The 126251-nt window shown below is 44.2% G+C and overlaps 1 protein-coding gene across 1 annotated transcript; it reads left to right on the top strand.

Annotated features, from left to right (window-relative positions):
* Nucleotides 1–63083: 63083 nt before the first annotated feature.
* CD38 (CD38 molecule) lies at nucleotides 63084–117226 on the top strand. Its single transcript, XM_043906147.1, has 8 exons — nucleotides 63084–63599; nucleotides 95030–95159; nucleotides 98111–98243; nucleotides 105115–105200; nucleotides 107580–107653; nucleotides 109708–109794; nucleotides 110447–110533; nucleotides 113868–117226. Exons 1-8 carry the CDS (start codon nucleotides 63391–63393, stop codon nucleotides 113893–113895), a joined length of 834 nt encoding a protein of 277 aa, XP_043762082.1. The 5' UTR covers nucleotides 63084–63390; the 3' UTR covers nucleotides 113896–117226.
* The last annotated feature ends 9025 nt before the right edge of the window (nucleotides 117227–126251 follow it).

The raw sequence follows: 126251 nt of genomic DNA, 5'->3' as shown, positions 1-126251 counted from the left end.
TCTCACTAACTCTCCTGTCCCTCCTCTGTTGAAAATAAAGGTTACTGCCTTAGTCCATTTGGGCTGCTGCTATAGCTAAATACTACAGACTGGGTACACGCCAAGTCGCTTCAGTCGTACCCAACTCTTTGCGGCCCCATGGACTGTAGCCCACCAGGCTCCTCTGTCTGTGGGATTCTCCAGGCAAGAATACTGGAGTGGGCTGCCATTTCCTCCTCCAGTGGATCTTCCTGACCCAGGGATTGAAGCTGCATCTCTTAGGTCTCCTGCATTGGCAGGTGGGTTCTTTACCACAGGCACCGCACCAGGTAACTTAAAAACTGCAGAAATTTACTTCTTATAGTGCTGGAGGCTGAGCAGCCCAAGATCAAGGTAGCAGAAAAGTGTTCTGGTGAGGGTCCTCAACCTGGTAGATAAGCCAGAGCATTCCTGCTGTGTCCTCACATGGAAGGGGGAGCTAGGGCTCTCTCTGGAGCCTCTAAGACACTAATCCCGTGTGTTGGGGCTCCACCTTCAAGGCTTACATGTCCCCAAACCATCACTTCAGGTGTTAGGATTTTAATGTTTTGGGAATGAGTCTGGGGGTGGGGGGACAAAAACATTTAGAACACAGCAGGCACTAATGCCCAAGTCCACTCAGAACACGTCACAGCTCATCAATCCTGCATTTTACCCCTTCTCCTTAGAAGAGTCAACTCCACCCACAAAGCAGTCTGGCTGTCCCTCTGTGCTCAGAATGCTCTGACCCTCTGCTCCACACCTACGTCTTTGCCGTTTATCTCCTGCCCACCATTTGGATCTCAGCTTAAGGCTCGCTTCCTCCCCGAAGCTTTCCCTGACCTCCGTTCCCCGTCTAGGTCAAGTTCCAAGTTCTTTTCCTTATTTTACTTTGTAATTATACATTTGTCAATATCAATATTGATTGACATCTGTATCTGCCCTCTCAAAAGCCCAGGGACCTGTGCTGTGCTTAGTCGCTGAGTTGTGTCCGACTCTTTGTGACCCCATGGACTGTAGCTCACCAGCCTCCTCTGTCCATGGGGATTCTCCAGGCAAGAATATTAGAGTGGGTTGCCATGCCCTCCTCCAGGGAATCTTCCCTGCCCAGAAATAGAATCCAGGTCTCCCACATTGCAGGCGGATTCTTTACCAGCTGAGCCAACAGGGACTAGAGGTGGCATGAAAAGTAATTAACCATCACTGTGTCACACGGCCTGACCAATCAGAGCAGACACCAGATGTCCTAATCAGGAAAGTCACTAGCATTAGCAGCAGCAGCCATTCAGGGATGGGGTTAACTCTGCTCATTGTATCTTCAGCCTCTGGCCCAGTGCTTGACACCTAAAAGATGCTCAGTATGATTTCCCTGGTGGTACAGTGGATTGCAGCCACGAAATTAAAAGACACTTACTCCTTGGAAGGAAAGTTATGACCAACCTAGACAGCATATTAAAAAGCAGAGACATTACTTTGCCAACAAAGGTCCCTCTAGTCAAGGCTATGGTTTTTCCAGTAGTCATGTATGGATGTGAGAGTTGGACTGTGAAGAATGCTGAGCGCCAAAAAATTGATGCTTTTGAACTTTGGTGTTGGAGAAGACTCTTGAGAGTCCCTTGGACTGCAAGGAGATCCAACCAGTCCATCCTAAAGGAGATCAGTCCTGGGTGTTCATTGGAAGGACTGAGCTGAAGCTGAGACTCCAATACTTTGGCCACCTGATGTGAAGAACTGACTCACTTGAAAAGACCCTGATGCTGAGGAAGATTGAGGGCAGGAGGAGAAGGGGACGACAGAAGATGAGATGGCTGGATGGCATCACCGACTCGATGGACATGGGTTTGGGTGAACCCTGGGAGTTGGTGATGGACAGGGAGGCCTGGCATGCTGCTGTTCATGGGGTCGCAAAGAGTCGGACATGACTGAGTGACTGAACTAAACTGAACAGTGGATAAGAACAGCCTGCCAATGCAGGGACATGATGAGTTCAATCTGTGTTCAACTACTGAGCCCAAATACTGCAACTACTGAAGCCCAGGAGCTTAGAGCCTGTGCTCCACAACCAAAGAAGCCAGCACAACGAGAAGCCTGTGCACTGCGGGGAAGAGTCGCCCCCATCCTGTGCAGCTAGAGAAAACATTCATAGCAATGAAGACCTAGAGCAACCAGAAAGAATGAGACGATAAATTTTAAAAAGATGCTCAGTAGCAATCCCCGTGAGTAAATGATTGTTCTCTGTTCTTCATCCTAGATTTGCTCCACAGCTTTTTCGGACCTAAGGTGTTGGACCCGTTGTGACTTCCTAGCCTGCCCTGACTCAGGACACGGACTCCAGTGAGCCTGGCCTCCTGAAGCTCCTGGTCATGCTTTCCAACTTCCAGGCCCAACAGACACTCGGGCACCTGGTGGAAGAGTGAATGCCTTCCTTCAATCCAGGACACTCTGGGGGCCATGGTGTGATGGGACACCTGCTCGAGAGGGAGCAGAGGGGGCTGGGAACACGGTCAAGCTCAGGATGGGTTAAGTAAGCAGAGTATGGCAAGAAAGATGGCAGAGAAACAAAACCAAAGAAGACCTGGAATGATGTAGAATGTTTACGGTGCGGCCACGGCTATGAATCGTAAGAGTGATATCAGTGTCTTAGAGAGGCTGTGCCCAGCTGGGCTTCCCTCTTGGCTCAGCGGGTAAAGAATTGGCCTGCAGTGCAGGAGACCTGGGTTCAATCCCTGGGTTGGGAAGATCCCCTGATGAAGGGAAAGGCTACCCGCTCCAGTGTTCTGGCTTGGAGAATTCCATGGACTGTACTGTACAGTCCATGGGTTGCAAACAGTTGGACATGACTGAGCGACTTTCTCTTTCACCCATTGGGCACCATCAGACCAAGGACTTGCCATAAGCCAGACGTGTCCTGCTGGCTCACTCCTTATGTCTCGAATGGGTTGGTCTCTCTGTGCTGATATCCCTTCCTGCTGATATCCCCTTAGGCCTCAGGGCTTCCCAGATGACTCGGTGGTAAAGAATCTGCCTACCAACGCAGGCGACTGGGATTCAATCCCTGGGTCAGGTAGATCCTCTGGAGAAGGGAATGGCAACCCACTCCAGTCTTCTCGCCTGGAAAGTCCCATGGAAGGAGGAGCCTGGTGGACTATGGTCCATGGGATCACAGTCAGACACAGCTGAGTGACTGAGCATGCACGCATACGCCTTAAGCATTACCTTGTGGGGGAGCAAAATTTTCCTCCCTGAAATGTCTCTTTAGCATGTGGATTATTTTGAGCCGAAAAGAATCAAGACCCAAAAAGTCAGGAAGAAACCTTGAAATTCCTCCTAACTGCCTAAAAGAATTTAGATGGAGGGGGTTCTCTAGAATAGAGCTATCACCAGAGATATCCACAAAGATCTGGGCTCAGTGTGGGTAGGGGAACTCGACAGGGCTTAGAGATCAGAGCCCACTCTGTGACCCACTGTCTCTGCGTGACCCACTGTCTCTGCGTGACCCACTGTCTCTGCATGACCCAGCAAATACGTGTTTACCAGACATTTGCTTGGCTATTTCCTGTGAATTGCATTTTTACCCTTTGAGGTTCCCAACCACTACCCCGCACATCCTCTTTCATCTTTAGCTGAAGATTTTATTTAAAGTGAAGGCTTCAATTCCTTTGGTGAGTGCCTTAGTTTATCTGGGCCTCTCCCATGTATACTAAAGAAAGTGAAGTTGCTCAGTCGTGTCCAACTCTTTGCGACCCCATGGACTGTAACCTATCAGGTTCCTTTGACCATGGGATTCTCCAGGCAAGGATACTGGAGTGGGTTGCCATTTCCATCTCCAGGGGATCTTCCTGACCCAGGGATCGAACCCGGGTCTCCTACATTGCAGGCAGATGCTTTAACCTCTGAGCCACCAAGGATATATACTAAACTTCTGTTTGATTGTCTCCCGTTACTCCGTCTCGCATTGATTCAGTTCTTAGTCTGACCAGAAGCATCTAGAAGGGTAGAGGAAAATTTCTTCCTACCGACAACCTCCTGAGTCCTCTGGTTCCTCTGCCACCAGGGCCTTGGTTGTTCTTTGCTGCCCCAGCCCCTGTGAATTTTCCTGACATGGTCCATCTGCTCTGTCTTGTCATCACTGGGACTGTGGTTTTTTCTGAAGACTTACGCATCATTTCCTCCCTGGCTCAGCCTCGACTGGGTAAAGTGGACGCTTCATGTGTGGCTTTAATGAGAAAGTAGACTTGTGAATGAACTGGCTTCAGAGAAGAAAACACAGGGTGGGTGACTCTTTGATTTTCTTTTAATGTAAATTTTGTTGGAGGAGATCAGGGATGGTACAAGGGAAGATTAAAAGCATCGTGTATCACTTTTCTTTCTTTTTTTAAAAAAACCTTTTTATTTTGCATCAGAGTATAAGCCGATGCCCTGGTGGCTCAGGGGTAAAGAATCTGCCTGCAATGCGGGAGAGGCGAGTTCGATCCCTGAGTCGGGAAGATCCCCTGGAGGAGGAAATGGCAGCCACACTAGTGTTCCTGGAAACTCATGGACAGCCTGGGAAAACTCACGGACAGAGGAGCCTGGCAGACTGCGGTCCATGGGGTCGCAAAGAGTCAGACACGACTGAAGCGGCTGAGTATGCAGGCAAAGCCAATTAACAACGTTGTGATAGTTTCGGGCGGACAGCGAAGGGACTCAGCCATACACACATATACACACACGTATACATACACACACACACACACATATATACACACACACACACATGCATATACATATACACTCAGCCATACATACATATACACTCAGCCACACACACATATACACTCAGCCATACATACATATACACTCAGCCATACACACATATACACTCAGCCACACACACATATACACTCAGCCACACACACATATACACTCAGCCATACATACACATACACTCAGCCATACACACATATACACTCACACACGCACACACATACATATACACACACATAATACACATACACTCAGCCATACACACATATACACTCAGCCACACACACATATACACTCAGCCATACATACATACACACACACACACACATATACACACATATAATACACATAATACACAGATGCTTACACACATACACATACATACATACACACATAAACACACACATACATGCATACACATACATATACACTCAGCCATACACACATATACACTCAGCCATACACACACACACACACACACGTGCACACACACAAACACACACACACAGACACACATACATACATATACACTCAGCCACACACACACACACGCGCACACGCATGCGCACACGCACACACATACACACATAATACACATAATACACAGATGCATACACACATATACACTCAGCCACACACACATATACACTCAGCCATACACACATACACTCAGACACACACACACAAACACACACACACACATACACACACACACATACATGAGCATAAACACACACACATATACACACATATAATACACATAATACACAGATGCATACACACATACACATACATACACACATACACACATGTGTACATGCTCCCCCCCACCCAGGCCGCCGTGTAACACGTACATACACACACACAAATACACACACGTGTGTGCATGCTCCCCCCATCCAGGCCGCCGTGTAACACGTACACACATACACACATACATACACACATACACACACACGTGTGTGCATTCTCCCCCCATCCAGGCCGCCGTGTAACGCTGAGCAGAGGCCCCTGAGCTGCACAGTAGACTCTGGCTGGTTATCCATTTTAAATAGAGAAATATCATATGACATCCCTTATATGCGGAATCTAAAAAGAACAATAGGAAGGAAATTATTTACAAAATGAAAACAGATTCACATACTTAGAGAACACACTTATGCTTGGGGGGCGGGGGGATGGGGAGAAGGGATAGTGAGGGAGTTGGGGTTGACATGTACACACTGCTGTATTTGCAATGCATATTTATGCTCTACTTTAGTGAAACGTGAAATGTGTGATATACTCTAGTGTGGGTGAGGGGAGCAGGAGGGAGCATGACAAGAGGTGTAAGAACTTGGGGTTCCTAGAAAGGAAAAGAAAGACCCCTCCTGACTTCCAATTCAGCTTGTCTCAGGGCCAGCCGGTTCCTCAGGCTAATCCCACGGAAGCCGGGCCAAGGGCATCTATTAGGCCGGGCTTGGAGAACACAGCGTCCACTGCCTTTGGGTTGCCTGGGTAACCAGTGGGTTCGCACAGTCTCTCACAGCACGCTGATCTGTGACTCCATTACATGCTGTCATTTTGAGCTCCGTGGAAAAGAAAGGGATTTATTTTTTTAAAAAAATAACATTACTTTTTCTGAGTACAAAAAGGACAACGGCTCCCTTGAAAAACTTTGAACGATACAGAAAGATTAATGTAAAAGGCAATATGTGCCTTCTGTCATATTATATGCAACATAACAGATTTTTCTCTATGTGTATTCAGACACATTTGTTGGCCTGGTTGCTAAGTAGTGTCTGACTCTTTGTGACCCCATGGACTGCAGCCTGCCAGGCTCCCCTGTCCTTCACTGTCTCCCAGAGTTTGCTCAAATTCATGTCCATGGAGTTGCTGATGCCATCCAACCATCCCATCCTCTGTCATCCCCTTCTCAATCCTGCCCTCAATCTTTCTCAGCATCAGGGTCTTTTCCAATGAGTTGGCTCTTTGCAACAGGTGGCCAAAATACTGGAGCTTCAGCTTCAGCATCAGTCTTTCCAATGAAAGTTTAGGGTTGATTTCCTTTAGGATTGACTGGTTTGATCTCTTTGCAGTCCAAGGGACACATGCTCCTGTTTCTTGGCTGTTATTTGACAACTGAGAGCAGGACCATTTGACTGCAGATTCTAGGCTTTTGACATGTTAAAATGCTGATTTCAAACAACTGCTGATCCACTTCCCCCCAGCCTAACTTGTACAGAGGTGCCAGAGAAAGCATCCTAAGAGAGGATCCCGATTTCATGATCCCCTAATTAAGATATTACAGGAAACTGGGACCCAGAGGATGGTCATGTCTCAGATCTCAGGTGAGTCCTTGGGGTGGGCCGCCAAATGTGGATACTTGGTTTCATGCACAAAATAATTCCAAAGTGAGCCAAAGTAAAGTTAGAGCAGATTTAAAGCAGATTTATTCAAGGAGAAACACATTCCATAGACAGTGTGGACCATCTTAGAAGGCGAGAGGCTCTGAAATATGGCATGGTCTGTACCTCACCAGGCTCCTCTGTCGCTGGAATTTTCCAGGAAAGAATACTGGAATGAGTAGCCATTCCCTTATCCAGCGGATCTTTCTGACCCAGGGATTGAACCCAGGTGTTCTGCATTGCAGGCAGATTCTGAACTGTCTTAACCACCAGGAAAGTCCCAGTTTTTATGGGCAGGATTATTTCCTTGGAAGGAGAGCTATAACAAACCTAGAGAGCATATTAAAAAGAAGAGGCATAATTTTGCCAATAAAGGTCTGTACAGTCAAAGCTGTGGTTTTTCCAGTAGTCCTGTATGGATGAGAGAGTTGGACCATAAAGAAGGTTGAGCACTGAAGAATTGATGCTTTTGAACTGTGGTGCTGGAGAAGACTCCTGAGAGTCCCTTGGACTACAAGGAGATCAAACTTGCAAGGAAATTAACCCTGAATATTCACTGAAGGACTGATGCTGAAGCTGACGCTCCAATACTTTGGCCACTTGATGTGAAGAGCTGACACATTGGAAAAGACCCCGATGCTGGGAAAGATTGAGGGCAGGAGGAGAAGGGGCGACAGAGGATGAGATGATTGAATAGCCTCACCGACACAATGAACACGAGTTTGAGCAAACCCCGGGAGATACTGAGATAGTGAAGGACAGGGATGCCTGGCATGCTGCAGTCTATGGGGTCGCAAAGAGTCAGACGTGATTGAGCGACTGAACAACCACAATGCACACAGAACACTTCTGGTTGTCAAATATGTGGATTTTTTCCCACACCAAGCAATTCACTGACACCAGCCGTGTGTCCTACAATTCAACTCAATTCAGATGCTACCTACCTGCATACAGCCTCAGATTCCACAGGTTATGGGCTCAGTCCCACAAGACTGCCCTCCACTTAGTCCCCTTCAGAGGCCTGTCCATGGCCCAGGTTTGTTTCTGAACCAAAGTTGGGTCTGCTCACCCACCGGCAGTGAAGACAATCTACTGACACCAAGTTGTGAAGGAAAGTGCAGCATTGGTTGTAATATGCCAGACAAAGAGTCCAGGACAGGTAGTGCTCAAAAACCCAGAACTCCCCATGGGTTTGAGCAAAGTAGTCTTACAGGCCTGGTTGGGGCGGGGGGGGGGGGCGGGGTCACAGAGTATGTGGCCAGCTCGTGCACAATTCTCTGATCCGTTGATGGTGACATAACAGATCAGGGTCATAATGATAATTCACATTATCAGTCTTCAGGCTCCAGGAGGCCTGGGGGCTATGCGCTCAGGGTCATCAATTAATTAACATCTTCCTCTGTTAGGAAGGGGGTTTTAGGATCTGAAAAAACAACTCAGAAAATGTGCATCAGATACTGTCACCATGAACTTCAGTTCAGTCGCTCAGTCGTGTCCAACTCTTTGCCACCCCATGAACCACAGCATGCCAGGCCTCCCTGTCCATCACCAACTCCTGGAGTTTACTCAAACTCACGTCCACTGAGTCGGTGATGCTATCCAACCATCTCATCCTCTGTCGTCCCCTTCTCCTCCTGCCTTCAATCTTTCCCAGCAGCAAGGTCTTTTCAAGTGAGTCAGCTCTTCACATTAGGTGGCCAAAGTATTGGAGTTTCAGCTTCAACATCAGTCCTTCCAATGAACATTCAGGGCTGATCTCCTTTAGGATGGACTGGTTAGATCTCCTTGCAGTCCAAGGGACTCTCAAGAGTCTCCTCCAACACCACAGTTCAAAAGCATCAATTCTTTGGCATCCAGCTTTCTTTATAGTCCAACTCTCACATCCATACATGACCACTGGAAAAACCGTAGCCTTGACTAGACGGACCTTTGTTGGCAAAGTAATGTCTTTGATTTTTAATATGCTGTCTAGGTTGGTCATAACTTTCCTTCCAAGAAGTAAGTGTCTTTTAATTTCATGGCTGCAGTCACCATCTGCAGTGATTTTGGAGCCCCCCAAAATAAAGTCTGCCACTGTTTCCACTGTTTCTCCATCTATTTGCCATGAAGTGATGGGACTGGATGCCATGATCTTAGTTTTCTGAATGTTGAGCTTTAAGCCAACTTTTTCACTATTCCGTTTCATTTTCATCAAGAGGCTCTTTAGTTCTTCTTCACTTTCTGCCATAAGGGTGGTGTCATCTGCATATCTGAGGTTATTGATATTTCTCCTGGCAAGCTTGATTCCAGCTTGTGTGGTGGGGGTTTTAGCATCTGAAAAAACAGCTCAGAAAATGTGCAGCAGATACTGTCACCATGTCCTTCAGAGAGGAATGAAAGCAGAGGGTATGGGAGGGGGAGTCTGTCCCGGGAAGGCCCACCAGGTCCTGCCGAGGTTGTCACCTGTGCTTCTGTTGCCGTTGTTCAGTAGCTCAGCCACGTCCGACTCTTTGTGACCCCATGGACTGCAGAAGCATGGACTGTGCTTCTGACTGTGGCTGTAGGCCAGAGTTTCCCACGACCTCCTCTTTGTAAAGCCGATTCTGGCCTCTGTACCCCGACACTGAATTAAACCTTGGGGATGGTTTTGGGTGAAGTAGAAAAGAATGGCTTTATTGCTTTGACAAGTAAAGGGGGCTACAGTGTGCTAATGCCCTCAAAACCGTATGTCCCAAGTTGGAGAAATTTTATGGTAATTATCCAAAGAGGGCGTGATCAGCTCATGGACATTCTTCTGATGGATTGGTGGTGAGGTAAGTAGGAGTCCGCATCATCAACCTTCAGGTTCCAACTGGTCTGGGGTCTACATGCTTGTGCGTAGCATCTGTGGTTAGTCATTCACTTCTCCTACCTGGAGGGAGTTTCAGTATCTGCAAAATAAGTCAAAGATACTGATTATTGTGTGTACTGATGGAGAAGCAGGACCTTACCCCAAGGCTGCCCTATTGTTTCTCTTGAGTGTTTGTTTTTCCTGGTCTCACATCCCCTTCCTTTCCTAATGAATAACTGCTTTAATCTGTCCAGTGGAACTCAGGGAAGGTCATAGAAGCTGAATGAAGCCTATTTCCCATGATAAAAGAAATGAAGGTCCCAGGAAGGCTGTGTGCCCATGAGCTCCACAAGGCCCAAGCCCCACAAAGCTTGGTATCATTTGTGATTAGTTTGCCAAAGTGGGTCACATAACTCAGGAAACCTGCTCACAGATGATCATTTAATAAAAAGGCTGTGACTCAGGAGGGCCCCCCCAGTGGCCCAGTGGTAAAGAATCTGCCTGCCAATGCAGGCAACGAAGGTGACGCAGGTTCAATCCCTGGGTCAGGAAGATCCCCTGGAGAAGGAAACAGCAACCCACTCCAGTACTCTTGCCTGGGAAATCCCATGGACAGAGGAGCCTCGTGGGCTACAGTCCATGGGGTTGCAGAGTTGGACACGACTTAGCAACTAAACAACAGCAATAAAACTCAGGGACAGCCAGATGGAAGAGCTGCAGAGACAGGGGACAGGGGAAGGGCATAGAGCTTCCAAGCTCTCTGCAAGCCCCACTCTTCCCACACCTCCACGGGTTCAACAACCTGGAAGCTCTCCTTTGAGGTTTTTATGGAGCCTTCCTTACCTCGGCATGATTGATTAAATCGTTGGCCATCAGTGATTGAACTTAAACTCCAGCTGCTCCCCTTTCCCCCTGAGGTCACCAGTCCTCCAGTCCTGGGGTTAGTTCCCCTGGCAAGCAGCTCCCACTCTCACCTAGGGTCTTTCTAAAATTCAACTATTAACATAACAAAAAACACCTTTACTGCCCTCCTCACTTAGGAAATTCTGAGGGTTTCAGGAGTGCTGTTGCAGGAACAGGGATGAAGACCAACTATATATTTCTTATCAGAAATCACAGTATGACAGGGAGCCGAGTGGGGTCGCTGCCCAGCACCATGGCTAAGAGCAGATCCTGTGAGGTGTAAATGAAGAATTGCCAGCCATCAGTAAACAAAGGATGTTGCAGCCATCAAACCATCACATTATAGCCATCCTGTCTGTGAGGAAGCTCACAGAAACAGGATGTTTGCCATCAGCCCCCGCAGCCACTCCCCCACCCCACCCCTCACCCCAGGGTTGTACCCCGAGGAGACTCGAGATGAGAGTTACAGGATGCTGGCCTCAGATAGCTGGGGTGTCTACCAAAGGAATGATTTCTGTGAGCCCAGACTTTTGCGTCTTCCTATACATAGAAAATTGCTAATTTCCTTAACTTGAGGTCACTGGACTTTTTAATTAATAGTAAACTTTTGATGTTTGGACTACCTGGTTTTTGTTGCAGAAACTCCCATATAGCCTGGCTCCTCCCTTACCTCTTTGGAGCAGCCCCTTAGAGCTATCTGAGATCATGTGTCCCAGGCTGAAGACCTCAGTTTTCTTTGCCAAATAAAACATAATTCTCAACTTTTAGGTTGTGATTTTGTTTTTTTTTCGTTCAACATCAGTTCAGTTCAGTCGCTCAGTCGTGTCTGACTCTTTGCGACTCCATGAACCGCAACACACCAGGCCTCCCTGTCCATCACCAACTCCCGGAGTCCACCCAAACTCATGTCCATTGAGTCGGTGATGCCATCCAACCATCTCATCCTCTGTCGTCCCCTTCTCCTCCTGCCCTCAATCTTTCCCAGCATCAGGGTCTTTTCAAATGAGTCAGCTCTTCACATTAGGTGGCCAAAGTATTGGAATTTCAGCTTCAGCATCAGTCTTTCCAATGAATATTCAGGACTGATTTCCTTTAGGATGGACTGGTTGGATCTCCTTGCAGTCCAAGGACTCTCAAGAGTCTTCTCCAACACCACAGTTCAAAAGCATCAACTCTTCAGCACTCAGCTTTCTTTATAGTCCAACTCTCATATCCATACATGATACGGGAAAAACCATAGCCTTGACTAGATGGACCTTTGTTGACAAAGTAATGTCTCTGCTTTTTAATATGCTGTCTAGGTTGGTCACAACTTTCCTTCCAAGGAGCAAGCGTCTTTTAATTTCATGACTGCAGTCACCATCAGTCAACATAGGTCTGGCTAATCCTGCCTTTATCACTTGCTCGCTGTGTGGCCCTGGGCAGATCATGTACATCTCTGGGTTGCATCACCTTGCTGTAGACAGAGGTTATAGGTACTCAGAATGAAATGAATCCATGTGCGTAAGAACCCAAGACAGTGCCAGGCATGTCGTAGGTAAGCACTGTGGAAGTGTTAGCTGCTAGTGTTGTTATTGAGACCGGAGGGAAGAGGGCAGGGCACAACTGTTAGAATGACACAGTCATTGCAGATACCACATAAACTGGCTGGAACCAATGAGGTCCAAGATGGCGGAAGATTCAGCTTCCATAGACCTTGAGCCTCCTTATACGTTCATTGTGATGCCTCAGCTTGCTAAATGACACACCCACAGGCACCATGACAGTTTCAAGGCCAAGGCTAAAAGGCCAAAAAGTGGGCTGTGATCCAGTTCCTGAAAATCCCTGCCTCTTCCCCAAATAGTTGGGATAATCTTCCCATATAATAGCTTATGGAATGGCCCAGCCCATTAAAAACTAACCACCCCATGTTTTGGGGCTTTTTGCCTTCTGAGATAGTCCACACTCTGTCTTATGGAGTGTGTATTTCCCTAAATAAACCTGCTTTCCCACATAACTCTGGGGGCAGAGCCACCCCCATGCCTGCCCACTTATACCCCTGACAAGCATCCTATATTAATAAATCTACTTCTTGCCTATCATGTTGCCTCTTGCTAAATTCCTTCTGTACTGAGACATTAAGAACCTGAGCTTCAGTACATCCTGGCACCAAGTAAGTGGTTCTAATTAAAAGACAGAGGGTTAGAGTCCCACCCATGTGTTCAAGTGCCAATCTGAGTTTTGGCTGGTTTCAAGTCCCAGTCTGAGGTGTGCACTTTTGTTATTACTACTAGAGATGTTAGATAATTATTTAAACACTCTCTACCAAGACAGTACTTTCTAGTGCAGTCCAGGAATTACTATGCAGCAGGCACTGTGCCAAGCATTTTCATAGATGCCCCATTTAGTCTTCACCTGCCCCATGAGATCAGTTCTTTACATCCTGTTTTGCAGAGGCGAAACTGTAGAAGCAGAGAGTTTCCATTACAAGGCTAAGACCTCTGAGAGTTCCTCCTGCCCTGGGCAGGGAGGGTGGCAGCCAGTCTATTCAGAAGTGTGACGCACCAGCTCTGCTTCTTCATGAACTGACATATCCAGTGCCAGCATCACACCTGGCACTTAGTACATGCTTAGTCCGTATCTGCTGAATGAGTGAATGAAGACTGGCATTAAACCACAAATGAAATGCTCGTGAACAGCCCCAGAGCACAAGACTGGGCAGGCACGTGTAGGGACTGAGTATTTGTCTTTCCTGTTCGGCTCTGGGTCTCCATGGTAACCACCCCCAAAACTGGTTGTTTTCTCTCTAGTGTGACATACTTGATACCAAGCGACTTTTGGAACCTGAAGAGGACTAGTAGAAACTATGATGGTGAAGATTGTTAACCACAGACAATAAAACAGGCAGTTACTCTATCAGCAAAATGGGTTTGGGGGGTGGGGTGGGGAGCAGCAGAGAATTACAAGTTGGGACCGGCAACTACAGTAACCCTATGGAAATCCAGTAAAGCGAAGGAGAGGAAGCTCTCTGGTGGAGGAGAAGGGGAAGCTGGGAGGGACTGTTATAAACAAAAAGTCCATTGGAGGAAATTTGGAGTTCGAAGTATGGTGGCTTTTCATTGGCTGGGTTGTTGCTAGGCAAAAAGGAAAAACTTTTCTTTCTTCTGCTGGTGGTAGTCAAGTAGTGTCATTTGCTGCGGGAGATGCAAACTACAGTTTCTTCCTGTTGGGATCGGTGTGGACTCAAAGTGGTACTGGTGTGAGAATGCCCCGCTTCAGCCCTCCTGACTCCATTTTAGTGAGATTCCTGTTTATTAATTTTCACAAGATACTGACAGCTTATGCGTGCATGCTAAGTCACTTCAGTCATGGCCGACTCTCTGCGACCCCATGGACTCCAGCCTGCCAGGCTTCTCTGTCCATGGGATCCTCCAGACAAGAATACTGGAGTGGGTTGACGTGTCCTCCTCCAGGGGATCTTCCAGACCCAGGGATCGAACCCAAGTCTCCCGGGTCTCCTGTACTGGCAGGCGGGTTCTTTACCAGTAGCGCTTCCTGGGAAGTCCTCAGCAAGTCCAGAGGCACAAATGCCTTTGACTTCCACAGAAAGGAGACCAAAATCTCCAGGGGCCCTGGCTGAGTTTGGTCTGTGTCAACGTCCCTCAAAAACTTAAGAAGCAACAGGACAAAATAGAAGCCCAATTTGAAAAGGAATTTCCGAACTTTGAGATAAAACGGAATGTTTATGAGCCCTTCCTCGCTAGGATACTAAATCTATATGGTGCATGTATCACTATTAATGTCACGGAGGGACGTGCCCAAAGGTGAGGAAATAAGATGTAAAACAGAGAGGACCTGAATTCTGAAGCATGTGATGATGCTGGTAAATAAAAAAGGAGGAAAGAGAATGGGAAAAAAAATCCCAAAAAATCTCTGAATATTGGTTGATTCTTCCCTGGTGGTCCAGTGGGTAAGACTCTGCCTGCCAGTGCAGGGGACACGGGTTCAATCCCTGGTGCAGGAAGATCTCACATACCATGGAGTGACTAAACCCTTGGGCCACTACTACTGAGCCTGCTCTCTAGAGCCCACGAGCTGCAACTACTGAAGCACCCTAGAGCCCGTGCGCCTCAGACAGAGAAGCCACTTGCAGTGCAATGAGAAGCCTGTGCATTGCAACAAAAAGTAGCCTCCACTCGATGCAACTAGAGAGCCCGCGTGCAACAATGAAGACCCAGTGCGACATAAATAAATAATTTACAAAAACCCCAATATATTGGAAGGCAAAAAGACTTTGATTGAAAACCACAACGATCCTCTTCGAATGATCTTCAAAGATGTGAAGTAAGAGTGACTACATCTTGGCCGGCTGATTGGTTGCCTGTCTGAAATTCTCCTTGAACACAAACTTTACGGACTAAACTGGCTTCCTCCCCCACTTTGTGCTTCTTTATTCCAGCCCAGAAAACCAATCAACAGTGAGTATTTCAAAATGAAGTTATAGAAGCAGATTGCTGAAGAGAAAACCAGCTTTCTGGACTCCTTGCTTCTTGAGATAATGACAATTGAGGTTTACAAGGGTGCCAAGGGGATATGATGAATAAAGAGTGTCACCTAGATGAGAATTCAGGGCCCCACTCCACATTGGACAGTCCAAAGCAGGGCTGAACCAGCCCTGAATGCTATTCTTCCTTTTTTTTGACGTCTTTCCAAAATTCCTCCGTGCCCCAAAGTGGAACTCGTGAAAATGAAACTTCACTGAAGAACTTGTGGTTGCTTGAACTTACTTAATAGGCTTTGGAAACATAGAGTTCAGCTTTACACTTATACAAGGAGACTTGTGGCGCTAAAGACAAGGGCAAACTCAGACACTGAAAGGGCAAGCAGGACTTAACTATTGTGGAGACTGGGAACCTGTCTGTTTAAAACCTGGCCAGGATTCTGAACCTCCACTTAACAACCAGTGAAGCGGGTGGCAGGATCAGCATGATGCTAATTTCAACACAACTATTCCTTACTTATAGCCTTATGTTTCTGTGACTTTTTGGTAGAGTCTATCTCAAAATATTCCCCAACGATGAGAAAGGTGTATGTATTCAATCACCTTACTTGGAATTTCAGGCAGGTCATTTTTCCCCCCCAAAATATGGATTGAAGCAGGTTCTCAAAAGCATATTGATTTGTTGCTCTGTTACTTTGGTCCTTTAGAATTCCCCATTGTCATGTGGCTATTCAAGGGTAGCTGTCAAAATTACCCAAACGCTTCACTGAAATGACTTACTTGTTTGAGAAAAGTACATGCTGAAAAGTCAGTCTGAGTGTGTGTGTTTCTGCTCTGTGCAGAAATAGATAGGGGTTAACTTGACTTCTACCTACTGCACCTGCATGATTTTATGATAGAAATGCGACATGATATCTCTAAGATGGTACCTTGTAAAGCTTTACTATTTGGGAATAGTTGCTTCACAGTTAAAAGCTCTTGGAAGAACACATTATGCTTCTTTGGATTGGGTTCTGGGTGACACAGTGACCTGCACAGAATTATAATCAGAATGAAGTTCTTGTTTACCACCGCTGCTGTTAATAGAATTTAGGAAGGATGGCAGGAGGCAGGGAGGGAGAAAGACTCTCCTGACCCTGATAATTAAACTGGGAATTGCTCTCTCTCTTTCTATATATGTGGTGGAGACACAGGGTGTTTTGGGATTGCAGAGTCAGGACCTAACCCAGTGTAGCATCAGGAAAGGAAGGCTTCCTGGAGGAAGAGACTTGTAAGTTGAGATGGGAAAGATAAGGGCTATTCAGCCAGATGAGAGCTGGGAGCATGAGGAGATGCATTGGAAGCATTTCTAGGCATGGAGACTAATATATACAGGTGTTTATGTCCTCACCTTATTGAGTCTGTCTTAAATGTTTGCAGTTAATTTAACAAATTTATACTACTCAGCCAATTTGTTGTTTAGCACGTGCTAAGTCATGTCTGACTGTTTTGCATCCCCATGGACTACAGCCTGCCAGACTCCTCTGTCCATGAGATTTCCCAGCCAAGAATACTGGAGTGGATTGCCGTTTTCTTATCCAAGGTATCTTCCCAACTTAGGCTCAAACCTGCGTCTTCTGCATTGGCAGGTGGGTTCTTTACCACTGAGCCCCAGGGAATCCCATTAATCAGTTCAGGTCAGTTGCTCAGTCGTGTCCAACTCTTTGTGACCCCATGGACTGTAGCCCACCAGGTTCCTCTGTCCGTGGGATTCTCCAGGCAAGAATAGTGGAGTGGGTTGCTGCACCCTCTTCCAGAGGATCTTCCCGACCCAGGAATTGAACCTGAGTCTCTTTTGTCTCCTGCATTGGCAGGGGGGTTCCTAGCCACTAGTGCCACCTGGGAAGCAGGCAAAGAGGTGAGGCTAGGCAAATTAGGCAGGGAAGAGTGCTGAAACGTTCTGTCTGCACCCTTGATAACCTTCATGAAAAGTCACAGTGGTACACATGGAAGCAAACCTAAATGTTCATCCAATGGTTGCTTCCTCCGATGGATGAAGATGTGGTTCATATATACAATAATGAAATGTTACTTGGCCATCACGAAGAATGAAATAATACCTTTTGCATGAACATGGACGGATCTAGAGAGTGTCATACTAAGTGAATTAAGTCAAAGACAAATATCATATGATACCACTTATATGTGAAATCTAAAAAAAAAAAAAAGATACAAATGAGCTTGTTTACAAAGCATAAACAGACTCATGGACTTCACAAACAAACTTATGGCTACCAAAGGGGAAAGGTAAGGAGGGATAAATTAGGAGTTTGAGAGTCACATTTAAGCGCTACTGCTGATATATATAAAATAGATAATCAGCAAGGACCTTCTGGATAGTGCGGAGAACTCTACCCAGTATTCTGTAGTAACCCACGTGAGAAAAGCATCTGGAGAAGAATGTCTGACTGAATTACTCTGCAGTACACCTGAGACTAACACAACATTGTAAAACAACTGTACTCTAGTATAGAATAAAAACTTAAAAAGTCACTGTGATAGATGCCCAGGATCTCTCAAACTTAGAAAGGGCTCACACCATAGTGTGGGTGGGGGCAGGTAAAAACTGACGACATTATGGAGAGTCTGGGTGTCAATGGCCCATGGGGGTCACATTTGACCCAACACTTGCCCTTATGCAACCCAAAAGCCACAAGGAGGTTTTACATTTTTAAATAGTTGAAAAAAAGCCAAAGAAGAACAATATTTCATGACAGGTGGAAATAACATGAAGTTCAAATTTCAATGTCCGGAAGTAAAGCTTTAGTGAAACCCAGCCAAGCTCGGTTGTTTATGCACTATGGGCGGCTGTTCCTGGGCTGCTGCAGCAGAGCTGATTAGTTGCAACAGAGACTGTATGACCAGCAAAGCCGAAAGCACTTATTACTGGGCCCTTCGCAGAAAAATGGGCTTCCCTTGTGGCTCAGCTGGTAAAGAATCTGCCTGCAATGTGGGAGACCTGGGTTCGATCCCTGAGTTGGGAAGCTCCCCTGGGGAAGGGAAAGGCTATCCACTCCATTATTCTGGCCTGGAGAATTCCATGGACTGTATAGTCCACGGGGTGGCAAAGAGTCAAACATGACTGAGCGACTTTCACTTCACTTTGCACAAAATACTTTCTGGGACTTCCCTGGTGCTCCAGTGGTTAAGAATCTGCCTTCCAATGTGGGAAGGCACAGGTTCAATCCCTGGTTGGGGAACTAAGATCCCACATGCCAAGGGGTTGCTACACCCCAGTGCTGCAACTAGGGAAGCATACACATAGCAATGAAGACCCAGCACAGACAAAAATGAAAAAGAAAATCCTCGCCAACCTATGACCTGAAAGTCTGAGGATGTCAGTAGCCCTCATCCCCGCACTACGCTGGGAGAAGTACAGGCGGTCTGGTTGGTACACGTTGGCTACACCCTCTCCTTCCTTCAGACACATGATGCAAACATGATATCACATTTCCTTCCAACACCTTCAGCTCTGCCGTCTTCCACAGCTGAGACAATTCTGGAACAAGCAGTTTCTCAAGGAGGAGGAGAAGGTCTTTCTTTGCCAGGCTTTTGTTCAGTTGTCTTCCCTCGAGAACTTGAGAATCAGGGAATCCCTTTTATTACTTGTGCCCAGTTAAGTTGTTTTATGCTTAAGTTAAGCTGATGCTTTTGAACTGTGGTGCTAGAGAAGACTCTTGAGAGTCCCTTTGAGCTACAAGGAGATCCAATCAGTCCATCCTAAAGGAGATCATTCCTGAATATTCATTGGAAGGACTGATGCTGAAGCTCCAATACTTTGATCACCTGATGCGAAGAACTGACTCATTGGAAAAGACCCTGATGCTGGGAAAGATTGAAGGTGGGAGGAGAAGGGGATGACAGAGGATGAGATGGTTGGATGGCTTTACCGACTCAATGGACATGAGTTTGAGTAAGCTCCGGGAGTTGGTGATGGACAGGGAGGCCTGGCGTGCTGCGGTCCATGGGGTTGCAAAGAGTCAGACACGACTGAGCGACTGAACTGAACTGAACTGCGGTTAAGTTGTTGACTGACTTAACAATGTAGTCAGAAGTTGCTCTGACTTTCCTTAAAAGCAGACCCAGTGACAGAAACTAAGTCCAGGGTGAGTCCCAAGTCAATTTGGGAGGGGCTGGCAGGAAACACTGGTGAGGAAGTGGGACGTGAGTCCGTGAGTGCAGGAAACCAAACCAGGTTATCAGGGGAGTGGCTGCGGACAGCGTAGATGATACTTCAGAGTTTCTGCACCTGAGGTAGGAGGAAGGTGAGACGTTTTTCTGCCGGTCAGTCATGAGTGGCGGACTGCTCCCAAGAGCATGTCTGCTCTATGCTGCGGTGGCCAGTGGTGGCAGGAACGGGGCTGGGACAGAGATGCTGGCAGTGCTACGCCCTTTGCCCTTTTGTTCCCAAGCCTGTGCTTGGGCAGTGGCACAAATACTAACTCTCTGGCCTGAGACCTGTGACAGAAGCTGCCAGTGGTAAATTATATTGGTGCATTATTACAAAACCAAAGTGTACATGTGGACAGCAAAACAAACTTATCAGGGAATTATTGGAATTTTTTGAAGAATTTAGACCCACTGGTTTTGAAAACTGCTGCAACAATCCAAAGCAAATACCCACAGGCTTAGAGCTAAATTTAAAGATTGCTACAGTGGACAGAAAAAGACCAATGTGCTCATGGGGGAGAATGGATACATGTATATGTATGGTTGAGTCCCCTCCCTGTTTATCTGAAACTACCATAATATTGTTAATCGGCTACACCCTAATACAAAATAAAAAGCTTCAAGTTTGAAAACAATAAATTAGAAAAAAAAAAAGCGAACAATTTGTTTATATGAAGTTTCAGATGAAACAATGTAAGAAACAGTTTTAAAGCTTATTTTTCCTTATAATTTAAGATACAATGGCATGCTGCAGTTCAAGGGATCGCAAAGACTCAGACAAGACTGAGAGACTGAACTGAACTGAACAGTGAAAGATTGAATGGAGGAGCATTTAGACTTAGGTTCAAACCTTGAAGCCACTTCTGGTTTGTTGCATATTTGCTACAAGTTATGGAAAGGTCCATCTAGTCAAGGCTATGGTTTTTCCAGTGGTCATGTGTGGATGTGAGAGTTGGACTGTGAAGAAAGCTGAACGCCGAAAAATTGATGCTTTTGAACTGTGGTGTTGGAGAAGACTCTTGAGAGTCCCTTGGACTGCAGGGAGATCCAACCAGTCCATCCTAAAGGAGATCAGTCCTGGGTGTTCATTGGAAGGACTGATGCTGAAGCTGAAACTCCAGTACTTTGGCCACCTCACGTGAAGAGTTGACTCATTGGAAAAGACCCTGATGCTGGGAGGGATTGGGGGCAGGAGGAGAAGGGGACGACAGAGGATGAGATGGTTGGATGGCATCACCAACTCGATGGGCATGAGTTTGAGTAAACTCCGGGGGTTGGTGATGGACAGGGAGGCCTGGTGTGCTGCGATTCATTGGGTTGCAAAGAGTCGGACATGACTGAGCAACTGAACTGAACTGACTGAACTGATAAACATATCTATTTGCTACTGAAGATTAAAACAGCACATCAAAAATTTTTATTATAATTCAACACACTGTTCTAACAGTGCTCTGGTGAAGCCACTCCATGTTTTCTTTATATTCTTTCCACAAGTTTGTTTGTTTCATTTGTTTCAAATTCTTGATGTTGGGTTTCATCTTACAGGGAACTTCAGGCTTGTGAAACAGGCATTACCTGAGACTTATTAGTACTTCTTTGTGTCAAATCAAAGTGGAACTAAAGCATATTCAAATCATTTCAAGCGCAAGCTGCATAGATTCCTCATAAGTTAACTGTGTGTGAAAAAATGTTAGTCGGTCACTCTTGTCCAACTCTTTGTAATCCCATGGACTGTAGCCCACCAGGCTCCTCTGTCCATAGTATTCTCCAGGCAAGAACACTAGAGTGGTTGCCATGCCCTCCTTCAGGGGATCTTCGCAAGCGAGAGATCAAACCCACATCTCTTATGATTTCTGCATTGGCAGCCAGGTTCTCTACCACTGGGAAGCCCTTTCTGTTTTCTAACTGTTGACTAAAAAATATATATACAACTTGAGAGTTTTGAGTTAAGTTTTATTTGGGGCAAAATGAGGACTGCAGCCTGGGAGGCAGCATCTCAGATAGCTCTGAGAGGCTGCTCCAAAGTGGCAGTGGGGGAAAGTCAATATATAAGGTTTTGGTGAAGGGGGAGTTCAGTGCCATGAAGCACTCATTCTACAAAAGGTTTTTGAGGATCCGATGTGAAGGGATTTAGTGCTTCTCTAAATATGAGGAGATGCAAGGATTGAGATCATAAAATCTGTTCCTAAAAACATCCAACTATCTAAAGACCTCTCCCACCAGATTCCCTGGAGCACAGAGGGCCTCACTCCACTCTGAACTCCCTCAGGGGGTGTTGAAGGTCAACAGCTCTAGCAGCATGGGGTTCAATCTCCGTTGAGGCAGATGGCAAATGCCTTTGTTGTTCAATTCTTGGCAATGCTCTTGGTAAGTGACAATTTGTAGTTGACATAACTAAGTTCATTTGTACCCCTTCTTTTAGATTCCACATACAAGCACTATTATATGATATTTGTTAAAGTGTATTATTTTTACTATTTGACAAACTCTTTGCCACAAATTTTAGGTAAACATTTGGCCATCTGAGTGAGTAACCTTAACATAGTCCATTTCCCAGAAACACAATTTGGATCCAACTGTTCTTTTATTCAGTTTTATTCCGTTGTTCCTTCGCCATTATCTTTAATACCTCCACTATAGTTGGCTTCAGGTCAAACAACAGGGAGGGAACACAGCCCTGCCCTTCAACAGAAAATTGGATAAAGATAGACTGAGCATGGCCCCACCCTTCAGAACAAGACCCAGTTTCCCCCTCAGTCAGTCTCTCTCATCAGGAAGCTTCCATAAGCCTCTTCTCCTTACCCATCAGAGGGCAGACAGAATGAAAACCACAGTCACAGAAAACTAACCAATCTGTTCACATGGACCACAGCCTTGTCTAACTCAATGAAACTATGAGCCAGGCCATGTGGGGCCACCCAAGACAGATGGGTCATGGTGGAGAGTCCTGACAAAACGTGGTCCACTGGAGAAGGGAATGGCAAACTGCTTCAGTATTCTTGCCTTAGAACTCCATGAACAGTATGAAAAGGCAAAAAGACAGGACACTGAAAGATGAACTCCCCAGGTCAGTAGGTGCCCAATATTGCTACTGGAGATCAGTGGAGAAGTAACTCCAGAAAGAATGAAAAGATGGAGCCAAAGCAAAAACAACACCCAGTTGTGGATGTGACTGCTAATGGAAGTAAAGTCTGATGCTGTAAAGAGCAATATTGCATACAAACCTAAAATGTTAGGTCCATGAATCAAGGCAAATTGGAAGTGGTCAAACAGGAGATGGCAAGAGTGAACATTGACATTTTAGGAATCAGCGAACTAAAATGGATTGGAATGGGTGAATTTAACTCAGATGAACATTATATCTACTACTGTGGGCAAGAATCCCTTAGAAGAAATGGAGTAGTCATCATAGTCAACAAGAGTCTGAAATGCAGTACTTGGATGCAACCTCAAAAGCAACAGAATGATCTCTGTTCACTTCCAAGGCAAACCATTCAATATCATGGTAATCCAAGTCTATGCCCCAACCTGTAATGCTGAAGAAGCTGAAGTTGAATGGTTCTATGAAGGCCTACAAGCCCTTCTAGAACTAACACCCAAAAAGATGTCCTTCTCATTATAAGGGACTGGAATAAAAAAGTAGGAAGTCAAGAAACACCTGGAGTAACAGGCAAATTTGGCCTTGGAGTACAGCATGAAGCAGGGCAAAGGGTAACAGAGTTTTGCCAAGAGAATGCACTGGTCATAGCAAACACCCTCTTCCAACAACACAAGAGACGACTCTACACATGGACACCACCAGATGGTCAACACCGAAATCAGATTGATTATATTCTTGGCAGCCAAAGATGGAGAAGTGTCAGGGAATGTTTGACGGGAGGATTCCTACGTGCTGTCTCTCATGAGTCCTTTGTCCCTCTTCAAGCGGAACAGCACGCTGCTCCCAGGGACTGAGGTCATTGTGTGAGGCAAGCATGAGTCTCCTTTAGTAAACATTCTCCTTAGGACAAAACAGCTTAATCTCCTTCCCCTTACTTGAGATATAGATTGTCTCCTGACCTTGTGACTAACGTTACCCCTTGTTCCCTTGGTAACGGTTGCTGTACATTTGGTTTTCTGATCTCTATCATTCCCGAAAGAAGTTTCTTGTACTGCAGCCTATATATACTCATAGAAAAATCATTAAAGCACCTTTGCTCCATCAGAGCTTAGGTCCCCGGGTCTTTTTTGTCTCTCTCTCTCTCTCTCTTTCTCTCTTTCACTTTCTTATCGTCGACTCCGCACCACAAGGTTCCGGTCCATTAAAGGACCCCAACAAATGGCGCCCGAACAGGGACTTGAACCCTGGACCCTCAGATATCATTAATATCATTCTAGGTTATGAAGTCCTTCCTTTACGTATGGGCCCAGCAGAATTATGTATAAACGTTAGTCGACAAACTTGGGCTTTCGTCCTGCCTCCAGAAAAGGATTTTCAGACACTACTTAGATTATTTACTGCCCTTTCTTTGTCAGTAAACCATGTTTATACTACTGAAACTTTAGAGAAAGAATTAGGGAAAGAACAAAGAACAACATGCCAACGGTTTACTAATAAGAACTTTAAATATATTCCTGTTCACTGGGACAAATGTCAGGCCAAACCAGGAAAATTAATGTTTATAGCTAATCATATAATTGTCAATTGGGGACCCCATAGTATGTGGTTATTGAACTGCTCAGATGATATTAACAATACTATGTATGATTATATTACTCAAGTAACATGGAAGGTTACTAATACTACAATAGAACATTACCATGACAGAGGACTTCTTGGCTAGCTTGATGATGGAATGGCCCCCGCCTCGTCCTCGAATCATCCTTGATAAACAGATTGGGCCTAAACAATGGGACATCTGAAAACTTGCTGCATACACCGAAGAACTTGGGACTTGGACCAGACATTCCACGGGGACCAATCATAGCTATAGCAATTATTTCTTTCACTATAATCAATCATATTTTATACAAGCCTATGTTCCACTTCCTTTTGTTGTAGCTATAAAAAATTTACAATTCAATAAGACTATACGTTTTGTAACTTGCATAAATTGCAGATTATATACTTGTCTTAACTCCTCTATTTCCTTAAGATATGATTCTCTTTTAATTCTTTGATCTCGACGTAGTCTATGGTTACCAATAAATCTCCAATGGCCCTGGGAAGAAGGTCCCATGGCTGGATTTGCTTCCCGGTTGCTTACTAAATTGCTCTAGCGATGTAAACGATTCATTGGATGGCTGATTTTTGGCATTATAGGATTAATAACTATTTGCACCATTGCTGTCATCACTAGCGTTACTTTACAAATCTCAATTCAAACACATAATTTTATCCAAAATTGGACTAAAAATGCTTATAATATGTGGGCCACTCAGTCTCAAATAGATGAAGATATTCAAAAAGAAATACAGGAACTGAAAACAGCCATCGAATGGGTTGGAGATCAATTAACAGATGTACAAAAACAGGTGATGCTAAAATGTGACTGGAATTCTACTCAATTTTGTGTTACTCCTGTTCATTTTAATAATAGTACCTACAACTGGGAACAAATCAAGTTTCATTTACAAAACATACATGATAATGCATCTCTGAATGTACAATTATTACAAAAAGAAATATGTAAAACCTTTTCTAATAATCTTCCCTCTTCCACTAGTATGAGAACTTTAGCTATACAATTGGCTAATCAATTATCTGGGCTAGACCCACCTAGATGGTTTCAAAGCCTTACTCATAGCATTGGGTCTAGAACTATAATTTTGGTGATTGTCTTAACAATTATATTTGTTGTCTACTGTTGCCTTCATGCAAAGATTGTCAAAACTAAACAAACTCTGATGGTCAGAACTCTTCTTACAAATATTATAAATAAATAAGGGGGAATTGTCAGGGAATGTTTGACGGGAGGATTCCTACGTGCTGTCTCTCATGAGTCCTTTGTCCCTCTTCAAGCGGAACAGCACGCTGCTCCCAGGGACTGAGGTCATTGTGTGAGGCAAGCAAGCATGAGTCTCCTTTAGTAAACATTCTCCTTAGGACAAAACAGCTTAATCTCCTTCCCCTTACTTGAGATATAGATTGTCTCCTGACCTTGTGACTAACGTTACCCCTTGTTCCCTTGGTAACAGTTGCTGTACATTTGGTTTTCTGATCTCCATCATTCCCGAAAGAAGTTTCTTGTACTGCAGCCTATATATACTCATAGAAAAATCATTAAAGCACCTTTGCTCCATCAGAGCTTAGGTCCCCGGGTCTTTTTTGTCTCTCTCTCTCTCTCTTTCTCTCTTTCACTTTCTTATCGTCGACTCCGCACCACAAGGTTCCGGTCCATTAAAGGACCCCAACAGAGAAGCTCTATACAGTCAACAAAAACAAGACCAAGAGCTGACTGTGGCTCAGATTATGAGCTCTGTATTGCCAAACTCAGACTTATATTGAAGAAAGTAAGGAAAACCACTAGACCATTCAGGTATGACCTATATCAAATCCCTTATGACTATACAGTGGAAGTGACAAATAGATTCAATGGACTATATCTGATAGAGTGTCTGATGAACTATGGACTGAGATTCATGACATTGTACAAGAGACAGAGATCAAGACTATCCCCAAGAAAAAGAAATACAAAAAAGCAAAATGACTGTCTGAGGAGGCCTTACAAATAGCTGTGAAAAGAAAAGAAGCCAAAAGCAAAGGAGAAAAGGAAAGATATACCCATATGAATGCAGCGTTCCAAAGAATAGCAATGAGAGATAAAAAAAAAAACTTTCCTCAGTGATCATTGCAAAGAAATAGAGGAAAATAGTAGAATGGGAAAGACTAGAGATCTCTTCAATAAAAGAGATACCAAGGGAATATTTCATGCAAAGATGGGCTCAATAAAGGATAGAAATGGTATAGACATAACAGAACCAGAAGATATTAAGAAGAGGTGGCAAGAATACACAGAAGAACTGTAGAAAATAGATCTTCATGACCCAGATAATCACGATGGTGTGATCACTCACCTAGAGCCAGACATCCTGGAATGTGAAGTCAAGTGGGCCTTAGGAAGCATCACTGCAAACAAAGCTAGTGGAGGTGATGGAATTCCAGTTGAGCTATTTCAAATCCTAAAAGATGATGCTGTGAAAGTGCTGCACTCAATATGTCAGCAAATTTGGAAAACTCAGCAGTGACCACGGGATTGGAAAAGGTCAGTTTTCATTCCAATCCCTAAGAAAGGCAATGCCAAAGAATGCTCAAACTACCGCACAATTGCACTCATCTCACACACTAGCAAAGTAATGCTCAAAATTCTCCAAGCCAGGCTTTAGTGATACGTGAACTGTGAACTTTCAGATGTTCAAGCTGGATTTAGAAAAGGCAGAGGAACCAGAGACCAAATTACCAACATCCATTGGATATTGGAAAAGCAAGAGAGTTCCAGAAAAGCATCTACTTTTGCTTTACTGACTATGCTTAAAGCCTTTGACTGTGTGGATCATAACAAACTGTGGAAAATTCTGAAAGAGATGGGAATACCAGACCACCTGACCTGCCTCCTGAGAAATCTGTATGCAGGTCGAGAAACAACAGTTGGAACTGGACATGGAACAACAGACTGATTCCAAATGGGGAAAGGAGTACATCAAGCCTGTATATTGTGACCCTGCTTATTCAACTTATATGCAGAGTATATCATGAGAAACACTGGGCTGGATGAAGCACAAACTGGAATCAAGATTGCCGGGAGAAATATCAATAACCTCAGATATGCATATGACACTACCCTAATGGCAGAAAGTGAAGAAGAACTAAAGAGCCTCTAGATGAAAGTGAAAGAGGAGAGTGAAAAAGTTGGCCTAAAACTCAACATTCAGAAAACTAACATCATGGCATCTGGTTCCATCACATCATGGCAAATAGGTGGGGAAACAGTGACAGAATTTATTTTTTTGGGCTCCAAAATCATTGCAGATGGTGACTGCAGTCATGAAATTACAAGATGCTTGCTCCTTGGAAGAAAAGTTATCACCAACCTAGATAGCATATTAAAAAGCAGAGACATTCCTTTGCCAACAAAGATCCGTCTAGTCAAAGCTATGGCTTTTCTAGTAGTCATGTATGGATGTGAGAGTTGGACTATAAAGAAAGCTGAGTGCTGAAGAATTGATGCTTTTGAATTGTGGTGTTGGAGAAGACTCTTGAGAGTCCCTTGGACTGCAAGGAGATCCAACCAGTCCATCCTAAAGGAAGTCAGTCCTGGGTGTTCATTGGAAGGACTGTTGTTGAAGCTGAAACTCCAATACTTTGGCCACCTGATGCAAAGAGTTGACTCATTTGAAAAGACCCTGACATTGGGAAAGATTGAAGGTGGGAGGAGAAGGGGATGACAGAGGATGAGATGGTTGGATGGCATCACCGACTCGATCAACATGAGTTTGAGCAAGCTCCGGGAGTTGGTGATGGACAGCGAAGACTGGTGTGCTGCAGTCCATGGGGTCGCAAAGAGTCAGACATGACTGAGCGACTGAGCTAAACTGTTCTTTTATAAATCAATGACTTTTGTATCATCATATCTGTCTCATGGACCTGTCCAAAATTTTAGAATGAACGTTGTAAGATCTCTATGTCTGTCTTTGCTTAAGGATGTCTTTGGATGTATGTTAGAAATGCATGCATTTTTTGTTACCTCCAGATGATGTTGCTGGTTCTTTAATGTTTTGTTTTCCAGATTTAAGGAAATATTTTTTCTTTTCTCTTAAGCTGGTGGTCATTTTCCACCCACTGACCTCCTCTTTATGCCTTGACTGTCAGTCCCCACTTGTCCATGCTCTGTTCAGTTTGGAGTCAGCTCTATACCAAGGTCTCTTTCCCCCTATTATAATTGTTCTTGATTAAAATTTGCCATCTCCATTTTAACTTCTGTTACATTAACTTGGCAAATTGTACCTTTGTAAAAAGAAACAGAAAGTAGAAAAGGGATTGCCAGGGGTTAGGGGGAGGGAAAAAACAAGAAGAGGTTGGTAAAAGGGGTACAAATTTTCACTTTTAAGAGGACTACTGTCTGAGATGACTATGGTTGAGAACACTATATTGAGTAATTAAAATTTATCAAGAGAACAGAACTTTAATGTTCTCACTAGGAAAAAAAAAGGTAAATTTGTGAGGTAATGGTATGTTAATTAACACAAAGGGGGGAATTCCTTTACAATGCATATGTATATCAAATTATCAAGTATGTCAAATTATCACTTTAAGTAAGCAACAATTTGTCAAGTATACCTTAATATAGCTGAAAACAAAATCACAGGAGAATCTTACCAATGGAGAAGGCATTGACTCAAATCTGCACACCTAGCCTTGCCCTTGTTTACTGTTTTCCCTAATAATCTCCTAGAACTATCTCCTCCACACCTTTCCCTATTCAGGTGGAATTTAATCCTGAATGCCTAATCCTCTCAGGGAGTTACTCAGTCTTCCCCTGTGTATCTCTAAAGTGTGCATGAGGTATGTGCTGTGTGTGTGCTAAGTTGCTCTGGCTTGTCTGACCCTTTGTGATGCTATGGACTGTAGCCCGCTAGGCTCCTCTTTCCATGGGATTCTCCAGGCAAGGATTCTGGAGTGGGTAGCCATTCCCTTCTCCAGGTGACCTTTCTGACCCAGGGATTGAACCCATGTCTGCTGTGTCTCCTGCATTGGCAGACAGATTCTTTAGCTCTGAGCCATGGGGGAAGCCATACCTGAAGTATAGATGTTAATAAATCTGTTTTTTTTTTTTTTTTTTCTGTGTCTCTTATTACAGATCCTTCAGTCAAGAACTTAAAGGTGTTCTTATTTTTCCTTCTCTGCATCTGCTTTTAGCAGTGGGGAGGAGGGAAAAAACTCCGTAAAGTCAGTTTAGCCAGAATGCCCCCTATTCTTGATGTCCTCTGGGGGTCATTTTCCACCGATTGACCTCCGCTTTATGCCTTGACTGTCAGTCCCCACTTGCCCATGCTCAGTTCAGTTTGGAGTCAGCTCTATACCAAGGTCTCTTTTCCCCCTATTGTAATAGTTCCTGCTTAAAATTTGCCATCCCCATTTTAACTTCTGTCTGCTTCTGGTTTTCTTTGAACTCAGTAACATCTGGAAGTACGACTCTCCTTCTCCCCAAGATTCACTGGCCATCTCTTTTTTTCTCCTGAGTTTATTCATTTAACTGTTTATTTCCAACTGTGCCGCTTCCCTTCACTTACTAAGGAAATATTTTCTTTTCAAAAATTGTTTTATTGTGGTACAGTTGATTTACAATGTTGTGTTTGTTTCAGGTGTAGATGGAAAGTGAATAAGTGATACAAATACATCTCTCCAGGGCTTCCCTGGTGGCTCAGTGGCCAAGAATTCACCTGCCAAAGCAGGAGTCCCAGGTTTGATCCCTGGGTGGGGAAGACCCCTTGCAGGAAATGGAGACCCACTCCAATATTCCTGCCTGGAAATCCCATCAACAGAGGAGCTTGGCGGGCCATAGTCCAAGGGGTTGCAAATGAGTCGGACACAACTTAGCAACTAAACAACAACAATACGTATATCCACTCTTTTTTGGATCCTTTTCCCATCTAGGTCATTACAGAGTATCAAGCAGCGTTCCCCATGCTATAAAGCAGGTCCTAATTAGCTGCCTACTCTATGTATAGCAGTGTGCATATATCATTTCCAATCCCCTCATTTATCCCTCCTGCCCTCTTTTCCCCCCTGGTAACCATATACTTGTTTTCTACATCTCTGATTCTATTTGTACCTTTTCTTTTCTTTTTTTTTTTTTTTTAAGATTTGACAAATAATATTTTCTATTCAGAAGGGGAAAAAAGCAACACTTCAGAGGGAAGGTCATGTTGGTCCAGGAAGGGAGGAGTGTTGAGTAGACTAAAAAATACATAGACACGATGCTCACCATTTCCTTTGTCATATGGTGCTTATTTCCTTGCTTCTCTCTTCTCATCACAACACAGAAAACCTAGAATTTTTCATTTTTCACAGATCATCCCAGTTCATCTCTTACAAGAACTCATGGCAATGGGGAAGGGTGGCTTGTGCAAGACCAGAAGGTGAATTGCTGTCAGTTTATAAATATGCTAAAAAGCTTCAGTTCTGTCCTTAGAGAAAGTGAAAATGTTAGTAACTCAGTCGTGTCCAATTCCTTTGTGATGTGATCCCACAGACAGGCTCCCCTCCTATGGGATTCTCCAGGCAAGAATATTGGAGTGGGTTGCCATTTCCTTCTCCAGGGAATCATCCCGACCCAGGGATTGAACCTGGGTCTCCTGCATTGCAGGCAGATTCTTTACCAACTGAGCCACCAGGAAAGCCTTAGAGAAGTGGGGAACTATTGAAGGTTAAAAAACTCAGACAAGGGAGATGGATGATTAGATCTGTGCTCTGGTCATTAATTCATCCAACAAATATTGTGTGTCTATAACTTTCAGACACTACGTGCTATGATTACTTCAGGGAGCAGATGAAAATCCACACCTTCTTGGAGTGCCCTTCTGGTAGGTGGGGGAGATAAACAATAAGTAGCTTTTATAAAGAAGTAAACTGTATTTTAGAAGGTGATATATGCTATTAAGAAAAATACATAGCAGGATTTCCTTCGTGGTACAACGGGTAAGAATCCATTTGCCAATGCAGGAGTCAAGGGTTCAATCCCCAGTCCGGGAAGATCACCCGTGCCGCTGAGCAACTAAACCTGCGTGTCACAACTATCAAACCTGTGCTCTAGGGCCCGGGAGCCACAGCTGCTGAGCCCATGAGCTGCAACTACGGAAGCCCGAGTGCTCTAGAGCCTGACTCCTCAACAAGAGAAACCACCGTGATGAGAAGCCTGCAGCCCCCAACCAGAGAGTAGCTCCCGCTCTCTGCACCTGGAGAAAGACTGCAGGCAGCAATAAAGGCCCAGTGTAACCAAAAATAAACAAAGGTTTTTAAAGAGAAAAGAGAAATACAGCACAGAGAAGTGTTAGAAAGAGTTGGGCTGAAGGTTGTGGTTTTGTATAAAGAAGTCTGGAGAAGCCTCCCTGAGAAGATGTTATTTGAATAAAGGTTTAAAAGCATAGAGGGATTAAACCAAAGAGGGATCTCTGTGGAAAGGAACATTTCAGGCAGGAGCAGCAGAAGCACAGGCCTTGGCAGGGGTCGGGGTTGGGGGTGGTCGGAAGTGGGGAGCAGTGTCTGAATTATTCCAGGGAACCGAGGAACAGGAACACAGGAAATGGGGAGGCCAGGATGGTGGGGTCAGTGTGATGGAAGGACAGAGGCCAAACCAGGCTGGATCTTGCAGGCCATTTTGCAGACTTTCTTTGCAGTGAAAAGCAATTGGATGCCCTCTGGAAAGAGCCTTCTGGCCATAGCATGCTGATGCCCCAAAATACTGGTTGAGGATGCAGATCAAATATCCATCACTAAGAAGGTGAAGTGCTATCCTGGTTTCGTCTGGCAATGGATTACTCTCCACCTCTGAGTCTTTGAAACAGTGTTGTATCTAAAATACATGACAGCAGAAGCCAACACAACATTGTACAGCAGTTATCTTTCAATTAAAAAATAAAATAAAACACACCACGCTGTACTCTTCTTCTAAAATGTCAGATTACCTGTGTTGGCACTTTCCTCAAATCTGTGTCTGTCTCTGGGGTTCAGATAGGTCTAGGCTGATGCCATGGGTCTTTTGGAAGTTCACTGTGGGATTATCAGATAACAAAGGAATTCTGGAGAAGAATTAGCAAGTCATCACTGTATCCATAGTGAAGACTGTGTGTGTGTGTGTTTGTGTGTCTGGACATCAAGCGTCCCAGCTGATCCATGATAGTGCCGATTGGTGTCCTTTGTCCTGGTGTAAGTATTGAACAGCCACCCTCTCTGCTAGGGAGAGCCTCAAAGAGAGGAGACTTGTGAGGCAGAGAGCCAGGAGTAGCACTGTGGGGGGACCCAGCCCCTTCCCACCAAAGAGTGACCCAGCTGGGGTGTTGAGAGGGTGACAGGCAGGAAGGCCAGGGGTCTCCAAAAGGAGGAAATAGGCTGCAAGCATCAGACATGTTTTTATCTCTCCTTAAGTGGCAGGAGGAAACAAACTACAAGTGTCGGATTTTTTTTCCTTCTCTATACAAAATTAAAAGGAGGTTTATCTTAAAATTCTGTGTTGCCATGATGACACCTGCTTTCACTTGAACTTAACTTTTCTCAAATCTTGAGCTAACCAATGCGTTTTTCTTATGGAAATGTTTTTGTTAAACTGTGTTAATGAAACTAAGTATTTGCTTCGGACTTTGCCTTTCTTCGAAATGGTTCCACCCAAGACTAACTTTTTTCTTTTCTCAAATCTTGGGCTGATACTAGCTCAACAAACCAGTATTCATATCAGTTGTTTTATGTCTGGGGGATGTCTGGCATGGGGGATGTGCCATCCTATCTCGAAAGTGCACATTGAGGGAGAGGGGCCTGGTGAGCCTCCGTCCGCCTTGAGGGGCCTCTCTTTTTTTTTTTTTTTTTTTTTTGAGGGGCCTCTCTTATCTGGTTAACAGACGTCAGTTAGCTTGCTAAAACGAGCAGGGGGCGGGGGCACTCTTACGACTCCTTTCTGACATCTATGTCAGAAGCTTTGCCTGTCTCTTTTATACTTTCATAAAACTTTATTACACAAAAGCACTGAGCGAACAAGCCTCGTCACTGGCAGTGGATTGAATTCCTCTCCTCCAGAGGTCAAGAATCCCAGCATCTTTCATGGCTCAGCAGCAACCTTTCAGTATCACTGCAGGTCTCCTGCAGTGAGAGTGGCCGTCAAAAGCAGTAAACGCCGGCACATGTGTTTGTGATTTATGGTTTTCTTCAAGTATGTGTCCAGTAGCGGGATTGCTGCATCATACAGGAGTTCCATTTTTAGTTTTTAAGGCACTTCCGCACTGTTCTCCGTGATGGCTTTATCAATATACATGCTTACCATCTCTACAGGAGCGTTCCCTTTTCTCCACACCCTCCCCAGCGTTTATTGTTTGTAGTTTTTTGGATGATGGCCATTCTGACTGGTGTGAAGTGATACCTCATTGTAGTTTTGATCCACCTTTTCTCCAACAATTTGTGATGCTGAGCATCTTTTTATGTGCCTCTTGGCCTTAAGTCAGAAAGAGAAAAACAAATGTCATATATTAATGCATATATCTGGAATCTAGAAAAACGGTACAGATGAACCCAATTGCAGGTCAGGAATAGAGACACAGATGCAAAGAAAGGATGTGTGAACGTGGCAGCGGGGAAGAGGGGGTGGAATGAATTGGGAAATAGGGATTTATATAGAGTACCTTGGGTAAGATAGACAGGTACTGGAAACCTACTGTATAGCACTGGAATCTGTACTCTGATGACCTAAAAGGGTGGGATGGGGGTGGGCGTGAGGGAGGTCCAAGAGGGAGGGAATATATATACATATATAGCTGATCCACTTTGTCATTCAGCAGAAACTGTTGCTGGCCAAAGTCTTGGCTTTCTCTGCCCACCAAAACTGAATAAAAAAATGCAGAGACAGAGTTTGGAGGAAAGAGAAAGGGGACTTTAATTCTCAGATAGTGGAGAGGGGCACACAGTAGGTTCATGCCTCAAGAACTGTGCCTCTCCCTGCAGGAGGAGTCTAGGGGCTGATATAAGATGAGGGCTTGCAGTCAGGAGTCAGTGATGAGGAACAAAGGTGTTAGGATCTTTATTTCTTCCTCTTGGCTTGTTTCAAAGGCAGTCATAGGCTGGTGTCAGTAACCCAGTCATTGAGTCTGGTATTTCGGTGGTGGCTTTGCTGCCTTGCTTCTGATATGTAACTACAAGGGGAAGGGTGTTGTAAGGGTTAACACCAGATGCAGGATGTATTTATCATAGAGTCAAAGACAAACAGGTGTAAAGTGTAGCTCCTGCAGGCTTCAGCTCAGTTCAGTTCAGCCACTCAGTCCTGTCAGACTCTGAAAAGGAAACTTAGCTATAGACATGCAGATTTAGGAGCAGTTCAAGTTAAAAAAAAAAACCAAAAAACTGTGAACTTTTAGGCCTGTTCATCATTCTCTTTATCGTCTTTGTTCTCAGGAAACGGAAAGAAAACCTTATTCCTCTTTTTTTTGTCCTTTTCACTGCAGCAAAACTAACACAACATTGTAAAGCAACTATACTTCAACAAATTAAAAAAAAAAGAAATCAATGATGGGACAAACTCAAACTGCCTTGCAAGCAGAACCAGTCTGCATCCCTCAGGGTCTTAGCAGGACCCAGATAAACACACTCAAATTTTGATAATTTGAAGAGGGTTTAACAAAGGACTGTTTACAAAGGTATTAGGAAGCATCACTACAAGCAAAGCTAGTGGAGGTGATGCAATCCCAGCTGAGCTATTTCAAATCCTAAAAGATGATGCTGTGAAAGTGCTGCACTCAATATGTCAGCAAATTTGGAAAACTCAGCAGTAGCCACAGGACTGGAAAAGGTCAGTTTTCATTCCACTACCAAAGAAAGGCAATGCCAATGAATGTTCAAACTATTGCATAATTATACTAATTTCACATGCTAGCAAAGTAATGCTCAAAATTCTCCAAGCTAGGCTTCAAAGTATGTGAACTGAGAACTTCCACATGTTCAAGCTGGATTTAGAAAACGCAAAGGAACCAGAGACCAAATTGCCAACATCCATTGGATCATAGAAAAAGCAAGAGATTTCCAGAAAAAACATCTTCTTCTGCTTCACTGACTACGCTAAAGCCTTTGACAATGTGCATCACAATAAACTGTGGGAAATTCATAAAGAGATGGGAATACCACACCACCTTACCTACCTCCTGTGAAATCTGTATGCAGGTCAAGAAGTAACAGAATAGACATGGAACAATGGACTGGTTCCAAATTGGGAAAGGAGTGTGTCAAGGCTGTATATCGTCACCCTGCTTATTTAACTTATATGCAGAGTACATCATGTGAAATGCCAGACTGGATGAAGCACAAGCTGGAATCAAGATTGCCGGGAGAAATATCAATAACCTCAGGTATGCAGATGATACCACCCTTATGGCAGAAAGTGAAGAGGATTTAAAGAGCCTCTTGATGAAGGTGAAAGAGGAGAGGGAAAAAACTGGCTTAAAACTCAACATTCAAGAAACGAAGATCATGGCATCCAGTCCCACCACTTCATGGCAAATAGATGGGGAAACAGTGGAAACTGTGAGAGACTTTATTTTCTTGGGTACCAAAATCGCTGCAGATGGTGACTGTAGCCATGGAGTTAAAAGACCCTTACTCCTTGGAAGAAAAGCTATGACCAACATAGACACATATTAAAAAGCAGAGGCATTACTCTGCCAACAAAGGTCCATCTAGTCAAAGCTATGGTTTTTCCAGTAGTTACATATGGATGTGAGAGTTGGACTATAAAGAAAGCTGAACACCAAAGAATTGATGCTTTTGAACTGTAGTGTTGGAGAAGACTCTTCAGAGTCCCTTGGACTGCAAGGAGATCAAACCAGTCAGTCATAAAGGAAATTAATCCTGAATATTCATTGGAATATATTCATTGGAAGTTCCAATATTTGGCCAACTGATACAAAGAGCTGACTCATTGGAGAAGATCCTGATTATGGGAAAGATTGAAGGCAGGAGGAGAAGAAGATGAGAAAGGATGAGATGGTTGGATGACGTCACTGACTCAATGGACATGAGTCTGAGTAAGCTCCAGGAGTTGGTGATGGACAGGGAAACCTGGTGTGCTGCAATCCATGGGGTCGCAAAGAGTCGGACACGACTGAGTGACTGAACAACAAAGAAACACTGACTGAAGGGACCAGTGGATGAAATGACTGCAAGAATCTTGAAGGAAAGTGTCCCATAGAGAGGTCAGCAGTAACCTTCTGTCAATGAATCGAGCAGGTGAGAGGCCGTCTGTAAGGAGTGAGCCAGCTAGGGCAATGGCTGCAGTCTGAATGCTTGTGTGCCCCGCCCCCCCCCCCCCCCCCAGTTCATATGTTGAAATCCTAACCCCCAAAGATGGTGGTATTAGGAAGTGGGGCTAGTGGGAGGTGCTTACACCATGAGGGTGGAGCCTGATGAATAGGCTCAGTGCCTTATGAACGTGATCCCAGAAGTCTCTCACCCCTTCTGCCATGGGAGGACACAGGGAGAAGGTGCCCTCTGCGGACCAGGAGGATGGACATCGTCGGAACAAGGACACACTGGTGCCTTCATCTTGGGCTTTCCAGCCTCCAGAATTGTGAGAAAGAAATTTTTGTTGTTTAGAAGCTACCCGATCTTTGTATTTTGTTATAGGAGCCAAATGGGCTGAGACAGGAAATGCACAGCTTTCTCCTTCCTCCCTCTGGGAGAACCAGCTGGGGCAAGATGGGGGCAGAGAGCCAAATGGAGGCAAATGGAGAATCTGGGGGCAAGACTAGGGATGTCCAGTCCTCAGGCCCTTCAGTACATGTCACCGATGGGAACTGAGCCGGAAAGGCAAGTCCTGACAGAAGCCACAGACTGTGGCAGCCTTTATGACCAGAGGTGAAATACTCCCCATGAAGACTCACGGAGAGGGTGAGGTGGAGACGCTTGGAAAACAGCTGGTATTGTGCAAAACACACGGAGGCTTCAGAAGGTGCTGAGATAGAGATTGTTGGGGTTATGGTGATCCCACTGTGAACTCTGGCATCAAGGGACTCAGGGAGATGAGCATGTGTAGCTTGGAAAGATTTCTGAATTCCAAAATAGTCTTGGTCATGCACACATTTAGCAGGGCTGCTATCTAAGAGCACTTCAGTCCGCCTGCTCTGTTCTCAGGGTTCCCGGGGTCAGCGCCGAGGAGCCAACGCGGGAGGAAGGATGTTGTCATCCACTCTGTGTGGTTTTGAATCATATGAAGAAACAACAAAGGATGCAGCTGCATACACACTTAATTTTGTTCATTTCTCATCTGGAGGCTGATTTGATAAGCATGCCTGATAAGATGAGAAACACATGCTATCCTAAGTGTCCCTTTTTCTAGCATATTACAATGTGTTTTAAAATATGTTGGGTGATTGTTATGTTATTTCCGAAAAGGCAGTACATACCCATGGCTCAAAAATAAAAACAACATAAAAAGCCTCACTCCCAGCCTTGTCATCTGTTTCATTCCCTCCCTTTCAGTCTGATAACCATTTGCTTCTTTGTGGAAATACAGGCACATAGGAAGAAATATTATTGCTCCCTATCTTTTCTTATACAAATGAAAGTGTTCAATACACAATACTCTGTATCTTGCTTTTTTCTGTTTCCTAACATATCCTAGGGGTTACTTTGTCTCAACACATGGAGTGATTCCTCACTATTTTTTAAAAAACAGATATTAATACATAATATTCCATGGGAGAGATATTTTAATTTATTTAACCCATTCCCTGTTGGGAATATCACTTGGCTCATTGGCATTTATTTTCTCTTATTAACAAGGTTTCAGTGAGTATTCTGGTATACTTGTCATCTCTTATGCGGGCAGGGATATTTGCAAGATAAATTCCTAGAAATGGAGTCAATGGAGTCAAACACCCTACCCTTCTACTTCCAAAGAAACAAGCTTCTTGATTATTTAAAAGACTCCAGCTTTTAATTCCAATGGTCTAAAAGTTTCAGTGACAGAGGTAATGCAATCCAAGAGCCAAGAATTCATCCACCAGGCAAGTCTTGTGTTGACTGATAGATTCTCTAGCGTTCCAAAGACTGAAAAATCTTTCATTCCTAGCAACAGCAGCACATGCTTCAAAATTTCATGGTAAAATCGGTATTTACATTGCAAGTAACCATGGACTTTGAAAAAAAAAAGTAAAACAAAACACAACAAAAAATCAACCACACCATTAACAATAGCAACCAAATGTGAAAAAAAAGTCACTTTCCAATGTTTCTGTTAATACACAGCAAGGTGGATTTGTAACCGAGCAGAGCCCTATGTGGGCTTCCCTTATAGCTCAGTTGGTAAAGAATCTGCCTGCAATGCAGGAGACCTGGGTTTGATTCCTGGGTTGGGAAGATCCTCTGGAGAAGGAGATGGCAACCCACTCCAGTATTCTTGCCTGGATAATCCAATGGACAGAAGAGCCTGGCGGGCTACAGTCCATGGGGTCACAAGAATCAGACACGACTTAGCGACTCAACTACTACTAGAGCCCTATGTATGGACCCTTCCCAGGACAGACAACCCCCATGTCCTCGATGTCCTCTGCCTGCCTCTTGTTTGCAGAAAACCTTTAGCTTCCTAGGCTTTCCCCAAGTTCCAAAGAATAAGTTTAATGAGAGACATGAGAAAATGTGGAAACCAGAAAACATTCAAGCAAGACAAAAAAAAAATTTAGCCATTAAACAAAGGATCTTTCGTTCCTCCTCAAGGGCTATAAATAATATTCTCAGCCACATCCTTTGGGCTGTTTTGCAGATACTAAAACCCCCACCAGGTGGAAAAAGTTAACTCTGTGCTACCCAGAGACACATAGACTCCAGACTGGTTAGAACCAGAAGGTTGATGATATTGACTCCCAATGACCTCACCATTAAGAAGTCAGAAGAATGTCCTTGAGCTGATCATACACCCTGTAACTCTCTCCCTCAGCCTGTCCTTAAAAACCTTTCCCTGAAAGCCATGGAGGAGTTTGGGTCTTTTGAACATTATCCACCCAGATTCCTTGCTTGTTGCTGACAATAAATGCTGTACTTGCTTTCACCACTGGTGTCAGAAGACTTGGTTTTACTGTGCAAAGATGAATGGACCCAAGTCTGGCTTGTAACAAATGGAGGGAAGTTTCTCTCATAAAGGAAAAACACAAGAAAGCCTGGCCATTTAAATGTTGTGAAGATAGACTGGGCAGTAAAACTTAACCATTAAAAACCCTCAGGAGAAAAGTGGGTTTAGCTCCATGAAACTCCCATCTACCTGAAAACTTCTCTTACAGACCTGCAACATTTGTCTCAGCCATTTTTGTTTGTGGTCAAAGGTTTGTGCCATAAGGCAGGGCTCGGGTTGGGATGTATTCAAAAAAATATATTGAATCTATATTTTGCAGTACAAGTCACACCCAGGAAGTACACTCAACCATTCTCTGCAGCTAAGTGGAAATGTCTCGAGAATGTGGTGGCTAGGTTAAGAAAGACTGAGAAACATTTTGACTTGGAATGCGTTATGCACCTCCTGGCCTTGTGAAGATGGTGTCCTGCATGGAAGGTGAATCTTTTCCGGTTGAGTCAGGCATCACCATACACTTGGGTTATTGTAGCACTTAAGGTGTTTTGTGCTGTTATTCCTGCTGGTGACGTTGGAGGGTGAGGTTTAGAGTGATTTTCACAATGTTTTTGTGTGATGTAGAATTATGCTGTGGCCAACCAGGTCTCTTTCCATGATGGTCAGTCTTCAGAGTGCTTTTCTGGGCCCAAGATTAGACACCAGTTCTGCTACGTCTCTATCTTGTGACCTTAGCTGCAAGACGGAGCTTCTCCTGTCTATCAGAGGGAAAGCCCCTAGCTCCAGGACTGCTGTTAATAGTGGTCCTCCTGATAAAGAAAACATTGCACCTTCTCACCACCCCTTCCTGTTAACATTACAAGAATTACTTTTATTTATGGGAAATTCATTATAGAGTAAATGCTTAATTTTAAAAAATCTGACAACACCATCATTTTTTTTTTTTTTTGGCTATACAGTAGGTCCTTGTTGGTTATCCATTTAAAGTATAGCAGTGTGTACATGTCTATCCCAAACTCCCTAACTATCCCTTCCCCCAATCCTTTCCCCTGGCAACCATAAGTTCATTCTCTGAGTCTGTGAGTCTCTTTCTATTTTGTAAATTAGTTCATTTGTATTATTTCTTTCTAGAGTCCACATATAAGGGATGTCATACAATATCTCTCATCTCTGTCTGACTTACTTCACTCGGTATGACACTCTCTAGGTTCATTCATGTGGCTGCAAATGATGTTATTTCATTCTTTTAAATGGTTGAGTAATATTCCATTGTATATATGTACCACATCTTCTTTATCCATTTCCCTGTCAATGGACATTTAGGTTGCTTTAATGTCTTGGCTATTAGAATCAGTGCTGCAATGAACATTGGGGTTGCCTGTATCCTTTTGGGTCATATTTTTCTCCAGATATATGCCCAGGAGTGGGACTGAAGGGTCAGGTCTATTAGTTTTTTAAGGAACCTCCACACTGTTCTCCATAGTCGCTGTACCAATTTACATTCCCACCAACAGCAACACCAGCGTTTTGGTTCACGATGTTTAATATCAATTAAAGGTTTGAATAGGTATAAGGTATTTGGTGCCATTTCTCACAATGAACCAGAACACAGTGTTTCCCACCTGAGCCACGTGCTGTCCATCACGTGGTGTCCTGGTCCTCCCTGTGGGGGTGTCACGGGGTTCAGTCTTCGCGGGGCTATGTTCTTTGACAGTGTTGTGCACAGGAGTCCGTGCCTGGAATGCAGTTCAATGCCATTCCTACGAAAGGAGTCCGTGCTTTGAAATGGATGGGTCTGAAGTTACTTGGTGGCCTCTGCCACCATCACGGTTCTTAGTTATGTAAAACAGAACTGTCTCCCAATAGTGCATCATAGGATATTAAGTTCCAACATCGCTTGGAGGGTGAAGGAATTAGGAAAGAATCAGGAGTAATATCCAAATGACATCACTGGTCCAGGAGAGAGCCTACTGCCCAGATCTCTGAGCAAAGGAACTGGAGCTTGGACCACGGATGTGCAGTCTAAGAGCTGACCAACAGGACGTCCCTGGTGGCACAATGGATAAGAATCCACCTGCCCTTATAGGGGACATGAGGTCCAACCCTGGTCTGGGAAGATTCCACGTGCCACTAAACCTTTACACCACAACTACTGATCCTGCCCACCTAGAACCTATGCTCCACAGCAAGAGAAACCACTGCAATGAGAAGCCCATGAACCACAGGGAAAAGTAGTCCTGCCTTGCTGCAGCTAGCGAAATCCTGCACAAAATAGTGAAGACCCAGTGCAGCCAATAGATAAATACATAGAAAAGAAAAAAGATCTGACTAACAGAATCCACATCAGCTCTGCGGCAGAAAGTCTGAAGTTATCACACTCAGTTTCCAAATCTATAAAGTGAGTAATAGCAAGAATGCCTACATCACGGAGTTATTTTCAGAATTTAATAACTTAATATGTGTAAAGAGTTTGATACTGAGCCAAACGTGGTTCTGTTTGCCCACATGCAGCAAAGCCAACCTACTGACACTGGTTGTAGTGAAGGAAAGTAGTGTTTATTGCAGGCGCCAAGCAAGAAGAACCGGCAGCTTATCCTCAGGAGACTCAAACTCCCTGATGACGGTCAGGGAAAAGTCTGTAAAGGCAACATTTGGTGGGAGGGTTGCCACTTGTGGATTTTTTTCTGATTGGTTGGTGGTGAAGGTAAGGCAATGACATTTTGAGAGTCTCAGTCATCAACCTTCTGGTTCCAACCAGTCTGCAGTATCTGTCCTTGTGGTCATCATCCTTCATCAGGATAGGGGTCTTATTTCTGGGAGGACAACTCAGATGTCTATCAGATTGTTATGCATCTCCCTTGAGGATAACTAGAATTCTGTTTTATTGCTGATCTGTTGTTATTACTTTCCTTGTTTAACCACTTTTCCTCCGTTTCTGCATTTCCTCACTTCCCTAATTAGTAAGTGCTTAAGTCTGTTCTTTGAAACTCAGGGCAGGCTTAGGAGACTGAAGTCTTTTTCTATGAAGAACAGGGGACATAGTTCCCTCCTTTTGTGCTTAGGAGGGCCCTACGGAGTCCTGCTTTGTTTCAAGCCCAGTATAGAGTGTCCGCATAGTAAATGCTTCCTCTTCATTTCTTCCTCTTCCCCCTTTTCCTCTCTTTTTTTCATTTTTCTCTGCCTCTGCCCCCTTTCTTCCTTCTTCCCAACTCCTGAGTGATAAGAAGTGGAGTATAAATAATTCTGGGACTTCCCTTGTGGTCCAGCGGCTCAGACTCCACACTTCCAATGCAGGGGACCCAGGTTCGATCCCTGCTCAGGAAACTAGATCCCTTTTGCCTCAACTATGAGTTTGCACACTATAACAAAGATCCAAGATCTCATGCGCTGCAGCCAAGACTCAGCGCAGCCAAATAAATAAATAGACATTTTAAAAATAACAAAAAATAAACCATTCTGCTTATGGAAGTGATTTTCTTTGTTTCAGGGCCAGAAGGAGCTACAGGGTGCAAGTGCCCAAAAGCCACTTTTTCACTGGATAGTATCACAAACTAATAAACACTGAACACACCTCTCTCTCCATTTCTCTCCCCCACACCCTGCCCTGTTTCTCCAGCGACATCAAATATGAAATGAGCTGGTTCATATCAGATTCAAGAGAGGTGAGAGGACGCTGCACCAGAGAATGTAAAAGACGTGGGGGCAGGTCTTCGTTTTTTAGCATCTCTGTTGAGACATATTTCACATACCATAAAATTAATCCTTTTTAAGGTATTGATATGAAGGCAAAAAGTAGTATGAACAACAGCACAAACAACTCCTTGTTTAACCAGCAGAGAATCGAAGGCACCTTTGTTATCTAATCTTTCTTGGGCTCAGGAGTTTGGGCATGTCTGTTATGCGGCAATGCTTTTTGCAGTCTCTTTGGCTTTTTGACCAATGGTGCTGATAGATTTTTAATTATATTTCTGTTTACAAGTTCTTCTGCACTGGGAACCAAGGTTCCCAGAAGACTTTGTCACCAGGTACCTTGGTATTCTGCTAGCATGGATCTCTTGAGTCTGGAATGAAGACAAAAAGGAAGTCATCGGTTTCCTTATATATAGGCAATGGGTAATGTAAACCTGATAAAAATAAACCTTCTATTTTCCAGTTGTCAACCTAAAAGAAAAATTCACAACAAAAGAGTTGTGAGTTAAGTTTTATTTGGGGCAAAATGAGGACTGCAGCCCGAGAGACAGTACCTCAGATAGCTCAGAGGAACTGCTCCAAAGAGGCAGCAGGGGAAAGGTCAGTCTATATGAGATTTGGGTGAATGGGAAATACATGCAATCAGGCACATATTTTCCCAGAAGGTTTCTACTAGTCTCATGAAGCTCTGCTAGTCATGAGGAACATTCATCACCATGAAGGATTTTGGTGCTTTTCTAGATATGAGGAGATATAAGAATTGGATACATGAAATCTGCTCCTGAAAATACCTAACTACCTGAAGACCTGTCCTGACAGTTTTTCCCCAAGCACAGAGTGCCTCTTTTTTGCTCTCCACCCTGAACTGCTTTCAGAGGGTGTTGAAGGTTAGCAACTGCAGCAGCTCATGATGTAATCCTTCTAGATGTGGATAGCAAGTGCCCACGGCAAGTGCCAATGTGTAGTTGACACAGCTACGAAGACATCCCATCCTTGGGAAGGCAGGTCAATTTCAATACCACGGTAAGAGGGTTAGTTTCCAGATTGTTTCTGGCCAATCAGTCCAACTCAGGGTCCATCCTGGTGGTGCATGCATTGCTCAGCTGAGATAGATTCCAGTGTTGAGGATCCTGGGAGGTTGGTAAGATGTATGGACCGGAGTCTCCTCTCTCTTTTTGGCCTTTCCTGAACTCTTCCAGGTGGTGGTGGCTTATTAGTTCTGTGTTTCTCACCAGGGCCTCCTGTTGTAAGATAACTCATGTAAGTGGTTACTATCGAGGTTACTACCAGGGAAGTCAGGGTTGGTTAATGGGTCCCCTAACAAAAGGTTAGGGAGGTCAGTCTTTGTAGTTGCTAACATTAGGAAGATCTGAAAAGTTGGTGACGAGGATTATGAGAGGCTTATATCAAAACTGTAGGCTTCCCTGGTAGCCCAGTTGGTAAAAAAAATCCACCTGCAGTGCAGGAGACCAGTTCAATTCCTGGGTCGGGAAAATCCCCTGAAGAAAGGATAGGATACCCACTCTAGTATTCTTGGGCTTCCCTAGTGACTCAGCTGGTAAAGAATCCACCTGCAATGCAGGAGACCTGGACTCGATCCCTGGGTTGGGAAGATCCCCTAGAGGAGGGCATGACAACCCACTCTAGTATTCTTGCCTGGAGAATCCCCATGGACAGAGGAGCCTGGTGGGCTACAGTCCATGGCGTCACAAAGAGTCAGACATGACTGAGTGACTAAGAACAGAACAGCATAGCACATATCAGTCTTGTATTGACCTGGGAATGTGATAACAGATCCAACAATTGCTTAGATTGTGTTCAGTAGCTATACTTTGTGACAACTTTATACTAAAGAATTTTCTTTCCATCATATATACTGGGGCAAGAGACATCTAGAAGTAAAACAGTAATTTTTGGTTTAGATTGGGAGACATACATTTGGAAAACAGTTCAACTGAACTAGTAGGATGGATCATACAGGCTTGGTCCAGACCCATGAGTTATAGCTATCTACTACTGTCTTATTCTAGCCTTCTTCTCATCTTGTGACCCTTTTAAAAAAAAAAGGACTACTTCATGGTACATCCCAGGTAGCTCAGTGGTAAAGAATCCACCTGCCAAGCAGGAGACATGGGTTCCATACCTGGGTCAGGAAGATCTCCTGGAGAAAGAAATGGCCACCTACTCCACTATCCTTGCCTGGGAAATCCCATGGACAGAGGAGACTGAAGGGCTACAGTCCATGGGGTTAAAAAGAGTCAGAGATGACTCAGCGACTAAACAACAACAGCAACATGTTACATTTAGAAATACTTAACCTGTAAGCATTTAGTTTAAAAAGATTATTTATTTTAATTTATTTGGCCATACGGGGCCTCAATTGTGTATGTAAGATCTAGTTCCCTGACCAGGGATCAAACCTGGGCCTCTTGCATTTCAAGGATGGAATCTTTAGTCACTGGACCACCAGGGAAGTCCCTATAAGCACTTATGTTTCAACAGAATTGAATAGAACTCCTCTATGGATTAATTTTGGCAATACCATCCAGAAACAGAAACATACCATATTTGTAACATATAGACAAACATCTAAATAGACACAGAGATCACCTAGTTTTCATTTTAAAACTTAGTCGTGAATCATGTATTAGAGTATAAAATTCATAGTGTGTGTGCGCTCAGACAGGTCTGACTCTTTGTGATCCCATGGACTGTAGCCCGCCAGGCTTCTCTGTCCTTGGGATTTTCCAGGCAAGAATACAGGAGTGGGTTGCCATTTCCTTCTCCAGGGGATCTTCCTGACCCAGGGATCAAACCCAGGTTTCCTGCACTGTAGGCAGATTCTTTACCAACTGAGCTACAAGGTTTTAAAAATATATTTAAATATATATTTATATATATATTGTGATTATGAATAATCTTATTTGCAGTGCATGTGTTAGTTCATAAATAATCATAAGGAAAAGTTAATTTTACTTGCTTTTCAAAGGTCTCCCCCCTACCTTTTTTTCCTTTTGCTGCTGCTGCTGCTGCTAAGTCGCTTCAGTCATGTCCGACTCTGTGCGACCCCATAGACGGCAGCCCACCAGGCTCCCCCATCCCTGGGATTCTACAGGCAAGAACACTGGAATGGGTTGCCATTTCCTTCTCCAATGCATGAAAGTGAAGTCGCTCAGTCGCTCAGTCGTGCCCGACTCTTAGCGAGCCAATGGACTGCAGCCCACCAGGCTCCTCTGTCCATGGAATTTTCCAGGCAAGAGTACTGGAGTGGGTTGCCATTGCCTTCTCTGGTTTTTCCTTTTAGTTTCTACTAATTGAGTCAGATAGAGCTTCCAGGTTGCTCTAGTGGTAAAGAACCCACCTGCCAAGGCAGGAGACCTAAGAATCATGGGTTCAGTCCTTGGGTTGGGTAGATCCCCTGGAGGAGGACACAGCAACCCACTCCAGTATTCTTGCCTGGAGTATCCCATGGACAGAGGAGCCTGGTGGGCTACAGTCCACGGGGTCACAGAGAATCAGACACAACTGAAGTGACTTAGCATGCACAGCACAGTACAGTTGAGTCAGAGTCATGGTCTCTGGCCATGTGGGCTGTGTTTACATTTCAAGGACTTGATAAAAACAGTTATGGTTTTCATCTCTCTCCTAGGAATACTTATGTTCTCTTGGCATCAGAATTTTGAGAAAACTTTGTCGGGCTAACTTTCTCTAACTGCGTGCATGAAAAGCAGTTTGGGAATGTCAGGAGAGCCCCATCTTGGCCACTTCAGGGTGAGATAAGTATTTGCAAGGACTGGCTCCATCTCAGATGGACATGAATTCAGCTGGAGTTCCAGGGGCGGCTGCCAGCCTAGGAGCTGGTAGGCTTTAGAAGCACAATTTCCCTTTTTCTTTTAGTTTCATTTTACTGTAAAGTACAGATCTTTCTAATTTTTAGTCATGTTAAAAAATATTAGCCAACTCATTTGACTCCAAAGTTCCTTCTATCCCTTTCCTGCCTGGAAATGCCCTCTGTGTGACTTACTCAGAAATTCCCTGTTTCTCTAAGAACTTCCTCCTCTATCCCCTGCTAAGAACTTCCCGCTATGTCCTCTGCTTAGGAAATTCTCCCTAGATCCCTTTCACCTAGAGACTCTACTGCTACCTCTTTAAGATTCCAAGTCTTGGGACTTCCCTGGTGGTCCAAAGGCTAACACTTCATGTTCTCCATGCAGGGGGTTTGGGTTTAATCTCTGGTCAGGGAAATAGATCCCACATGCTGTAACTAAGAGTTTAAATGTCACAACTAAAGATCCTGCATGCCAAAAGTAAGACCAGGTGCAGCAGTCGAATAAATAAATAATAATTTTTTTTTTAAGTCTCCAAGTCTTAGGAAAATAGCCAAACAAAAGTCGTGGCACATCACTTAGTACAAGAAAATCCAGCTATCCGGAAAAATTCACTGGAGCACCTGAAGAGGGATGTGAAATACATCTAACAATGCCTATGACAGTAATCAACAAACAGTCTATAACAGGAATAGAAAAGAGGTTTATTTGAGCCAAACTAGGGGCTATAGCCGAGGAGACACAGGCTCAAGAGGCAGTTGAATTGTTTTCCACTGGACTATAAAATGGGAGAGGCTTATCAAGGCAAAACCCATAAAATTTCTTAAGTTGTTTGTCAAGAATCGTAATTGGAGTAGTAAGAAGTAAGAGAGCTTGATAAGTAAGGGTAGTTTGGGGTCTGAAATTACTGCGTGTTACAACAGGAGACCGTGAGATCATACGGCTGCAGCTCTGTTAGCAGATACGGTTTTGAGCATGGTGGTGTCCTAAGTCTGATTCGGTTCAGAAAACTCAGGTTCTCAGTGATGCAGGAATGTGTCTGAAACCACATCCACATTGGCCATCAGGTTCCATTTTGAGTGCCTGAACCACAGCTACTCCATTTTGATTTTTAAATAGTTAAAGCAAATGTACAGTGTATGTTATAATGGGCCACAAAACAGGCTGTCCTAGTCAGCGTGAAGTTTAAGCTAAATTGCTTTTAAGCCAGAATAACTTCCCCATGTCTCAGTATGGAAAAAGCTCTTCCATCAGGTTTTATAGGGTTAAAATATGTATTAATTTCCAGTTCCTTCTGATTTCTGTCATGTTTCTTCTAACACGAAGAATAATATTTTAAATCGACATAATATTGTAAAGCAATTATCCTCTAATTAAAAGTAAATTTTAAATAAGAATACTATTTTATTCAAATTCCAGAACTTATTTTAAGAAAATCATAGGGGATGTACCCAGAGGTTTTTAGTTTTTTTTTTTTTTCTGGATGTTATAATAGCATAGCAAAAGATTGGAAATAGTTGAAATTGAGATAATGATCAAATAAACCATGGTAGGCCAATACTATGGAAGGCTATACATTGTTTGCAATACTACTTATGAAGAATATTTAAAGAGGGTAAAATATCTGTTAAAATCCTAGAGTATAAATGTTAGGAAAATCATATATATAATGTTATTATTATTAATGATATTTATTTCTGAGTGGCGTTATGAGTAATTTTATTTTCTTCTTTGTAGTCTTCTTAATTTTCAAAATTACATATCGCCAGAGACTGAGGCTGGGTAGGACTGTGGGAGCACCAGTTCCTAACTACTAGACAAGGCCCTGGCATTGCAGAAAAGAATTTCCACAAAGACAGAAAGCAGTGAAGCAAGTAAAATATTTATCAGGAGAAAAAAGAGTACAGCACGTGTAGAGAGACAAATGGTGGACTCAGAGAGAGAGAGAATCGCTGAGTCCCACCTTCATGGCGATTGGAATTACTTTTATGGGTCGTTTCTTCTGGATTTCCTTTGGCCAGCCATTGTGATCTGCCTGGTTCACAGTCCATATTTGGTGTATTTCAGGATTCTGCCGGGTTTGCACATGCATCTCTTACCCATACAAAGAGGTGTATGGGTAGAGCATCTCTTGACATCATTCCCTTTTGACCTCCAAGGAGGCTTTCTGCACTTGTGTGGCCAAGGAGGTCTTCTAACTTTCAGAACGAGAAACATGTGGTCTAGACTCCTCCCTTAATTGTCCTCCTATTCTTGTCTTGGAGTTTTAGACCACAGGGAATGAATCTCCCAATCACTTAACCCTGGGGCGGGGGGTGGGGAGGTGGTTGTTCAGCCGCTCAGTCGTGTCCACCTCTTTGTGACCCCATGGACTGCAGGACACCAGGCTTCCCTGTCCTTCACCATCTCCCAGAGCTTGCTCAAAATAATGTCTACTGAGTCAATGATGCTATCTAATCATCTCATTCTCTGTTTCCACCTCCTCCTGTTCTCAATCTTTCCTAGCATCAGGGTCTTTTCCATTGAGTCAGCTCTTCACATCAGGTGGCCAAGGTATTGAGCTTCAGCATCAGTCCTCCCAATGAGTATTCAAGGTTGATTTCCTTCAGGAGATGGGGGCGTCCAACTACCTCTTACCTCCTTATCTTGATGAGTTTCTCTGTTCCCTTTGATCTTGCCTCAGGTGATTTCTTGGCTCCTCCCTTGATTATCAACTGTTGGAATCCACCCCTTGGAACACAGTGAAAATCATGGAAGTTAGAGTCTTACTTACAAGAAATGGGGAACAAAAAAAAAAAAAAGCCTTCCGTGTTCAGAAGCCCACAGGACCGCCCCGGTTTCAGTTACAAGTCATTATATATTTGCAAAAACTTGTTCAATATACAGTACCAAGGGTCAATCTTTATATAAAAGTGCTGTTGCTCTTTTGTACTACTTTTTGCGACACTATGGACCATAGCCCGTCAGACTCCACTGTCCATGGAATTCTCTAGGCAAGAATACTGGAATAGATTGCCATTCTCTTCTTCAGGGGATCTTCCTTACCCAGGGATCAAACCTGGCTCTTCTGCATTGCAGGCAGATTCTTTACCATCTGAGCCACCAGGGAAGTCTAATCTTAACATAGCATATGAACTTTGGGTGATTATGATGTGTCCATGTAGGTTTACTTGTTGTTCAATCACTAAATGTCCGACTCTCTGTGACCCCATGGACCACAGCATGCCAGGCTTCCCTGTCCTTCACCATCTCCCAGAGTTTGCTCAAAGTCATGTCCATTGAGTCAGTGATACTATCCAACCATCTGTCCTCTGTCATCCCCTGTCCCCCTCCTCCATCCCCTTCTCCTCCTGCCCTCAATCTTCCTCAGCATCAGGCTCTTTTCTAATGAGTTGGCTCTTTGCATCAGGTGGCCAAAGTATTGGAGCTTTAGCTTTAGTGACAGTCCCTCCAATGAATATTCAGGACTGATTTCCTTTAGGACTGGTTTGATCTTCTTGCTGTTCGAGGGACTCTCAGGAGTCTTCTTCAACACCACAGTTTGAAAGCATCAATTCTTTGGCACTCAGTCTTCTTTATGATCTAATTCTCACATCTGAACATGACTACTAGAAATACGATAACTTTGACTACATGGGCCTTAGTAGATAAAATGATGTCTCTGCTTTTTTTTTGTTTTGTTTTTGTTTTTTTTTGTCTCTGCTTTTTAATGTGCTGTCTAGGTTGGTTTCATGGCTGTAGATGGTGACTGCAGCCATGAAGTTAAAAGATGCTTGCTTCTTGGAAGAAAACCTATGACAAACCTAGACAGCATATTAAAACGTAGAGACAATACTTAACCAACAAAGGTCTACAGTAGTCCTATTTGAATGTGAGATTTGGACCATAAAGAGGGCTGAGCATTGAAGAATTGATGCTTTTGAACTGTGGTGTTGGAGAAGACTCTTGAGAGTCCCTTGGACTGCAAAAAGATCAAACCAGTCAATCCTAAAGGAAATCAATCTGGAATATTCATTGGAAGGACTGATGCTGAAGCTGAAGCTCCAATACTTTGGCCACCTAATGTGAAGAGCCAACTCATTAGAAAAGAGCCTAATGCTGGGAAAGATTGAAGGCAGAAGGAGAAGGGGACGACAGAGGAAAAGAAGGTTGGATGACATCACCGACTCAATGGACTTGAGTCTGAGCAAGTTCCGGGAGACAGTGAAGGACAGGGAAGCCTGGTGTGCTGCAGTCCATGGGGTCACAGAGAGTCAGAGATGACTCAGTGACTAAACAACAATAGCAACTGGTTGGTTGATGAATTACAACAAATGTGCCTTCCTGGTGGAGGAGGTTATGGGAGGGAAGGCAGTGGGTGTGTGGGTGAAGGGGTATATGGGAACTCATTCCTTTCTGCTCACTTTTGCTGTGAATCTAAATCTGCTCTAAAAGCTTGCTTATTTAAAAAAAAAATTAGAAAATCAGTGAATGATATATAATATCCTTCTTTTCGGTGTATTCGATTTGGGGCTTTCTTTTGAGCATTTGTTTATTTTATTTTTAGCCTAAAAAAAATACAAGACTGAGAAAACATAGTTTCACAGCTGTCTCTTAAATATTCAAGAATGTGTTCCTCCTCCCAGCTGAGATATTTGACCTTTATCCCTTTTGCGTTGGAATATAAGAATGGAAAGCACAAGTGTCCGAGGGACCCAAATAAACATCTTATAAAGGAAATCATTGAGAAGGTTTTGGCATGACTTTGGGGAATTCTGGGTGGTTTGCCATTCATACGTGTAATGACTAGCGTATAATCTTTGCCCAAGTTAAATTCATCCAGGCTAGATTTGACAATGAGTGTGCTGTCCTGTTTTTAAAATTCAGCATCTACTCTTCCTTCTTCTGGGGATGATATTGTTATTTTTTTCTGTGGAGAACTTCCCCCTCTCCATGGGGGCTGTACCTCCCAGATCAGGCAACAGGAGACTCAGACCTAATGTCACCAGAATGTGTCAGCCCCTGGCTAAAATGATCGGCTCAGAGCCAATGGTAAGAGCTTTTTAAGTGACTGGAATGAGGGAGTGTGTGTGTATGTGTGCATGTGTTTTCTTAGCTAAGAGGAAGCATGACATAGAAGAGCATGCATTCGGCACCCATGACTTGGGTTTGAATCCCAGCTACCCAGTTCCACTACCCTCTGGCCGAGTGGCCTTGGGTAAGTCACTCATCCTTTCTGGGTCTCAGTCTTGCCCTGCAAAATGGGGCCAAGAATTCTCCCTGTCTCACAGGTTGTTATGGGGGTTGAACGGGTGAATGTTTGTAAAGCCTGTCCTGATGTTTGTCTCCTCAACACTGTCATGTGAGCATCTCAGATTTAACACTTCACACAAATTCTTTCATTGTCTTCCTCAGCTCAGTGAATGACATCTCCAGCTTTCCTGTTGCTCAAGCCAAAAATCCTTGAAGTTGTCTTTGACCTTGATCTTTGTTTCTTTACTCTACAAACAACTCTGTCAGGTCTATCTTCAAAAATAGATCCAGAATTCAACCAACTTCCACAGATGTCAACCTGGCTCAGGGCACCATCATCTCCTATCTGGATAATGGCACCATAGCCTCTTAAAGGTTTTCCCTGCTTCTGCTTTTGCCCCACTTTAGTTTATTCCCAACAAGCAGCCAGAGTGAACCTGATAAAACCAAGTGAGAAAATATCACTCTACTGTACTGTTGACCTAAAAGATGGTCACAACCTAAAAGTTGAGAGTTATATTTTATTCGGTGGGAATTTTTAGGACTTAAGCCTGGGAGACAGCATCTCAAATAACCCTGAGAGATTGCTCCGAGGAGAGTTCAGGTTATATAGAAGTTTTGCAACAAGGGGCAGGTAGTCTGAACATCAGAAGTGTTTTGTGAATTAAAGAAAATCAGATATCCCAAGTTAAGGAATTTAGGGCTTTTCTACGTATGGGAAGATGCAAGAGTCTGGGCTCACAGAAATCATTCTTTTCCCACATATCTCAGCTATCTGGGGCCCGTATCTTGTGTTTTTCACATCCTGAGTTCCTTGGTGCTCACCATAGGCAGTGGCTGCAGCCTATTGACTGCTGGATTGTGCAAGGATTCTTCTCCTTCCTGGGTGCCCTTAGGGCTCAGAGATTCACATGTGGAGAGCCAGAATTGCTGATGACTATGACAGCCTTGTTTACTGGTACGGCAGGAATACTCCATTTCTCAGCACCATGAGTGTTCATCTACCCCATCACATGCCGTCACGTCTCCCCATCTCTAGCCTCTTCTCCCACTTCCTCCCATCTTGCTCTCTCTGCACTTGGCATCTCTTACCTGATTTTTGCTCTTTTGTCAACACACCAGGTGCTCAGCATTCACTCTTTTTCTTCCCTCTGCTGGGACTCTGCTTGCTCTGACGTCGTGTGGCTACCCCACCTTCTTCAGATCCTTACCCAAAGGCTGCCTTCTCAGTTGGAAGGTCTTCATTCCAGTGTTGCCACCCTTGCCCTCCTCTCCCAGTGCTTATCTCATTCCTTGCTTATTTTGTTTCCTAGCTCTCATCACTACCTCACATGCCCTGTGATTTGCTCATGTTATTTTATCCATTATATGTCTGTTCCCTCCCATTAGAATCTAAGCTCCATAAGAATTGAGTTTTTAAACTGCTGTGTGTCTGTGTGTGTCTGTGTGTGCTCAGTTGTGTCCAACTCTTTGTGACCCCATGGACTGTAGCCCACCGCCCTCTGTCCATGGGATTCTCCAGGCAAGAATACTAGAGTGGGTAGCCTTTCCCTTCTCCAGGGGATCTTCCCAACCCAGGGATCGAACCTGGGTCTCCCACATTGTAGATAGATTCCTTACCATCTGGGCCACTAGAGAAGCCCTTCAACTTATACAGTGATGTATATCAGCTATTTCTCAATAAAAATCGGGGCGGGGGGAAGGTTAAAAAAATGAAACAGTTCATGGAACATAATAGGGGCTCAGTGACTATTTAATGCAAAAATGAATGAATAAATGAGCAAACAAAGAAAGATTTGCATTATAATGTGATATTCTTCAAGACACAGTTTTACAGACACACAGTTTTGTGTCTACTAGGGGTCAGAGACTTGCTAGTCATGGGGGTCACACCCGAGAAAAAGATTGTTTCAAATTAAAGTCTAGAGTAGGGCAAAGAGGAATGAGGAAAATGACCCCCAAAATTCCCAACCGACCAAACAAACAAAACCACCCAGGAAGTTTCAGGTGCATATGGACGCTCATGACAGGAATGAGAAAGTTTGTAAAAGATTCTAGACATGGGGTGTGTAAGCTGTGACCTAAAAGTTCACGAAAGGGCAAGTAAGGCGACCAAAGAGGTGGAGGGTGAGGAGAGCTAAGTTGCCAAGTCTATTAGGCTGAGGTTAGAGCACTGACCGAGGAAGAGGCTGAGGAGTTGATTTATCACAACGAGCAAGCCCGGGCAGTGCAGAGAGAACACACAGCTCGGAGGGAATAAAAAGCAACTCACGGCTTTCTGCCACGTCGTGTCAATTCTGCTTCATTGAAAATACAGGATAAAGGGTGAACGACGTGGCTGTTCTCAGTTTCAGGATGTGGGAGATGTCACTGTACAGCTTTCGTTTTCACAAGAAGGTGAGAAGAAAAAAAATCCCCAGATGAGAGGCTGTGGTGTGTTTGACATCAATGGATGTGTGTTTCTGATGGTTTTGATATTTGACATCTATCCACCCTTCTGATTTGAAAACACGTTGCAAAGACAAATGCCTTCCTAAGAAAATAGGTCCATTCTAAAACCCCTGATGATGCTCGGAGTTGATGGCTGCCATGGATTCATACCCAAAAATATGTTTCCAGAAGTTCCCACTCTGGACCACAAATCCTCTGTAGCAACAGGTTGAGCCTGTCAATGCTGGGCCAGTACACAGTTGGAACCCATTGACTATCTGCTGCCTAAGTACATAGAGGTAGGGTTAGCTGGACAGGCTTGAAATGAGATTGTCTGAGTTCAAACCCCTTTGTGACTAACTAACTTTGGCCAAATTGCTTACCTTTCTAAGCCTCTAATTCCTCATTTTTTCTAGTCCTCATGTGGACTAACAAAGAATTTACACAATGGCAATGCTGTAGGGTATCGTACACAAAGTATTTGACAGTAATTGATGTTAGCAATTAATACTGAAGGAGGAAATATAACTTCGTAATTAACCGTAGCCTTTCCCCTCCCCTCCCTTCAACATTGCACTTTACTTCTCAGATGACCAATAGATGCTTACTGGATGGATTGGTTTTAGCTGGTGAGTCTTTTTTATTGTTTTCGCTGGGTCTTCATTGCTGGCTCTTCTGCTCTGCAGGAGAGGAAGTTGTCCTTCAGAGATATTTTGTTACTTGCCCCACTGACAGAAAAAATAGGATCTTTGGCTCAGATGGTAAAGAATCTGCCTGCAATACAGGAGACCTGGGTTCGATCGTGGGTCAGGAAGATCCTCTGGAGAAGGGAATAGCCATCCACTCCAGTATTCTTGCCCAGAAAAGTCAATGGACAGAGGAGCCTGGCAGACCATGGAGTTGTAAAGACTTGGACACGACTAAGCGACTAACACTTTCTCTCACTTTTAAGTGGCAGAGATCATTCAGGTTAACTTAACTGGCAAACCTATGCTTTTATTGTAGATTTAACTTTTTGATCGTTATTTTTATTGTTATAACATTATGGCCCAAAATATGGGCAATTAAGTTTCCACTTTGGGTAAAAAATTGAAGTACAGTCGATTTACAATATTGTGTTAGTTTCAGGTGTATAGCAAATTGATTCAGTTGTATATCTGTATTTTTCAGATTATTTTCCATTATACTTTATTACAAGGCATTGAATACTGTTCCCTGTATTATACAGATAATCCTTGTTGCTTATCTGTTTTATATACAGTAGTGTGTATCTGTTAATTCCATATTCCTAATTTATCCCTCCCCCTTCCCTTTCCCCTATGGTAAACATAAGTTTTGCTTTCTATGTCCCTGAGTCCATTTCTGTTTTCTAAATACATTCATTTGTATTGTATTATTTTTTAGATGTCATGAGTAAGTGATATATGATATTTGTCTTTCTCTTCCTGAATTACTTCACTTTGTATGATCATCCCTAGGTCCACCCATGACACTACAAATAACAATATTTCATTCTTCTTATGGCTGAGTCATAGTCTATGGTAAACATATGCCCCATCTTCTTTTTCTAAAAAATGTTATTTATTTATTTTATGTTTTACTTTTTGGTCACGTGCGGCATGTGGGATCTTAGTTCCCAGACTAGGGATCGAACCTGCGCCCCCTGCACTGGAAGCTCGGAGTCTTCACCACTGGACTACCAGGGAAGTCCCGCCCCATCTTCTTTATCCATTCATCGATCGTTGGGCCCCAAGGTTGCTTCCGTGTCTTGGCTATTGTGAATAATGTAAGCAAGCCTGCGTTCTTAATTGCCTTACACAGGCACTCCTCAAAGCTAGCTTCCTTCCCCGCCCTCAGCAATCCACCATAGTGCCTGGCGTGTGATGGGTCCTGAATGTATCGGATCAATGCCATTTTTTGAGCCTGAGTGCATGGTACCATGTGCGGAGCACCTAACCTGCCCAAGGTGTGTATACTATCCCACTCAATCCCCACTTTGACCTAAGTAAGCATTATACTGTGCCCATTTTACAGATGAGAAAACTGAAATTCAAAAATGTAACTTGCCCCAAATTGTACCTTATCCAGATAGTGTAGGGAGGGTGGCTCCCTTTTTGTGTCTTTGTAATCTCCTTCTCCCAGGGCATACCAGGGTGTCTGACATTTGTAGCTGAACATCTGACTTGCAGAAAGACAGGATACAAGGTGAGAGGGTTCATAAATCAAGAGGCTTAGCAGGAGCAAAGTTCGAGAGGGTCCTTTTAGACATTATTTTCTCAAGTGTTCGTTGCATTTGACAGAAGGAGAGGCTGAAAGCTGAAGTGCTCCCAGGCCACTCCTGATTCATAATCAGAAATGGAGACAAAGCAAATCTGAAACTAACTGTGGGTGTGAGACTCAGTTGGTATAATCTCTTTGGTTGGCAATACATTACAAAGTTTAAATGGTTGTGCTGTTTGACCCAGGAAATCTACTTTTAGGAGTGTAAGTACTCAGATATGTGAAAAATATGCTAACACAAAAATTCCAGTATTTAATGTAGTAAGAAAAGAATGAAAAACCTAAATGCCCATTGATATGGGTCTACTTAGATAAAGCATGGTGCGTCTGGTCCCATCACTTCATGGCAAATAGATGGGTAAACAATGGAAACAGTGAGAGGCTTTATTTTCTTGGGCTCCGAAATCACTGCAGATGGTGACTGCAGTCATGAAATTAAAAGACGCTTGTTCCTTGGAAGAAAAGCTATGACAAACCTAGACAGCATATTAAAAAGCAGAGGTGTTACTTTGCTTGCAAAGGTCTGTATAGTAAAAGCTATGGTGTTTCCAGTAGTCATGTATGGATGTGAAAGTTGAACCATAAAAAAGGCTGAGTGCTGAAGAATTGATGCTTTCGAACTGTGATGTTGGAGAAGACTCTAGAGAGTCCTTCAGACTGCAAGGAGATCAAACCAGTTCATCCTAAAGGAAATCAATCCCGAATAGTCATTGGAAGAACTGATGCTGAAGCTGAAACTCCAATACTTTGACCACCTGATGAGCTGACTCATTTGAAAAGACCCTGATGCTGGACAAGATTGAGAGCAGGAGGAGAAGGGGATGGCAGAGGATGAGATGGTTGGATGGCATCACCAACTCAATGGACATGAGTTTGGGTGAACTCCAGGAGTTGGTGATGGACAGGGAGGCCTGGCATGCTGTGGTTCATAGGGTCACAAAGAATCGGACACGCTGAGCGACTGAACTGAACTGAAGAGGAACATCCAGGGTAGGAGAAAGAATGACTGTCTACATATTTACCTGGTTCTATTTGGCTTTTATTCCATGTGTATTTATCTTTTCTTTTAATGTTTTTTCTTATTTTGGTAAAAGTCACATAATATAAAACATACTATTTAACCATATTTAACTGTACAGTTTAGTGACACTGAGAACATTCACATTGTTTTGCAACTCTCACCATTGTCCATCTCTCAAATTTTTTACATTCTTGAACTGAAACTGTACCCATTAAATATGAAACAACTCCCCCATTTCCAAAAACAAATGCCTTGTTACAAGGGATTGTTTGCGTGGCAGATCTTAGACGCTGTAATAACAAAAGACTTAGTTCAGTAAGGAATAGGAGTAACTGATTTTGGATCTTGCTCAATATTCAGTATAAAACAAAGTTCACACCCAGGAGAAGGGAGTGGAGGAAGGCAGAGCACAAGGTCAGAGATCAGGGAAATGAACCCATCGGTCAAAACCAACTTTTCTCACCCCATATTCATACTATTTCATGTAGATCTGAGATTGTAAAAGTAACCCTCTGAATCTAGTTTGGAAAGGATGGGGTAGCAGGGGCCAGAAATAAGACTCTGGTCTGTGATTCATTCATCTATTCATTCAACCAGCAGTTGTGGACACCAACTTGAGTCCCAGGATACTGAGAGAATGAGCTAGTATTCCTGCAGACCCAGGCTCAAGCAAACTCTGATCCAGTTGAAGAGGACATCTTGAAGAAATTCTCAGAGGACGTGTTCCTGGTCTAGGTGGTCCAGACCAGAGATTTGGGGCTCTGTAAGGTCACTGACATCTGTGTTCTTCTGCTAGGAAAGTATACAGCTTGGAGACCTAACCCAGTTTGGGAGCTCCATGGGGTCAGGAAAGGCTTCCAGAGAAAGTCACATTGAAGGAAATCAGGAGGAGTTGGCTGGGGATGGGAGCAGGGGTGGGGAGGGGGGTGAAGAGGTGATGGCATCTGTGAAGACCCAGTATCAGGGAAGAGCTTGGGCTTAACCCCTTGTCTGGGAAGATCCCCCACACCACGGGGCAACTAAGCCTGGAAGCTGCAACTACTAAGCCAGCATGCTGCAACTAAGCCCAAGTACCTAGAGCCTGTGCCCTGCAACCAGAGAGGTCACAGCAAGGAGGGGCCTGCGCACTGCAGCTAGGGAGTAGCCCCCGCTGTCTGCAAGCCCGCACAGCCAAGACCCAGCACAGTCAAAAATAAATAAATAAACAAAAGTTCTAGCGCATTACAAATGGCTAAGATGTGAATCGAATAAAAAAAAAAAACAACAACAACTGTATGTGTCCATACCTATGTCTCCAGGACTAACCCCTGGCCTGCATGCCAAATGTTTATATCCCATCAGTCACTTGGTGTCTGCTCTTGCAGTCTAATAGGCATCTCAAGCTTAAGACCTCTGAAACCAAATTCTTGCTTCATGCCTTTTCCCCCCAAAACCAAATCTATTTCACCCCCAGTTTTTCTTTCGCTGTACATGGCAATTCTGTCCTTTCTCTGGTCAGTTACTCAGACTAAAATTACTGGAGTCATCTTAGACTCCCCTCTTTCTGGTAAACCCTACATCCAACTCATAAGTAAATTCCCATGCTTCTGCTTTCAAACTACGTCAGGAATCCAACTTCCTTTTTTTCTTTGCTGCTTCTGCTGTTACTCTCCTGGTTACAGTCATCATAACAGGTGTCCACCTTTCTATCTTTACTTGCCTACAATTTATTCTCAATACAGAAGCCAGACGGAACCTTTAAAGTGTCATACCTGATCAAGTCACTCAGTGACCTCAAATAGGTTAAAAATAAAATCCACAGTCCCAAAAGTCCTTCGTTTGTACTGCTGGGCTATAGGTGGCCTGCCTTCCTCCTACCCTCTGAACTTCTCTCCTGATCTTCCTCCCTCAGCCCTGCATAACAGACCAAGAGCTTTTCTTGTTGTTGTTCAGTCGCTAACGCGTGTCTCACTCTTTGCAATCCCATGGCCACACACCAAGCTCCTCTGTCCTCCACTACCTTCTGGAGTTTTCCTGCCTCAGGGTATTGGCACCTGCTCTCTACACTGTATGGAAATTTTTTGCCCCCGGAAATCACTTTCCTTAGGTGTCTGCTGAAATATCAGAGATGCTCCTAGTGTAGAACCTTGAGAGAGGCAATGCAGTGGGTGCGGGAAAAGCCATTGCATTATTTATTGAATCACTACTTTGAGTACTTACTGCGTGCCAGACACATGCCAGGCACGTTCCAAGCAGCACCGCATGGGTCACAGAACTGCAGCCTGTCGACAGCCTCAGGGAGTAGTTGAGTGCTTGTCATGTGCCTAGCTAAACACTTGGCAAGTGGAGAAGTGAAGTGAAAGTCGCTCAGTCATGTCTTTGCGACCCCATGGACTATAGCCCGCCAGGCTCCTCTGTGGCCGGCTTCCCTGTCCATGGAATTCTCCAGGCAAGAATACTGGAGTAGGTAGCCATTCCCTACTCCAGGGGATCCCAACCCAGGGATCGAACCCAGGTCTCCCACATTGCAGGCAGATTCTTTACCAGCTGAGCCACCAGGGAAGCCCTTGGTAATAATGAGCTCCCTCAATCCTCATAACAGCCCCATAAAGTCAGTATGACTATGGTGCCCACTTTACATCTGAAGCACAAAGAGGTCAAGTGACTTACCCCACAGCACCCAGCCAGAACTTACTCTGATGCCGCTGGAGAGAAGGCTTAAGCAGAGCCTTTACAGGAGGCTGAGCAGGTGTTTCTCAAAATGATAAGCAGAGGTAGGCATTGCACGCACACAGGCTGGGAGGCAGACAGTCACTTTGTGTAAAGTTCAGCTTGGGAAAGGGAGCCAACCAAGGTGTATAGTTACACTGTCTGTTCTTTGAGCGTCTGCCAAGTAAGGTCAAGGGCTTCCCAGGTGGCTCAGTGGTGAACAATCCGCCTGTCAATGCAGAAGAGGCCGCTTTGATCCCTGGGTGGAGAAGATTCTCCAGAGAAAGGAAATGGCAACCCACTCCAGTATTCTTGCCTGGAAAAATCCACGGACAGCGGAGCCTGGTGGGCTGCAGTCCATGGGATCGCAAAGAGTCACAACTGAGCGACAGGACAACAAATAAAGACAAAGTGGTGGCTTCTCCCTGGAGATGAGGAGCCTGGCTCTCTCTGCTCCGGAACTGAACAGTTCAGTTCAGTTCAGTTCAGTCGCTCAGTCATATCTGATTCTTTGCGACCCCATGGACTTTAGCAGCCAGGCCTCCCTGTCCATCACCAGCTCTCAAAGCTTGTCCAAACTCATGTCCACTGAGACAGTGATGCCATCCAACCATCTCATCCTCTGTTGTCCCCTTTTTCCCCTACCTTCAATCTTTCCCAGCATCAGGGTCTTTTCAAATGAGTCAGTTCTTCACATCAGGTGGCCAAAGTATTGGCCATTCATTCCTTCCAATGAATATTGAGCACCACAGTTCAAAAGCATCAGTTCCTTGGCACTCAGCTTTCTTCACTGTCCAACTCTCACATCCATACATGACTACTGGAAAAACCATAGCCTTGACTAGGCAAAACCTTTGTTGACAAAGTAATGTCTCTGCTTTTTAATATGCTGTCTAGGTTGGTCATAACTTTCCTTCCAAGGAGCAAGCATCTTGTAATTTCATGGCTGCAATCACCATCTACAGTGATTTTGGAGCCCCAAAAAATAAAGACTGTCACTGTTTCCACTGTTTCCCCATCTATTTGCCATGAAGTGATGGAACCAGATGCCATGATCTTAGTTTTCTGAATGTTGCGTTTTAAGTCAAATGTTTCATTCTCTTCTTTCACTTTCATCAAGAAGCTCTTGAGTTCCTCTTCACTTTCTGCCATAGGGTGGTGTCTATCTGAGGTCATTGATATCTCTCCTGGCAATCTTAATTCCAGCTTGTGCTGTATCCAGGCCGGCATTTCTATGATGTACTCTGCATATAAGTTAAATAAGCAGTGTGACAATATACAGCCTTGATGCACTCCTTTCCAAATTTAGAACCTGTCTGTTGTACTATGTCCAGTTCTAACTGTTGCTTCTTGACCTGCATACAGATTTCTCAGGAGGTAGGTCAGGCGGTCTGGTATTCCCATCTCTTTCAAAATTTTCCAGTTTGTTGTGATCCACACAGTCAAAGGCTTTGGCATGGTCAGTAAAGCAGAAATAGATGTTTTTCTGGAACTCTCTTGCTTTTTCGAGGATCCAACACATGTTGGCAGTTTGATCTCTGGTTCCTCTGCCTTTTCTAAAACCAGCTTGAACATCTGGAAGCTCATGGTTCAGGTACTTTTGAAGTCTGGCTTGGAGAATTTTGAGTACTACTTTGCTAGTGTGTGAGATGAGTGCAATTGTGCAGTAGTTTGAATATTCTTCGACATTGCCTTTCTTTGGGATTGGAATGAAAACTGACCTTTTCCAGTCCTGTGGCCACTGCTGAGTTTTCCAAATTTGCTGGCATATTGAGTGCAGCACTTTCACAACATCCTCTTTCAGGATTTGAAATAGCTCAACTGGAATTCCATCACCTCCACTAGCTTTGTTCGTAGTAATGCCCACTAAGGCCCACTTGACTTCACATTCCAGGATGTCTGGCTCTAGGTGAGTGATCACACCATCGTGATTATCTGGGTCATGAAGATCTTATTTGTACAGTTCTTCTGTGTGTTCTTGCCACCTCTTCTTAATATCTTCTGCTTCTGTTAAGTCCATACCATTTCTGTCCTTTATTGTGCCCATCTTTGCATGAAATGTTCCCTTGGTATCTCTAATTTTCTTGAGGAGATCTCTAGTCTTTCTCATTCTATTGTTTTCCTCTATTTCTTTGCACTGATCACTGAGGAAGGCTTTCTTATCTCTTCTTGCTATTGTTTGGAACTCTACATTCAAATGGTATATCTTTCCTTTTCTCCTTTGCCTTTTGCTTTCTCCTTTGCTTTTCTCAGCTATTTGTAAGGCCTCCTCAGACAACCATTTTGCCTTTTTGCGTTTCTTTTTCTTGGGGATGGTTTTGATCACTGCCTTCTGTACAATGTCATGAACCTCTCTATTCATAGTTCTTCAGGCACTCTGCCTATCAGATCTCACCCCTTGAATCTATTTGTCCCTTTCACTGTATAATCATAAGGGATTTGATTTAGGTCATACCTGAATGGTCTAGTGGTTTTCCCTACTTTCTTCAATTTAAGTCTGCATTTGGCAATGATGAGTTCATGATCTGAGCCACAGTCAGCTCCTGGTCTTGTTTTTGCTGACTGTATAGAGCTTCTCCGTCTTTGGCTGCAAAGAATATAATCCACCTATCTGATCCAGTCCATTTTAGTTCGCTGATTCCTAAACTGTCGATGTTCTCTCTTGCCATCTAGGAAGTGAATGGCTGAAGGCTTTTTAAGACCGTGAGATCCTTATTGGTCGAGCGATCGCCACCGAGGGACTTCGAAGGAGGGGGGAGGAGCAGGAAAGGAAGCGAGAGAAAAGGCGAGCGAGCGCTAAAGGGGAAGTGCAGTTTGAGAACCGGGCTAGGGCTCTCCTCCCGGGCCGCTCGGACTCCAGCAGGCTCTTCTCCAAGTTGGTCCCGGCGACCCGCATCCGACTCCATGGGTGACTGCTGCACCCAGAGGAAGGTCTGCTGCTTCGTTCTTTTGTGCCTCCTGGTGGCGGGGATCACCGGGGGGGCGATCGGAATCTACAAGTGGCACCACTCCGGGCTCAACAGGTGGCACGGGAGAGGCAGCACCGCCGACTTTCAGAAAATCATCCAGGAGCGATGCGACTACTACACCCAGCAGATCCGGCCGGGTGCCAGGTGAGTGGGCGTCTTAGGCGCCCCGCGGGGCCCCACGCGCGGTGGGGACGGCGCTCGGCGGGGCGCGCTGTGCACAGCTGGACCCCGAGCGCCGAGCGGCAGCCGTCTGGATTTGCTGGCAACAAGGCATCTACTGTCCCGAGTCAGCTGAGAGCCCGCCGGGCGGTGCCGAGTAAGCAGTCCGGGCTGGCGTTTGCGCGCGCCACTCGCTAGAGGTGCGGGCGGCCGGTGGTCCCAGGGAGCCCGCCGACAGCGCGCGGCTCCTGGCACGTCGGCTCGGCGGGTGGGACTTGACCGAGACGCCCTGAGCCTGGCCTTCCATTTGGGGCCGCAGCCCACCCCCCCGCCCCGGGTGCCCACCGCCCGGCGACTGGTTCGGAAAGTCAACTGGAGGCAGGTGAGCTGCTGGCATTATCCACTTTGCGCGGGGTTTCTGTTTGCCATCTCTTGCCTCCCAAGTCCCCGGAGTGTTGCAGATGACACTGGATTAAGTGGTTTGCGGAGCCTGAGGTCGGGGGAGGACAGTGTCTGGAGGGCCGGATCACCGACATTCATTTCATTCATTAATATACCAGCCCCGAGATTCTGCTTGTGCGCCCTGAAATGAGTGTGACTAGAGCTGCCAGTAACGACAGAAAACAAAGTAACAGCAAGGTTAAAAATTAAGATTCTAACAGCCGCGAAAGTGCATCTGCTTTATGAATCGGTAGAGACCCTGGAAACACCCAGTCTATGGAAACTTTTGTGAAGGTTTCTCGCGCCCTATCCCAGCTAGCCACTAATCTCTCCCCAAAGTGAACCGATTTCCTGACTTCCATTACCAGGGCTTAGTTTCACCCGGAAAACTCAGTTTTGAAATTGTACATGAAGTAGAATAAGCTGGGAAGTAAAAAGGTGCTGGCTCTCTTTTCCAGGCTGCCAAAGGCGCGCAGGCTAGCGCGAAATCCACCTAAGTGATTCAAATCAGTTCTGCCTCCTAACACACTTGACCCCGGGTGGGGGAGAGAGGAAATGGGTAGAGAGACCCCCCCTTTCCCCTCCCCCAAGCCTCCCTGCGGGTGCCCTTGAATTCAGGTTCTCGCGCAACCACTTAAGTTTCTTACTTGCAAATTGTTCTAGTCCAAAGATTGCCTAGGTCTCAAGTGTTTTGCTTACAATTAGTTAATTGAGAGAAAATGTAGAAGTTGAGCCATCCCTTTAGATTTCATTTAACGTATCAATTAAATCAAGTGATGTGCTGTGCTGTGTTTAGTTGCTCATTGTGTCCGACCTTTTGCGACCCCATGGACTGTAGCCTGCCAGGCTCCCTTGTCCCTGGGGATTCTCCAAGAAAGAATACTGGAGTGGGTTGCCATGCCCTCCTCCAGAAGATCTTCCCAACCCAGGGATTGAACCCAGGTCTCCTATGTTGCAGGCAGATTCTTTACCAGCTGAGCCACCAGGGAAGCCCATGAATATAAGAGTGGGTAGCCTATCCCTTCTCCAGGGGATCTTCCCCACCGAAGAATCAAACTGGGGCCTCCTGCGTTGCAGGCTAATTCCTTGCCAGCTGAGCTACCCCAGAAACTCAAATCAAGTGATACACAATCTGAAATGGTAATGATAAGAGCGATCATTTTATTTTCGCTTAATTTAATAGTCTTTAAATTGCTGTTGTTTGATCATCTTTGGGGCGTTCACATCCATATAGCAAGCAGGATGCCATAGAGATCAGGTGGCTTTTTAGTTCTTGTCAGGATGCTTACTCAATGTTAGATACACACTCAGAATTCGAAACACACAATGTCAAAAAAGCACATCCTTTGGTGAATGCATATATATGTTTAAAATATTAATGGGGCTATCTTGTTACTATTTTTTGAACATCTTTCCAGATATCTCTCAATACACATACACACACACTTTGTGTAAGCAGGTTAATAATTAATCTGGTACTTCCTGTGTGCCAGGCACTTAAAAAATGTTAAACCAAATATTTAGCCCTTTCACAACTATCTGAGGCATTACTTGTGCTATTATATGTAAGCAAACTGAATTGGAGAATTTGAGCAAACTGCCCCAAATTTGGCTCCAGAAACTGAACTCTTAACACTCTGCTACCTGTGTAGGTTCTGTAGGTGGAGGGACCATAATGCATTGACTGTGTCTGGAACTTTTTGGAAAGAAAGGGGACACTATTCATAATTCTGCTGGCCTTAATCAGAACATACGGTCACTTTATCCTTGGGTAGTTTAAGAGCAGGAACTCTGGAGTCACACTGGGATTAAATCCCGGCTCTGTCACAGTGTAACTGGGCAAATTACTTACTTTCTTTGAACTTCAGTGTTCTTAGCTGTGAAATGGAATGTCAGTACCTACCACATGGGGGGAATGATGAGAATTAAGAGGAAAAATCCTGATATGTTCTAAACGTTCAACATGCTATCTTTGAGGGAAGTGCAATATCACAGACATCTTTCAATGATAATAAACATGGACCAAGGCCAGCATCAAAATAGATGTTCCTTTTCTATAATCGGCCTAAAGGTGACCTCTAAAAACCATTTGCTGTTGGTGCAGGACTTGCAGAGCTCATGGTCAGATCAACCCATGCATGAGCTCTCCCGGTCACACTGAGATGATCCTCACTGGAAAGGAGCAGATTATTCCTAATCTTCCCAAGCCAGGGATCAAACCTGGGTCTCCCACATTGTAGGCAGACATTTTACTGTCTGAGCCACCAAGGAAGCCCTAAATCAGAAGAGGAGGTTGCACAAAAGAAAGAGATATCCCAGAAGAAACTGAAAAAACAAAAACTATGGCCTGGGAATAAATGCCGCAAAAAAAAAAAAAAAAAAATCCAAATAAAAGTAACAGCAAAAAACAAAAAACGTAGGTGCCTAAGATTTGATTTATTTAAATCACAATCCACTAAATCAATTCTTCAATGATGAAAAATTTTTTCTACTGTAATTATTTTTTTTTTTTAATTCATAATTGGTCCCGGAGATCTTTCAATGTCACTACACATAGGTTGTGCAGGTTAAGTCACTCAGTCATGTCTGACTCTTTGTGACCCTTTGACTGTAGCCCACCAGCTTCCTCTGTCCATGGGATTCTTCAGGCAAGAATACTAGAGTGGATCTAGTATTCTAGATCCCTCCTCTAGGGGATCTCACGGACCCAGGGATTAAATCCCCATTTCTTATGTCTCCTGCATTGGAAGGCAGGTTCTTTACCACTAGCACCACCTGACAGCTAATAGTATTCTGTAGGGTGGATGTAAATATTTCCTACTGATACAAAATTAGTTTCCAATGTTCAGTCCCATTCATTTATTCAATAAATGTCTGTTGAGCATCTTCTATGTTTCAGAAAGTGATCTAGTTCCGACAATACAGGATTGAAAGACAAAGTGCCCACTGTCATGAAGCTATCATGCCGGTTGGGGAGAAACATGCTGCAATGAATATTTTTGTTAAATATACAATTTTTGTTATATATATTATGTTATATATATATTTGTTTTATATATATATATATATATATAGCTACCCAAGTAACTAATTTTTGTTATATATATTATGTTATATATATATTTGTTTTATATATATATATAGCTACCGAGGTGTCTCAGTGGTAAAGAATCTACCTGCAATTTGCAATGCAGGAGACACAGGAGACAAGGGTTCGATCCTTGGGTCAGAAAGATCTCTGTGAGGAGAAAATGGCAACCCACTCCACTATTCTTACCTGGAGCATCCCATGGACAGAGCATCCCATGTAAAGAGGAGCCTGGGGAGCTAAAGTCCAGGGGGTTGTAAAGAGTTGGGCATGACTTAGAGACTAAACAACAACATATACATATATTTGTGTACATATGGGAGTGTTTCTACAGGATAGATTTCTACTGGGCCAAAGGGGAGATTATGCATATTTTAAAATTTGATAAATATTTCTGAATTCTCTCCAAAGTAACTGTATCATTTTATACTCCCATCACCATCTATCAGAGGTCATGCTTTCCCACAATCTCTTCATTGCTGACTAGTACGAACTCTTTCGAGTTGTGAGAAAAACGACTAATTGTTCCCTGATTATTGGTGATTCTTAGTGTATTGTGTATGGTTATTGGTTGTCTGTATTTTTTTTCCTGTGAGTTTCCTATTCAGATCCTTGTTAATTTCTACTGTGTTGCTTATTTCTTTCTATGAGAATTCTTCATATATTGTAGATTATATGTAATCTAATGGTGTTTTCTTTCTCTCTGCTTGTTGTCCTTGTAGCCCTTCTAATTTCTGTTCCCCCAGAGACTTTAACTTCAAGGTCATGGCTCTTTGGTTAATAACTTCCTCCTTCTATGTTGTTGAAAGTCTAGCATGCTATTTCCCTTGTAGTCATACACTCTTTTCCCTGATGAAAGCTGAGACCATTTCTGCATTCCTTCTTTGCATCCATCTCTTGCCTAGACTACTCTCTCCTGCCTTGGTCATTTATAGAGGGCCCAAGCAGCAATTTATGCCAACTGTTCAATTTGGTATTTCTACTCTGATCTGGCTCTTCTTACCCCTGCAGTACTTTATTCAAACTATGTATAACATATAAAAATGTGATAAGTAATATCATGGAAAACAAGACTGTCATAAAAATGATAATAATTGCAGCTATGTAAAATCGAGTGTCGAGGAAGAAAGACAGAATGTGGCAGTGCTAGGTAAACGGACTTGTTAGCCACTGATAATTATTACCCCACCGCCTTCAGTAGGTTTATGGTAGGTCTCTTCCCTTATCACTCTTCACTTACAAATAATCTGTAGTTGGTATTTTGCTTATCTATTACCATGTAACAAAACATCCCCAAACTTAGTGTCTTAAAACATAAGTCGTTTTACTGTTTTGCATGACTCTGAGGATTGATGGGCTTAGCTAGGTGGTTCTTCTGTTCCTTGTGGTGTCGGCTGGGGCCGAAGTCACTGGGGGGCTTAGCTAAGCTGGAGCATCCCAAACAGCTCAGACGTCACTTCCATGAATGGCATGGTGGGGGTGTCAGCTGAAAGGCTGGCGTCACCTGGGATGCTGGAAATGCTGAGCTTCTTCTGCATGATGTCTCAGAGCCTTCCAGTCACACCCCTGAAGTCTTGACCCTGTGAATGTGTTTTATTGGCAGCACCCTGGATGTGATCATTGCCTGGAGGCCATTTCTTGCTTTGAAATTCTTTTACTAGGAAAGACTGGGAACGAAGAGCAGTTTTATTTCAAACCTAACAAATCTTGACTTGGAAATGCTTGCTTTTGAATCTGCTTAGAAAGGAACAGTTCTCTTTTGGTTTATTTCTCTCTTTCTCCCTGGATGTTTCTCATAGACAGTTGAAAGAAATGATTTGGCACTTCCAACAGTCTGCCTGGAAATCTCCTTAGCCAAAACCCTAAGTTCACTAGGTCTGTTTCTATTGGCTCCATTATGGCAGGTGACAGGTCTTCATAGCACAGGTTTCGTTTCCCTAGCCTCCAATAGCAATTTCTGTCCTGTCTGTTCAGCCATCACAAATAGTCTTCTTGAGGCCTTTCTACTAATAACTGTAGCTTGTCACCCTGTCCTAAATGCCAAAGCTCGTTGTAATCAGGAAGAGAAAGAGACAGAGAGATAGAGACAGAGGGAGAGAAAGAGCTCATTTAACGTATTATTGACCAGAGACGTGGCAATGTGTTTTTAAGAGTGATACAATTAACATCACCATGCAAGATTGTTAGAGCTAAAAATTGATCAAGGGTTCATCATACAACTTGTGGTTGTTATCATTCATATTTTGCTCCATTAGGTTTTTGTTCCAACCTTATGTATATCATAAGCAAGTTTATTACCATAAATTTTTTAAAAAGGACATACCATGAAATTTTATTTTATTTTATTTATTTTTATTAGTTGGAGGCTAATTACTTTACAATATCGTGTTTTGTTTTGTTTTTTATTTTTTTTTACGAAATTTTAAGTGAAGAGTCATTTTTCGGTGAATTTTGTGCAGATACTTTCTCTGATTGTCCAAGCAACATAGATACTAGGATCTCAGAAGATGATAGTTCTTCAGAATATACTTCTGCTTCAGATGATGTGACTATATTGGGCCAACAAAAAGAATAAAATCCTTCGTGATTTAGTATTCACTTGCATAGCAAATCGCTGACCATAGGCATTAGTTTCTGCAAAAATCCTTTAGTCGATAATGTTTAAAGAATTGGCTTACATGATTTGGAGTCTCACAAGGCAAAATCTTCAGGGTGGGCAGGCAGGCTAGAGATCCAGGGAAGAGTTGATGATGCAGCTCCAATCTGAAGGCCTTTGCTGGCGGAAGTCAGTCTTTTTTTTAAAGCTTTCAACTCACTGAATGAGGCCCATCCAGACCGTGGGTGGTCACCTGCTTTACTCAAAGTGCATCTATTTAAATGTAACATACACACACACACACACACAAAATAAATGCAACATACATCCAGATGCATTTGATTAAATCTCTGGGTACCATGGGCTAGCCAAGCTGACATAGAACATGAACCATTGTACACATGCTGGACTGCAAGGAGATCCAACCAGTCCATCCTAAAGGAGATCAGTCCTGGGTGTTCATTGGAAGGACTGATGTTGAAGCTGAAACTTCAATACTTTGGCCACCTGATGCGAAGAACTGACTCATTGGAAAAGACCCTGATGCTGGGGAAGATTGAAGGCAGGAGAAGAAGGGGAAGACAGAGGATGAGATGGTTGGATGGCATCACCGACTCCATGGACATGAGTTTGAGTAAACTCCAGGAGTTGGTGATGCACAGGGAGGCCTGGCGTGCTGCGGTCCATGGGGTCGCAAAGAGTCAGACACAACTGAGCGACTGAACTGAACTGAACTGAACACACGTTTCAGGTTTTCGTTAGGCCATGGCTCGCTTCCAGGTACACTTTCTGTTTTGGTTATCTTTTGCTGCATCGAAAACTACCCTAACATTTAGGGGCTTAAAGCCGCAGCCATTTGTAGTCTTTCCCGATTGAGTGGCTTGTCTGGGATCAGCTGGATGGCCTGCTTCACATGGTGCCAGCTAGGGCTGCAGTCATCTGAGGGACTGACGTGGCCGGAACATCCAAAACGTGGAACCTACAAGATGGCACCATGGCATGTGGTACCAGCCGGGGTGGTGGCCTCGCTTTCTCTCTCTGTATTCTTTTCAGGGCCCCTCTTCTCGTGGTGTCACCATACGATCTCTTTGTGGTGCGGCTGGATTTCTTCCGAGTTCCCAAACTTTCAGAAGTAGAGGCCTTCCTAAAGCATTAGGCCCGTAACCAGCACAGCATCACTTCCGCGTTGGTTAAAACTGTCACCCCTTCAGCCCAGATTCAGGAGGCAGAGAAACAACACCGCCCACTCCATTCGAGGAGGGGCAGGTAGTGTGGACAGCTTCGCCCTTTGTGTATCGTTATGTTAGCTTGTAAATGTTCGTTTCCTTATCATCTTTTTTGTTCTTCTGTTACATCTCTTTCTACCTTATTGCTTTTTTTTAAAAAAACTAGACTTAAAAATGCTAAAAATCTAGCAAATGCCTCGTGAAATATGAGCTCGCTTAGTCTAGAGACATTCTGTTGAGGGATCTACCTCGAGGATCTAAAAGAGTGCCTGGAATATAATAAGCAAGAATATTTAGCTGGGTTAAATGAATGGTGTACAAGCCAGTAGGGGCTACACAGATGGCTCAGTGGTGAAGAATCCGCCTGGAATGCAGAAGACGTGGGTTGGATCCTGGTCCAGGAAGATTCCCCTGGAGGAAATACAGCAACCCTCTCCAGTATTCTTGCCTGGGAAATCCCATGGACAGAGGAGCCTGGTGGGCTACAGTGCATGGCGTTGCAAAAGAGTCAGACACAACTCAGAGACTAAATAACAATATACAAGCCAATATATTACAAATAATAGAAATGAACAAAATCATAATAAATGATTTTTTTTTGTCCCTGTCCCGAGACAAGCTAGGGTCCTGGCTGAAGACCTTGTTTGCTTGTTCATGCTCAGTCATGTTCAACTTTTTGTGACCCTGTGGACTGTAGCCCACCAGGCTCCTCTGTCCATGGGATTTTTCAGGCAAGAATACTGGAATGGGTGGCCATTTCCCTTGGATGGAGAGGGGCTGTTTAATTCATCTCTGCATTCCCTGTGGTCCAGCACGTCCTCCATCACATTACAGAGTCTTAATCCGTGCTTGCTGAATTGAACCTGCTTAAGTCCACACCGTGCTTGTTGATACATAAACAGTGAGGGACTTAATCAGAGAAGATTCTTCTTTGATCTTTTCCCAACTGCTAGTGATCACTTCTGTGATCACATCCACTGTCTCTTCTGATGCCTGTATCTCTAGTTCATCATTTGTTTTGGCTTCTCTTTCCTTTTCAGAATTTCCAGTAAGATTTCTCAGGGCCAAGTCTTCATTTTTACTTCCCCATGCCTCCCATTTTAATGACTCTAGCATTTCCCTAACTTCCACTTCCTGTAAAATGTATGAGCAAAAAATTGTACCCAATAGCAGATTCATATGAACTCTTAGTCAAGGCTTTCGTGTGTGTGTGTGGAGCTGGGGCGAGACGTGGAGGATTCGGGGAGGAAGAGCACATGGGTCTTGCTCTCCATGTCCTGCAAGGCCGGTTTAGGAGGACGGGCCTGGAAACAGTAACGCAGGACAGTGAGATGCACAGCAGCTGAGAGGATGTACCCAGACGAGAGGGGCCCTGAGCAGGGAGGGGCCGCTTCTCTGCTATTAGCCCTTTTTGCTGGATTCCCCAGGGCCGTGTGGTATGTACACAGGTACCCATCAAACAAGAAAATATCGGTACGTGAACTGCCATGTACTGAGGGTCAGAGCAGCACCACCGAGATTCAGCAAGCTGAACCCACCTGGAAAGGCTGGATCAGGAAGGAGCTGATGAAAGAGGCCAGGCATGAAGTCTTCCCTTAACGGTAGGGTTTCCACAAAAGGGTGTCCCCAAGAGTGTGTGTTATCCCTGTTGAAGAAATCCTGGGAGATAGATAAGATGCTATTGCTTGTGGCAGATTGGCCAGGCCGTGGACCAAAGCTCTCTGACGGCTGTGGGACCTCGGGAGGATCCCACTGGTTGGAGGGCCATGCTGGCCCGTGTGCAGCCTGGGCTTGCCCAGCACACGAGACTGTGTGAGGGTGGCCGTCCTTGCGCGGGACGGAGCGGCGGTGTGGTTGCCCTTTGCGGCGATGGAATGGCCACTTGCTCATCGTGCCTCCTCCCAGTGAGACCCTGAACTTCATCAGCGCGCCACAGGGCCTCGGGTCCCCCCGTGCGCTCTCTGCGATTATCAGTTTTCCTTCAAGCCTGTCTTTCCTTCTGGGCTTCTAAGGCAGGGACCAGGGCCAGAGAGTCTCAGGTGGGCCTGACTGAATGTGGAAAGTGAAACAAGGATCCGAGCTGCTGCTATGGTTCCGAGGAGGGAAGTCGGACCCTGCAGCTGAGTTATCCATGGAGGGAAGGGTGGGGTGGAGGATGTATGCAAATTAGCAGAGTGTGGGGCCTGTAGGGCTTGGGGTGCTCCCAGGACATCTGGGGGAAGGTAGCTGGGGGTGGGTAGAATCTTCTAGAAGGAGGGGTTAATTGGATGCTCTGGGCGCCCATTAGATGGCTGAGTGAGCGAGGATAGGAATAGGTGAGAGAGAAGGGGAGAGGCCACTTCCAGGCTCTTTGGCCTTGGGCTTTGCTTCTGATGCTGTTCTTAGAAAGGTCCGTGCTGCTTGCAGCCGCCTGCAGCCCAAGGTCCCTCCCTGGTATCATTATTAATAACCGAAGGAAGTGGCCATGAATAAAGAAAACCTTTATTCAGTACCACAGTGAGCACTCACGGCCTCTCTGCTTCCTCCTCCCCTCTTTGAAGGGAAAAATCCTTGGAAAACAGCTGCCAAAAGCCTGTTTAGAAATTTCGAGGGGATGAAGGTTGGGAATCCATGTGTATGGGTTGTCTGCAATGCACTAGGAGCTTTATCTCGGGGGTTCTTTCTCAACATTATCAGCATCCTGTCGGGGAAGTCTTAGGACAAGCATTGTAGGGATGGACCCGAGACAGTTATTATAAATGATTAAGTGACAGTTAGAGCTCGCAAAGCAACTTGTGGGGCCCTCGTACAAGTAAAGATGACTTGCTTGTTGTTCAAAAAGCAGCAGAAAGATTTCTTTTTATTCTGTGGTCTCTCTCTCCACTGGAGCGGTAGTTTGAGCTTCCTAGGTGGCACTAGTGGTAAAGAACTCCCCGTCGATGCAGGAGACCTAAGAGACATGGATTCCATCCCTGGGTGGGGAAGATCCCCTGGAGAAGGAAATGGCAACCCACTCCAGTATTTTTGCCTGGAGAATCCCATGGACAGAGGAGCTTGGCAGGCTGTGGTCCATGGGGTCACACAGAGTCAGACATGGTGGTTTATCACTATTATTTTATGTGATTTTTTTTTTTTTTTTGGCTGCGCTGGGTCTTGGTTGCTACACGTGGACTTTCTCTAGCTGCAGCCAGAGACGGCTACTCTCTGGCTGTGGCGCAATGACTTCTTGTTGCGGTGGCTTCTCTTGTCGGGAACCGTGGGCTCCAGAGTGCTGGCTCAGGAGTTGTGGAAAATGGATTTAGTTGCCCCCCAGCATGTGGGATCTTCCCAGACCAGGGATGGAACTCATTTCTTCTGCACTGGCATGTGGATTCTTAGCCGCTGGACCACCAGGGAAACCCTGCCGGGTGGTTTTTACTTGCTGTTTGAGGTCAGGTTGTTACCGAGTCCAAGCTCACCACAATCGATCTGAGATGAGGCACTGCGATCAGGAAAGGGCTTTATTTGGGAGGCAGCCTACCAAGAAGATGGCAAGCTAGCACCTCAAAAGAACCATATTGTGGGGCCTGGATCCCAGGTTCTTTAATGAATCAGAAATGCAGGGAGGTGAGGAAACTAAGTAAAAAGACTATTTAGTCCTTACAAATGTCCCCTACAATGGCAAGTCTCAGGCAGGGGGATGTGTTAGTTTCACTTCCTCGCAGACCTTCACAGGTGGGCAGCTCGGCTCATCTCCCTGAGGCCAGCCATCATGTGCGCAGGTAACAACAAAAGGGGCAAGATGAGGGTTCCAGTCACAGAAATAGATCCTGCAGAAATTCAAGATGAACCTTTCCTGGTTGCAGGGTCCCCTTGAGCTTGGGGGTTACTGGCAGGGAGAGTTCAGAGCCTCACAGGTGCTGGACTGCTCCCCGCAACTTGCTACACAGGGAAGGGGTACCTGAGTCCATCAGACCTTCCTGCTGGTGGGCAGAGAGAGGAAGGGCCCTCATAGGCAAGACCCTGCCCCAAGGAGGTGGAGAAGCAGCGGATGGGGCACCATATGTGAGCCAAGGCTTCGAGGCCCTGGCGCCCCTTCCAATGTCCCATCGGGCTTATCTTGTAGAAACACAAAAGCAAAGGTAAAGTTTTTAAAAGTTTCCAGACAGCGACTTCAGACCATTAAACTCTAAGTGTGGTCTTTCTGAGCCCCGGGCTCTCTGTGACTGTATCAGGGCGTGAAGACAATCTTGAATTTAGTACACGGCAGAGTGGGGACTGAAACTCATCCCTTTCTACTCTTGGAGCCATCAGGCCCATTCAAACGTGGAGGAAGCAGAGACAGGGAGAGCTCTTCCCAGGGTCAGAACTGGCGAAATGGTAGAACTGGCTTTTGAACTGACTGCATAGCCTGGAGCCGTCCCATTCAATGGTTTCCAAAAGAGAGTTCTAAGCAAGGCTGAGGCCAGAGGCAACCCGTTCCCAGTGTGTTAGCGTTTCTGCTGTCTCCAGACGGAGGCAGCCGGTGTCCTCCTCTGTCATCTCACAGGTGAGTCATTAGGCTGCTGGGTGAGGTCACAGGTCTGAATTTAGTGAGGCAAGGTCCTAATGTTTGTGCGTCAGGACTTGCTACAGATTTCCGCAGGTAAGGCAGCAGGGTGCCACACCTGCGCTGGTTATCAGACGCAGTCTTTGTGGTTTATCTCACGTCTTGAACTGTCACCTCTTGGAACTGGGTCAGGAAGGATGTGGTTCATACCAGGCACGTTAATCTGGGGTCCCTGGAAGCCACTGCCGATTGCTGACAGGGCGTGGGGGTGAGCCTGGGTTCAGCCTCAGCCTGCCCTGTAGATAGATGCTAGCAGTGGGTTAGAATGAGCCCGAGAGATGACGTCTATTTGTGACTCTGCAGCAGAATCACGTTGCTCATCAGTAGAGAAGAGTAAAATATTATTTATTCCACCTGGGGATATTCTTCCCCTTCACTTTCAGATATGGATGCCTAAGTGCACCAGTGGGTAACAAATGAGAGCGATTCTGGAGTAGGGGAGGCCAGAGGGGACAGAGGATAAAGGGCCTAAAGTTGTGCGGTTAAGACAAATCTGATGGGAGGGACCGTAGGTGACCAGATGTCCTCTACCAGCTGAAAAAGAGTCTTGTTGTGAGTGGACCAGATGTGTGTTGTGTAGCTCGGCAAGGCAGAATCAGAGCCTCAAGAGGCAAAAAAGCCAAGAATATCAGCCAGTATTTGCACAGCTCATCACAATCTTTTTGTTGAGCTTTTTTTTTTGTTGTTGTTGTAGTTGCTGCTGCCACATGGCATGAGGGATCTTAGTTCCCCAACCAGGAATTGAACCCGTGCCCCCTGCAGTAGAAGCCCAGGAGTCTTAACCACTGGACCACCTTGGAAGCCCCACAACTTATTTGAACTGAATAATTTATTTGAATTCATTTGTCAAAGCAGGAATTTCAAAATGCTTAGAGTAGGAATTTTATAACGTACAGAATCAACACATGTCAAAGATTTATTTATTCCTTTATGAGGGAATCTGTAAAGTGATAAAGTCCACTCAGAGAACATTGGGAAGCACTGGATCACTTATAAGTATTTTAAAAGGAATATTAGAATAGATTGGTAGGTTAGATTTAAAACTGGTCAGTGTTCTGCAAGGCAATAAGAAGCCATAACCTTTGGGAATATCTTTTCTATCAGACAGAAATTATTTGCATCTCTAACAGACAAGATCTATAAGTTACCATCAAACTTCACAAGGTTTGAGAATCAGTAGAAGAGACAAAGACACAACTTGCTAGATAATTAATTCATTCTGGAGTAAACTTGTCAAGAAAGAGGAAAGTGAAAAAGCTGGTTCAAAACTCAACATTAATAAATTAAGATCATGGCATCTGGTCCTATCACTTCATGGCAAATAGAAGGGGAAAAAGTGGGAGAAATGGCAGATTTTATTTTCTGGGGCTCCAAAATCACTGCAGATGGTGACTGCAGCCTTGGAATTAAAAGACACTTGCTCTTTGGAAGGAAAACTATGACCAACCTAGACAGCCTATTAAAAAGCAGAGACATTGCTTTGCCAGCAAAGGTCCATATAGTCAAAGCTATGGTTTTTCCAGTAGTCATGTATGAATGTGAGATTTGGTCCATAAAGAAGGCTGAGTACTGAAGAACTGATGCTTTCAAATTGTGATGCTGGAGAAGACTCTTGAGAGTCCCTTAGACTGCAAAGAGATCCAACCAGTCAATCCTCAAGGAGCCCTGAATATTCATTGGAAGGAGTGATGCTGAAACTCCAATACTTTGGTCACCTGATGCAAAAAGCCAATTCATTGGAAAAGACCCTGTTGATGGGAAGGATTGAGGGCAGGAGGAGAAGGGAGAAGCAGAGGATGAGGTGGTTAGATAGCATCACCAACTTAATGGATATGAATTTGAGCAAACTCTGGGAGATAGTGGAAGACAGAAGCCTGGCTCCAGAGTGTTGCAGAGAGTTGCACACTTAGCAACTGAGTAACAACAGACTTGTTGAACAATGACCCAAAAGGACATTGAAAGGATGTGTGCCCACCTTTTGGTTTTATTTCCAAATCGTGTCTATTTTTTGCAATACAGTTATTCAGTAAGTTTTTATTGAGCTTCTGTTACCTCTCACAAACCCCACTACATCCTGGGGATATAGCAGTGAACCAAACAGACTACATTCTTGCTCAGATGCAACAGATATTCTAGTGGGAGGTGGGGCACAGGCTAGAAAGCAAAAAATATGTCGTGGGATGGATGGTGACATGTGCTGGAAGGAGTGCTTAGTTTTAAGTACGGTAATAAAATAAGGAAGGCTTCAGTGAAAGATGACAGGTTGGTAAAGACCTGAAGAAAGAGGGAGAGCAAAAACTAGAAAAGTCTGCAGAAGAGCATTTGAGGCGAAAGAAAGAACATGGGCAAAAGCACTAGACAGCAAGGACACACATAGGAACAGAACTTTTGTTACAGAAATCTTTAAACATCTATAAAACTAGAGAAAATAATAGCCAACCCCCTTTTGAGCATTACTCAACCTCAAGAATTATCAACATCCTGCTCTTCTTCTTTAATCTGTCTTCTCACATTTCCCCCCCTAAAGCAGAGGTTCTCAACCTCTGGAATCTAATGCCTGATAATCTGAAATGGAGCTGATGTAATCAGTTCAGTTCAGTCGCTCAGTCATGTCCGACTCCTTGCAACCCCATGAATTGCAGCACGCCAGGCCTCCCTGTCCATCACCAACTCAAGAGTTTACTCAAACTCAAACTCATGCCCATCGAGTCAGTGATGCCATCCAGCCATCTCATCCTCTGTTGTCCCCTTCTCCTCCTGCCCCCAACCCCCCCCCAGCATCAGGGTCTTTTCCAATGAGTCAACTCTTCGCATGAGGTGGCCAAAGTACTGGAGTTTCAGCTTCAGCATCAGTCCTTCCAATGAACACCCAGGACTGATCTCCTTTAGGATGGACTGGTTGGATCTCCTTGCAGTCCAAGGGACTCTCAAGAGTCTTCTCCAATACCACAGTTCAAAAGCATCAAATTTTCGGCGTTCAGCTTTCTTCACAGTCCAACTCTCACATCCATACATGACCATTGGAAAAACCATAGCCTTGACCAGACGGACCTTTGTTGGCAAAGTAATGTCTCTACTTTTTAATATGCTATCTAGGCTGGTCATAACTTTCCTTCCAAGGAGTAAGCGTCTTTTAATTTCATGGCTGCAGTCACCATCTGCAGTGATTTTGGAGCCCAAAAAAGTAAAGCTAATGTAATAATAATAGACAAAGTGCACAATAAGTGTAATTCACTCAAATCATCCTGAAACCACCCCACTCCCACCCCGTCTGTGGAAAAATTGTCTCCCATGAAACCCGTCCCTAGTGCCAAAAGTTTGGGGACAGCAGCCCTAAAGCACTTTCTTTAAAGCAAATTCCAGATTTCACATTATTTTGTCTGTGAATACTTCAGTCTGAATCTTGAATGAAAAATAACCTTAAAAAAATTCAAGCCAGTGTAATACCATACTCTCATATAACAAAATAAAGAGTGGTTTTTCAATGTTGTCCAATATCCAACTTGTGTTCAGTTTTCTATGATTTTCTTAAAAAGCATGTAGTTTTACAATTGATTTGTTCAAATAAAGATTCACCCAGTACATTCAGCTATCTGAAGTATCCTCTAAGTATCTTCAAGGATATATTATTAGTTTCCTTTAATTCATAATCATTTTTAAAAGCCTGTTACTCTGTTGATGAGATTGGGTGATTTGTCTTGTAGAATTTCATACCTGCTGAGTTTGGCTCCTGGTTTTATTCCATGTTCTCCTCTAGTCCCTGTGGCAAGTGGGCTCTGCTCAGCTGTTTCCAGCTCTTTGCGACCCCATGGACTGTAGCCCATCAGGCTCCTCCACCCGTGGGATTCTCCAGGCAAGGATACTGGGGTGGGTTGCCGTGCCCTCCTCCAGGGGATCTTCCAGACTCAGGGATTGAACCCACGGCTCTTACATCTCCTGTCCCTGTGTGACCAGCAAACAGAGCTAGGTTAGAGTCAGATTAGATTTGGGGGTGGTCAGGAATGCTTCATAGAGGGAGCTGTGGAATTCCTCAGCCATCACCTCAGGCAACGCATAATGTCACATTGTCTCGTATCTAGGGGCGTTAACAAGATTGGCCTTTATTCATTGGCCTAATTCATTCGTTATAAAGTTCCACAACAACTTTTCATTGAATTAGTTTAGCAGCATTTGATGACTGTTACCAAGATTGATTATTTCCATAGGAGCTGTAACATGGATGTTTTCTTTCTTTTTTGTCAAAATGCTTTTACTTAGATCCATAGAAAATGTCCTATTTACTGTTCATCAGTTTCTCAACCTTAAAAAACTTAGCAAGTACAAACTTAACAGAAGAGTCTACAGTGATGAATGTAACTTGAACAACAGAAACTAGAAATGGATGGAAAAGAAGATGAAAATTATAAATTTGAAAACAAAATGTAGTTTTTTGAAATTAAAAAATCTTAGGCCAGATATTATATGTACAATCACCAAGTAGCATTAAAAAAATAAAAACATGTGCATTTAATAGTGATGAGTAAAATGGATATTATCTAATTGTAAAATTCCTTCTGCACTTCTTACTCTGATTCTTACAAACAGAAGGCTATCTTTCATCAAACATTTGGTTGTCCTGAAATAGAGTCCATGAAAGAAAAGCAGGACACATGCTTGGTTCTTTACCTTTAAAAAAAAATCGATTTATGGAATAACAAATTGGTTAGTGCTCTATCAACTTCTAGAGGTGACCTATGAGTTTTTTAAAGTATCATTTTGAACTCATGATTTTTTTATATGTTTAATGAGTATCAGTTCCTTACATCACTATTTGGACTACATCAGAGTGCTAATTGCCACTGGATTGTCATAACTATTCAGGCTTTTTAATAGATGATGCTGGAAAACATATCCTTTTCAAGAAAGAGAAATTATGAGTTCAAGACGCAAGCCTTTTAATCTAACATTTAAAAATTTTATGTTTGTATGTTTCTCTGACACTAAAAATCTTGTTTCCTAATAACATTAACATAATCATGTATTTTCTTTCATATATATTAAATAATAAATAATTATATGTATATTATTATTGCTATTAGCGAAATATGTAAATGTCTTTATGATTCTTTTGGTCCTTAGGATATAGGATGCATCCCACTAGTGATGAATAGTGATGTATAGACTGATGGATAGTGGTGTACAACTGTCTGACACCATATTAAAGGGATCCCTCTGGTTGCTGGGTTGAGAATAGGACAGAGACACGGAAGCCACCTAGAAGTTCGTATAGTTGTTCAGGTGAGAAGTGATTGAGGATTTGGTCTTGATGGATGGGGTTGAGAAGGGGACATATTCTGGATATATTCTGAACACAGATTTCGTATGATTTGCTATGAACTTGAATATAGGATGTTAGAAAAAAAGAAGAAACAATAAAAACTCAGGTTTGTGGGCTGAGTTACCAGAAAAATGAATTTCCCTATATTAACAAGGGAAAGACTGGGGTGAAGCAAGTTGGGACAGGAACCACCAGTTTGGTTCTGTACATATTAGCTTTGCATTGTCCATGGTCATTCAAGTGCATACATTGAATAGGATGCCGGTTTCTGTGAGTCTAGGGTACTGGGGAGAGGTCTGGGCTGAAGATATGAAAGTGAAAGTCAATTGTGTGTAGCCGTTCAAGCAGCTGTTTCATGTGGAGGAAGTGTTACTTGTCTTATTCAAGTGCTTCTGACAGGCTAAACAAGATGAAAACTGAAAACGGACCAATGGATCAATGGCTTGACAAAATGGATTTTAGAGGAGTGGTCATGGTGAAAGCCTGGCATAATGGACTGAAGAAGAGCAGGGAAGAGAGGAACTGGAAACTGAAAATAGACAGCTTTCCCTAGGAGTCTTGCTGGAAAGGAGAGCAGAGATGACATGGTGATTGGATGGATAAGGGGGGATCCAAGATGGGAGAAATTGGGGCTAGTTTGAGAGACAGCTTCTTTGAAGTGGACTGAGGAGTTGTCTAAGTAAAGAATGCTACTGAACTTCTACAGTTCCTAAGCTCTTTGACAACTGGACGACCAACATCAAATTCAGCCACATTTTTAAAGTGACTCACCTTGGTCGTTTTTACCCAAAATTTCAACTTAGTTTTCACAGGAAAAAACCTTTTCTTTTTTCACTCACCCAATTTATTTGCAAACAATTTAATGAAAGGATATAATTAAAGCAAAAAGAATAGGCATACACTTATTTAAGAACAGGTAAATAAAGAACCAAATGAGTGAAAATGAAAGTTCTTGGGTATACTAGGAAGTAGCCTATTAATTGTGTAGAGGATGGGCAACTTGTATAGAGGGAGTGAAAAATGGTGGTGGTTAATGCAGAGATTCAGTTAAGAGTTTCTTTTTTCTTTTTTGTAATGAATGATTTTAGAAATGGTCAGGCATTACTTTTTTGTTGTTGTTGTTAAAGATCTTTTTCTTACCTCAGGTCAGAAAACTATGACGACAAAGTTTTCTTTAAATGAACAATAGTGTAAAGATATGCCTGCAGTGCAGGAGACCTGGGTTCGATCCCTGGGTCTGGAAGATCCCCTGGAGAAGGAAATGGCAACCCACTCCAGTATTCTTGCCTGGAAAACCCCATAGACAGAGGAGCCTGGTGGGCTACAGTCCATGGGGTCACAAAGAGTCGGACACACTACTGAGCAACTCACTCACACACACTCATGGTGTAAAGAACAGATGCAAGATGGTGAGACTGAAACATGAAACTGAATGATAGATGAAATCAAGAATTGCTTTCATGTGTGCGTGGAAGGGAACGAGTGGTTATATTCACAAGTTTTTGTAGTTGATCTGAGTGGAGAATAGTGATAGCTTATGGTGAACGATGTTGGATTCGTGATCTCTGAAGAAGATTTAGCTTCGGGAACAGGGACCAAGCTTGATCACTCAAGAGCTTTTGTGTAGCAGAGTTTTATTCAAGTTAAGAAAAGGCTCAGAGAAAGCTTCTGACATAGACATCAGAAGGGCATGGAGAATGCCCCCCTTGCTGGTGTTAGCAAGGGAGTCATATACTTTTAAATTAATTATTACAAGTAAATCAAAGGAATGTCTCAAAGTTGTAAAGATCTTACTAGACCCACTCCCATAATTTACATTTTAAGATAACAGGATTAGCCAGAAGGTTTTCAGGAAGGAGAAACTGTCCTCAAACAGGATACATTGTTGTTATATAATCTTTAGTACGGAGTTTAAACTGAGTCATTTAATGGAGTTTAAACTGAGTCATTTGTTGTGTAATCATCAGTTCCAGGCTTAAAGAAAAAACGGTTTTATGTGACTAAGACTATGGAATATAGAGGAAAAAAAGTTTGTCCTTTCCTCCTCCTTGAGAATTCCAGACCCCTTTCTCCTCCTTAGGAACCCTGGACTTCTTATCAACCCGCCTAGGAATTGACTCTCTCAGTAGGAGATCACGGTTTTTTTTTTTTTTTTTTTAATCACCAGTAAATACCTGCTCTGAAACTGGGAGGGATGATGAGAAGGTTGTTTTTAAAGATAAAAGAGAAAGTGAAACCTGAGGTCAGAAGCTTGAATAAGTGCTAGGTGAGAATGACATGCCTTGTCCTTGCAGTGACTTTTCTTCTCATTTTAAAAATAAAGCATGCCCTTTCTAGAACACTTGGAAAAAAAATTTTTTTTAATGTACAGAAGAATACAAAATCACTTAGCCCCCAAGTGAAGTGAAGTGAAGTCGCTCAGTCGTGTTTGACTCTGTGACCCCATGGACTGTAGCCCGCCAGGCTCCTCCATCCAGGGAATTTTCCAAGGCAAGAGTACTGGAGTAGGTTGCCATTTCCTTCTCCAGGGGATCTTCCCGACCCAGGGATCGAACCCAGGTCTCCTGCATTGTAGGCAGACGCTTTACCATCTGAGCCACCAGGGAAGCCCCAAAGTGGAATTCTAGATACTAGTGGGGCATACGACAAAAATTAAGGAGATTCACAAAAGGAAGCTGTATACCTGCTTAAATGGGTGACTTCAGCCAAGTAGTTTTATAGATACAATTCAAATTTCCCCTATAATATGACATTGAAAAAATTGCTAACCTATGTTCTCCGCTTCCTACATGAATGCATCTATACAGCAGAAAGCTACCTACCTCTTTAGTCTCTGGATGTTTTGAAGCAGTTAGTAAAGCTTGATTTGAAGTGATGTTAACAATTCCGCCCATGCTTTTACTTGGCCATGATACATATTCGCCTTGCCATGGTCAAGATGTTTCTTTTCTCTTATTGTGACTATCAAGAAAACATTATCAAGTAGTTTCTGTCTTTGGCACCCCACAGTTTAAATATTGTAAAGCACATAATAAATTTCTTCCTTCATTATCTTGGTTTCTCGGAGTAAAAGTCTGTGTATGAATTAGCTTGTCTAGAGCAGTAATAAAATCTCCTTGGGGATTCTTTAAGAGTAAGGAAAGATGGAAAACATACAGTTTTGTATGGAAACTGGGAGAGATTTAAAACTGCAGAGGAATGTGTGAGACTGAGATCAAAGGTAACTGTTTGTATTTGGGGGATCTGATTTCATGTTTAGATACTTCTTGGTAAAAATTTTAAAAGGTTTGCATTTTTTTTTCTTGTCTAGTATGACTTCTTTGTTCCCACTCATATTTCATTTTGTACAACTCCTTGGAGCTCCTTTCTGTCTGCTAAATTGGGTGCTGTTCCATTCATGAATTGTTGATCTTTTAAAATAAAAAATAAATTTAAAGGTTCGGAAACCAAGATTATGAACATATCCATTTATGCCAAACATTGTACTTTTTGTATTTGACAGGTCTAGTTTTCTTCATTCTTTTCCCTGTTCAATATTCCTTACTCCTCAGTTCATATATCCTCTCAAGTCTTTTCTTTTAAACACGTTAAATCATGACAGTGTTAAACACACTGAAATATCTGTGGGACAAATATCCATTTACTCATCGTGCAGAATTAACTGACAATACAACTTTTGTCATATTTCCTTAAGATCTTTTCCCCCTAGTTTTCAAAGAAATGACATGTTAGAGATAAAAATCAAAGTACATCTTCCCTCAATTTTCTTCTTTCTCATATGCAAGCAATACTTGATTCACCTATATCTTTCTAGAAATATTTTCTGAATATATGAGCACATATGCATATATTCATTTTTTCTGCACACATTCTTTCGCCTGTGTCTCACTTTTTTTTCACTTAATAGTGTATCTTGACTATCAATGTAGTTCTGTCTCATTCTATAATAGCGTTCCACTTTATAGATTTACCAAGTTCTAGACTTGCATTGATGGACGTTTGCTGCTGCTGCTGCTGCTAAGTCGCTTCAGTCGTGTTGAACTCGGTGAGACCCTAACTCTTCTCTTCGTGACCCCATGGTATTTAAACATGAAATCAGACCCCATGGACAGAGGAGCCTGTCGGGCTACAGTCCATGGGGTCACAAAGAGTCAGACATGACTGAGCGACTTCACTCTAAACTCTTTAAACTTTCACAATAGATTGCAAACTATGCTGCAATAAAATCCTTGGGTTTGTAAAACGGAATCCTAGAAGTCAAAATACTTACCACTCTACATTTTGAAAACATGGACACACTTCTCTTGATGAAGCAATCCTCTTCATGAGGCAATGAAACTTTATTTCCCTGTATGTTAGCTATGAAGGATGTTTTAAAAACTTTCTGATTTTTGTCAATCTGATAAGGGAAGATGGTACTGCATTTGAATTCTAATTTGTATGTTTTGTGTTTTTGCCCTGTAGAATGAGCTTTGCTTTTTTCCCACTTACCAATATGTTTTGGTGATTTCAATTACATTATTTTGATGATTTATTCATGTTGCTATATGAGCACTAATTCATTCATTTTAACTGCTGCATAGTAGCCTAGCGAATGACTATATCCTACATTTATGAATAGATTTCCTTTTTCTAAAGGTATAAATTCAATATATTTATTTTAAAATGTTTTCTTTCTCTTTTAACTATCACAAATTATAATTGTACAATATTGAGAAGTGTAGAACGAAATACAGTTATGGGAGGAGAGTTGCCCCACAGTGCTCTGTGTTGGCCTCTGCCGCGGTCAGCGTGAGTCGGCCACAGGTACACACGCCCCCCCTCTGCACCTGCCTCTCACCTCCCTTCCCATCCCACGGCTCTAGGCTGTCACGGAACCCTGGGTTGAGCGTTCTGTTTGACACAGCTAATTCCCCCTTACTCTCAGTTTTTGCTGACCTAAACCACGCTGAAACACACACATCCACTGGCGCCTATGTTTTTTCTCAGATCTTTAGCTAGAGATGGAATTCCTAAGCCATAGGGGGTCATTGTCACCTTTCCTGGGTGCATTAGTTTGCTAGAGCCGCCATAATAAACTACCACAAACCGGGTGGCTTAAACAATGGGAATTTATTGTCCCACAGTTCTGGAGGCCAGAAGTCTGCAGTCAGGCTGTCAGAGGGCTTGGCTGTTTCCGAGAACCATGAGGAAGCCTCTCTTAGTTTCTAGACACCGCAGACATTCCTTGTCTGAAGTGAAAGTGAAAGTGATGTCACTAAGTCGTGTCCAACTTTTTGCGACCCCATGGACTGTAGCCCACCAGGCTCCTCCGTCCATGGGATTCTCCAGGCAAGAATACTGGAGTAGGTTGCCATTTCCTTCTCCAGGGGATCTTCCCGACCCAGGGATCGAACCCGGGTCTCCCGCATCACAGGCAGACACTTTAACCTCTGAGCCACTAGAATTCCTTGTCTAGCAGATGGCATTCTCCCTGTGTTTCCACATTTCCTTCCTTCTGTGTGTGTCTGTCTCTAGGTCCAAATTTCCTGTTCTTTCTAAGGACCCTGGTCATATTGGGTAAAGGATCCTCCTTATTCTCACCTTAACTTCATCATCTGCAAAGATCCTATTTCCAAATAAGGTCACCTTCTGAGGGGCTGGGAGTTAGAACTTCAGTATCTTTTAGGGGACACGATTAGCTCATAACAGTGGGTGTATCAATGAAGATGCTTTTGGTCACAAGAAAAAGAATACTCAACTATAAGAGGTCTAAAACAAGAGGTTTTTAATAGACACACATAACAAGACATACAGAAGTGGGTGGTCCTTGGGTAGGTTCAGCAGCTCACCCATTACTTGGGACCTTCCATTCCTCCATCTCCCTAGGGCGGCTTTCATTCTTGTGCTTCTTGTCACAAGACGGCTGCTGCAGTTCCAGGCATTACGTCCTTGTATCATGATACCCAGGAACAGAGAGCAAGGGGATGGGCATGACTGCCTTCCCTGCAAGTCTCCTTATCAAGGAATAGCAATCCTTCCCAGAGCCCTCCTGCAGTTGCCTCTGTGCTTCCTCCTTGAATTTTATTAGCCAGAATTGGTGCACATGGCTCCCTAAACTGCAGAGGAGGCTTGCAAAGTGAGTATTTGATATTTGGAATCTCTATGATGGGAGACATGCTTTGCCAGTAAGGAAGAAGAGTGAATGATATCTATTTGGGTTGGAAAGCAAAGTTGTCTGCTACATCACATATGGCCAACCTGGCCTCCAACTTTGTGGTATCAGTTTCCCTTCACAAAAGCAGGGTGAATTCACCTGTTACCGTGCATCCTCACCAGCACTTGGAAATTGTCAAAATATTTTGCCCATCTTTTGTGGCTCTAATTTTTGTCCCCCTGATTACTAACACAATTGATCATTCTTTAATGGTTTTATCGGTCATTCTGGTTTCTTCTGTGAAATGCCTATTTTTATCTTTGAATGCCTGTTTTTATATTGAATTTTTTTCTTTATACTGAATGTATAAAGATTCTAAATTTTTGTCATTTACATGGATTACAAATAAGCTCTCCCTATCTGTGGTCTGACCTGACGTTATTTATCAGGTCCCTTGTCTTACTGAAGATTTTAATATATTCATATTATCTTTTATGGTTGTGCCTTTTTGCATCTTTATTTTTATTTATTTATTTTTCTTTTTGCATCTTTAAAAAAATGTTTATTTATTTTTTGGGCCACACTGCAGGGCATGTGGGATCTTAATTCCCCAACCAGGGATTGAACCCATGCCCTCTGCATTGGAGGCTTGGAATTTTAACCACTGGACCACCAGGGAAGTCCCTTGTATCTTATTTAAGAACTTATTTTCTACCAGAGGTCACAAAATGTCACATATAATCAAAAAATTTTAAAACAATTGATTTTCATTAGTGTTTTATACTTTTGGAATATATTTTTGTGTGTGGTATAATGTAGGAACCTAATTTCATTTTTCCCCCTGCAGTTGGATAGTCAGTTCTGTGAGTTCTATCTATTAAATAATCTATTATTTATGAAGGGCTTTATAATGCCACTTTTGTTGCATATCAGGTTTATTAGTTCACTTCTGGGCTCTAATATGTTTTATGATCTTTTTATTTCTAAACCACATTGTTTAAATTACTAATGTCTTGATACTGAGTAGGGTACCTCTGCTTTCTGCTAGTTTATATTTTTTTTTTTTTGAAGTTTATGCAAACAGAATCACATACTCCATATTTTTGTCTCTGGTGTCTTTCAAGGCTTTGGCATGATGTTTTTTTTAGTTCATCCGTGTTGTACCAATAGTTTCTTCCCTATTATTGCTGAATTGTAGTCCCTTGTGTGTGCATATACCACAATGTGTCTATCCATTCACCTGTTGATGGGTATTTGACTTGTATTCACCTTTTGGATATTATGAGTAAAATTTCTATGACTATTAGTATACAAGCTACTGTGTAGACATGTGGTTTCATTTTTCTTGGGTAAATTCCCGGAAATAAGGTAGCTGAGCCATCGTGGTTTAGCTGTGTAAGAAACTGCTATGCTGCTTCACAAGGTAATTGCATAGTTTTATGCGTCCACTATCAGGGTATGAATATTGTTGCTAGCACTGTTATTGTCAGGCTTTTATGTGCTAGCCATTCTAACGAGCTTCCAGTGGTATTTGAATGGTGGTTTTAATGTGCATTTCCCTCATGACTAATGATATTGAACTTCATCTCATGGACTTATTGAAGTATGTATTCAAGTCTTTTGCCAATCTTTAAAAAATTAGATTTTTGTTCTTACTGTTGAGGTGTAGGTGCTTTATTTATACTGAATACAAGTCCATTTTCAATTCAGTTCACTTCAGTGGCTCAGTCGTGTCCGACTCTTTGCAACCCCATGGACTGCAGCTCTCCAGGCCTCCCTGTCCATCACCAACTCCCAGAGTTTACCCAGACTCATGTCCATTGAGTCAGTGATGCCATCCATCCATCTCATTTCTGTCGTCCCCTTCTCCTTCTGCTTTCAATCTTTCCCAGTATCAGGATTTTTTCAAATGAGTCCTTTATCAAATGTGTCCTAAACATATTTTCTTTCACTTTGTAACTTGTCTTTTCATCTTCTTTAATGGAGTCTTTAAGGACCAAAAATTTTTTTAAAAAACCTTTATAAGATCCAATTTGTTCATTTTCTCTTCTACAACTTGTGCTTTAGGTCTTTGATCAATTTATTGATCAAAAGATCAAAATTATTGTGTATAGTGTGAAGTGAGAGTCAATTTCTTTTTTTGCATATGAAAACTTATTTGCTATAGTATCATTTGGGCTTCCCAGGTGGCCCTAGTGGTAAAGAATCTGCCTGCAATGCAGGAGACCAAGTTCAATCCCTGGGTTAGGAAGATCCCCTGGAGGAGGGCATGGCAACCCACTCCAGTATTCTTGCCTGGAGAATCTCCATGGATAGAGGAGCCTGGTAGGCTACAATCCATTGGGTTGCAAACAGTTGGACACAACTGTAGTATCACTTATGGAAAAAGCTTCCCCTTGCCTTCTTTGACTCCCTTCCTGAAAGTCAGTTGACCGTGTCTCAGTCAATTCCAGAGGCTGTAACAGAATAGCATAGACTGGGTGGTTTATTGGCAACAGAAATTTATTTCTCGAAGTTCTGGAGGCTAAACATCCAAGACCAAGACGTCAGCAGATTCGGTGTGTGCTGACAACCCACTTCCTAGTTCAAAGATGGCCCCTTCTCACTGTGTCCTCACAGGGATTAAGGAGGGAGTTCTCTGGGTCTCTTTTATGAGGTTGCTAATTCCATTCATGATAGCTCCGCTCTCATAAGCTAATTACCCCAAATGCCCCACTGCCAAATAGTATCGCCTTGGGAAACAGGTTTCAACTTATGAATTTTGGGGGTCACATTCAGTCTATAGCACCAAGTATGTATGGGTTTCTTTCTGCCCTCTCTTCTACTTTTTTGATTTATATCAATTCTTTCATGACTCCTACATTGTCTAGATCACTGAAGCTCTTTAGTAAAACCTTGAAATCAAATCCTGTAAGTCTTCTAGCTTTTCCCCTTTGATTGGTTTGGCTAGCTTGTATAATAAAGTTTAGACTCAACTTGTCAATATTTTTAACAAAGCATGCTGTAAGTTTGATTTGTATTTTGTCACCATCTTAATATTGAGCCTTCCAACCCATAAATATGGTATATTTCCTTGAAATGTTAATCACTCAGTTGTGTCCGACTCTTTGCAACCCCAAGGACTGGAGCCTGCCAGACTCCTCTGTCCATGGGATTCTCCAGGCAAGAATACTGGAGAGGGTAGACATTCCCTTCTCCAGGGAATCATCCCTACCCAGGGAACCCAGGTCTTCCGCATTGCAGGCAGATTCTTTAATATCTGAGCCACCAGGGAAGCCCTTAGGCATTTGAAAATTTCTTACAGCAATATTTTGTTTTCAGAGTACAAGTTGTATATATTTTGTTAAATTTGTTAATATTTCCCACTTTTGCACTCCTATAGTTTAATATACATGTATATATTCTACTTTGATATAATATGTAGTATGTAGTTTTCATATAGTACATTATGTGTAGTATTTAATATATAGTTTATAGCATAATAGGGGATGACAAGGGATGAGACGGTTGGATGGCATCACTGACTCGATGGACGTGAGTTTGCGTAAACTCCAGGGTTGGTGATGGACAGGGAAGCCGAGTGTGCAGCAGTCCATGGGGTCACAATCAGACACGACTGAATGACTGAACTGAACCGAACCGATACAATATATTACATATTCTGATCAGTACCACCTCGACCCAAAGACTTCTCCATCCCAGTTCATGGCAATGCCATCCTTCCAGTGTCTCAGGCCCCAAACCCTGGAATTATTGAATCCTTATTTCTCTAGCACTACTTATCCTGTTAGGAAATCTGCAATGAATCAAACATTTATCACATCTGTTACCTCCCTGGTGCAAATCACCATGGGCACTCATCCAGATTACTGGTCTACCTCTCTCTGCCTTTTCCACTTTTCAGACTCTATTTAACAAAGCTGTCCGAGAAATGCTGTGAAGCCTAAGTAATGCCAGGTGCCTCTCCTCAGTTCACCGTGAGTAGAAGCTCGCTGAGCTCAGCCCAGTGGACAGCATCGCCTTTCTGACCTCATTTCCGTCCACTGTCCACCTTGCTCACTGCTCTAGCCACACTGGCTTCTCTGCTGTTTCTGGATCACACCAGGCATCAGGGCTATTGTGAACGCTGTTCCTTCCACCCAGAATGTGGTGGGTGTCTGTGTGACTAACCTCCTTGCTTCCTTTGATCCTTTGCTCAAATGTCATCTACTGTCCTCCCTGTTTAATGCCAAACACAGACACTTCCTCCCAATGACTTCTGACTCCCTTCTCCTGTTCTATTTTCCATTTTCTCCCCTCATAGAATTTATAAATTGCTAGGATATTCTATAATACTCATTATCTTTATTGTCTATTATCAGCCTTGCTCTGGTAGAATGGAATTCTCCCAGGACAGAGATTCTTGTCTGTTTTGTTCACTGGTGCATATTATTTGCTCATAAATGTGCCTGGAACATAGCAGATGCTCAATAAATATTTTCCAGGTGAAGGAATGAATGATTTCTGAGCTTTCCTTCAGCCTGAAGAGTCTTCTGATTTTAAGACTGCTGAAAAAATCCTCACCACCTCAGAGAATGTGGTCAATCTCTTCCTCCTTCCAGTAGGTGGCGGTCTTCACCTTCAACGCAGGCTTCCGGGAGCCTCAAATTTGAGACTCCACTGATTCCTGCATCGCAGGCAGATTCTTTACCATCTGAGCCACCGGATCCTAATTTCTGTTAGGACTCAACTTCATTCTCAGGATAAGTTGTTATTGTTGTTCAGTCACTCAGTCGTGTCCGACTCTTTGCGACCCCATGAACTGTAGCACGCTAGGCTTCCCTGTCCTTCACCATCTCCCGGAGTTTGCTCAAATCACTGTCCATTGAGTCAGTGACGCCATCCAACCATCTCATCCCCTCTGTCATCCCCTTCTCCTCCTGCCCTCAGTCTTTCCCAGCATCAGAGTCTTTTCCAATGAGTCGTCTCTCCTTATCAGGTGGCCAAAGTATCCGAGCTTCGGCTTCAGCATCAGTCCTTCCAATGAATATTCGGGGTTGGTTTCCTTTAGGATTGACTGGGGATAAGAAGGGACATGATTTAAAATTTCCTGCAGGGGGCAGCATTGTTTAGCAGAAAGAGAGGAGTTTGGCGATCAGTCACCTGTCCTGACTGCTGATTGACTTTGGGCAAGTTGCTAAGCTCTAGGACTAGGTAGCTCCAAAGCAGGGGAAAGGGTAGTCCCCCCACCCCAACACACACACACGTAAGGAGGGCTGGTGTAAGAGTTAAACCGGATGTGTCCACGATGAGCACGTGGTGCGTGCTGCGGTGTTCACACCCTCTCCTCGCCCCTTCTAGCACTCCCCTGCCGCTGGGCACTGGAGGCACCTGCGTGAGTGGGTCAGAGGTAGAAAGAGGGGCAAGCGGTGAACAGGAGGGAATACTCATGGTGGGAGGGAAGCTGGTGGGGGTCTGTGGGAAGGAGCTGAGTGGTAGGAAGGGGCGGACATCTCGGTGACCTTGAATCCTGACACTGGTGCCCAGCCTGCATGCATCGAGACTCTAGGTCAGCAATTAAGGAAGCAAACAGAAAACTGCTGTCAGCCTGGGAGCCCAGCTCAACCCAGAAAGTTGCTTATGACAAATCACTTCTTTCAGAAGCTGCTCCTGGAGCTTGTCAGGCATGAACACTGATGAAGCATGCTGATTTTTCACAGTCTTCCCTGGTGGCTCAGATGGTAAATAATCTGCCTGCAATGCAGGAGACACGGCTTCGATCCCTGGGTTGGGAAGATCTGGTGAAGGGAATGGCTACCCACTCCAGTATTCTTGCCTGGAGAATCCCATGGACAGAGGAGCCTGGCGGGCTACAGTCCATGGGGTTGCAAAGAGTCGGACACAAATTAGTGACTGAACAACAAAAAAACAGTTCAGATTGCTGGTTACCGCCAATGCCTGCTCCCCTACCCCCATCCCCCGAGAACACCCACACAAGAACACCAGTGGTTGAACAAGGTGGGTTTATTGCTCTTTGCAGAACAACTGGACGCTCACCCTAGGGATGCACAGGGGCAGGAGAGGGCTCCATCTAAGGATGCTGTGCGTTAGTTGCTTAGTCGTGTCTGACTCTTTGCAACCCCATAGACGGCAGCCCACCAGGCCCTTCCGCCCATGGGATTCCCCAGGCAAGAACACTGGAGTGGGTTGCCATTTCCTTCTCCAAAAGAAACTGTAGAAAGAAAGTGAAGTCCTCAGTCCTGTCCGACTCTTTGCGAACCCATGGACTGTAGCCAACCAGACTCCTCCATCCATGGAATTTTCCAGGCAAGAGTACTGGAGTAGATTGCCTTTTCCTTCTCCATCTAAGGATGTTAGAAGGGACTTAAAGGATTCTGACTTGTTTTATGAGATTTTGGCCAAGTTTCAATGAGGCTGGTTTTCCCTGGATGCTGCCAGGAGGCAAAGGGGAAAGGAGTAATCCTTCATGTGCTGTCTTTTCAGTCGTGTTTGACTCTTGCGACCCCCATTGACTGTTGCCCTCCAGGCTGCTCTGTCCATGAGATTTCCCAGGCAAGAATCGTGGAGTGGGTTGCCGTTTGCTTCGCCAGGGGATCTTCCTGACCCAGGGCTCAAACTCGCGTCTGTTACATCTCCTGCATTGGCAGGTGGTTTCTTTACCCCTGAGCCATCAGGGAAGGCCATAGGGGCTGGACCCCAGTGATATTCGCCGATGCCTGGGCTCATCAGGAGGAACGAGCCACTCGACTTGGCCAGCCTGAGTCAAGAAGGCAGAAGACCCTTGGAATGGCTGCTTGGCTAGTGCCCTGCAGGGACAAAACAGGCTCAGGGGGAATAGAAAACCGGAGGCTAGTCCTTACTCCCCTGGGTCCAGCTGTCTGATCTAATATTATACTTGGGATGCCAAGTCCAAAGGCCAGAGTTTGTCCTGACGACGTTAGCCGAACTCTGCCAATGGAAACCCACTCCCTGCTCCCCCTGCCAGGAAACGATGGGCTCGGGTTCACTTGAAACACAAGCTCACAAAGGAAGGTCCAGCTGGGTCTCTGCCGGCACCTCCAGCTAGCCTCCCCTCCATCTCTGCTGCCTCGCCTGCCTGCCTGCTCTCCTCCAGAGGCTGTTTAGAGGGGGCCGTGGGGTTCGAGTTTCTATTACAAAGACTTCTCTCCATCTTTGAGGCCGGCACAGATTTTTTTCAGAATGATTTTTCAAAAAAAAAAAAAAGTCAGCAGAGGCCAACTCCCTGCTTCCAGCTATCCACCATCTTCCCCTGGTAATTAGGTAAGATTCGGAACCGTTTCCTCGGTCTAAAAGGCCCGTGTGATCTCCTCTAGATTACTTTTGTGACTTGACTTCTCCCCTCTGCTCCCCTTATTCTTCCCTCACTTCCTCAAAATCAGCAAGTTCTTTTCTGCCTCAGGGCCTTTGCACTTTTGCAGGGCTGTCTGCCTGGACCGCACCCCTTCCCAACATCTAGTCTTAGGGAGCCATTTCCTGACCAGCCTTCCTAAAGTGGTCATTGCACCAAAATTCCCCACTGATTCCCTACGCTCTTATCATCACCTGTACTTGTTTTGTTAGCTTATTTGCTTGTTTGGTTCCGATCTGTCTCTCTGACCAGAGAGGAACCTCACGAGGGCAGGGACCTTGTAGAGCAGGGAGGCTGAGGCTCATCCCGTAAGGACGGTGCACACGAGACGCAAGGGTGTGGATGAACCACTTGACACATGGTGGCTTTCTCAGCAAGACTTCTTTGGTGTGTGTGTGCGCTGTCATGTCCAACCCTTTGTGGTCCCGTGGCCTGTAGCCCACCAGGCTCCTCTGTCCATGGGATTCTCCAGGCAAGAATACTGGAGTGGGTTGCCATGCCCTCCTCCAGGGGACCGTCCTGACCCAGGGGTGGAACCCGCGTCTCCTGCATCTCTTGCATTTGCAGGCAGATTCATTCATTACCACTAGCACCACCTGGGAAGCCTTGTGCTCTAAACATATATTTGAAATCGAATTATTCTTCTTTTACTTTGCTTCCTGTCTTATCTCACAGAAGCGGAAACTGCCAAGGGATCAGGCAGGCGTTCACGAGTGCATTCATTTCCAAGGATCCCTGCAAAGCGACAAAGGAGGACTACAAGCCCCTGCTAGACCTGGCGTATCCCACTGTGCCCTGTGGCAAGGTACCTGGGGCCAAGTTATGGATTTAAAAACTGAGGTTAAAAGCCAAAGGGGAGAGGTCATGATCAGGGTGAGGGAAGAGGAAAATTGGATATTAGGGTGTAGGCTTGATTGGCAGGGAGGGAGCTTGTGGGCCTTTGGGAGACCAGGATGTCACAGGGATTCAGGACACCCCGGGGGACACGAGGTGAGAGAGAGAATTGGGGATATAGAAAGAGGAAAGGAAAGTTGGCCAAAAACCAGGCCAAGCAAACCTAACGTAGATCCCAACCCAACCCAAACAGAGGTAACCCACCTGATGAAATTCAGAACTCTCCCTGACCTCTGGCGATGGTGATGCTGGTAACAGCAATGCCTTTTTGAATTTTCTGAGTCTCCTTTTTGTTTACAAAGGGCTCTCTGAACTTTATCCTGTTAGGTTTTCACTGTCAACTTGTGAAATAGACAGGTCAGGCATCAGTATCTCCATTTCACCAGAAAGAATACCGAGACTTCATGAGTTTGGGGACCATGATGACTGAGTTTGATGATCCTGAAAGTGCCCATCTGAAATGTGCAAGGTTCAAGATTTAGAACCAGACAGGCCTGAATTTTAATACACTAATTATACCGGAAAAGGTCTATAACGGAGTGCATCTTTTCTTTTAAGAAAAACTTTATTTGTTTTAATTGTAGGATAATTACTTTACAGTATTGTGATGGTTTGTGACATACATCAATATGAATCGGCCATAGGTATACAGGTGTCCCCTCCATCCTGAACTCCCCGCTCCCATGGAGTGCATCTTTTCTAAAATCAGCGTTTAAGGTGAAAATTCAGTGTGCCCCAAATCATCGTCATGCAGCCCTGCAGCCTTAAAGCCACAAATTACAGCCCATCGTTAGAGCTGCGGTTGCTATGAAGCTCTGGTTGGTACAACAAGAACCAGGCCCTTCACAGAGGGGCTGCTCGTAGATTACCACCCGGGAGACGCTGGCTGAATAGGTGATGGGGCCGCTGACAGGAGACAAGCACTTCACTTGTATTGTCTCATTTCATCTCAGCATCTCAGGGGTCCGTTACAATTGTTATCGACGGGGGCTAAGAGGTCAAGAATCCGCCTGCCAGTGCAGGAGAGGGAAGAGATCAGGGTCTGATCCCTGGGTTGGGAAGATCCCCTGGAGGAAGGCATGGCAAGTGTTGGTTGCTAAGTCATGTCCAACTCTTTGTGACCCATGGACTGTGGCCCACCAGGCTCCTCTGTACATGGGATTCTCAGGCAAGAATTCTGGAGGGGGTTGCCATTCCCTTCTCCAGGGGATCTTCCCCAACCCAGGGGTCGAACCCGGGTCTCACTTGTTACCATCTGAGCCACCAAGGAAGCCCCTAAGGCTTCCCTGGGTCGGGAAGATACTCTGGAGAAGGAAATGCAACCCACTCCAGTATTCTTGCCTGGAGAATCCCGTGGACAGAGGAGCCTGGAGGGCTGCAGTCCACTGGGTCACAAACAGTCAGAGACGACGGAAGTGACTAAGCGCGCACACACCATTTTACGATGGGAACATAAGGCTTAGAGATTCTTTAGTCACCCGAGGTCAGACAGCTAGTGAGCAGTGATGCTGGGTTTTATACAGGCAGCCTGACTCCAGGACCTGGCTTCAAAGGGCAACGTCCACTGCCTCCTACTGAGAATGAACAGATCCATGGAACAGAAGATGGTTCTGAAATTCGACTTTACAAGGGACCTTTACAAGGGTCGCTGAGAGAGCTCACTGTATTTGTTCTTTTCCTTTGTTTGTAAGGGGCTAGGGGAGATTTGAGGGGGAAAGCAGGGATTATAGAGCTCTTTAAGAACCAATGAGCAGCATACTAACACATATATATGGAATTTAGAAAGATGGTAATGATAACCCTATATGCAAAACAGAAAAAGAGACACAGAAATACAGAACAGACTTTTGAACTCTGGGAGAAGGTGAGGGTGGGATGTTTCAAAAGAACAGCATGTATACTATCTATGGTGAAACAGATCACCAGCCCAGGTGGGATGCATGAGACAAGTGCTCCGGCCTGGTGCACTGGGAAGACCCAGAGGAATCGGGTGGAGAGGGAGGTGGGAGGGGGGATCGGGATGGGGAATAAGTGTAAATCTATGGCTGATTCATATCAATGTATGACAAAACCCACTGAAATGTTGTGAAGTAATTAGCCTCCAACTAATAAAAAAATTAAAAAAAAAAAAAAAAGAACCAATGAGCAGTTTTCCCAGAAAATGGCATGTAGAAAAAATTGTTTTGCCAAAAACTTTAGGAATTTGGAACTTCCTAATGCCTTCCCCAGATGCGTTTGGCACTTTAAAAATTCCAAGATTTTTTAAACTTTTGTATTTACTTAATTTTTGGCTCCACTTTTTAATTTATTTTATTTTTGAATTTTTATTTATTTAATTTTGGGTCTGTTGCTGAGCTCAGGCTTTTCTCTCGTTTCGGTCCACGGGCTCCTTGGTGCAGTGACTTTTCTTATTGCAGAGCGGGGAGTCTAGGGGGCGCGGGCTTTAATAGTTGTGGTTCACGGGCTTTGTTGTCCCTTGACATGTGGGATCTTCCCACATCAGGGATCGAACCTGTGTCCCCTGCACTGGCAGGCAGTTTCTTAACCATTGGACCAGCAGGGAAGTCCTATTATAAGATACTGATCAGTGGCTTTCAGGCTTCTTTCCTGCAGTCCAGAAAAATCAGTTCACTTTAACATTGTGACCTAGAGAACACACACACACATGCACACACACACACATGCGCACACACCCTCTCACTCACACACAGAAATTGATGATGCCTGCCGTACTTACTCTTACACAGGTGATTTACGTGATGTTTCCCATGTTTTCTTTCATTTACAGAAGATGCAGATTTGGTGTTTTTATTCAACTTAGTAAATCTATCTCAATAATAGATTGTGTTTATTCTTTCCTAGGCGGTCTTTTGGAGCAAAACACGGGAGCTGGCTCATGAGTATGCGAAACGGCGGGGCCTGTTGACCCTGGAGGACACGCTGCTGGGTTCCCTTGCGGATGGCCTCAGCTGGTGCGGGGAGCCAGGCTCTCCTGGTGAGACTCGGGGCCTGCGGGGCGGCCCCGGGGACGGGCAGGGTGCAGGAGCCTCCCAGCTGGTCAGTGCTCCTACAGGTGCCCCCGGCACCCTTGAGGACAACTCGGGCCGATGGAAGACAGCATCCTGTAGGCCAGCTCACGTTTTCTAGAAAAAAATAAATGACTTCAGGATTTGGGATTGCTCAAGCTTCCTGATTTTCTCCTTTCTGAGGGAAGGTGTAGCCTGCTTCGGAATGGTTGGTGGTCTGCTTTCTCTAAGGGCATCCTTCAGGACCAAAGAATTATCGGGCAGGAGGAGCCTCCAACGGAAGCAGGTAGAAGTCCTTGATCTGCAGAACAGCCCCAGGGGCCACGGGCTGGGCTTCTCTGTCTCGGGCTGTGTGTAGCTTTGCCAGAGATGAGAGGTCCCTTTACCTTCCTAGAAAGACCTAGAACACCTCCCTGTGGGAAGGTATTTCTACTCAGAGAGTCTGATTGCACTTTCACTTCTTTTTGTCCTTCTCTTTTTATTTTTAATGTGGGTATTTTTACTTTTAGTAAAACTTTTAGTTTTAGTCTTTCACTTTATATATTTTACTCTTTATATTATTTTATTGCTTTAGACTTACCCAAAAAAAACTTACTGTGGTGGCTTCTTCAACCCAGATGTGCACTGTTTCCAAATACAAAAGGGATGGACTCTTTTTTAAAAAATGATTTTTAAAATTTATTTATTTTTGGCCATGCTGGGTCTTTGTTGCTGTCACGGCTTTTTCTCTAGTTGTGGCAAATGGGGGCTACTCGCTAGTTGCTGTGTGCGGGCCTCTCGCTGCCATGCCTTCTCCTGTTGCAATCATGGGCTCCAGGGTGCGTGGGCTTCTGTAGTTGGGGCCCGTAGGCTTAGTTGCTCCTTGGCATGTGGGATCTTCTTGGATCAGGCATCTATCCGTGTTTCCTGCATTGGCAGGTGGATTCTTCACCACTGAGCCACCGGTGAAAAAGTTGGCTTAAAGGTCAATATTCAGAAAACTAAGATCATGGCATCTGGTCCCATCACTTCAAGGCAAATAGATGGGGAAAGAGTGGAAACAGTGACAGACTTTATTTTGGGGGGGCTCCAAAGTCACTGCAGATGGTGACTGCAGCCATGAAATTAAAAGATGCTTACTCCTTGGAAGAAAAGTTATGACCAACCTAGACAGCATGTTAAAAACCAGAGACATTGTTTTGCCAACAAAGGTCCATTTAGTCAAGACTATGGTTTTTCCAGTAGTCGTGTATGGATGTGAGAGTTGGAGTATAAAGAAAGCTGAGCACCGACGAATTGATGCTTTGGAACTGTGGTGATGGAGAAGACTCTTGAGAGTTCTTTGTACTGCAAGGAGATCCAACCAGTCCATCCTAAAGGAAATCAATCCTGTATATTCATTGGAAGGACATATGCTGAAGCTGAAACTCCAATACTTTGGCCACCTGATGACTCATTGGAAAAGACCCTGATGCTGGGAGGATTGGCGGCAGGAGGAGAAGGGGATGACAGAGGATGAGATGGTTGGATGACATCACCGACTCAATGGGTGTGAGTTTGAGTAAACTCCGGGAGTTGGTGATGGACAGGGAGGCCTGTCCATGGGGTTACAAAGAGTCGGACGCCACTGAATGACTGAACTGAACTGAGCTGAGCCACCAGGGAAACTCCTCCATTTTTCACAATTGAAATATAGTTGATTTACAGTGTTCTGCTGGTTTCTGCCGTATAGCAAAGTGACTCATTTAAACTCACATATGCATTCTTTTCTAATATCCTTTTCCATTATGATTTATCCCAGGAGATTGCATATGGTCCCCTATGCTATACCGTAGGACCTTGTTGTTTGCCTATCTTTGATTTTGAGGCTCAGCATATTTGTGTATTTAATGGTGGACATTTCTATTCCTATTGTTAACTGACAGCTCATATATATTCATCCTTTTATTGGAATGTTTATTGCTTTCTTAAAGAAGTTCGATTTAAGTCGACAGTGGTGGCTACTATTTATTGGGACTTATAATAGCCCCAGTCCTTGCTCTGTGTGCTGTATGAATATTGGCTCATTTAATCCTTCAGGACTCTACGATGATCCCATTGTGCAGGTGAGAAGTCTGAGGCCCAGGGCTGCAGAGTGAGTTGTTGGTTAGTGAGTGGTGGAGCTGGAGCAGACCCAGGATTACTGGCTGAAGGATCCGTATTCTTAACCACGTGACATCCTGCCTGTTCTCTGTCACGTGTCTATGTTTCTCAGCTTCTGTTTTTCATTTAATGCTGTTTATATTCTGTGTTTTGCCAACAGAAATGCAGGCAAGTCTGTCAACCCTGTCCCATTTGGCTACTGGGTTGCCTATTTTGCTTAGAGTTTCCTCACGTAAGACTGAGGTCTTCTATATTTTCATCTAGTGCTTTTATTTTGTAATTTTCAATTCATCTTTAATCTAGACTTTTCACCTAGAAATATGACATATAAATATATCTGTCCACTTTTTTTTCTTTTTGGCTAAATTCCAGTTTTCGCCATATTTCTTGCTTTCCTTTTTAAATTTCCCTTATTGTAAGTTGGGCTTCCCAGGTAGCACTAGTGGTAAAGTGTCCACCCGCTTTAGCTTTTGATGGTCATTCATTTAATCCTTTTAGCTTTTAAAGGTGTTTCCTTAAAACTTTTTAAGTTTGTTTTCTTCAATTCTTTCTTAGAGTGAAAAGTATATAAATATCTACTTCTCATCTAGTTACCATTTAAAGTTCCTTATTATTGCTCTCTTTTCAATTGAATCCCATATAGGTCATTTTATTTTGTCAGCTTCCTTCTTCTTTGCCCTCAGTTTTTATTGATTTTAACCTCTTCCCCTTATTTTATTTGTTGTCTTTCCAGTCCTAATTTTTATGTTTTAACTGTTCTACAGTCTGGTGTTTTCCTTATTTTTTACTACATTAATTTTGCCTTGTTTGTTTTGTTATGAAAATGGTAGTTTCCATTGTAACCTTCTAATTCCTTTTTTTAAAAACTTCTTATTCTGCTTTTTAGGTACTTGATTTCTCTTTATTCTAAAATTTCTCTCCTTTTTTTCCCTCTGACTTTAAAGTTTTGTCTAATGTGCAGGTGGCAAGGGGGAGATATCCTTGTGGGCAGGAGGTAGGTGACAAACTCAGAGACTTCTCTCTGGCTTTCTGTTCATGAAACCCTATAAACAGGGGCACCATTGTAGCACCTTACAAAATGTATGTTCACTTCATTATCATCAACATTTTTGCCTCTCTTGGAGATGATTCAAATTTATCTTTCGACTCCACAGTATTTATTTACATCTGTATGTGGGAAAGTTTTTGTTCTAATTTGTGTTATTTTGTTTTTAATGCATTTAATTATTATGGAAACCCTAAGGATTACTTCCTCATCCCTGGGAGGTTTCTGATCTAGAGCTTTATTTTCTGTCATTGGCGGTCAAGCCCACATCTGGAGTTATGTTAGTTTCCCGAGGCTGCCGTAATGAAGAACCACATTTTTGCTGTTGTTCAGTCACTAAGTCATGTCCAACTCTTTGTGACCCCATGGACTGAAGCACGCCAAGCTCTTCTGTCCTCTACTATCTCCCAGAGTTTACTCAAATTCCTGTTCATTGAGCATGTCCGGTGATGCCATCCAACCATCTCATCCTCTGCTGCTCCCTTCTCCCGCCTTCAATCTTCCCAGCATCTGGATCTTTTCTAACGAGTCAGTTCTTCACGTCAGGTGGCCAAATTATTTGAGCTTCAGCACCGGTTCTTCCAATGAATATTCAGGGTTGATTTCCTTTAAGATTGTCTGGTTTGATCTCCCGTCAGTCCAAGGGACTCTCAAGAGTCTTCTCCAGCACCACAATTCAAAAGCATCAGTTCTTCAGCACTCAGCCTTCTTTATAGTCCAACTCTCACATCCATACATGACTACTGGAAAAAACCTTAGCTTTGACTAATTAGACTTTTGTCAGCAAAGTAATGTCTCTGCTTTTTAATGTGCTGTCTAGGTTTGTCATAGTTTTCCTTCCAAGGAGCTAGAGTCTATTAATTTCATCTTTGCATTTGCTCTTTGCAGTGATTTAGGAGCCCAAGAAAATAAAGTCTGCCTCTGTTTCCACATTTCCCCGTTCTATTTGCCATGAAGTGATGGGACCAGATGCCATGATCTTAGTTTTTTGAAAGTTGAGATTCATGCCAGCTTTTTCACTCTCCTCTTTCACCCTCATCTAGAGGCTCTTTAGTTCCTCTTCACTTTCTTCCATTAAGAGTGGTATCATCTGCATATCTGAGGTTGTTGATTTGTCTCCTGGCAGGTGGCTCAGTGATAAAGAACCTGAGATGCGAGTTTGATCCCCGGGTCGGGAAGATCCCCCAGAGGAGGGCATGGCAACCCACTTCAGTATTACTGCTGAGAAAATCCCATGGACAGAGGGGCCTGGCAGGCTGCACTCCATGGGATCACAAAGAGTCTGACACAACTGAATGACTGAGTGCACACACACACACACACACAATCTCGCTTCCAGCTTGATTCATAGAGCATTTCGCATGATATACTCTGCATGTAAATTAAATAAGCAGGGTGACAGTATACAGCCCTGTCATACTCCTTCCCCAATTTGGAACCAGTCCACTGTTCCATGTCCGGTTCTAACTGTTGCTTCCTGACCTGCATACAGGTTTCTTAGGAGACAGGTAAGGTGGTCTGGTACTCCCATCTCTGAGAATTTTCCACAGTTCGGCGTGTCCACACAGTCAAAGGCTTTAGCGTAGTCAAGGAAGCAGAAGTAGGTGTTTTTCTGGAACTCCCTTGCTTTCTCCATGATCTAATGAATGTGGCATCAAACAATATAAATTTATTTTCTTACACTTCTGGAGGCTAGAAGTCCTAGATCAAGGCGTCGGCTGGGCCGTGCTCTGTCTAAAGGCTCCAGGGGGAGAGACTCTGACTCTTCCAGCTTCTGGTGTTTGCTGGAAAACCTTGCTCATGGATACATCACTCCACCCCCGTCTCCATCCCCTTGGCTGTGTTTTGCTGTGCGTCTCCACAGTGTCTTCTCCCTGTGTTTGCCTCTGTAACCAAACCTCCCTTCTCATAAGGACCTCAGGCTTATGGGACCAGGACCCACCCAACCTAGCGGTCTAATTTTTTAAAATTAATTAGTTTTAATTGGAGTAGCAGTCTCATTGTGATTTGATTACATCTGCAAACACCCTTCAACACATCTTTTGGGGGGTATGCGATTCAACCTATACCAAGAGGGAGCAGAAAGATGGGTATTTTTGTAGGGTCAGCTATGCACATGGCTGCAAAGAAGACAGGCAGCTGCTACATGTCTGACTTCCGGGGCCTCTCCACACCCCCAGGACCTGCTTGCTGGTGCAAAGCCGGGGTGACACAATGCCAGATTGTCCCTTCACTCTCATTCTGCTCTCCTTTGCCATGCCCAATCAGTCCCCACCTGGTCATTTACCTGGCATTCATCCTTTCCTTCCTGTGTCTGTTACCACTGCCTGAATCCAGCTCACTAACATGCTCCCCTTTCTTGCTGGATAGACTGCTCACCCCTGACCCCTTTAGGTCAGCCTGTATCTGGCCATCACAATGGGACTGCTTCTGTCTCATACCTAAAACCCAAACAGCTCTCTTTTGCCTCTAAGATAAAGTCTGAATTCTGTCTTTCATACACCCTATCACCAGTCCGGCCCCTCCCCATCCCTTCTGCTCTGCCAAGGTCATTCTAAACCACAGGTCTCTGCACTGCTCTCTCCACATGGATCCCCTTCTACTCCTGTCTTCCTTCAGTCTTTCCCAGGGTCTTTTCAAATGACTCAGCTCTTCGCATCAGGTGGCCAAAGTATTGGAGTTTCAGCTTCAGCATCAGTCCTTCCAATGAACACCCAGGACTGATCTCCTTTAGGATGGACTGGTTGGATCTTATTGCAGTCCAGGGGACTCTTAGAGTCTTCTCCAACACCACACTTCAAAATCATCAATTCTTCTGCACTCGGCTTTCACCATAAGGACTTCAAAGTTCTCATAGAAAAAAAAAAAAAACAACAAGAATATGAGGTGATGGATGCACTAATTAACCTGGTGGGGGAGAAACTTTCCAAAATATGTATGCATATCAAATCATTACATTGTACCCTTCAGGTATTTTACAATTTTATTTGTCAATTATTTGTTGCTGCAGCTGTTCAGTTGCTAAGTCATGTCCAACTCTTTGAGGCCCAATATGCTGCAGCATACCAGGCTTCCCTGCCCTGCACTGTCTCCCAGAGATGGCTCAAATTCACATCCATCGAGTCAGTCACGCTGTCTAACCAGCTCATACTCTGCTATACCTCAGTAAAAAGCAGTTGGTGTGTTAAGGCAGGTATCCTTGGTAGAAGGAGCACAGAAACTGCGTGTTCCTGCCTTATGTCTGTGGTTCCTCGCTGACAGCTGAGCCTGTCTGGATGCGGTGTGTGTAGGAAGACTCTGAGGGTATCTGAGTCTAAGGGTGTGGGGATGAAAGCAGTGAGGGAGGAAATGATCTCAAATTCTTCCTGGAACTGGAAATACTACTGGGGGCTTGTCTCTGTCAGATGAGCTTTTGCTGCAGTTTTCCAGAATGATGACTCAAAGCTGGTCACTGTATTCCTGTCTGGGGCATGGAGGGTAAGCTGAGGACTTGGAAGGGATCCAGGGGGCACTTAGTTAAATTGGGTCGAGAGGCGTCCGTTCTCCGTCCTCTGTCTTGGCAGTGATGCCGCGGAAAGTGACTCCATTGAGATCCGACAGCCCACAGAGAACAGAGATGAATTACGCCTTTTCTTGCCCACTTTAAGTACTTTTCTGCAAACCATGTCTTTTAGATTTGAACTATCAGTCTTGCCCAGACTGGAAGAGAGACTGCAGAACCAACTATTTTTCTGTATTCTGGGAAGCGCTATCTGAAAGGGTAAGAACCGGGGTGGGATGGGGTGGGATGGGAAGGAGTCTCTAGAGGGAGAGGATATATGTATATTTATGGCTGGTTCATGTTGTTTGGGCTTCCCTGGCGGCTCAGACGGTAAAGCGTCTGCCTGCAATGTGGGAGACCTGGGTTCAATCCCCGGGTTGGGAAGATCCTCTGGAGAAGGAAATGGCAACCCACTCCAGTAGTCTTGCCTGGAAAATTCCGTGGATGGAGGAGCCTGGTAGGCTATAGTCCATGGGGTCGCAAAGCAACCGAGCAACTTCACTGGCACTGGCATATTGTTGTACGGTGTGAAACCTACCCAACATTGTAAAGCAGTTATCCTCCCATTAAAAATATTAAAACAAAATAATTCACTTTATGAAGAAAAACAAGCAAAAGGGTAAGTACCACAAATGAAATTCTAGAATTTGGAGGCCAAAGAGCTTAGGAGGTCATCCCGTCAGTGGTAGGTTTTAATTCACTTGGAGAAGGGAGCAGCCCAGATCCTTTTAGAAACAAAGGGTTCTTTCCTGAGAAAAATGTTCATAAGCACATGCCAAAAGATTTTCACATGTAATCTGTGGCCATTCATGGAAGGTCTGGGGCTCTGGATGAAGATTCCCTGCTTCTGCCTTTTTTTGGAGCTTTGGCTGCCAGGCACCTCTGGCTTGGTTGAATCCTCTGATCCAGGTATTGGCCAATCTTAGATTCCTGGAACAGTCCTAATAATCTACACTCGCAGACCATTTACTGTGTGCTCGGGGTAGTCCTCAGCGTTTTACGTGGGTTAAAATCAGGCATCCTCGCAGAACTCTGTGAAGCAGGTACCCGGAGTGTCATACCCGTTGGAGGTGCAGGTGAATAAGCATTCCACTAAAGAGATGCAGCAAGTGGCAAATGTGGGTGTTTATCCCAAGGTGTCTGACTCCAGATCCAGGATTTAGCCTGGGAAATACCACCTTCCCCTCTATCTATGTATTTCTGGCCTCATTCTAAGCTGCTTTTGTGCTTATTTTTAAAATAATTTTGTTTATTTATTTATTTATTTTTGCCTGTGTTGGGTCTTCATTGCTGCACCCGGGCTTTCTCTAGCTGCAGTGCAAGGACTTCCCACTGGTGTGGCTTCTCTTGTTGGGGAGCACAGACTCTGGCCGCATAGGCCTCCGAAGTTGTGGTGCATGGATTTCATTGCTCTGCAGCATGTGGGATCTTCCCAGACCAGGGATCGAACCTGTGTCCCCTGCCTTGGCAGGCAGATTATTAACCTCTGGACCGCCACAGCAGCCCTGTCCTGGCCTTTCTGTGAGCACTTGCCTCAACCCCTACCAGGCGAAATCCTATTCATCCTTTAGGACTTGGTTTTTGTCCTCCTCTGTTACACCTTTGCTGGCTCTTCCTGCTCTCCATCATAGGGTATTTGGACATCTTGCTGTCCTCCCCTCTCCTCCGTCCATGGACTTTCCTTGGGCGCCCACTCACAGTGCCCTGGCTGCAAGGCTCCAGCGCTGTGGAGGTGGGTGGGATGGCCAGGCTCACAACTCTCAGTCCCAGGGGCTAAACCCACGTTAAACTCATCAGCACAATGCCCCAGAGCTGGATAATGAGAGAAGGGGATGCAGAGATAGTCCCAGGGGTCTGGGTGGGCCTCCTGGAAGAAATAGTAGATTGCATAGTGTTTTTATTTTGTATTAGCGCTTAGCCGATTAACAGCAACGTTGTGAGGGCTTCACGTGAACAGTGAAGGGACTCAGCCGTACATATACAGGTATCCATTCTCCCCTCCCTAGCTTGCATAGTTTTGTTCATCTTATTTTCCCCAGTGTCTAGCGAAGATTCCAGCTGAATCTTTGTTGCATGAAGAACTAAAACCCCATGCTCAAAAATATCCACTCATTTGTTCATTCTCCTCTCCTCATTATGCTGGTGCAGCCTTCAGGGCCACCGTCTGTCACAGTTTCTTTTCCCTTGGCATTTTCTTTTGTCTTTCTTCGTTTCTTACGGCTGAAGGGTCTGCTCCCACTGAATGAGATGTGTGGCGTCTACCGTGCGTGGTGTTAGGAAAGCAATGTTAACGTCCTTCTCCGGCAATGATGCTGTTCTTACTCACCCAGACTTCTGCCTTCTGAACCGCCAGCTTAGCAGCGATGAAGCTGAACTTCATTGTTCAGACACAGATTGGCACAATGGCTTCCAGAACTCCGGAGGGAAGCATATGCCCTCCAGTAATTTGGGGTAAACGTTCCTTAGGCCTCGCTGTCTGAGGTAGAACCCTGCGGACACTTCCTCTTTCACCAGCTGATGTTAAGAGCTGTGGGGGTGGACCTGCTGGGGACTGGCAGCGAAGTTTGCATGCTGAGGAATGGTGTTTCTGTTTTTAAGTTTGCAGAAAATGTCTGTGGTACAGTCCAGGTGGTGCTCAATGGATCCATCGAGAACGCCTTTGACAAAATGAGGTACTTATTTCTTTGCCTCCTGTGGGTTAGGGTTAACGCAGTCTCCTCCTGGCTCTTCTGCCTTTAGAAGAATATGCTTTTCATGTCGAACTTCAGGACTGAAGATGTGGGCTGAAAAAGGTAAAATGTATTCTATGGTGAGATTTTTGTCTTTCTAAGTCAACACTTGTGTCCAGTTTCTCCGGTTTAAAATTCTCCAAAGGTCCTTGCACGGGGTCCAGCTCTTCCTCTCAGCTTTCTGAGGCCTGCTCTCTCTCCTGTAGACCTTCCCAGGTGGCTCCGTAGTGAGGAATCTGCCTGCCAATGCAGGAGACACAGGAGGCATAGGTTCAGTTCCTGGGTTGGGAAGATCCCCTGGAAGAGGAAATGGCCACCCACTCCAGTATTCTTGCCTGGAGAATCCCCATGGACAGAGGAGTCTGGCAGGCTGCAGTCCACGGGGCCACAAAGAGTTGGACACGACTGGCTGGCTGAGCATGCCCGCTCTCTCTCGTAACACTCCATCCTGCCCATTTCCCTTGCTCACCCTGTTTCCCCACAGGACCTGTCCCCTCCTTCCTTCTGCCTGCCTAAAATCTTCTTCTCCACGAACATCTGCCCGAGACTCCTCTCTCCGCCCTGGACAGTATGGATCCCCGTGGATCTGCTGCTGAGAACAGCGGGAGCTCCGCCATGCCTTTGACCTGCATTCCATCTTTTGCAGGCAGTGTCAGCAGTTTATTGTCACAGTTAAAAGTGGGGACTCCAGAGGTCATGACATCTTACCTGGGTGACCTTAGCAGGGCCCCACTAGTTTCTGAGTACCTGAGGAGGTGCTGGTGATGTGAAGATGGGTGGGAGGGTGTATGAAAGATGCTGAGCCACACAGAGAAAGTGCTGGTTGAGTATCTCCTTTCGCCCACACCACTGACCCTGGTCTCACCCCGGCTTTCCTTCGCTGACCCCCTTCTGCACTTACAGGTTCTACCACATTGCTTACCTTGGTCTTTCTTCTCCAACCTTTCCCTGGATAAGGCTGATTGAGACGAGGGAACATATATTAATGTGCCCCAGGGGCTTCCGAGGTGGCGGAGCAGTAAAGAATCTGCCTGCCAATGCAGGAGATGTGAGTTTGATCCCTGAGCTGGGAAGATCCCCTGGAGAAGGAAATGGCAACCCACTCCAGTATATTCCTCTCCATGGGCAGAGGAGCCTGGTAGGCTACAGTCCATGGGGTCGCAAGAGTTGGACACGACTGAGTGACTAAAGCGCCATGACTGGGCACTCCAGGTGCCCCCCAAATGAATTTTCCTTCTTTCTTCTTTCTTAAAAATATTTATTTGGCTACATCCTGTCTTAGTTGCAGTTGCCCGCATGGTATGCAGGATCTTAGTTCCCCAACCAAGGTTTGAACCCACGTTCCCTGCACTGCAAGCGGATTCTTAACCACTGGACCACCGGAGAAGCCCCCCTTGCCTCTGTTAATGTTTGAGTCCTCCAGGAAGCCTTTGTCCTCTTGTCTTCTTCTGACCCCAACCTCGCGGGCTTTTGGGTGCAAGTGTGAACATTCCAGAATTTTGTAATCTGGTATTAGGGGCCCAAGTACTTGTAACAGGAGTTGTGGCACCTAATGGGGAGAGCTTAGGGCTGGGGTCAGAACAGGACATAGGGGTCTTTCAACGACATGCTTCTCAAACTCACTGTGCGTGGGGATCACCTAGGAATTGTTGGGCTGCTGGCTCAGATTCAGCAGGTGGTGTTGGGCAGAGATTCTGTGATTGTAATGAGCTCCTTACCTTGGTCTAAGCGAGTGTAAGATAATTGTATCTTCTTGGAATAGCAAGTGTGTAAAGAATCAGCATCAGTGTACAGATGAAGACCCTTATTCTGAGAATCTTCCTTACTTGGGGTCATCCTGAATAAGTAAAGGTGGCTGATTCTGATGCAAATCATGGGTCACTTCCAAATGGTAGGTTCTAACCAGTGACACCCGCCCGATGACTTTTCACAGGGGCTGTGGGTGCTCCAACAATCCAGCTTGAGGTTAACAATGTTCTGTGTCTCTTCTATCTTAGCATATTTGGACGAGTGGAAGCCCCTACCTTGAGGTCAACGGTTACACTACAGGCCTGGCTGGTACATGACCCTGGAAAACCTCCCAGGTATGTGTTACTACTTTGTACTCCTGTATGTTCTCAGGCTTATTTCAGGAATCAGTCCATGAAAGACAGGGATGAATGCTCTGAGAAAAGACTGGCTCAGGAAATGAATGGGGCCTTACTCTACATTTACCCCATCCCAACATAGCTCAGTTGGTAAAGAATCCGCTCAGCAGGAGGCCCCAGTTCAATTCCCGGGTTGGGAAGATCTGCTGGAGAAGGGACAGGCTACCCACTCCAGTATTCTTGGGCTTCCCTGGTACTCAGCTGGTAAAGAATCCCCCTGCCATGTGGGAGACCTGGGTTCAATCCCTGGGTTGGGAAGATTCCCTGGAGAAGGGAAAGGCTACCCACTCCAGTATTCTGGCCTGGAGAATTCCATGGACTGTATAGTCCACGGGGTCGCAAAGAGTCAGACACGACTGAGCGACTTTCACTCACTCCACAGTCTCTTAATTGTGTCTCCGTGGTAGGTCTCTACCTAGTTCATATCTTAGACTCTGCTGCAGACCTGTGAGCTCTCTGAAGCTCCCTCCACATCACGTCTTCATCCGAGGGCCCTGCCCAGGGCCTGCCTCCTGGAAGACACCAAGTGACTCCAAGGAAATGCGTGTGAGCTCTTGTTATTTTAACACTTTCTTCTTTTTCCCTCCAGCGACTCATGCTCTGGCCCCTCTATAAAGGAACTGGAGTCCATCCTGAATCAAAGGAGTGTCAGATTTATCTGCAGGGATAATCTCAGGTAACTGATGCTCTCCCGCCAGGTACAGATGCTCTTCCCTTGGGCCGTGACGGCGGTCTGGGTGGTGACCTTCAGCGAACCCCAACCTTCTCCCAGCTTAGCCTGGAAGCCATTTCCAGCCAGTGGCCTTCTGATGTCCACTCCCCTGCCCTGTTCCTCGTCCTTCCCCACGCGACTCTAGCAGTGATTTGCCTCTAAATGTGACCCAGGTTTGAGGGCATCTTTCCTGCTTTCCCATGTGAGAGGCCTGACCCAGAGCTCCTGACTTTCAGGGGTGTAGAAGCACATTTTGCCAAAAGCAAAGGATTTATAAAAGCCTTGTGATTTGGCATAACTTGCAGGTGGGATTGCTTTGGTTGGGTCTCAGTTGTACATACATAACACTTGGTGGCTTACACACAGACCCAAATAGCTCAGCTCACACCCAGGTCAGCTCCCTTGGGTGCGTAGCTCCTCTAGATACCAACACTCAGATAAGCTCAGCAGGGCTTTAAGCAGACACTCACAACAGACAGGAGGCCTGACGTCAAGCCTCCACATTTATTCTCCTTAAAGCCCACCAGCCTTTCTGGGCTTCACTCCATCATCTGTAACATTGGAATGGACTGGGTGATTTCTAAGACTTCCTAGCTTGGCCTCCCTGACCCTTGAGGGTCAGCCCCCTTGGGTAGAACAGCAGCTGTAACCATAGTCTCATATCATAAAGAGCAAGCTTTATGATTTTCTAATTAAAAAATGTAAAATCTTAAAACTGTTTACCCATAACACCTATTTATTGGAGGAAAGTTTAAATTACAGATAGGCATATGTTTTTTTATTTTTTTCTTATTTTCAAAAATTTTAGTTATTTGTTTATTTTTGACCGTGCTGGTCTTTGTTGGCATGTGGGCTTTTCTCGAGCTGTGGTGTGCGGGCTTCACATCGCAGTGGCTTCTCTTGTCGTGGCTCCCCGGCTCTCGGGCGTGCGGGGCTCAGTAGTTGGTGGCACGTGGGCTTGTTTGCTCCACAGCAGGTGGGATCTTCCCAGACCCGGGATCGATCCCATGTTCCCTGCATTGGCAGGTGGATTCTTATCCACTGTACCACCAAGGGAAGCCACAAGTATATATTTTTTAAAATCACCTGTGACTCTGTTATCATAACCAAGACCCCTCACTGTTTTTAAGATGTGTGGTCAGTATTTAACTCCAGGCAGAGATCTGTGCTAAAAGCATCTTTGGAAATTTTCCCATATGTGACAGATAGATACGGGACAGATAGTTCCCAGAGAACAGATGCAGAGAGAAACACTTTCTCAAAGAACATCGAAGCTGAAATGCTTCCCATCACTTCCCTGTCACCACCCTTTCCCACCAACCATGTCAGAAAGGCAGGAGGACAGATTCAAGGAACAGTCACTGAAGGCTTTGTCTCTCCGATGACCTGAATTCCCCATCAGCCAGCTGGCTTCTCTCTGGAAACTGCCAGAAAATAACACAAGCTTTCTACAGCAGTTAGGTGGGAAAACAGAAAAAAGGAACAACTATAAAGGAGACATGGCAGACATCTGACCAGTCTAAGTTACTCAAAGTTATTTTGCATTAAGAGAATGGAATACGAAAGCCCAGGACAAGATTAAGGAATGTAAGTGAGTCATTCACAAAACTCTTATCTATTCCCTTACAGTAACCATTCACCTTTTTTTTTTTTTTTCATGAATGGCCCAAACTGCAGGCTCTGGGTGGGCTCACTCATCCTTCACCTTGCAAAAATAATTAAGTATACCTTCCCACCTGGACTTGTGGAGTGGCCTACATAGGAAGCCAGTACCTGTCACTCAAGCATCAGTTCATGTGACCGTAAACTTGGGGACCATATTTGAAATCACTTCTGGTTTGCTCCAACCATGAGGTCATGATATATTCAGCATAACCAGACCTCCAGGGTCCCCTGTTGTATCTAAAGTTCCCTGTTGTACAGAACTGTTGTATCTAACAGTTTGAAGACTTTGCAAGAAACTTGCTTGTCTCTGCTGCTACTGCTAAGTCACTTCAGTCGTGTCTGACTCTGTGCGACCCCATAGATTGCAGCCCACCAGGCTCCCCCATCCATGGGATTCTCCAGGCAAGAACACTGGAATGGGTTTGCTCATCTCTAGGGGAGCTCAAAGTGAATGTCATGGATATAGATGTCGACTGTAGACTCCCCTTCCACAGCATTATTTTCTTGAGGATGAGGTTACTTTTCCCACCTAGAATGTATTCAGGTGGGTTTTCCGGGTGGCGCTTGTGATAAAGAACCCATTTACCAGTGCAAGAGACATAAGAGATGAGGGTCCGACCCCTGGGTCGGGAAGATCCCCTGGAGTAGGAAATGGCAACCCACTCCAGTATTCTTGTCTGGAATATTCCAGACAAGATTGGACAGAGGAGTCTGGCAGGCTGTAAGACACGGGGTCTCAAAGAGTCAGACACGACTGAGCATGTGCGCACACACACACACACACACACACATACGTGTTCACGTGGGGGATCCCAGACCACAATGTTGGTGAGGATGGATGACTCTACTTAGAGCTGATGTGCCCAGCTGGTCACGACAGAGGGCTAGAGATGAGCCTGAGATGGCCCCTCCTAGAAGCCCAGGGATGCTGCTAGCTACTTCTAAGGCTCTCTCTCTGTTTCTTGACTCACATTTAACAAAATCAGATTTGACTGCAGTTTAAGGAACCACTTTCCCCCACTAGACAACCCCCTCCACTAAGTGCCAGCCACTCCCATTGAACTCCGTTGCTTTGTGATTTGATTTTTAAGAAAAAGAGGGTCATTCACCTGCCTATACTATAGGAGGTATTCTGTGCAAAGAATCAGGGTCCTCTCGCTAATGGCAACCAGCCCTCTTCTGGAGAGTCTATGACCTCTTGCTGCCTGATGCTTTGACCCAACACGTCCTCAGGAAGTTCTTGAAGAAGAGAAAACCAATCCTCAATGGAAACTATGGGGTCTGTCCTCTTTGGTTGCTGCTTCTGCTGTTTCTTGACCATCAGTTGAGGATCACAGCACCTATCTGTGACATGTGAGCCCGACATTCGTTCCCATCTCCACATATTATCATAAAACATCAGTTATCTATTTCTCTGGCTTTGCACATGAAATGAAGCTAAATTGGGCTGTAGTTTCAGTCAGTCACTCTTGGACTTGACCTTTCTCGGTATTGTCACTGCAGCAGAAGGAACTTGTGTGGATGCTAAGTGGCCCACGCATACTTTTGTTGTTAATGAAGGGCCTTGTTTCATTGGCGAGTTGACCAAGGTGTATCGTACTGCCTCTTGACCTTTTTTTCTTTCTCATCATAGCCGTGACCAGTTTCTTGGAAGTTTCTGAGGATTCATTTTGCAGATGAGTCAATCAGCATGGTTGAGCCCTGGCAGTAGAGATCAACACACTCGATTCAGGAGACACGCTGGCGGAAAGCTGGGACTTTGGGGGGAAACTTTCGTCATAAAATTAACGCCAGAGATGGAAGCCTTTTCCTCTGGAATCTTAAAATAGCTTATGCTATTGACATAGTTTTTATCTTGATCTAATAGTCAAGAAAAATTAATTACTGTATAAAGTTAGAGTTGAAATTTTATATAGTTTTTTATTTTTTTTATATGATTCTTTTATATTGCTAATATGTTGGTAACATCCTTTCTGTTGAAGAATGACCTCTCCAAACCTATTGGCCGGTCAAGAAAAATAAATGCCCAGACTTTTCAGCAAAGATCACATATCAAAATGGATGACCTTATCTCAGGATATATTTTTGTATCTTTCCTACAGATAAAGTATAGATGCCATGGTTATGGGTCATGTTATGTTCTGTAAGATGTAAATTACTCCTGCGCTTGGGGTTTTATCTCTAATCCTTCCAATAGCCCTGTGAGGTTGATATTACTATCCTCCATTTGTTAAATGAGAAGAATAAGTTCAGAAAGTTTATATAATTTCCCCAAAGTCATACATTTAGGTCAAGGTAGAGAATGAATTTGAACTCGACTTTGTTTCAAAACTTCACGTGCTTGCCCTTTCTAGGCAGATAACACTAGACTGATAGCCCTTATGTTCTCTTCTAATGAATGTATGTTGGATTAAACTGAATACGGTAGAGTCTGAAAAGTGATTTTTCTGGATGGCTTCAAAACAGGTACATTTTTTTATCCTTTTCCTTGCTTCTCCTCATCTTGGTGTCTTGTGTAGGAGTCAGTTAAAATGTATTTATTTGTTCTTGATGCTGACAGTTTGCATCTCACTTGAATTTTACTTGATTAGTCTTGCTTTGGGAATGCTCATGTTTACTACTGTTAAAGAACCAACATTTAACCTTGTTGATTTTCTCATTCTACTTATTTAGGTTTTACTTTTCTCTGTATTATTAGAGATAGAGAGATTCTAATTTCTTTGCATTTCCTTATTCAGCTTCTTAAGATGGAAGTTTAGATCACTGAGTTTGTAGTACATTTTCTTTTCTTCTATGTGCATTTAGTACTATAATTTTTCTTCTGAGTGCTGTCTTTGCTGCAGCTCTTAAAATTTTTGCTATGTCTCTTTTCCTCATAATTTAAAAATATTTTCTGATTTAATTGTTATTTCAAAATGTGTTGTTTAGGTTTTAAACATTGGATATTTTCTAGTTCTTTGTTGTTCTTGTCAAAACATAAGATGCATCGAGTGGAGAATTAATAAACTCATTTGGAAATCCTTCAGGGAACCCAGCAGGTGTGTTGAAAACAGCATACATTTTGGAGTCAGACGTTTCTGGGTCCATATTTTGGCATCACTCTACGCTTTAGAATGAAATACCTAATCTCTCTGAACTTCAGCTTCTTCGTCACTTAAATAAGGATTATAAATTTACCCTCATCAAAGTGTGGTGAGAACTAAAGAAGATGACAGAAAATGACAGTCTAACACAGTGAGTCACGTGTCAGAGGTCACTAGAACATAGACTCCCTTCTGCCTGCCCCTTGATTGCCAGTCCGGTTCCCATCTGGAGTCCTTAGAGCTACGGCCACTGCCATCAGAGCAGGGCTTCTTCACCGGCCCGTTCTCCGCTTTCTCGTGGACTGTGGTCTTGGCTAAAATGAGAGGAGATGCTGGGGACCAGTTCTGGGTAAGGTTCAGTCTTGCCTCTTGCCTACCTGCAGAACATCTTCAGAGACAGGTCCCTGCTAATTCACTGGGTAACCCGGCTGTTTTTCTTCCCACCACTCTGCCTTATTGTTGGGCTAGCTTGCTGAGTTCTGGATCCTTTAATGTACCTTCTTTGTTTACCAGGATACCCCCATGAGGTGGCTCCCTGTGTCAGGAAAATTTTGTCCTTAACATCTCTTTTCAGTGATGAAATGGATAGAGTAAAAATCAATTTGTGAGAATCTTCTCCCACAAGAAGACTGATTTGAGTGCTTAAGGTCAAAGCTGGTGGAGACCAAAGAGGGGGCTGGTCCCCAGATTGTCACACCTGCTGCAGGACGCCCTGCGGCCCCTGGAGGCGGCTGGGGGCTGAGGTGCTATTTTCTCCTCACACCACCTCTGTATCTTCATTACCATGATGTTTCATCCGTGCCTCCGCTCTCCCTGTAATTCTGATTTTGCATCTTTGCCATTGACCATGCATCATGGGCCTTCCCTGGTGGCTCAGCTGGCAAAGAATCCACCTGCAATGCAGGAGACACTAGTTTGATCCCTGGGTTGGGACGATCCCCTGGAGGAGGAAATGGCAATGCACTCCTGTATTCTTGCCTGGAAAATCCCATGAGCAGAGGAGCCTGGAGTGCTATAATCCACAGGGTCGAAAGAGTCAGATACAACTCAGTGGCTAAACCATGCGTCTCTAGCCCTAAGTACTTTTTCTGTAAGTAGATCCTCCATATCCCTCTTCTTATAAGTGACATCTCTACCAAATTACTGATTGCTCATCAACCTCATATTTTACTCATAAACCTGCTATGGCTTCTCTCCCCACTTCATTCCTGTGTGCTCTAGAAAAATCCTGTTACTATCCCAACTTTTACACACCACCATATTCACCCAAAGGCTGTGGGAATGAACCAGAACCTAATTTCCCTTCTCCAGCTCCTTGAGGATCACTATTTTCCTTCTATAATGGTTTATGACCTGATAACATTTGAGGCACACTTTCAAATACAGTTCTCATAGTTGAAGGGATACACATGCATGTATGCATTTATATGTATTTCTGTGTACACACATTTTTCTCAGTCCATAGCAATGCTGCATTTAGTAGGTCTCTCTTAGTCCCATTTGTGTTGACCTGTTTCACACCACATCTGTGTCTCTTATATACTTGGCAGACAAAGCCAAGTATATATCAAATATTTTGGCAAAATGCATTCTTTCTGTCAGCTCGACAACTTTCTGTTCCTTTTACCTCTTGTTGGGAACAAGCTCACCCAAGTCTGTACACTCCCCGATGGAAGAGATGCCTTAGGAGCCTTGCTGACTTACTTCCTGGCATGCAGTTTCTCCTGAGGACTGCTCCCAAGACTGTGACTTGAGCATCTCAAGTAGAATCCACATGGAGCAGAACAACTCTGTGTTTTTGTGGGTTTTTAAAGGGCAAGTGGTTATGTATATGGGTACAGGTTTTGTATGGCAAATTAGAATTGTGTGAAGCAAAATGTTAAAATAAACCTACAGCATAACTTTAAAAGGCATTTGTATTCATTTATTTATTTGGAGGATAATTGCTTTATGATGTTGTGTTGATTTCTGCCGTCTGATCGCTTGAGTTGGTCATAATTATATCTCTTCCTTCTTGAGACTCCCTCCCAACCCCCACCCCCATTCCATCCCTCTGAGTTACCACAGAGCACCAGACTGGGTCCCCTGTCTTATGTAGCAGCTTCCCATAAATAAAAATAAGATATTAAAAAAGAGGGGATACATGTATATGGCTGGTTCACTTTGCTCTACAACAGAAACGAATACAACATTGCAAAGCAACTGTGCACCAATAAAAATAATCAAAAAAATAACAGTACTAGAAAAAGACAGCATTTTATAAATGCAATGTTAGCCTAACATTTTCCCACAGTTTTTAAATAATGAAGCAACTAATTTCTTTTTGCTCCATTAGCCATCATTTTTTAAACTTTTTATTTCCTGTTGGACTATAGCCGATTAATAATGTTGTGACAGTTTCAGGTGAACCGTGGAGGGACTCAGCCACACATGTGCATGTATCCATTCTCCCCCACACTGCCCTCCCATCGAGGCTGGCACATAACATTGAGCAGAGTTCCCTGTGCTATATGCAGTAAGACCTGTTGGTTATCCGTTTTAAATATAGCAGCAGTCTTCCCAAGTAGCTCAGTGGTAAAGAATCTGTCTGCAATGCAGGAGTCATGGGTTCAGTCCCTGGGACAGGAAGATTCCCTGGAGAAGGGAATGGCAACCCACTGCCGTATTCTTGTCTGGAAAATCCCATGGACAGAGGAGCTGGGTGGGCCGCCGTCTATGGGGTCCCAAAAGAGTCGGACACAGCTGAGTGACTAAACAATAACAATGGGTCAACCCCAGACTCCCTAACTATCCCCCCCAACCTGTCCCTGATAGCATATGATATACCTCCTTCTCTGTCTGACTCACTTCGCTCAGGATGACAAATCTCTAGGTCCATCCATGTTGCTACAAATGGCATTACTTCACATTCTTTTTGGCGGCTGAGTGATATTCCCCTGCATAGACGTATCACATCTTCTTCATCCGTTCCTCTGCTGATGGACATTTAGGTTGCTTCTTTGTATTGGCTATTGTAAGCAGTGCTAGCCATCATTTGAATATATGTTTTTTAATATAAATCCATCAGGGACTCTGATTCTGGGTGCTACCCCAAGAGGCAGGGGTTAGCTGGCGCTTAGATCACACTCAAAAAGCACAGAAGGGTTTGAATTGATCCCTAAATAGCGTTTATCCTTGAACTTAACTCAAATTGGGTCATCATGCTTTTTTTCTTTTTTAATCATTTAAGCAAAGTGCAAACAGCACAAGGTAGCGAAAACCATGGGATTAAGAGACAAGTGACCCAGTGAGAAAGTTCATTAACATCTGTGACTCTCCAGTTTGGAATATATTTACAACAGATATCAGTGAATTATACAAAGAATGAATAATAAAGGGCTTTGTGGAATTATTCTTTTAAAAACAATTGTGTCTGCAAAAACTGCTTGCCCTCACTTATGTGTGGAATCTAAGAAAGTCAAACTCATAGTAACAACAAGTGGAAAGGTGGCTATCAGAGCCGGAGGGGTGGGGAACAGGACAATGCTGGTCAAAGGGTGTTGTAAACTTCTGGTTATAAGATGAGAAATTTCTGGAGATGTAGTGACTAGGGAAGCTGAAGCTCCAAAAGTCTGGCCACCTGATGCAAAGAACCGACTCATTGGAAAAGACCCTGATGATGGGAAAGATTGAAGGTGGGAGGAGAAGTGGATGGCAGAGGATGAGATGGTTGGATGGCATCACCAACTCAATGCACATGAGTATGGGCAAGCTCCGGGAGATAGTGATGGACAGGTAGGCCTGGTGTGCTGCAATCCATGGGATCACAAAGAATCGGACATGACTGAGCGTCTGAACAGCAACAAAATAAATATCAAATTTTCTCACCACACACACATACACACACAGAGGTAACTATGTGAGATGATGAATGTGTTAATTAGCTTAATTGTGATCATCATTGAGCAATGTATATGTCTACCAAAACGTCACATTGTACACCTTAAATACATATCAATATTTATTTGTCAATCATACCTCAATATATCTGGGCAAAAAAACCTACAACAATTATCTATAGGGTTGGAGGGAGAATCAAACAAGCTGGAGATGCTCTTCCAAAGACAACATGGCTTCTGGCCTACCCCACCCCAAGGTCGAGTGAGTCGGGCAGCCGGAGAGAGGATGGACGGTCATTATGGATGTCTTGCGGATGGGGGAGGTGGGAATAGATGCTCAGAGGGGTCCACATAATCAGTTGAAGACCCGAAAGCTCTCAGCATTCATCTTTGTCATCAGAGACATCGAAGAACAAATAGTGCTGTTTGCTTTCCAGCAAGAATCTCAGCTTGGAAGTTTGGAGAATCATGTGATGACCCACCTTTGTCCTGTTAAGAAACCTCACTTGAAACCTCCCAGGAGTCGATGTGATGAGATAGTGAAATGTGTGACTATTATTAAGGAACGTAACTGTGAAACAACGTTTGGAATCTTGAACCACTGCAGACCTGCAGAGAAGAGAAACCCCGTCAAACACATGTATCAACCAGTGACCTTAGCTGCAACAAGTGAATACAGCTCTGGCCGGAAATACGTTATCTAGGGAAGCTCAGAGGCTGGCAGGTTTTCCAGGAGGGCAGGAGAACAGTTTGAAAGCCACTTAGTCAAGAGCAACCCTCCAGGACTTTCTCAGTGGTCCAGTGGTTAAGAATCCACTTTGCAATGCAGGAGATGTGGATTCAATCCCTGGTCTAGGAACTAAGATCCCAAATGCCACTGAGCAGCTAAGCCCCCACGCCACAGCTACTGAGCCCTTCCGCCCCAACTAGAGAATCTGTGCACTGCAACAAAAAATCCCGTGTGGAAAACCAAGACGTGACACAGCCAAATAAAGAAATATTTTTTAAAAAGAGCAACATTGCACATGACTCCACAGACAGGTCAGGTCGAGGAGTCATCCTTGCCCCCAGGACACTCAGCTGTCACTCTGTCACTGTCCAGTGTGGCCACCATTGCTTCTGGGAGTAGGAATAACTGAAGTGGGTGGTGCATGGTGAAGCCCAGGGAGCGTGGCCCTTGCCTCCCATGCTAGCCTCACGTTCACGGTCACCCAGATCCATCTGACGTCCGGATCCTGACGTGTATAAAATGCTTAGAACAGAGCTCAGTTTTTCTACCTGTAAAATGGGGTGATAGTGGTGCCCAACTCTTTGGGTTGTTTGAGATTTAAGTGAGATGATAGATGCACAGTTCTCAGACTAGTTCTTGAGGTGGTGGTCCAGTAGTTAGGACTTGGCACTTTCACTGCCGTGGCCTGGGTTCAATCCCCTGTCAGGAAGCTAAGATCCTATAAGCTCCATGGCTTATGTATATATACACATATATACATATATAAACAGTGCTTGGGCTGGGAGGTGGGAGGGAGGTTCAAGAGGGAGGCTGCAAACATATACTACATATACCTATGACTGATCCATGTTGATATACAGCAGAATAAATAAAACAAATTAAAAAAAAAACAGTGCTTGACACAGAGTACCATCAAGTTTAGTTTTTTAAGTTCAAAAAATACTGTTGGAACCTGTTTTTATTCTAGAGTAAACTGCTTGGCAAGCCTACTTGGTTTGGAAGCTGAGACCCAGAGACCTCATGGGCAGTGGAGGAGAGGGTAGGGAATGGCTCTCTTGACAACCAGCTGGGTCGGCCACACTCTCTCCTCCTAGGTGGGCTTTGAATCATCCTAGGTGGGTACTACGTGCCCACCTGAAAAGACTGGCCAGAGAGCCTGATAAGACCTTTCACTAAGAGCTGGCTTCCACTCTTGGAAGATCTTCCTGACCCAGAGACTGACACTGTGTCTCCTGCATTGGCAGGCGGGTTCTTTGCCACTGTGTCACACACCAAGTGATAAATTGATTCACTGATTCACTGATTCATTCAGCAAGCTTTATCAAGCCCCCATTATCTACCAGTCAGCTGCAAGAGGGCTTCCCTTGTAGCTCAGCTGGTAAAGAATCTGCCTGCAATGCAGGAGACCCAGGTTCAATTCCTGGGTCAGGAAGATACTCTGGAGGAAGGCATGGCAACCCTCTCCAGTATTCTTGCCTGGAGAATCCCGTGGACAGAGGAACCTGGTGGGCTACAGTCCTTGGGGTCGCAAAGAGTCGAACACGACAATGACCAAGCACAGCACATCTACCAGTCAAACCACTGTGAGCCGTCAGCCTTCCTCCCTACCTCCAGGACATGGTTTATAGTGATGCACTGGGCTTCCCCGGCAGCACTAGTGGTAAAGAACCTGCCTGCCAATGTAGGAGATGTAAGGGGCGTGGGTTTGATCCCTGGGTCCGGAAGATCCCCTGGAGGAGGAAAGAGCAACCCACTCCAGTCTTCTGGCCTGGAAAATTCCATGGACAGAAGAGCCTGGTGGGCTACAGTCTACGGGATGGCAAAGAGTCGGACACACCGAAGCGACTTAGCATGCATGCGGTTTACATGTGTTTCCTCCACCATCTCCACCTCTGAAACTTTAGAGACAGACAACGCTTTTCCATCACTTTAATTCCATGAACCTAGTCCTTACTGGTTGAAACAAGTACAACATATTAAAAGCCAAAATTACATCATAGAGGATGAAATACAGAAGATCTTAAAATCAATACAAGCAAGCAACAAAACTGACCCTAGTGTACTTTTTATTGATAATTCAGCCACCCAGGCACAAGAAATTAATTCAAGTCTTGTTTGAACATAATATCCTGACTGTGCACTGTTATTGGAATGTATTCTAAGGATGAAAATAACCACAAATCAGTCTTTAACTCTAATCAACAGGTTTGTTTTGACATGTATCACCCTTTGCAGGTTAGACGAAATGACTACAAAGAATGAATATGTAAACTGAGAGAAGACGAATGAGGTGTTGAGTTTGAGTTGATGGGGTCACTGTGAACTTAGACATATTTGCAGATGCGATATGGTTTAGCTGCATTGCTGTTTTGCCATATTTTAATTTCTCTGAGGTCCTAATTCTACAACATATGTTGAATGCTTCCTATACTCCAGACCCTGTACTCAGCAGTTTACATGAAATATTTCATTTAATTTTCACCATCGCACTTTGTGATTTGTACAACTGTTATAAAAAGGTGACCGATTTGCCCACAATAATGGCAGAGTTAGGTGTGATCTGACCCCAAATTGTGCTTATAATCACAGAGATGAACAAGACAAGACATAATCTACTCCATCTTAAAAACTGCCTTCATTTTAACACTAAACTTGATCTGATAACTGAAATAATTGTCTTACAGGAAAAGCTTTGGAATCACCTAATTTGTCGATAAAAGTATTTGTGCTCATTTGGCATAGGGCATATTTTAAGGGGTTTGAGAAGCAAGAACTGGGTTTTAGACCCAGTTCTGAAAAATCCCAGCTCCATGACCTTCTGCAAGTACTCCAGACCTTTCTGGGTCTCTTGTTTTTGCTTTTCTAATTGAAGGAGCTGGAAGACATGTGGAGTCACAGACTCGAACGTCTGCCGATGTCGACTAGAAACATAAATGAGTAAAATGCCCTCAGGTCCTGTATCCTGCCTGCTTGAAGTCCTCTGAACTTCTAATTCTTCAAAAGAAACCAGCAGTCCAGGCTTGTTTGACACTTTCCAAATCTTAAACTAATAACTAAAAAAAAAACAAACCAAAAAACAAACAAAAAAACCCTTGTGTCAGAAAAGCAAACAAACCAACCTGTATGTAGCTCTCAGACCAACACCTTGTACATTTGTGGATCAGATAAACTCTGAAGTCCCTTCGAGGGGAGTCTTTGCAGAAAATGAAATGGTCACTTCAATCATGGAGAAGATGTTCCATGCCTTAAATTGTGAAACTCAAAGTTGATTACCTGGTTGATCTCAGAACTTTGAAGTAGTGGACAAATCCTAGCACCTTTTTGGGCCACCGTCTTCCTATGGTGCAATGAAGAGCCTGAGTGTCTCTGGGGAAGTGGGGATAAACCTAATACCCACTGAGCCCCTGGTATACGTCAGGGACCTTCATGAATCATACCATTTGTATTAGCTGGGGTTGTGCAGAGAAACAACCAGCAGTAGATAGATGATAGACAGATAGATAGAGGATGATGCTGTTAGTTGCTCAGTTGTGTCCGACTCTTTGTGACCCCATGGACTGTAGCCCGGCAGGTTCCTCCATCTATGGGATTTCCTAGGCAAGAATTCTGGAATGGATTGCCATTCCCTTCTCCAGGAGATTTTTCCCAACCCAGGGATTGAACCTGGGTCTCCTGCATTGCAGAAAGATTCTTTACCATCTGAGCCACATGGGAGATGATTAAATTGATGGATAGATAGATAGAAGATGGATAGATGATAGATTAGATAGATGGATAATGACAGATGATTAGATAGACAAGTAGATAAATGACAGATAGATGATAAATGGATCACTAATACGTAATAGATGGATAGACAGGTAATAGATAGATAAAGGATAGATAGAGATGGATTTTAGGAAGTTGGTTTGTGTGATTATGAAGGCTAGCAAGTCCAAAATCTGCAGGGAGGACCATCAGGCTGAGACCCAGAAGAGGTAATGATATAGTTCAAGTTTGAAGGTCACCTGCTGGCAGAATTCCCTCTTGTTCAGAAGAGGTCAGTCTTTGTTCTACTACTCAGGCTTTCAACTTCTCGGATGAGACTCACCCACATTATAAAGGGTAATCTGTTTTATTTAAAGCCCACAGACTTCAATGTTAATCTCATCTGAAAAGAAAACAGCCTCTCAGAGACATCAAGATGATGTTTGACCAAAACACTTGACAAAGTGACCTGTTCAGTTCAGTTCAGTCACTTAGTCGTGTCCAACTCCTTGTGACCCCAAGGACTACAGCACGCCAGGCTTCCCTATCCATCACCAAAACCCAGAGCTTGCTCAAACTCACGTCCATCGAGTTGGTGATGCCATCCAACCATCTCATCCTCAGTGGTCCCCTTCTCCTCCTGCCTTCAATCTTTCCTAGCATCAGAGTCTTTTCCAATGAGTCAGTTCTTCACTTCAGGTGGCCAAAGTATTGGAGCTTCAACTTCAGCATCAGTCTTTCCAATGAATATTCAGGATTGATTTCCTTTACGATTGACTGGTTTGATCTCCTTGCAGCCCAAGGGACTCTCAAGAGTCTTCTCCAAAACCACAGTTCAAATACATCAATTCTTTGGTGCTCAGCTTCCTTTATGATCCAGTTTTCACATCCATACATGACTACTGGAAAAACCATAGCTTTGACTATATGAAACTTTGTTGCTAAAGTTATGTCTCTGCTTTTTAATATGCTGTCTCAGTTTGTCATACATTTTTTTCAAGGAGTAAGCATCTTTTAATTTCATGGCTGCAGTCATCATCTGCAGTGATTTTGGAGCCCAAGAAAAAAAAAGTCTCTCTCTGTTTCCATTGTTTCCCCATCTATTTGCCATGAAGTGATGGGACTGGATGCCATGATATTTGTTTTTTGAATGCTGAGTTTTAAGGCAGCTTTTTCACTCTCCTCTTTCACCTTCATCAAGAGGCTCTTTAATTCCTCTTTACTTGCTGCCATCAGGGTGGTGTTATCTGAGTATCTGAGATTATTGATAATTCTTCCAGCAATCTTAATTCCAGTTTGTCCTTCCTCCAGCCAGGCATTTCTTATGATGTACTCTGCACATAAGTTAAGTAAGCAGGGTGACAATATACAGCCTTGATGCATTGCTTTCCCAATTTGGAATCAATGTGTTGTTCCTTGTCTGGTTCTAACTGTTGCTTCTTGACCTGTATACAGATTTCTCAGGAGGCAGGTAGGGTAGTCTGGTATTCATATCTCTTTCAGAATTTTCCACAGTTTGTTATAATCCACTGAGCCAAAGGCTTTGGCATAGTCAATGAAGTAGATGTTTTTTGGAATTCTCTTGTTTTTTTCTATGATCCAACGGATGTTGGCAGTTTGATCTCTGGTTCCTATGACTTTTCTAAATCCAGCTTGAACATCTGGAAGTTCACGGTTCATGTACTATTAAAGCCTGGCTTGGAGAATTTTGAGCATTACTTTGCTAGCCTGTGAGATGAGTGTAACTGTGCAGTAGCTTGAGCATTCTTTGGCATTGCCCTTCTTTGGGGTTGGAATGAAAACTGACCTTTTCCAGTCCTGTGGCCACTGCTGAGCTTTCCAAATTTGCTGGCATATTGACTGCAGCACTTCCACAACATCATCTTTTAGGATTTGAAATAACTCAGCTGGAATTCCATCACCTCCATTAGCTTTGCCTGTAGTGATGCTTCCTAAGACCCACTTGACTTCCTACTCCAGGATGTCTGGCTCTAGGTGAGTGATCACAGCATTGTGGTTAGCTGGGTCATGAACATCTTTTTTGTATAGTTCTTCTGTGTATTCTTGCACCTCCTCTTAATATCTTCTGCTTCTGTTAGGTGACCTGCTAAGCTGATACATGAAGTTAACATACCATTTAGCTTTCACCATGATCCATGAAGTAGATTACTATCCCCATTGTACAGATGAGGAAACCAAAGCTCTGAGAAGTTTAATGACTTATAAGCAATGAGGGGCAGAGCTGGCCTTCAAACCTGTATGTCTGACTTCAGAATTCATTTCTTTACCCAGTTCTATCATGATTCTAGATATTTTTAAATATTTTATTGGTTTTTGATTGTGCTGGTCCCCGTTGCTGCAGGGGCTTTCTCCAGGTGTGGGATTAGGGCTGCTCTCTTAGCTGCGGTGGGTGGCTTCTCACTGCGGTGGCTTCTCTGGTCGCGAAGCGTGGGCTCTAGGCACACGGGCTTCAGTACTTGTGGCACGCGGACTTAGTTGTTGTCTCACAGCATGTGGAATCTTAGTTCCCGGTCCAGGGATCAAACTCATGTTCTCTGCACTCTGGGACCCTGACCTTT

Source organism: Cervus elaphus, chromosome 6 (assembly GCF_910594005.1).
Source record: "Cervus elaphus chromosome 6, mCerEla1.1, whole genome shotgun sequence".
Lineage (NCBI taxonomy): Eukaryota > Metazoa > Chordata > Mammalia > Artiodactyla > Cervidae > Cervus > Cervus elaphus.
This window is presented reverse-complemented; position numbering and strand designations above follow the sequence as displayed.

Excerpts from the sequence above, each read along its gene's own strand:
- CD38 (XM_043906147.1), top strand. The coding sequence starts at position 63,391 with ATGGGTGACTGCTGCACCCAGAGGAAGGTCTGCTGCTTCGTTCTTTTG. Across the intron at positions 95,160-98,110 it reads CCACTGTGCCCTGTGGCAAG|GCGGTCTTTTGGAGCAAAAC; the intron begins GTACCTGGGGCC and ends ATTCTTTCCTAG. Across the intron at positions 109,795-110,446 it reads GACCCTGGAAAACCTCCCAG|CGACTCATGCTCTGGCCCCT; the intron begins GTATGTGTTACT and ends TTTTCCCTCCAG.